We start from the raw sequence: 144,179 nt of genomic DNA, 5'->3' as shown, positions 1-144,179 counted from the left end.
AATTTAATATCATCCCAATCTTTATCTGTGAAAAAAAAAAAGACAAGAAATAGATTTTATCAAATACCAAATTAAGCTATCTCAGATGTTGTGTTGGTCAAAACAACTCATCACATATACAAGTAACAACAAAATACAAATATTACACATATTTCAAGACTGATAAACATATCATTCAATTATATTCTAGGTAACTTCAATCAATCAATATTAGGTACAAAAAAGGGAAATCACAATAAAATCAAAGTCCCTAAGAAAGAAGCAAATTGAGATGTACATGTCAATAAGAAACAAAAATATAATTTTCTATGCATGCCTAAGAGTTGATAAAATGGTCTTAACCTATAATGGAAGGCAAGGTAGCACTTTTTCCATGCACATTTAAGTGTCATCGTGATTTAAGCTCTCCTCCATCGATTACTTCACAAATTATAGAATCTGATGTTTTTGACTTCACTTGCAGTGACATCATCCCCCCAGAGAAATTCAAATAATGATAAGAAGTAGAAAGCTATGAAAACGTTGTGAATAACATTAGTAACTCTGTTCTTTTCAGCTAATAAATGAATTTTCAAGCTAGCACAAGAGAGCATACCATCAACAAGTAGTGTGTCTCCTTTCTCCACATCATTCACAAAATCATCATAATTCATGCTTACACAATCTTTAGAGCCCACTCCTCTTTTGATTGTGAAAGTAAACTCTTGGCCCTTTGTGAGCATTATAGGCTATGGTAGATCTCCACTTCTGACTTTAGGGCCCTACAATAAAATGATATTTTAATTTATTATTTGAGCAAAGGATTAACTCAAAAGACATATCAAAAAGGGGGTTATCTGATAAATTGCACCTAAAACACAAAAAATGACTATTAATAATGTAGATGTATTTTAATTTAGGATGAAAAAAAAGTGAAACAGATTTCAAATCTACATATTTTCTGATTGGCTAACAGTGTTACAATATGAAAATAACCTACATTATGATGTTTTCAAACACTTAGTTCCAGCAACAACCTATATATAACAAAAGAGTTTGAACACCTATGCAACTCTAGATGAAAGCAAATCTTGTATGATCTTAAAGATTTCATGCATATTGATAATATTCTCCTATTATAAGATTTCATGCATATTGATAATAATAAACTTAGATATCATTTATAAAACAAAATCTTAGACATTAGCAGTAGAAAATGCTTCCTATTTAAATTACTTGCCAACAAAATAAGCATCTTAAAGCCCAGAAATAGTTATAGCAAATGCATAGAAACATATCTGAGCCTAGATCATGATAGCTCAAGTCCATATGAAATGTCTCAATGATTGAGTTTCTATATATAGTTATCTTATTTTAGGGCACCAAAATGGGTTTGATCTCCTCACACAAGTAAATGATCTAATAAAATATCCTAGATTTTTAATTATAAAGCTTTGCTTTGAACAAAATGCCACAATCAAATTGTGAACTACAGAATAGTGGAAGGCCATATAGGCAATTACTTCCCACAAATACTATGATAAGAAAAGATAATGCTCACACACTACTTGAGATCTAAAATAGAACAAGCTTCAGCAATACATTGACATATATATATATATATATATATATATATATATATATATATATATATATATATATATATATATATATGGATCTTTTGGCACTGTTACTAAAATCATTTACCTTCTAGGTAAGAACATAAGTTTGTTTCAATATACAAATCTTCAAAAGGAATTTCATATCAGAAAAAAAAAAAGTAACAAGAAATAAATTAAATTGTAGTGCACTGGGAATAATATAACACATAATGAATACTAAACCTCAATTGAACAAAAGACTATATAGTGGCTTCAATAAAACTGATGCTACACCTAAACCATCACTTGTAGCAAGCTACTTGAAGATATGTAGTACAAACCATCCTAGAGAACAGCCTCTAATTTTTAAAAACTTTCACTTTTACTGGGTGAAGTTTTAATTTTTGCCTTGGCAAAGTCAACCAGGTCTTCAAACAACTTATCTTCATGTTTAACTTGTTTGTTGGAAGTTAAATATTGTTGTGGATATGCATCATTGTAAGTTCCATCATGAATGGAGATGAAAGCCAATTTGCTTGACTAGATTCTTATAATGAATATATGAGAACACTTCAATTTCATTTTTGAATTCTACTGCAACATGCACTTGTAGAGATCCTTTCTTGTTCCTCTTTGTGCCCACCACTTAGCCCACATTATTGAGTGTCCTATAAAAGAAAGTCTTATAGCAAGCAATTTACCCAAGATTCTTGGAGTTGGTCCACTATAAGATATGATAAAATCATGAACTAATTGCCTATTATTTAAGAAAATGAGAAACACTATAAGACACTTTGTAGTGCTGCAATAATAGCCAAATCACCAAAGTAGGCATGCTTTTTGGATAATATTCTCTCTCAGACACAGATGTAACATGCATTTTGGTTGCAGGTGATTTCTAGGAGCTTGGGGTTCACTATTAATTCCAACACCTTCGACTAAATTTTTTGAACAAGTCAAAAATTGTTCCACTACAATGATTAATAATAAACTTTATCATTGTTCAAGTCAAAAGTTTATCATTAGCAAAAATGGTAGATAATTTTGTTGATGGTCTCAAGGAAAACAAAGACTGCTTGACAATAGCAAGAAACAACACAGATGACTTATAAATAGTCTATCACAATGAAAGACATATTTTACCCATCATAACACTAGCAGTGCTCTACTGTCTCATTTTTGGTAACAGAGACACCCCCAAAACATGAAGGATTCACCCCCCAAACATCTTCAAACATGAAATGATCCACTATCTATTAGATTGGTGTCTAATCTAGGCTAAACCTCCATTAGCAATTACCATCCAACACTGCACTGACACCAAGTTTTACCACTCTCCTGCATTTGGTTAATATAGTACAAATAAATTATCACAACCTCATTGTCTCCCACCAATAACAATGACTGCAGGTGGTAGGAGAGAATCTACATTGGAAACTTCAAAAAAAGTATAGTTAATTGTGCCTAACCAGTCACTGGTTTGAATGCACCAGTCTATTATTCCTTACTCAACTCGCAATGAAAATTAAAAGAATGCATGGACAAGATAATAAAAATAATAAAATGTTCTCACATTAAATATTAGTCAAAATGCATTTGATACATCATAGGAACTCACTGTTCCATGGGACAGAGACTGAATTTCAAAGAACAAGATTATTTTATTGATTAAATTTTTTTCACAATGCCTTGTCTCACCACCCCAACTCTACTTCTCCCCCAAACACTTGACAAATCCCTTCTAAATAACCAAACAACAGTAAACAACCACTGTTGTCTAACTATCTGATTGTTACCAGTTAGTTATAAATTGAAATTTGTTGTCTAAGTTGACACAAAGTGTCAACGTTGACAACTTACAATCATATATGCTTTTAATATATTTCACTAACCTTTTCAAAGGTTTTATAACTTCACTAACCCTTCCAAAGACACCTAAAACCTTTACAAGCTTTTCTTTGCATTTTTTCTACATTTGATACTTTTCTTATAGGTGGACATGTCTATCACAAACATCCAACATGTCTGTCCTTAGACTTCATGGCAAAAACCCTACAAACAACACACAAAAAAATAAGGACATGAACCATCCAAACATCTCTAATAGCTTGTGGATATCCCAAAGATGCATAAGTGCATGACTTGTGAAAAACAAAAAGATAAGACTAACTTGTATAACAAGTGAATAACCAAAATGATTTTATGTCTGTGTTATGTTTGACAATGATAATGATATTTGGATTCAAGTATGAGGAAACTTGTATCAATCGATTCATTAAATATCATTTGAATACAAAGAAGATTTTAAGAGATTCAAGAGCATAATTATAAGCCAAATTTTTGGAAGACCTAAATCAGACCTAAGTGAACAAAAATGTGAAGGCTTATTTTGAATATGATGAGCAGATCTAAGGTAGAATTTTTATGAAGGTATATTCCAAGTTTAGAGCATTTATTGAAAAACACTATTTCAAATCTTGGTGGATTATTCATAAGTACAAGGCAGATTTTTTGAAGACCTCAAAGGAGATCTAAGGCAAATCTACCTACATTATAAACACTTTTCATTTCAAAGGTTAGTTCCTTCTGCATTGCAGGATTTAAGGTTGGTGTATCTTGCTAATTGAGTCTACACATTTGTTTGAAGTTATATACATACATACATATGTGTGTGTGTGTGTGTACATACACACACAATTCACCTACAAGGATTTCCATGCTAAATAGTATATGCATCTTGTCTTCTTTTGTTAGACATCAACTATGTGAATGCTTTCTACATTGCTTTCAGTTGACTAAATATATATAATAAAATATGCAGGTTTCTATGCCAAACTAACTTCAATGTGGAGAAATATCTAATAATTGGGATTTAAACTAAGCAAGAACTATATGTTCAAGGAACCAAAAGATGACTGCAATGAGACTATTACAAGCGAAAAAACTTCAGTCTCATTAAAGAGTATTAGGATGAGTGTTTGAAGACTTAACAAATTTGAGCTTCACTTGGTTTCAAGAATACTATAATATTCTCTACTTAACAAGGCCAACCATGTGAAGGTGGAAGCTCATATGGCCTCACCCCCCTCCCCCTAACACCAATCTAGAATACCCATTATCATTTAATTACATACTTCATTCATTCATCCATCCATTTATGAACTATAACATTCAGTCAATACAATCACATAACATTCATTAATATGATATAAAATTCATTAATACACAATACTAATCAAAACTTCATTAGCACATAACAATATTCATTAACATAAACTAAAAATTGCTATTAATACACATCATTCATACAAAATTACTTAAAACAAAGTTCTTTCATTATCCAACAAGGTTTATCAAAGAAGATTTTTACAACATCATTTCTTTTTTCTATTTTTCTGAGCTCTCTTAAGAAAAGCACTCATAGGAGCATACATATCTACTTCATTCTCCTCCTCTTCTAGAACGTGTAATGTCAAATTACAATGGCTCCTTCTTTTTGGAGGAGCAGGAGGTTGCCGCACTAAAGGGGGCTCTGTTGCAAGAACAAGTGAATGCGATAAACTGGCATACTCTTTTTCTTTTTCTAACTATTCCAAGTTTGTAATTAAGTATGAGTACAACATAAAATGCATTTTTCTTACCTGAAAATGCCACATCATCTACATTAACATTTTGATCTGCCACCGTGTCACCATGTTGAACACTTGGAACATGGTCCACTGCTTCAGAATGATGTTCACCATGCTCTCAAATATTTTTAAAAAGGATACATGTCAAATTCCAATTGAAGATGTTAAATTGTATTCATAATTGCATAATTAATTTCCAATAGCAAATTAATATCTCCACCACTATAATGCACATCATGGCCTTCGTCAAGAGCAGGTTTTGTTGTAGGATATGAAGGCTGCAGTAAAATGTTATGCACATTGTTATGTAGTCAATTTACATTTAAAACTAATACCAAAAAAGAATCTTCTCAACTATTTAATTTCATTTACTTTTCATCTGACCAATTTACCTGTAAGATATCATTTGGCACACTGGATTCTTGGGCAAGGCTTACAGATTCTTCACATAGGCATACAACCACAACTTTATAGCCTTCCTTGAAGGCAATTTTTCTATCTTCATCTGTGACCTCCACATTGAAATTTATGCCCTATGTGTTTTGCTTGATAATATCAATTTTCCATGTATGGTTTCATTAAACAAAACTATTTGCAACATTATATTAAAAAAAATACAAAATTCATTGCTCTACTTACAAGTCGAGACTGCAGATTCATATAGCCACCAGAGCCCAGTTTGTGTTGGCCAACCTTTTCTATTCTCACTTTTGTAGCCACGAATGTGTCCTGCAATCTATGAACAATTTCAAACATCTTAGATTATATATTTACAAATATTAATAATTAGTGCATGATTAAAATGAACTTAATACTATAATGACATACCTCTTTTTGCCATGTGCTGCTTCATTATCTCTATCTTCACATAGCCTTTTCTCCTTTACATCTTCTATTATTTCATTCCACTCCATCAGTGTAATCATAGGAGAATGGTCGTACTTTGGGTTATCCTTTAGAGCCCTTCTATATTGATCCCTCATAGTCTTTATATGCTTTTCTGCTCTTTTCAGAAGTAGGCTAGTGTCAAAAATGTTTTTCCCAAATTTCTCCTCAATGGATGCAATTAGCTGATTTTTTAATTCCACAGCTTGTAAATTCCACCTTTTTAAAAACAAATAGATTGTTAGATTAATAATTTTAATATATTACAATAAATAAAAGAAAACAAAAATTATGTAGCAATGATATGAAACTACATACCTTTTACGTATGGTGGGTCCAAATAGTCTCAATGTCATATGAAAAAGATGTTCAAAGAAAGCATTATTACCTACAAAAAAATAAAGGATTTATCAGTCCAAAATGAGTAATGTAAAAGTAAACTAAATTTACACTTTAAATAATATCAATTTTAAAGCACCTGGAAGCTTTCGTTCTCTTAATCGAAACATAGTTTTCTTATTCAGCAACAATGTCCCTCCATACGAACTAGTACTAATCACACGAACTGCTCCAGGAAATGGATCAGCTTCAGTAGTACTGCTCTTTGTTGCTCTATCAATTGAAATATCATACAATTAAATGACAATTTTAGTACTACTCTCTGTTGGTCTACCTGCCTACCTATGTCCATGTCTCTCTATGTGTGGCTATATATATGTATGTGTGGTGTGTGTATGCAAGCTTCTGTAGACATCATTTAAGCATGAATATGCTACTTTGTTGTTCATCAACTTGTAGGAAGACATTATAAAATATAACACATTACAAAATTATAGCAAAACAAGTTTTGACCAGTTCTACTGGGCATAGATGATGATGTTTGCATGGTCCTTGTTGCCGACAATGCAATAGACAATAGTGGACCACCAACTGAAGGAGGAGTTTGCACTTCATCATGAGATAAAGAATAGAATATTGTTAGCAAAGACATTTGCAATGAATAAATATCAAATGGGATACTAGCGAGAAACATCCAGAAAAAAAAAAGGGTAAATGTTATAATGTTAATCAAAATAAACAAAGTGTTACTTACACGAAGGTACTGCGCAACAATCTTGACCATATTCACCATGTGACCTTGCAACTGGCACATATGTCTATACAAGAACACATAAAATTAGAGATCATGATCCATAAGATACTATAAAAGATTAATATCTATTGAACTTCTATTACTGCTTACTTTCAAAGATTGGATTCTACGGTCCAATTCTATTCTCAGTGCCTCTTTCTCCTCATTTCTATCACCCTTGATGATAATTTTAACAAGCTCATCAATGTATCTTTGCATAATTTGCTAGGTGATGAATATAGGGTCGTAATAAGGCCAATTTCATGTAGATATGATGCTTGTATTTTAGATTGCATTTGATCAGCGATCATTGTAGCTTTTTCCTATCATTTGTGACATCAAATATTCATATAATTTCATCAAAATAACTCCAAATCCATAAAGAAAAGAACATAATAATAGGACTCTTTTTCTATATTAACATTAAAATTTACAATAATTAATGTTTACCTCTATTGAAGGTTTCTGAGATGGTGCATCCATATCGCCCTGTGAAAAAAACTAGTAAGTCTTAGAAATCAGCAGCGAAATTAAAGTAATAGACTTACCAGAAAAAATATTAATAATAGAGTAGATTGTATATGTAAATCATTTGTCTTAAGTTAGAAATTTAACGTAACTAATGTTTATATCTAAAAATATATTTGACATGTTCTACTTAATGTTTATATGTGCACATATGGTTTGGAAAGAAATATTTGGTCATACAAGACCCTATCATAGTTGACATTGATCGTATTTGAAGATTTCATTGATCATCATGATCTTCATCCATGTCATCATCATCATAATTGAACTTGTCACTTTGATCATCATCATCACCACCACCATCTTCATCACCATTATCATCCTCTTGATCACTATCATCATCATGACAATCATCGCCATGATCATCACCATCTTCTTCACCATGATCATGATCATCATCAACATCATCATCATCATTATCACCATTATCGTTAGCATGAACAAAATCATCACCATCTTCTTCTTCTTCATCACTAGGTAACTGTCATTCCTGATAATCATTTACTTCCTCTTGTGCTTCTTCAATATCTTCTTCTTCAATCACATTATACTTTACTGGCCTTCCTCTTGGGTAATGTCTAACAACAAATGACCAACCTAGTTTGTTTGAACACCCAAGTAAAACTCTTGCTTGCATTGACTTGGAAGAACATAGGGCTCATCTCTGACTGGCTCAAATGACCTTGTATTAATCATAGTAAATCCATTGTCGTGTTCAATAATAGTCCTATTGAGATCATTTCAATTTAGTCATAACCTAAACCATTTGATGAAAAATAAAACTATTTTTAATGAATCAAAGTCGCACTCAAGTATATCATCCAAAATGCCATAGTATCGATTTTCAAATTGTTGAGGATGTATGTTAGTTCTAGATGAAATATTAGTTACTAAAAAGACAACACTTATCCTGGAATCACACATTTTCTTCATTTCATCTAACTTTTTTGTGCAAAATTTGTAGCCATGGTAGTACATAACTTTGTGGTTTTTGACCTAAAATTATTCAAACATGTCAAGAATCTTCTCATTGATCTATGAGTTGATATTAACCTTATGTCTCATGATTAGTAATCTTATGCATACTTTTGTATCTCTTAAGCCATATATTAGATCAAGTACCATTGGCATAACATTGGGATCTCCATTACAATGAGCTTCTTTAACCAACAATGCAACACCATCCCATGTTAATGAGTGACCATTTTCTTGAGACCGTTCACTCCACACTGTCATCCAATCAAGATTGTTTGCAATGTACAAGTGTAGTGCATCACACTCACGACCAACTATAAAGAAGACAATTACACCAGTTAGAAAAAACTTATATATATTGATGATGGATAAGAATTATTAAATTACAAAAAAAAAAACTTATAATTACCTCTCACCCTCCTCAATCTACCTTTCCCTGTTAGGTACTCCCTTTTGAATTTGTCATTACAGTTGGGATCCCAAATGCAATCTACATGGATACTTGCTGCAAACTTTGGAAGATATTCACTGATATACACCATGGTCTGGTATATCATATATCCCTCTATCATAGAACCCTCAGGACGTGCTCTTTATCGAACCAAGCCCTTCATAAATTTCAAGTGCCTCTCAACCATCCACATTGATCTAGCTTGTACAGGTTCACACAATTCAATCTCCTCAACTTGATGTATGAGGTAGTGTTCTTGAGCATTGAAAAATGTTGGAGGTAAACACTTTTGAATTTAACACATAAGCTGTGAAATTTTTCTCTTCCAATATTTAATATCTTTTTTATCAGTTTCTTTAGATGATAACCACCTAAAAGAGATTCAACATGCAAAAACACATAGAGGAGATTTCAAATAAAAGTATACAATAGATTTCAAATAAAAAGCTACAAATCTAAGAAAAAACACTCTTCTAACCTCATGTATTTTCCAAAATCATATATAACTTGTTTAATACTATTGTCAAAGTGTTGAAGGGATAGAGGTAGGACAAACTGCAATCATTAAAAAATGATCATTTCAATATATTATTAAATAATGCAACTGGTACTATATTCAATCTTACAAATATACTATAAATAGAAAACATGACTTACCTTGAGGAAGGTATGCCAATCACGTGTCTTCAACCCTGGCCCAAAATCACCTTTCTTTGATAGAAGGGTACTTATATTTGTAGCAAATCCTGTTAGAATTTTTTTTCTTTTTATGACTTCTTTTAATGCATCACTTTGTTGCTCCCTTAATAACCAAGGAAGGGCACTTGTATTTATGAGGTATTCATTCCTATTTGATTCAATGAAAACTTTTAGTGCATGATTAGATTCATAAATGTCAGTACAAATTTTAGCAATTTGTTCTCTATCATGCCTTCCATCCAACATTTTCCAGTGTCTCTATTACATTCTTTCCAATATGCATAGCATCAAACAAATGCACGATTGGGAGATCCTTGTAGTATGGTAACCTACTAAATTGAGTAGGATAACTTTTCATTCCTCTAAGAAGTTGGTCATTGATGCCTTGATGACCTTCATGAGCATCAGTTAGAGCATTAGCAAATATAAGACAATATTGAAATACAAATTGTAAACTTTGGACGTAAAATTGGACATTACCTCAATGATTTAGTCGATCGTATTCCAACTTTCATAAATGAGGTGTCATTCTTCATGGCCTTGATGATGTCTCTTCTTTCCCATTGAAAAGATGTTTTTCAAAAATTTGATACTTATGATTATGGTGGAGAAAGTGTCTAAACTCATTAAACACCTACTTTCCTAAACTTCTTGAATGACAACATTTCGTCTTCAGACCACAAACTAGACATGCAAATTTTCTTTTTGTCTGAAGATCTAAAAGATCATGTATAATTGGATCATGTACAATGATCATGCGTAACTTAAGCATTTGATAGTAATGTGTAAGCACTATAACATACCAAAAATATGTAATCTTAACAATATAACATACCGCAAAAATGAGTTAGCCCAAGGGCATCATGTATTGTCCATACAAGCATTGCATGGAATTGAAATTGTCGATGTCCTATCGGTCTAGAGATGTCATACATAGTGATGCCATTCCATAACTTCAACAACTCATCAATTAGGGGCTCAATATACATGTGCATATCTTTAACTTGGTATTTACCTAGAAATTGAATGAACATAAACATTACATAATTATTATAACCATTTTCATGCACTATTTATAAATTAATTTAGATAACTATAAAATAAAAAAATACTTTGCACAATCATTGACAACATTATGTGCTACCTCTTTATGGACATCCAAGGAGGAATGTTATTGTTAATAACAAAAATAGGCCATACTGAGTAAACAAATCTCATATCTCCATATGGATTGACACCGTCCACCACCAATGAAAGTTTCAGATTACGAGGTTCTTCTTTAAAGTGTGACCATGTTTCTTCTATCTCTTTAAATTTAGAACCATCGGCAAGCATTTTCATAATGTCATGCTAACTTCTATTGCATGCATGGTAATCTATATATTGTGCCAAGCTAGTGCACCTGAATAACCGTTCAAGATGTGGAATAATGGGAATGTACCGAAGAACTTTGTGAGGTAATTTTTTTATTATTTGATTTGATCGATATCTACTAACATGACAATCAGGGCATTCTATTGCAAATTCATGTTGTTTATGATATAGAATGTGATCATTGGGACATGCATGTATTGTCTGATACTTCATTCCAATCTGATCCATAATGTTAGATAATTCTCGATATGAAAGAGGCAAAATGTTTGATGGTGGTAACAAAAACTCACCAATCAACCTAGAACAACAAATATGCATTGTTAATATAATGAATAGTAATTGTATGCTAACATTGAAGATGACATAAATGACATACCTTAGCATACGTGACATTGCTACATTGGATATACTATTCATAACTTTTAAGTTCACCAACAACACTATAGCCGACAATAGAGTTGTTTGGGAGCCTTCGTATAAGGGCTCATGTGCCTTCTCAAGTAAAGGTATATCAAGACCATCTTCATCACTATTATTAGATTCACTAGTACCATCATTGTGAGCCTCTTCATCACTTGCCTCAATACCATCTTCTTCAATCATGTCCTTTGGCACATTATCATCTTCTTCCATGGGAGTGTTATCCTTAGTTTGGATATTCACACCTCCATGTTCCTCCAGTAGGAAATCCAAATTCAGCAATGGAAAAAAATTGTGGCCCCCTTCAACATGACCATATTGCCTACAATGACTCTGGGCTATTATGATTAGAATTCTTCGATTCTTTAATCCCTTACACTTTTTGCAAGGACAATAACATTTATTAGGTTTTCTTCAAAATTGAGCCCACAATGCAGCCATTGTCTCATTATTATTTTCTAGGTTCATATCGTCAGGTATGGTCTTTCTTCACAAGAAAATATACCTACAAATAAATTGGACATGTTGTGATTAATGTTTATATCTGCACATATGGTTTTTGTTAATTAATGTTTTCAAATGTAACTAAAATGATTACAAACATATCAAAAAGGACTTTCACAGGGTCTTATTACATCAACTATTCTAACATGGTCATGTTGGTTATCTTGAGACCTTAATTTCTTCTCATGCCTTCAACCTTGACCTTGATGCTCCTACATCATTCTCCCAAGGATCAAGGAAAGTTGGATCATCATGGAATTGAGTAGGCAAACCTTCTAGGAAGTTGCAATACTTCAACCTTATAAGTGTCATGTCAATGCAATGGGTACTAAACAAACAATTTAAGTTGATGAGAAATAGTTGTTATGAATTCAAATCGTAAGCATCACCTCAATGCATTGGGTATTAAACAAACAATTCAAGCTGATGAGTATGGGTTATTATGAACCACAACTCATGAAATATGCATTAAGTCCATACCTGTTGTTTACAATGAGTATGGGTTTTTTTTCTAAGAACATACCTATTGTTTACAGTCAATAAGTTTCTATATCCTCTAAGAAATTTGAAGCAATGAGCCAAAGTCACAAGGTTGAAGATGATCATTGTCCCCTCAAAGCGCCATCATTTGATAAATTGTTGCATTGAAATATGATCTAGAAAGGGCATTTCCACATAGTATGTTGGCACTATTTGGAAATCATCGATCATGTGGTTATTGCAAAGAGGCTAAGGACCAAACATGGAATCATGGAGATAGTGCATGGATGTACAAGGAAAATTTATTGCTCTTTAGCTATTAATCTTGCTTTGTGCTTGTCAATTAAAACATTATTTTTAAACTTGATCTTAATACTTTTTATAATAAATGGCTTTCTTTCCAATGTCTATCTCTCAACTCAACACATTTTTTCATTTTTCTTTCCTTCTTGTTTCATCATAAATACTTGGTTCACAAGTGCTTATGGTGTTCTTCTTGCTAAGATTATGAAGTGGACAATGACTTTCAATCTAGATAATCAAAAGTTTGGCTCAACTTTTTTGGGTAAGTGTGATGATATGTAGTGCACTATAAATTTTCTCTTCAATGAAAGGATTAGCACCTCTAATTTTCAAATGGCAATCAATCAGAACTAGCTGACAATCTAACATTAAAAATACATTTTATGCCAAATTCCAATCATAGTTAAAGACATTTAGCTATTGGAAAATGGCAAGATTATGTCTTATTTCAGATATGAAATAAAATGGGCAAGAAATGTGGAAAAACGTTAAGTTTTTATCCACCAAAACATGAGTAAAATTGTATAAATTGAATGTATTTTTAAAACTAATGTCAATTCCCTTCAAAAGAAATATTTTGCATGCAACTTACTTTCTGAAGATATTTCAAGTTCAGCAACTCTTTAATCATAGGATCCACAATAGTTGGAAGCTTTGACCTGTCTGTCAACTATGGCTTGGCTTGCAGCAACTAAAATTCTTAGTATATGCATCTCAACATTTAAAAAATACATCAAGCAATTTAGGTTAGTTCCAGTCTGTAAATTAACTGGCATTTGTTTCTTCTTTAACATATTCAACAATCAAGTACAATTAATAGGAATACAAGAGAAAAACTTGGAATTCTACTAATGTCACCAATGTTAATCTTGGGTACTAGTACAAAGCCAGTAAGAAATTTATAGTTGTACCAACCAAAATATTTACAAGACTTGATCACAAAAGGTTCATTTAGCACAAAACAACTTCAAAAATATTGTACATATACACTCTTTGATGCTGTCAAAGGGAACAATTATTTTAATGATGTTTTACGTAAGAATTGCTAGAGAAAATGATAAGCATGATCTCTTTGTTTGGTAGAATCCACCATTAAATTCCCTTGTGATTCACTCTCATTATGTCTCCCTTTCCACCTAGGATGATTTTCTAGATGTACTTCTAATTTATCAGTATGACAAGTCTTGTTGGAGCTGCAAGCTTCACTACCATGAACATGTTTGATTGGAGATCTCAATTCAACATCTTAATCATGCTTATGTGAGAAATTGAATGGGAGTTCATACATCACCACGTCATTTGAAATGGTTTTAATAACTACCTACTCTTATCCACTCCTAATGTTAATAGTAGAAAATTCATTTGAGCATGTATTATCTAGATTGGTATCATCTGTAATTAGCTTCAATGATCTACTTGTGCGAGAGATGTCTAAACTTGTCAACAAAAGTCATAGATTATGACAATTTGAAGTAATATGTTGCTGAGGATAAATTATTTATTTCAATAATTATTGGTGTCTCAAAACTAACAAAATACACCCTTTGAAAATGCATCTTGCATTTTCTTGAATCCATAAGTGACCTTATATGAGGGAGAAATTATACTAGAATGTACAAGGCCTCTATATACACAATATTCTTGAACTGGGTCATCAAGCATTCACATGTTCAGCTTCATTTGGCTAAGTTCATTCTATGAGAAGAAATACACAAGAAAATAAATTAATTCAAAAAACCTATGACAACTTATCATGATAGAGAAAATGGAGATGATACCTTCTATTTGGAAAATAAGTAAATATCCCCAAGGAAATACCAAATTAAAACTCATGCTCAGGTTGCATGTGTCAACATTCCCCATCGACCTTAGTCACAAGGCTAACTAACTTATCAAGAGTGTGTATCCCACAAATGAAATTGGTATAAATGTTACAACCACCAAATTTGGAGGGCATGGAAATTTAGTCATTACTATCCTATGTAGTACACTTAATTTCATATGTTGGAATCATTTTGTGACTTGTACACATGATACTCCAATTGTTTTTAATGTCATCTTCATCACAATCTTTCTATGATAGTCTAATAGTTGCAGGTGGCATCTTCATCACAATTTTTACATGATAGTTTTTTATTCATCCAAATGGAAACCCTTGTAGGGAAGACCTAATTTCAATGCAAAAATTAAATGTAATGTTGAAATATAGGAGAGAGATTCTTTTGGTTGAACTAGAAGATAAATCATCTTCTAAAAAAATGACAGAGACTTTCGGTGAAGGATCCAAAGTAAATCAATTCAATTATAGTCTAGTAAATTTAGGTGCCATATTCTTCATAAGTTTTTGAAGATAGTCAAGTATTTGTAGGTGTCATCTTCATCAAAAAAATTCCATGATAGTCTATTAGTTTGAGGAGTCATCTCCATCACAAGTTTTCCATGGCATACATGTAGTTAGAGGTGCATTGACGACCCTTTGTCACTACATGAGCTAGTAGTAGATGGTGATTATTCATTATCATCATCATCATCTAACATAGAATCACATGAATATCATGTTTTATAGCCCACATGGCCTAGGTATTGAGGGTACAACTCCAAGCACTAAACACAACAGATTTCAAATTATTATCTTTATTTGTTGATGTTTAAGTTGAATGTTCTAGAGTTGAAGAGAGAAACACAGTCAATTTTTTTTTTCTTTTTGTTTTTTTTTTTAATATGAAACTATTGTCTAAATGATACAATATAATTATGTATTATTAAAACAAAAATACAAGAAAAATATGATACCAACAAAACTATATTTATAAAACAAAAAAAAAATCATTATTATTTCTTCTAAGATCTTACAACTACAGCTTCTGCATATACATTTCCTTTCTTTTCTTTCATTACTATAAAAAAAAATATAATAGTTGTTACAATAGACCAACATTCCAAATGATAAATCTGCATCTACGCAGTTTCAATAAAATGAAACAACAAGTACATTACATTCTTTTTGCAACTAGACTCTTTTTAACAGTTATCATCAAAACATCACTGAGAAAAAACACTTGAGCGGAGACTCTCCCATTTATATTACACAACAATGGCTGAACTTTGGCATAAAAAATAATAATGATAGTAATATTATTCACTTCCATCTTCAATATTATCATAAAAACCTACAACAACAATACACATGTACCTATGGAAATATGCTCGAAGAGAAATCCTTCTCCTCGACCATTGGAGATGTAGGTGTGATTGGAGGTCATGAATGGAAGAACTTTTGAAGTCAAGCACAGCAGGAAGAATGAAAGAAAGACAATATCAAGAGTTTCGAACTACTATTACGCCCCCCCTATATTGATGCAAATGTAGGGCCGCCTTTTATATTATTCCTAGGGCTAGCAGGCGTCATTAATCAAGTGGGTGGAGAAAACCTGAAATGAAACTGGGCTCAAAGAAAACCATGTGAAAATGCAGAGATAACCATGCAAAAATGCTCCAAAACGTCAAATGAAACCAAGCACAAAAGATGTAAAAGGGCAAATGGTTTTTTAACTTTGCAGATGTATAAGCCCTATGTTGGTCAAAATTTTGACCAACACGGGTCTTAGATGTAAAAAAAACAAAAATTTTGCCTTTACATTTCAACCACCCTAAATTTATTTAGTTGATGGTCAAAATTTTTGGTCGAAAAATGATGTTAAATGTAGTAGTGAAGGGCTGCAAAAACAACCAAAGCTACAATTTTAAAAAAACTATGAGGAGGTACAAATTCATGATTTTCAACAAGTTTGGTGATGATAATAGTACATGTAAGAAAAAGGCACAAAATGAAGTTTGTGATTGCCCATAATAATTTAGGGCTAGTCCTGCGAGCCATAGTTTCTATCATCAAATAAGTTGCTCCTAGCATTATTGAATTTAGCATTAGCCCAAATAATCCTAATCTGACACCTTCATCATATAAAATTGGAAGAGGTTCAAGACCAAAAGGCTTTCCCTTATAAACTTCTTGACCCATCCAATCTATTTCAAAGAGTAAGAAGGGGAACCACGCAAGCCATGTCAGTGCAATTACAATAAGTAAATACAACATTGGAGAAGGGAGATCTCTGAAAGCACTAAATAGCTCCCATATGAATGTCTCCTGGGTTGTTTCATCAGCTTCTTGCTCCTCATCATCTTCATCATTTTCATCAACTAGATTATGAATTTTACCTCCCACTGCCTTTGCCCTCGCTTTTGCTTCTACTTGAGCCTTTGACCATCTTTTTTCAGGGGTGGCTGTTACACTGAGAATGGTAGCAGCCACTAAGAGGATCATTTCTATAAAAAATGCAAACTTTAGATTAGCACAGTTGACACCACAACCCTTTGTTCTTGTAAATGGAAGAATTTTATACCATTTACTGTAAGAACCACTCGCAAATCCTAACGCATTCCCTACTACCATAAATAGTGAGAAAAAGGCATTGACACTCCTAGTTCATCTCTGGTTTTTTCCTGCCAGAGGAAAAGCATTTAGAAATACATATGGGTGGAGCTTCAAGAGGTGCTAGAATTTAGTGAAATATTTCATTCATCAAATTAAAGTCCTTCATTTAGCAAGAGAATACAATCTAGAGTTCATTTATGGTTGCCTAGTTTTAATTTCTTGTGGCTATTTGTGAAGAGCAAAATTTTCTCATGGAAACACTATATTGCATCCTTGAATGATAGGGAGATTCATAATTCTTCCCTCAAAATTTGCACTACTTAGCCCATTAAAATGAACAACTTTTTCCTTGGAATGAAATTCCCTATGGACAATGTCCATCTCCAAGGAATGCGAAGAAATCAGACCTTTCTGGGATGCAGTCAATGAAATATAAACCAAGTATGGATTTTATTTTTGGCAAGTCTCTCCATTGAGAAAAGAAACTGCATTTGAAGTAGAGGAGTCTTTAATGGGTACACACTAGAATATAAAAAATCCAAACCTATCTAACATTGCCTTTGATGAAATATACACTCCTAATAGGAAATGCTCGACATAAGATAATGGGATATAGCCTTTGATGAGCATAATTATTCAAATTACAACCATCAAGAGCTAAATTTTAAAACTCTATAACCATTAATGAAATCTAATGATAAACCATAGGAAATTATTGGCTTCAACCAAAGCCTCTTTAAATGTGGTATGGAAACAATTTGAAAGACCTATGATGAACTATGGTAACGAAATATTTTTCTTGACAAAATTTTTGAAAGCAAAAATAATTGGTACATCCCTTTTGTAAATGGTAAATAAAAAATATTCCATAGGTAAAACTTTCTCTAAAGGGAATAAATATAGTTGATTGTGGATTAATGCAGTAATAGTTTCATGAATCTAAACATTAGTCTCCGTAGATTAAAAATTAATCACCTCACCATCCTATAATGGCTGATCTTAACAGAGACATTCTGTAAACATATACTTCCTTCAAGGTCTATTTTCTACATGGCTAAGCTAAGGAGGTTTTCCCAAACAACCTTTCATGGAAAAGTTTTGAACATTGGGCATTGAAAATTGAAAACCTCAAGAGGTGGGAAATGTCAAAGTTTTGCATTAATCAAAAAGGTTTCTTTCTCTAAACATTTGAGTTGTTTTATACATGGTACTTTTTGTTGGAAATTTTCTATAAATGATCATGTTCAAGCGAGATTGGAGCTAACACCAACATAGGACAAATGTCTACAAGTTGATCATTACCTTGAACAATACTACAAGATGACATTGAAAAAAAGAGAGGGGAAAAATAAATGTAGCTCAAAAAGGCTATAAGTAAGGCCTTAACCATCATCTTAAACATAAACTTTCTAGATGCCATTGCAAAAAATAGCAAAACAATATAAGCATGACATACCTAATAAATTTGTGAGGATTACCCTGCAAGGCCCTTGAAGCATATTCTTGGCAAGATCAAGGAGCCAAAACCCCAAAAAAAAAATAGTAATAACTCTTGGCCTATATGAGATTGAATCACCAAACATACATCCCAAATCTGCTGAAAATCCAATGAGCATAATTGCCATTACCACAATGCATGCTCCCATAACTATAAATGGCCTCCTTCTTCCTCGGGAGCACTCAAATCTATCACTATAATACCCCACTATTGGTTGCACAAACATGCTAGAAATAGGGCCACACAGCCATATATAACTAGCCCATGTATGAGGAATACCTAAATCCTACAAATATGGCATCAATAAGGAGAGTTGCAAAGCCCATCCAAATTGCATCCCTGGTACCACTGATGCAACCTTGCTAGAGTTCTCAGAGGAACTCCATTCTTCACTTTTCTTCCAACATGAAAATTTCTATTCATAATTAAACCAATCCCACCAACTCCAAAAAATTGGTATTTGTATGACAAATAATAGCAATTTTTCAATGAAATTCATAGTCAATTACTATGGTGATAAAAGAGGTTTCAAATGATGGATATGCCGATAACATTAACTATTGCATGAACCTAATGATTCCAGATTATATATATATGATATCTTGTGATTCACATGTGAGCAGGTCACTATAGTCTTTGTGATGTATATTGGAGCTACTTACTATGTATGTGATGTATGGAAAGCTAATTAACTTGTGTACCTATGATGTGTATGAGCAAGTTTTTGTATATGAGATAGGTGTTCATTATAATCACGATGTGTGTGATTTGTGATATGATCCTTATGAATATGTGTAAGTTGCTACAAATAATGATAGGTGATGGTAGAGATGGAAACATCACCTGAATACAATGAGTATCTTTATTTTTGATGGGAATAAGTTCACACTTAATTAATAATAATATTGGATGGTTGGTAATGTGTTGTTGTAGCATTCTTTTAGATTATTGGGTTTTTATTGCCCAATCTTGAATAATTTTCAAAAAAACACAAAAATTAAATCTGAGATGTGTGGCAAGATTATCCAACACAATCTCAAATCTAGCTTAAACACATTTGATTTTGACAATCTCTAGTATTTAATGAGGAATAGCAAGCTCGAAAGACGATACATCAGATTTGAATACACAAAAATTGATTCTTGGAGCCAATAACATAGCAGAAGCTAAGGTTGTGCTCGGGTCTAGTTACCAATGTCAATCACAATTGTAAAATTGCATTTGGAAGGACATTTTATTATCATGACAAATGTTTTCCTAGGGGAGATTGTATTACTGGAGAATTAACAAAGTGATGGAGATCCTCTCAAGTCTACTTGCAACATTCTAAAGTTTGAAAATATTACGGTAAAAAAAGAGGGAAGCATGGATGCAACCCAACTTTCTAATGTGGCCATCGAGTCAAAGGATTGCATGCATGCAATGACCTTCATGGACCTAAGGAAAATTAGTTCCAAGGATTGGTGAGAAGATAGGCAAGTACACAAGTCAAATACAAACTCAAAAATGCATCGCTCATAATCCTTTACAGAGTGGTAGATATCTTGTGTGGAAGAAATTGTGATCTCAAAAGGGATACCACATTCAAAGGTGCTTTTGGATGCTTGGAGGTGGCTAGTGAATACCACCTTTCCACTAACAATGTTGGCAAATTTCTCTCTTCTAGCTACAAAAGCAATGATTTTATTTTTGGGGAAATTTTCCTAGAATAGATTGAAAAAAATGAAATTCAAAACAAATGAAATCGTGCATAAAGTGTCCATTATGTTGGGGGATGACTATCTTATGGAAAAAGGAAAATACTTCTCAAATGTGGAAATTACATCATTGTTTATGGGGCAGTGCTTGGAATTAGATACAACTACAAACATGAGAAGGGTCATTGAACTTGGAAGCAATAGCTAGAAACTATTTACTATTCCCAAGCTATTGTCTATTTGCAATTCTATATTAAAACAACAAATAAAACTAAGGCCTCACAATGTTACAATGCACTACCTTGCTGTAAATTAACTTTCTAGAATGATGACATGGTGAGTAGACCCAAGTGGGGGTAGATAGTTTACAGATTAAAATGTCCATAACTATCCAAGCTACTATTACAAATTCAAGTAACAGTATGAAAGAACCATTTCTACAAATGCAGGAATGAAGTATGAAAAAGGGCTAGACCTAAACCAGTGCATTCTTCAAAATTCATCATGTCAATAGGAAAAAGATCATATAATGTATATCACTAAACAGATAAGAATGCAAGCCTAAAACCCAGACATCAAAAAGCTTTGGCTTAGCTTAAAAAGTTATAGCACAAGAACAATAAGTAAACAAGAATTTTCCCGGAGGACTAGAAGTGATACAAGAGTTATGTGAAAATTTGACAAAAAATAGTTGAAGAGTTGGAAATCAAGAAATGACCTAGATCTGTGCTCGAAAGAATTCTTGATCCCACTAATCTAGGTAGTAAAATTATTAATTTTGTACTACTTAATAGTTAGAAGGTTTCTAATGCAAAAGTAAAGATCTATAGTATGTTAGTTCCCAGAAGCAATAAATACGCCAGCCCATAATAAGAATCTATTTATTTTCATGTCTTACATATCAATAGTGACTCACTGACTTATCAGTAGAACATATCAAGGACTACTTAAGTCGATGGCACTAAGTTTGAAAATTTAAACATAATACCCATAGCTATGCATATAAAAAACTTACAAAGATTGTGTGGATATATCCATGGAGTTGTTGGTTTCTCAGGTTAACAATGTTGGATTGTAAAAATGTTTTCTAGAATTTTTTTCACAAGTTTGAATCTGTCAGAACTAGCAACCACTAATTTATTATGTCAAATCAATGTACCCAACATTTAGCAGATAAATGTGCAATACAATTTGTGTGCTATTCACATTAAATTGTACAAAAATGATCCCTCAATTGAGGACAAAGTATCTTTTAATGAGTACATCAGATATGTTGGTCTGATTTTTTTGCGAATCAAATTTTCTTAGGATCATAAAAAAAATCAAATGAGAAGTTTTTGATAAGTCATAGGGCTTTAGGTTTTGGCATAGTATATATCGATACCTTTGAAAAATCTGTGAAAAGCCTTAGGTTTGTCCTTTTAAGTTTTTCTTGGCGCAAAAATTTAAAACAAAAAAAAAACAACAACAACAAGGAGCGAATATTCTTTTCCCGCCTGCTTGATCACCATTTTAAAGTCTTTTGAAAAAGGGTTTTTAATCTTGCCATCTGATCTAATTTGAATCTACAGTTGTTGCATGTTCACTATGGCAAGATGTTTGTATGTTACGCATAGCGACGTAGTGACAATCAGAGAATTATGTGTGATACTAAAAAGTGGAGTCTAATGCTACAAAATGTGTTGGTGGGAAGATCTATTGACCATGTACTATGTCCCAGACCAGTCAGTTTCAAGAAGAAAGGCATGTGGAAATATTTTCAAGTGGTGTCACCAGAGTTTAATTTTATCCAACAATTCGCCAAGTCGCTAACTAAAAACACTTGCGACTTGCCAATGGCGATATAGCAAATGCCCAAATTTGCCAAAGACAACATCTTTCTAAGATTAGAAGTAATTTTGAGGATCCCAAGGAAGATATGGTGCATGTTTCACTTTTGTCCCTCTGGAGGTTATTGTCTTTTGTAGTTTCTCTTTTCGGGTGTTATTTTTAAAGTGCTTACCAGAACTTGCCATATCGCTAGCCAAATTTGTGGTTTTTATGCTAGTAGTGATGTAGCCATTGCTTGGAAAATGGTAATGTAACTAAAAAATCCTCAAAGGTGGGCCCCAAATGAATGACGTGATAAGGCCGAGCTGTGCAAATCAAATTACATGGTGGTGTCCTATTGAAAAATCTTTGAGTCAAAAAACTTTGATTTGTTGGAGCTCGCCATGTCGCTAGCTGGATTGTTAGTTTTTTTTTGGTAGTGACATAATGACCCACCTGAAAGTCATAAAAATAGCGAGGCCCAAGACATGTGATGTCATCAAGAGATTTAAAAATATATATATGTGCCAACATGTTGAGCCAGCTCAGCGATAGCGGTATCATGAACCCACTTTTGGTGTATAAAGTACAAAGATTTCTGATCATGAGATCGAGCCAAGATCAAAGGCCATTGTTAGCTCGCTATGAAGAAGTGCTTGGAACTTATGTATAGCGAGTTGGTGAGTGGTGGCCCACCACTATTGCAGTAAATTGCTGACCGCAACATCAAATCTAGATCGATGACGCTCATTAACTCGCTATAAGGAGATGTGCGATAAATAAGTATAGCAAGTTAATGAGCAAGGGACCCACCATTGTGTTCTTAAAGCTTGTTTCAATTATTTTCCACACGATTAAAATAAGATCAGTGGTTATTGCTAGCTCGCTGTGGAAAGGTGCTCGAGAGTTATGTATAACAAGTTAGCGAGTTGATGACACATGTTCGTTGTCATCCGTGGGCCCAGCTTGAAGTACCATCCTTGAAGGAAAGGTACAGATGGATGTATTTCATTGGTTTGACTACCAATGTGTTAAGAAGAAAGCTGAGTCAGCCTAATTGTCATTCCCAGTTCATAGGATTTTTCATGGATCAATGGCGCAAGTTTAAAAAAGAAAATGCGATGCCACTCTATTTTTCTGTCTTGCACATTTATGATAAATGAAAGCTTCATGTGTGAAAAAAATAGGGTATAATATAGGAGATTTTCATTAATTCCAATCCCACACAAACAAAGATTGCAAATTTTTTGAGCACAAGAGCCTACTGATTTTGTCGTGTTAAGCTTGGTAAGAACGTGAAAACTATTACTCAGTTGTTCAAGATCAATTATAGAGGTTCAAAGAAGAACAAGTTCAGCAAGTCAAGTAAGTACTCATACTATAACCTCTGTGGCATTCTAGTTCTCTCAATACTATTAAAATGCCTCCTAAGAAGCCATTTTCTGGGCAAATTAACTATATGGATAGGAATGTCCATGATGATTTATTAGAATTACTCCCAGAGTCTACTGTAGAGCCTACACAAGTTAAAAATTTGATTTCCTTAAACCCTAGGCTTAAAATTGTGGATGGCCTATATGACAAGGGGAATTGGGTAAGGGATGCAACAACTACTCAAACTGGTCTTATCCTATTTAAAAAGTGGTTTTCAGAAAGGAAGTTGTTTGCTCCGCATGCTAATGTCTAGAATTTTGATTTGGGAAAGTTAGTAGTCCCAAGTGTTTTCCTGGATTATGATTTTCTTGAAGCCATTGCTAAGAATTATGACTAAGCCATTAGGGTTGTAAGAAGAAAGGATGGTGTGCCTTTGGTCTCGATTACTCCTGAAGAAATTAGAGAGGTTTTTCACCTGGAACCATTATCAGATTATCATGTGTAAATCAATCTGCTAGAATTAGAGAATGAATATAAAGCAAAGAAGGATGTAATCAGGGGAGGTGCACTAAAGGCACATATTGGTACAATAGGAACTTTTCCAGTAATTACTGCAGCCTCTAGAGAGCCTTTTAAGAAGAGTCTTTTTACTTCCCGGGCTGTAGAGATATATAGGACCTTATGCCGAGTTTTTGGTGAAGATGAGCAAGAACTTATGCCCATTGGTTTCATGTACATGATGGTTTAGATTGCTTCCTTTGATGTAGATGTTATTTTTAATTTTGTTTCCTTTTTGGCTAAAGAAATTCACACTGGTTTAGTTGGGATTGCGAAGGGCAAGGTGGAAAAAACTTTTGGTCACTACTCTCTATTAATGCATATGTTTTTGTTCAAAGGAGTGACATATTTTGGTAATGAGATGGAACTAAATAGAGAGGAGAATGGGGAAATACTACCAGTCTAGTTGTGGAGTGCAGATGTTGATCTGGGATGCAAGTAATGCTAGTTTTGTCAGATTTGATAGATATTTTGCTTCTAAGTTGAGGTGCCTTATATTGAGTGACAATCCCAGAATCCCTAAAGCACTAATGAGTCTCATTAGGCCTATGGATAACCCCCATGAATTGAAAGTTTCACATAATTGGGGAGATATCATCCCTTACTCTATTTCTACTATTTTCAGAATATATGGTTTTAAAGGGAGTCCTCATGTTTTGCCTTACCAATTACCTTTGAAGGTAGGAGTGGCTGAAGTTTTGTGGCAGTTAGGGGGAGTTGAAGAAATGTTTTTTATTGAAAAGGAAATTAGGGTCAATTTTCCCTACCTACAATGTGGCCCATCAGTTTGCGATTACAAAAGGGGGATGGCTCTTTTTGCATAAAATTTTAGAATACTACATGATGGCTATGTCTCATCCCCATTTTTTTGATTCTAAGGGATTTTTCAATCGAATGTTGAGGCATAGAATTATGTTGGGGCCGGTCAAGCACAATTCTTATTATCTAGAGGACACTATAAGGAATGAATTGTCATTGCAAGAGTAGGAAACTAAAAAGGAAAAGTGGAGAGTTTATTCCTGGGTCTTAGAATTCATTCATTGTTTTGATAATAAATATGATACTTTAGATAATGTTGTTATAGAGGCTGAAAAAATAAGTAAACTCATGAATACCTTCCCTGAAATAATGGAAGTCATGAATGAAAAGAAACAATTTTTTATTGATTCCTATCCTGATAAGGCCAGAGAAGTCATAAGGAGATTGGTTTTCACCCCAAATGTGGGAGCTGGTAAAATAATTGTACAAAAGAGGCCTGGGTATACTATAATTCAGAATAAAAGGGTCCTATAGATAAGGGCAAACAAATAAAAGGATCCACTAGTATAGCTCAAGAGGAGAGACCTGATGAGCCTAGTCTTAAGAGGTAGAAGGTAATAATAGAAGAAAGGCCTCAAGTTGAGGAATATTTGACCACTCAGTCCCCTCTAAGGATTGGATAAGAACATCTCACTGGTGAACAAATTGAACAGATGGGATCACAAGGAGGTATTTTTATTACTCAAGCAGAATTAGATGAGGGTAACCCTCCAGAACCTTGCCTCCCAAGTTTGGATCTAACTGTAGCAGATTATAGTGGCAGGGAATTGGACCCTGTGTTAGATCAGGCAAGTCATAAATTTTTGACTGATGATAGTTTTGTTAAATCTAGGGCTTTTCAACAGTTTGCATGGAGGGAAAACATGAACATTTTTGAGGAGAAATGTTAAAAGATGAAAATAGAGCATCCATAAATGGATGAAACTTCCATTCAAAACCAAACTAAAGAAGAAATGATAAAATAATTATAAAATATAAGCCCTGAGGAAGGGAGGAAAATGGTCAAGGCATCTAACATTTTATTGTTGCCAAATTGGGATATTGGTGATGCTTTGGTTTTTAGTTCTGTTTCAAATAAATTGACTTTGCAAGACTAGAATAAAGAGAACTTTCAAGGCACTGCATTCATTGAAGATCAAGTTGCATTGGTCAGTTGGTCACTGAGAAGAGGATCTAGACCCACATCATCACAGTCATATGACTCTAGCTTGATGGGAAGCTTAATTGTGAGAAGAGTTGCTGATACCTCACATGTGCAGGCAACATCTTGGAATGTGGAATCTTCCAAGTTTCTTTTGGATACTGCAAAGAAGGAGGAACAGGCCATGTTTGAGTTATAGGGTAAATATGAAACACTTCTTGAGGCCTATAATAGGGAGGTAAAAAGGAGAATTGAACTTGAAAAAAGGGTAATGGGGAAGTCCATGAGGCCAAGAATAACATACCCTCATCCTCTAGTGGAACCTTTTAAATCCACCCCCTTGTAGAACTACCAGACACGCCTCAAAGGCCAGAATATTATACAACTGAGGATTTTGAAGAAGAAAAAAATAAGCTATGGGCTTTACATGTAGAGTTAAATACACAATATGAGGATAAGCTTAGAAAGGCCCTAATGTATTTGGTAGATAAGATTGAATGGCCCTTGCTTTTTGATCAGTTGGCAAGAGTAATAAGTATATGGGAGCAACTAAAAACCCATGATGAAATCCTCAAGCCTATTGTTAACAAGTGGGGAAAAAGGGAAAAAGAAATCACCCTTTTATGTTATTCAGTTATAAGGTCTTCAAATGACCATATTGAAAAATTATATGACATTGCTAATGACTTGACAGATTTTGATAATAGGAGAGTTGCTTTGCAACTGAAAATTGTTTCTTATTTGAATAAATGCAAGAATAAAAAATTTGATCTATTTCCTTGTGCTTTGGATAGAAAGAACCAATTGAAAAATAAGGATGAATGGAGTAAAGAACTAGATGACCATTTCTGCATAAGGATAAATAAATTTGTTAATGAAAAGGTGCATGCCTGGTGGGTCTCCACGACAAAGGAATTGGTTAAAGTCCAATTTTTTTTATTCTTTGGGGCAAGAATTTGTTGGTTTTGAAAAGGAGGTTGATTATATATTAAAGAAACAAGAAGATATCCTACGGTTCAGCTGGCCAGATGACATACAGTTTAACACATGGATGGTAGATATTCCTTCGGACTAGTAGTTGGAGGAAGGTAGTTCAGATAATGAAAGGGAACAGGAAGATGAGGTGCAAGTCATTGACATATCAGCACCGGAATTGAAGGAAGAAGAAAGTGAAAAGGAAATAGTGCCTGTTGAAGGTGAAAGTAGTGAAACCCATAGGAACAAACTGATCTGAAGGCATCACAAGATCACCCCTCATTGGCTAGCTTGGCAGCCATGTATTATGAGGATCTGAAACAATGAGAGACAAATCAAAAGTTGATAAATACAATATTAACAGGAATGGGCCTACCTAAAAGAATATTTGATATGTCTGGCATTCTATTGTGACCTTTTTGTCTTTTGTGTAATGTTTTGTTCCTTGGACACCTATCAATCACATTTTCCCTTTGCTTGTTGCAACTCATATCTATATAAATGATTTTTCAAGGCATTGTGATGGTCTGAGACTTGTGTAATTTTTTGTTTTCTTTCAAGAAGAATACATATATAGTTGGTCCAATAGTATGTAGGGGTTTTGAGTTTGCTTCCATTGTACTTTTTGATAAGAAAATTGAAATGACAAAAATGGTAATCTATTCTGGGAATTCAATTGGTTTTCTATTGGTTATTGTATTAGTCATATGAAAAGGATAATACAACAGGGTATTTACACTATATCTGTGTCATCAATTTATGTCTCCAATTTATGGGTTTGTTTACTTTGAAGTCATTTAAATAAGGTTTATTTGGCTGAATGCAATCTAGATGGGTTGTATGTTGGTTTTATTGTTGCTTTTAATTCAAGCAATTATATAAATGCTTCAGTAAATTAGTAGGGTTTATGAGTTCATAAAAGGGATATTGCATAAGAATGGAGATGGGTGATTGCAGTTGATTAATTCTTATACAAGTTATTTGAATTAGATCTCCTGCCAATAGTCAATTTCTTGCCCAATGGATAAGGCACTGGTCCTATAAATTAGAAGTAAACAAGGATGAATTCTGCTGATGCATATCAAGTCATCTTATAAAATCAAAATTATTTCAATCATGTTCAAGAATTATAAATGTTGGTCTCAACTCATTTATATCTAATTCCTGAGTCTTAGGTAGCTGTTATTTCTAGGAATATTTGTAAATTTTAGGAGAATTATGACCAAATCTATTGATAAGGGATGTGTATAAGTTTGAGAGAATTGAAGAATTGAAGTGAGTTGTGTATGTATGTGAAGGTAACAAATGAGAATCAAAATGAAAGTAAGATAATTTCATACATAGTTGCATTAGAATTATCCCTAGGTATACCTGCCTTGGTTTAGCAGAGCTAGAAGAGTAGGAAACCATCATTTGGTTTTGTTGAAGTTGGGTTATATGATTCATTCATATAGTTGATATTGGGAATTGGCTAATCCCTAGATTGTGTGAGTCATTTCACTATGATATTAAGCATTTTGTTGCTTGATAGTTTCAGCAGTTTGAAACACCAACAAGATACACGCTACTCCTAATCATTCAAAGCATAAGCATGAGGGAGAAAATGAATAATTATTTATAGCAAGACTATCTATGAGAGAATATAACATAGCTTCAAGAGTATGAGCTGCGTCTTTAGCCAGAGATGATAAAGCAAATTGCTTCTTTTCTTCTTCTTTTTTCTCCCACACAAGCATACCCATCTGTACATCATCTGCTAGAATCACTACATTACATTTTTTATTTTGGAGAAATAGTTCCTTAAAATGGTACTTCTAGATTGCACCAGGAAAGCTTGTATAACTTATAACAATGCATCTTGTATAGTTTCCTCATAGTATTTACATTGCTGGGGCTCCAAACTCTACAATGAAGTTCTTTTGAAAACTTGCAAGGTAAGCTTCCTTTCTTCTTTAAATAAAGTAGTGAAAAAGACTCCTAACTCAACAAGTTCATGTTGTGGATGCAAGCCATACAGAAAGATGAAAATAAACTACTGGAATGAAGAGGAAAGGAATGCAGATACAGATGTTCTACAATATATCAATCCTCCCAAAGATTGAGTTCTTGTTTAATGTCTTGCAAAGCAATCTACAGTAAAATGGCCACAAACCTGTGTGAATGGGTTTGGATCAAATTATGTTAGAGGTAATGCTGCTAATTTGAGTGAAAAAGCAAATGGGAGCAGCTATGGCATATTATATTCTTTGTTTCCAATCCAGAGTTTTCCAACACCAATACATCTTGAGATTCCCTGCATGCAAAAGAAATACAAAAAATGAATAGTGCATTATAGCAGAAATATAAATTTTCCATAGCTTTATCCTTGCACTTAAATATATGCTAACCTTAAACCTAAACATCATCTATAAAACAACTTTGTGACCTGAAAGAATTAATAGTGGCTCTATTTTTTAAATTGTGATGAGTAGAAGAGAAAGAGAAAATGTAAAAGCATTGAATAACTTTGGAATATGCCTCTGCAACTTTCTAATAGATAACAAACTTGGAATGATATCTAATGACCAAATTCTTACCTCCTTTCTCCTCTCCTATTGACCCTGCACCAAACTCTTGCCCATTGCAGTCATGGTGCACCCCAAAATAAAATTAACACTGTCGTGACCTTTTTTCTTATGTTCTAAAGGTCAAAATTTAAACAATTTTACCATAGTCAAAATTTGGTCAAAATTTTGACCATATCGGGCCCATCTTTTCAAAAAAAATGAATTTAACAACCCGAATAGGCCTTTGGTCAAAAATTTTGGTCGAAAATGGGTGCCTAATGTACTAGTGGTAAGTGATAACATAGAGAAGCCCAATCTTTATACAGTAGTGGCAATGAATACTTGATACAAGGGAATGGATCAAGGAAGACTCAAACACATTTAGCAACTAATAAGACATAGAAAGCCCAACCCACCTATACTGAGGAGTGTACAGAACATGAGTTCATGTGTCAACTTGGATTCAAATATCTAGTAATCGACAAAGTCAGGGCACCTTTCCATCACCTGCAATTTTATCATCAAGGAACCCAAGGGTGATATATAATATAAGACTGATTACTTGATAGCATGCTCCATAGAAGCAACTCTTAACTTCAAGTCTATGTAAATGAACTGAAAGTCATGGATGAATATGTATGATCCTCACTCAAAGAATATAATTCCTAACCACATAAATATTTTCATCCAAATGATGAAAGAAGAAAATATCCAATACATCCTTTGAGAACAATCCCAAGATGGTGAATGATATTCACAATCTTAAGAAAGAGTGGGCATACATGTGAATCGGTTGGTTAATGATCAAATTCATGTGTTAAGTCATGGATTGAACACATGTTAAGAATGTAAAAGAAAAGCCACGTCCAAGCTTTGGGATTGGCAACAACAGCTGTAGTGGAGAAATTTGACCATAATCAAATCAAAGGCATAGCATCAACTATTTCACACTCATATGATCAAAATAGAGATGCTTGTTTCCAGAATGACAACAAGATGGAGGCCCGATTAATATACTCTACACACTATATTAATTAAAGAGCATATTTTTCACTTTTCAAGGCTACAAGTCATGGATTATTATTAAATTAAGTTATTTCCATATGTCTAGTGTGGATACCTTTAAAATTCTAAGATTGGAAGAAGTTATTAGAATATTCTTATAACTAAGGAAAAAAAGCTTCCACTTATCAGCATGTAAGGGAAAGTGCTATAATATTTTTGGAGATAATTCAATTAAGAGGAAGAGATTAAATAATAATTAGTTTGATTCACCTATAAATATTAATCATACTCAAACAGAAGACACAAACAACATTATAATGTTTTATTTTAAACATTGTGATCATCATCACCCGTGATATTTTGTCATCCCTCATTTAATAGGATATGTAATATTCTTTTAGAAATAATATGAGGAAAAGAAAATAAGAGCATCTCCAAGAATTAGTTATGTAACTAAAAAGCTATGGGAAAAGAGAAGATGATAAATAACTCAGTAGCAGCAAGGCAAGGGGTTCCACTTTTTCTTCTCGAGATTGCAAATTGTGTGCTAGGGCAAGAGGGAAAAGAATTGTTCTAGATTATTTTCATTTCTTGTGAGGGAGGGAAAATGGATCTTATTTCTAAACTATGTGTTAGAGGAAAGGATAAATTTTGATTTTTTTAACATAATGCAAGGGAAGAGTTTTAGTTTTCTTTAGATAGTGACTTTGACTGTAAATGTGTAAGAGGATCTTTGTTGTCTTTTACAATTTAGACAAGGGAGACAGGAGGATAATTGCATCAAAACTTTGATTATGAGGTAGTTTCCTTCCACTGATAATGATCTTTGTATTGTTTTCAATTTTCTCTATAATACATTTTAATGTCATTATTTTTTTGATTACGTTATCATTTCAAGATATCTTTAAAAGCTCTAATTTTTCATTTTCTCAAGAGGATGGAACATACATTCTTTTTTTTTCTCCTTTGTAATGTAGCATCCAAGAAAATAGACTTTGTGTTATTTGTTGTTCTTTTCCTTTCAGTCACTTAGTTTCTACATCTATTTTGTGTTTACGAATAGATGTTTGTAAACCTTTTGTGCTTTCTAGTTAAAAGCATGCATATTTAAATTTATTGTAAATCATGTACAGGGAGCTGTACCTGATAAAATTTAGAGGAAGGTTATCAATCCAATGATAACCTATCCAACTATTAATGTTGATTCAATCTTCCTATCTAGGCATTTAGAGTTAATTTGTATTTATTTCTTCAGAGGATAATATGTTCACTAACAAAATTTTGGCAACTCTGCTGGGCAATTAGAAATGATAGATCAGTGTTTTTCTTGCCTCAATTAAATTTGTTATCTCTGTAAGTAGAGATTGGTGACTCTATTATAAACTTTCAAAAAAATTAGTTGAAGAGTCTAGTGTTTTCATTTTCTAAATTTGAGGTACCTCCCCAAGAATGGAGGTTGACAACTCTATTGAAGAAAGATACCCAATAGCCTTTGTTATCCATAAAGAGATCTTAAAAGATTGGATTCCAGCAAGAGATGAAGATACCTCCAACATCTTTATCTTTATCCCATCATTCAAGGATAGTCCTATTAGAGAGGCTACTGAAGAAGTTGCAAAACAAGTAGGTTGGCATAAATCTTTTTACAATGCCATCCTCATATAGAAGAGACCCAAGGTGCAATATCTAGAAGAAGAAGGACATGCATGTAAGAAAGAAGAAATGGCTGAAGTGGAATACAAGCAGGAGAAATATCTTGGAGAAGAAGAAAGTGGAAGCGGACAAGATGATGAATATCTAGATGCCTTTTAGCTGCACATGATTCTCATCTACACATCACCTCTAGTAAGTCCTAAAGTTGAGGTAAAGGCTTTAGATTGCTCATCATTATTTTCACCTGATGAAAATTTTGAGTGTATTCAGAAAGAGGATGGTGTCTCTTTTCAATTGGCTTCTATGACTATGGAGACTTGTTTAAAATATTTGCCTATGATTTCATGCCATGAGGATAGTTCATCTTTTGATACCCAAGAAGTGAGTAAAAGGTCTGATTTCCCTCTTATGTACCAAAATGAAAATGTGGACAACATTATAGTGGTAGGGAGTCAATTATAGGATGTAAATGATGAGTGTATGTAGGACAAAAAAAGTATATTATGCTCACCTGTAGAAATCATGGAAGATTCCAGCAAGGAACTATGTTCAAAGAATGACAGTCCATTAAAACCTTCCCTTATAAATGACACTCAGCTATTCAAGGAAATTGAAGAAAGGAGGGTTAGTGATTTTCAAAAGACTATAAAGATAAATAATGAAAACCATACAAGTGTAGTTGAGGTAAAACATAGTTTCAATTTAGTACCTTTGATTTCTGCAACTAGTGATGTAGATATCTACTTTGTTGATCCTAAAGTTGGTCATAATATGTTGATTGATGAGTTAGAAACCAGGCTTCATGCATTCTATGAAAAATATAGAATAGATGTTCCTATGCAAGTATCATACACTCAATTTTATGGTTTTGAAGTATTTATGTTTGATGATGAAAATGGGTTGATTGAAAGTGATCCTATGCTGAAAACCTTTTGATTAGAAACAGATGTGAACTATGACTTCTCAGAACGTGGATTTTTAAAAAAAGAGAAAATTAGATTTCAATAAGAGCTGGCCTACACAAGGAGTTTTTGATATTCTTTATCCAAGATTCTATTATGCTAGTGTTTTTCTTGATCTTGATCTATCACCCTTGAAGTTCCCTAAAAATGTAACTGATGGGTTTCTCTTTGCAACAGTCATACTCTATTTATTTAGACTGGTTACACTTACATATCAGCCACTTTTTTGAGTTGGAAGATATTTTTCACAGTTTGTTAATGGATTTGCATGAGTGGATGGACATGTTCTCAAAGCTATAGGTTTTTGGCCTATCTTTTTGTAAATAAGTTTTTATGGTGAGTAGTTTAGTTTTTCTTGTTTTAGCTTGTTGCTACTTTGTTTTTAGTTTAGGTGTTTTGGTTAGTTGGCTTTGCCCTACTCCCCTCCACCCTCTCTACAAGAAACTCCTAATTTTCTCCTCTTGGTGACTCTATTCACCCAATGTATAAGGCACTTGCCTTTTGCCAAATATTCCTAGAGTTCTCTAATCTTGTATCAAAATTAGTCCCACAGTTAGAGCCCCTGTTGGTACTCAATATGGATAAAGTTTGAAAAAATTTAGTGTGGAGTTCCAAACATCTTTGAACTAAGATTATGAGTAGTTTGAAGTAATTCAAGGTGGTTCAAAATAGTTTGAAGTAGTTCAAGGTGGTTCAAAATAGTTCAAAGTGGTACAACTTGATTAGAACAGGTTCAATATTTCTTTGTTTCAAAAGGGTCCATCTCGCAGGTTCATCTAGTTATCAATATGGAAGTTAAACTTCTAGTTTCCAATCTGAGTTCAAGTTTAATGGGTTGAAGACTCTATTTCTATAGATTTAATTTGTAAATTTAGGGATTCAAAGATTATAGTGTGATCAATCAAAAGTTCTAAAGCATGATTCAAACATTCAATGGTTCAAAATATCTTGGGAAAGACTCATATGTCTAGTTCATAAGTTCAATATGGTGAGACCTCTAAGTGTTGCCTTAAGATGGTAGGATGTTATCCAGTGTGGCAACCTATGACAAGGTACTTCTTAACTATAAAATCCCATCATTATGAACCAAGTTGCAATGTTTTGAAATAAGCTATTGAGAACTCATCTCATCGCATAGCTAGATGAAAATTAGTCAATAAATTATGGTGTGTAGATTATTCAAGTGCATTGACACATGAAATTAATTTGAAGGGATGAGCCTACATGATGACATTGGGATAAGTTTGAATGATGCAATTATGTTCCAAGTTATTTAGTAAATTGAATGTGAATTCTCAGAGATGTGAGAAACAATCCCTTCAACTCATCCATGATTCCTTCTCGGCTAACTGACAAGAAAAATGTTACCACCATAATAATGGAAAATTGCAGCATAGTAGACAGATTTCATCAACAATCTTTAGTCTGTTGGTACTTGAAATAGTGCACAAGTGATAACGCGGAGAAGCTTGATCTCTATACAGCAGGGGTAATGAATACCTAATTTGAGGGAATGGGTCGAGGAAGTCTCAAATACATTTAGAAATTAATAAGACATAGAAAGCCAAGCCCACCTATAGGGGGGAGTGTATAGAACACAAGTTTGAAATGTGTCAACTTGGATTCAAATATTTAGTAATTGACAAATTCAGGGCACCTTTCCATCACCTGGGGTTTTATCATCAAGGAACCCAAGGGTGATATATAATATAATACCAATTACTTGATAACATGCTACATAGAAGAAATTCTTAACCTTGAGTCTATGTAAATGAACTAAAAGCCATGGATGAATATGGACAGTCCTCACTCAGAGAATATAATTCCCAAGCATGTGAAGGTTTTTATCAAAATGATGAAACAAGAAAATATCTAATACTGTACACTTGATTTGTGTCACACTCTAAACCCTTCTATCCAAACGATTCCATGAGTTGGAATGTTCGGATGCCGGCTTAGAGCTCCCTATCCACAAATTGCAAGAGAGTATATTTCAAGAATAAAAAGGCTCTTAGATGAGCTTTAGAGATACTCTTCTTGCTAGTAAACCATGCAATGGGAGGTTCCAAAGACAAGATGCAAGAATGCAATGCAACTAAAGATTAAACTAGAATGAATATGAAAAGTGCAGCTATTCTAAGCATGGATGAGAGTGTTACAATCCAAATATTAAGCTATGTGAGATTAAGCTACATGTAAAAATGAAAGATAAGCTAAGCTAGAATGCCATGATGCCATGGATGAGAGAATGTAGACAAGAAATAGAAGTTCTCCACAAAGCTCCAAAGAAACCTGTTAGAAAACCTGTAGCATAACAATATTCAAAATGAGGATTGATCCTTTGAGGGGGAAAGCTCTCTCCCTTTTAAAGTCATACAGACGGTAGAGATCAAGATGAAGATGGTGGATGATCAACGGTGGAATTCAAAAATAGGTGTGATCCATGTGCACACACAAGTCAACCAATAGAATATAAGTTGACTTGTCATATAAGACAAAACTCTCACAAGCCTTTTCTTTACATTGTAAAATAGAAAAAGGACTTTATGTGTGCACTTTAAGTGGGTTAGAAGAATGGGGTCTTTTATTTAATTAAAAGGGGATATGTTCTTTTAATCAAATAATCAACTTAGGATAGCATAGTCAAACTATAGGTTATAATCAAATAAATTCATTATTAGCAATTTGGTCTAGGTAAATGATTAAATTTAAATTAGCCAAAATGTTGAAAAGGGGGCTAATAGTCTAGATGACCATTTTTAGGTGATTACATTTTCTCCTCTTTGACTAATGTGTGATCAATCTGGGAGCACATTATGTCAAAGAAAATAGAAGCCAAGTAGGCAGCAATAGAAATAGATATTTGATTCCAAAGAACAAAATGTAGAAAGTGATAGTGAGTCCTAAATGTAAAGCCTGATAGCGATAGTACTGAACACTAGGAAGAGATGATGTTAGAATTCAAGAAGAATGCTAACACTTAGCAAAGTAGATAGATCAAGAACAAGTGAGAAGATCAAACAAATGCTCCTAAGAAATAGATAGTTGTAGCAATCAGCAATAGAGTATTTCTGCCCCCTCAGGATCAAAATCGAAATGAGGTAAGGGGACATAGAAACAAGCTAGATATGAGAAAATCGAGAATACAGTAATGTCCAAGATGAAAGATAGATGATTAGAACCCAAGAATGACTAGAAAAAAATATGATAAAATGCCCCAATTTGACTAGAGTTGACCTTGAAGGATATAGCATAAAAATTAGGTCGAAATGAGTAGAAAGGTGATTTTAGACATGAAATAGTGAATTTAAGTAGATATGAAGTATGGAAATGATGAAGACATGAAGAAATGAAGATGCCCTAGTGATGATTCAAAGATTAGACCTCAAAAGGTTAGCTAGCTGCTCAGAAGAAAGTAGAACTTTAAAAGACAATTTAGACCATCAAGATGAACTCGAATTTGGATTTCAATCCCAAAAATGAATCTAGGGCATTGAAATTATTTAAGACGTCAAAACTTTATATAATGTGATGATAAGATAGAAATGAGATGAAGTGAAAGATTAAGAAGGTGAAAAGACATGAACAAGAAGAAAGTAAAGAAATATATGAAAGGAGTTAGCCGATATGTCCACAAAAAGATGAAGAGAGAGCTCTCCTCATATGCAAGAATATAAGATTAAGCTAGAAAATGAACCTAAAATGGAAGCTAATATGCAAAGTGGTTTACCAGCAAGAAGCGCATAACATTTAGACTCTTAATTTCATCATTGAGTATTTATTAGGGACATCATGAGATCATACAACCATCACTAGTATAACTATGAGGATATGAATATGATCGATATTAGATAGGTATGTGGAAATCCAATCTAAGAATCAGAGACATGTAAGTCAAGATAACTACATGATTAGATTCCCTAAGTTTAATTTAGCAAGATTACACCTATTTCAAGGCATAAGCGCCAAGATAAACCCTGAGTGTGGTCTTGCAAAATAGTCAAGGATGATACATTTGTAAGTCAACATGTTGAATAGGACCAGCATAAATGCTTACAATACTATAGAAAAAAAAAGTATACCCACAAACAGAAATCAAGAAAATATGTCCCATGCCCCTAGTCTTCTAGTCAATGACATCCTTGAAAGACTATTAGGGAGGGAACACATGGCAAATAAATCATCATAGACAGCACACAAAGTAGATAAAGATCAGCATAGCTCAGTCGTTTAAGTGTTAAAGTGCGTGTGTGCAAGTCACTTGGCCATTTCTTCAGGACTTGATTCTAATAGTGAGAAATATCGTGACATCGAAGACCATAGGTAAACTATCTGAAAAGTGTTGAAAAACACTTGATGTCAAGGTGGGGAAAGTGTTGAGAAACACTATTTTGTGAGTTGTCCAAGAAACCCTAATGCACAAGAATACCTCAATAGGCTAAGCAGTTGTGCCCCCAAGACGAGGACAAGAAACAATTCCAAGCTAGGAAATGTGTAGCAAAATAGGTGATTGAGACTGATAGACATAGGTGCAAGGGTCTCAAGTAGCACCTGTTTCAAGATTTTCACCACTTGACAAATTTTTTCAGGACTTTTTTCAATTTTTTGTATTTTTTCTTTTTTTGGTGATACATCAAAGCAACTATTGCTAGATTTTCACTAAGATGATCATTTTTTCAAGACATTTTCTAATTTTTAAGATTTTTTCAGCATCATATATGATTTTTTTAGGAATTTTTTAGAAGGTTTTAGATATCACTAGTTCTCAAGCAAGATCACATCATTTTCTCCCAATGTCTAGCAAGGTATAGGATATGATGGAGCAATGATCCAGTGGATAAGCAAAGATGGATGAAAAAAGAGTATGAAGCAAGTGAAAGTAATCCTCAAGGGCTGACTCCTCAAGAGTACCCAAGCTAGGGAAAGAGGTGAAATAGTCATATGAAGCATATTTTGGATAAGCAAGGGAAGTAATGAGAAAGATAGCATGTAGGATAAGCAATGAAGCCAAAAAGTGAGATAGCATGAAGTGTGTAGTCCAAAAGAGTAGCCATGTCAAGAGACCTATGAGAACCATGTTTCATTTATTATGATCAAGACCAAGGGGTCAACTAGATAGTATAGCAATGGGATAGAGCAATAAGAATAAAGTTCAAGATAGAGGCTATGAGTGAATGGGAGAGCACAATAGAAAATCTAGTGGATAAGATAGCCAATATGCAAAGATAGCTCAACATTGTCAAGATCAAAGAGAGAAGAGGGGATAGGTGGATGATGGAAGAATTACGCATGACGCCTGTTTACCAGGTTTTCATCATGGTAATTATTCAAGGTTCCACAAGAAGTAGTTTTCACCATAGGATAAATTTATTTCTCTTTACTTTTGCTACCAAGGTGCCACAAGAAGTGGTTTTCATCAAGGCACATTTTCATTTTTTTCTTTTTTTCTTTTTTTTTCTTTTTTTTTGAATTTTTAGAAAGAGCTAAAGCTATTTGAATGTAGATAATGCTCCTATAGAAAAGATAAGTCATGATAAGCCAAGACCATAGAAAGGTATGCTCAAAGATGTTGATAGGGTGATGAAAGAGAAATGGTAGTAGGAAGAGTATATGGAGGATAATAGTTCATGTATAGAAAGTTAGTGTAAGCTTTAGAGGATTTCATGAGGGTAGTTGAAATATTGTACAAGATCAACATTGACACACACCTTGAAGGGTATTGGAATGATGGAGGAATCATGGATGAAGTAGCTTGAGGTTTAGATGTATGAGGTGGTAGAAGAGATTTGGAAAAAAGTGGAGTGGAAGGCTTTGGAATAATTTTAGGAAGATTTTTGGAAGAAGATGGAATGGAAGCCTTTGGAAGCTTGAATTTTAACTTTGAAGTATTTTCAATATTCAAGTCTTCTAAAAGAGACTTGGGAATCCATATAGCTTTAGATTTTCCTTTGGATACTTCAAAATACATTTCTTCAATAATGGGTTTAGGAACCCATATTTTCTTTGATTTAGCTTTTTTAATGGTGGACCTTTGCGGTCTCTTTTGTGCATTCTCCTTCTTAGCATTCACATGTCGATTATATGGGACATAGTGATCTTCATTTTTCAATGGATTCTTATGTTTATTCTCACTTCCAAAGGACTTGGGATTTGTGGATGAATAAGGATGATATGACTGGTTTAGATGTATAGATGGGTGAAAAGTCATCAAGGATGAGTGTCTTTGTTGATCTTGAGGTAATATAAGAGAGCTAGGGAATGAGCTATGAGTGAATGTAGGATATGGAGGAACATAAGGCCCCAATATGGATGGAAGGTTTGAATGCTTTAGCTTAGATGGATAAGGACCAAGGATAGATTTAGAAGATGCAAAGGGATAGTGGGAAGGGATATCAACATCTTTAGAATGAGCAACATGGTCAAAGCCATCAATAGACTCATAAGTAACTTTGATAGGAACAACATTTTTAATAGAGGCACTTGAAGCTTGAGCACAATTTTGAAGTGGATGTGGAGAAGTAGAACATGAGGGGATCCTTTGATCTTGACAAGTAGCCTTGGATAGCATATGAAGAGAACTTTTCTCATAATTTTTAGTAAGCTCAAGGGAGATAATGGAAGTGGTATCTTCATCATACTTAGGAGGTGGACAAGTTATAGGATATGGAGGGGAAAAATCTTGAAAGAGATGGAAGGGTGCTTGATCTTGATCTTTCTTGACATTTATAGCTTTTTCTTTTTGAGAGTCCTCTTGACATGGAGCCACTTCTAAGGACAAGGGAGAATGAAGAGTGAATGGAGTAGTACTTGGATTAGGTATAGTAGTGCATGAAGGTTGAGGATGTTTAGGATTAGTAGCATGGAAAAGGTTTGCAACCAAGTGAAGGTTAGCTTTAGTTTCTTTTAGAGATAGCCCTTGAGGATACACGTAGTCAATGTGGAAAGCATTAGATTCTTTATTTGATGGAGGCATGTTGGAAAGATTTGAATTGTTGGGAGATGCATGAGTGTTGGAAGAAGTGGAAGATGTAATAGAGCTGCTACTAGACATAGGTTCATTAATGTAATCTTGCTCAAGATAAGTATCTTCACCACATGAGTCACTAGAGGTTCCAAGATCAACAATCTCATCATCAATGAGATCTTGGATTTTATGTTTCAGATCTATACAATCAAAAGTAGCATGGTCATTAGATTGATGATAAGCACAATAATTCTCCAAGAAAGGATTTCCATAGGAGCTAGACTTAGGCAACATGATGATCTTATTGCCAAGAAGTTTTTGCAAAGTGTCATCATAAGAATTTTTCAAGGGAGAAAAAGTTCTATTAGAAACATGTCTAGGATCTTCTTTTTGTTCCCCAAGTGAATATAATGAATTCATTTCTTCATAATTTTCTTGGTCAAAGATGAGTTTATCATGATATTTTAGCATAGGCTCAAAGGAGGTATCACTTGCTTGTTCTCTAAAGAGGTCTTTAGATCTAGAAGATGAAGACATTTGATGTCTTGAAGTAGAGAATGTAGACCTAGAAGAAGAGGATGACCTCAAAGAAGGTGACTTACATTCATGTAAAGACTTAAGGAAGATTCATGTAATGATGCAATCTTCTCCTCTAACCTTTTCTCAAGTTTAGACTTCATTTCTGTCATGCGCTTAGAGAGATGAAGGTAAGAAAGATCATTTGTCTCTTCTAGTTCTTTGTATTGTGCATATAGATCTTGAAACTCTGTAGCGGCATGGAGGATATCATGATCATCTAGATTTGGCCGAGATTTGATAGAACAAGCTTTGAATGCCATAGTGGTAGATAGATAATCAAGCATGAAGGAGACTAGAGGAAGCTAATAAGGTGACACAAGATAACTTGATGTCCAAACTAGAGAGGTAGATTATTCACTTTCCAATATAGTAGAGAGAGATTAAAGTGACTTGTCAAACAATATGTCCAAGAAACTTACGACATCAATGACTCAAGTCAATAGCTAGGAAAGATGCCCAAATAGCCAAATAAATAGAGCAAGCAGGGTGACAAGTGAACAACTTTCCCAACCCAAGAGTGTAGTCAAGAAATCAAGGTAACCATTTTAGCAAAAGGATAACTAGCAAGCATGCATAGACCATGAAGATAGAAAGACCAAGATCACCAAGACCAAAGAGTCACTTTAAGCATGTTCAAGAACTAGGGACATAAAAAATCAAAGTCAAATGATGAGACTCCCCTTAGCAAGCAACACAAGAAAAATGTTAAGACTTGATGCTTTGACTTGGTTGACCAAGCTTGACAATAATTGATAGCATAGCAAGTTTGATGTTCAAAAGGAATTTCTTTCCAAGCAAGATAGTGACACATGGAGTAGTCTTCAAACAATCAAGCAAGGGACAAAGCAACCTTGCATGATACAAGCATATGTGACATCTTAAAAGAAATACCTAGAACTATCATCATGTGTATGTTCAATTCGATTATCATAGGTCTAGCACATTCAAGAACACATCAAGCAATATCTACCTAAAGGACATGGTTCATTACTCAATAACTAGGCCAACACTTGATGCTCCTTCACCTCACACCAAGTGGTTTCCCACAAGAGATATTGGCTTTGTCATAGAAATGCCATAAGCATAACCAAGGGAATACAGATGGTGAGTGTAAAATATTGGGGTGATCTGAGTAGTCCACTAGGATCGATCCTTGCACCAAAAATTTGAGCAGCTAAAAAAGGTAGTTACTAACTTGGGGTGTTTAGATAGGGCTTCCGTTCATAGTGTTCCTCTTACTCCCAATCACGAGACACCTCACCTTGCGATGAGTAACCGATCTCGCGATCACAAGAGTACCTTAAGCATTCTTTCCTAGTGATCTCCCTATGGTCAAAATCCCATAAGCGATCACACTAGGCGAGATAAACACTATGTCTACCAAGGTTTTGTGTCCTTGATAGCCTTGAGTTTATAGTGGGTTGGAAGAGCTGGGTAATTTTCTTGTCCCCACTTGGGTCATTCCTCTTAGGTTGTCTAAGAGCAGGCCCTCTAAAGGATTCTAAACTACACAAAGAGTGGATCAACTTTTGGAAGTCAAGATTTCTGATTCACCACAAGGGTGAAGAGCATACTCTCCTATTCCAATCATTTTCTCCCAAACACACTAAGAAGATTCAGTTACCCCTTGCTTTTGAAACCAAATGGCAAGTCAAGATTTTTGATTCACCACAAGGGTGAAGAGCATACTCTCCTATTACCAAAATATTCCAATCACAAGTTTTATGTGCCTATGAAAAATGAACAATTAGTCAATGCCACACATGAAAACAAAAAAGCAAGAAATTTTGAGTTTTGATTCTTTGGGCAGCCCTGCAAACAATGTTAGTAGCCCTTGCGCATTTGAAGCTTTGACATGCATTCTTTTTATGCAATGTTTCAATTGTTTTCATAATGATGGCAACCTGTAATCACAACTTGTTAGCACCAAAATTTAGTTTGAAATAACATAAAAATCTGCAATAAAAAGTGGTTAGTTGCCTCAAAAATCCAATTTATTTTCCAACCAAGTGCATGCAAAGAAAGTGCAAGTTAATCACAAATGCTCTCATTTTTACTCTTTGATTTTGACCTAGTCAACAAGATTGGACTTGTTTGCTATGATTTCAGATCCAAAAAATAGAAATGAAAATTAGAGACCCCTATTAAAAATTAGAGAGATTTTGAAAAATGCAAGAAAATTTTAAAAAAGTCTCTTCATTTGCTCCCTAGAGACCGATTTTGTCAAAACAGGCCAAATTTATCAAATCAAATTTTTGATCCCTAATATGACCTCAAAAGTCAAAACACAAAGAGAGTACCCCTATTAAAATTCAAAAACCTTTTTGAAAAATGTAAGTTTTTCTTAAAAATTCCCTGATTTGCAATCAGAAATGGCTTTGTATGAAAAATAAAGAAAAAATCATAACTCCTGTAAATCATATCAAAATTTTCTTAAAATTGGACTAAGACATTTTGAACACATAAGAAACTTTTTTAAAAAATTTCAAAACCAAAATCCAAGCGGTTTAAAATATATCATCAAATCTTTAAACTGACTAGATTTTTGGCCTTCAAACCAATCTACATATGGGTTGGCCTTAAAACCCAAGTGATAATTCTACAAAAGCACTTGATTAGATCCAATATGCTGCTATAAAAAACTAGAGATGAAAAATAAAATTAAATGGAGCTAAAAACACTATTCAAGCCCCATGGTGGGCGTAAAAAATGTACACTTGATTTGTGTCACACTCTAAACCATTCTATCCAAATGATTCCATGAGTTGGAATGTTTGGATGCTAGCTTAGAGCTCCCTATCCACGGAGTGCAAGAGAGTATATTTCAAGAATAAAAAGGCTCTTAGATGAGCTTTAGAGATACTCTTCTTGCTAGTAAACCATGCAATGGGAGGTTCCAAAGACAAGATGCAAGAATGCAAATGTCCCAAGGAGTTCCTCAAGAATTCAATGCAACTAAATATTAAACTAGAATGAATATGAAAAGTGCAGCTATTCTAAGCATGGATGAGAGTGTTACAATCCAAATATTAAGCTATGTGAGATTAAGCTACATGTAAAAATGAAAGCTAAGCTAAGCTAGAATGCCATGATGCCATGGATGAGAGAATGTAGACAAGCAATAGAAGTTCTCCACAAAGCTCCAAAGAAACCTGTTAGAAAACCTACAGCATAACAATATTCAAAATGAGGATTGATCCTTTGAGGGGTAAAGCTCTCTCCCTTTTAAAGTCGTACGGACAGTGGAGATCAAGATGAAGATGGTGGATGATCAACGGTGGAATTTGAAAAGAGGAGTGATCCATGTGCACACACAAGTCAACCAATAGAATATAAGTTGACTTGTCATATAAGAAAAAAGTCACAAAGCCTGATGACGGGCCACACCACCCGTACCAACTAACAACAAAAAAGCAACAATATGGAGATAGAGAGATGACAAAAATGCTTCATAAAGCATCCATTAATTCTCGAACTTCCTTACAAGAGCTTCCATTCCTTGAAATTCTTGAACTTCATTACAAATGATAATAGGCCTTTCTTAAATAGGCACTTCTAACCCAAGACATTACAAACACAACCAATGTGGGATAAAAGGTAAATACAACTACCTTTAAATAAATATTAAATTCCCACCCAAATACAACTAAGCACCCAACAAATATTAAATACATGATTTAAGGATCTTTCCACAAACTTCTAAATTGCCACCTATACACCTTGATTAATGGAATGACAACTATTTTTATTATTTTTCTTTTTACGCCACCTATGCACCTCGAAAATAGAAATCTCCTTTTCCTTTCTTTTCTTCTTTTTATTTTTTTATTATTTCTCCTCTAATTTTCGTCACTTTCTCTCTCCTCCACAACTTTTTTTTTTTTTTTTTTTTTTTTTTTTTCCTTTTTCCTTTTTTTTTTTCCCCTCTCTTTTTTTTTTTTTTTTTTTTCTAATAATTTAATTTTCCCATGCAAGATGCTCCTGCATCAGACTCCCTTGGTAGATAGAAAAGTGTGTCCCACACTTTGATGCCAAAAGAAAGATATACATCCATCTTCATCTTTAGTAAAGGCTTCCACATTTTTTTTTTGCTGATGCATGATGCTCCTGCATCCGACTCCCATGGTAGGAAAATTTTTTGTGAATATGGAATCACAAAATGAAGTAGCCATTGTTGACATAATTTTTTTTTTCTCTTCCTCCAACACATAGCTGGAACAATTATCCAATGCTGAAATTTCTTCTTTGCAACGAACTCTATCCAAGCATAAATCTCATCCTCATTCAATCTTGTTGAATTAATCACACCTGTAATAAACCCAGCAACACCATACCAATCTTCCTTTGCATACCACACATGACTCACAAGATCCTCATGCAAACTATCATCAATATCTTTTAAACTCATATCAAAGACAACATCCCATGATTCATAAGAATTTACCTGTTTGACATCTTCATCTTTGCTTGCCTCTTTCATGTCGTCAACAATGCATGTAACTACTCCACCTGCTTGATCTCCAACGAAGGCACTATATTCTTCCTCCATTGCTGCAATCTTCAAATCATCTTGATCTACTTCAGGTTCATAAATCTTGCCATCTTCATGCTCTTCCTCTTCTCTTTCATCTTCTTCAACTTTAGGTTCGCAAATAATATCCTCTACATCCACTTGCTCTTCCACTAGATCATCTTCCTTTTCCACATCCAAGGAATTATCAACATCTCTTTGCTGGTAATGTGCTCTTCTCTTCTCCAACTCAACTTCTAATTCATTCACTTGCTTCTGCAAATCAACTAGCAATGCCTCTTGAGTTCTTGCCCTAATTTTCTCAAGTCGAGGAATCCTCAGAATCCATCCAATCACAAAAGTCATCTTCTTCTTTCTCTTCTCCATAATCAAGTTTTCAAAAGACAAATCTCGTTCAAAAAAAGAACCTCGTGCAAACTGCCTCACAGTCGGCGCTCTGTCTACACAATCAAGAACTTCTTCACAAACTTCACCCAACTCAAGGTCCTGGTGCAAACTGCCTCACGTTCGGCGATCTGTCCGCACTCTCAGGAACTCCTGCTCTGATACCACTGATGACGGGCCACACCACCCGTACCAAAATATAAGAGAGATTGCTCGCTAAGAGCTTCTACAAAAAATTACATCCGAAGAGCTTCTACTTGAAGAGCTTGTCTTGAAGAGCTTCTATTTCTCCAACTTCTTGAACTTCATTACAAATGATAATAGGCCTTTCTTAAATAGGCACTTCTAACCCAAGACATTACAAACACAACCAATGTGGGATAAAAGGTAAATACAACTACCTTTAAATAAATATTAAATTCCCACCCAAATACAACTAAGCACCCAACAAATATTAAATACATGATTTAAGGATCTTTCCACAAACTTCTAAATTGCCACCTATACACCTTGATTAATGGAATGACAACTATTTTTATTATTTTTCTTTTTACGCCACCTATGCGCCTCGAAAATAGAAATCTCCTTTTCCTTTCTTTTCTTCTTTTTATTTTTTTATTATTTCTCCTCTAATTTTCGTCACTTTCTCTCTCCTCCACAATTTTTTTTTTTTTTTTCCCCTCTCTTTTTTTTTTTTTTTTTTTCTAATAATTTAATTTTCCCATGCAAGATGCTTCTTTTAATTTAAAAATAGAAAAAGGACCTTATGTGTGCACTTTAAGTGGGTTAGAATAATGTGGTCTTTTATTTAATTATAAGGGGACACAATATATTGATTGAAGAGCATTTTTTGCACTTTTCAAGGCTACAGGTCATGGATTATTATTAAATTAAGTTATTCCCATATGTATAGTGTGGATACCTTTAAAAATCTAAGATTGGCAAAATTTATTAGAATATTCTTATAACTAAGCAAAGAAAGCTTCCACATGTCAGCATGTAAGGGAAAGTGCTATATGAGCATTATATCTATAATGTTTTTGGAGATAATTCAATTAAGAGTAAGAGATTAAATAATAATTAGTTTGATTCACCTAGAAATATTAATCATACTCAAAAGGAAGAGACAAACAACATTATAATGTTTTATTTTAAACATTGTAATCATCATCACCTATGATATTTTTTCATCCCTAATTTAATAGGATATGTAGTATTCTTTCAAAAATCATATGAGGATAGGTAGATAATAGCATCTCCAAGAATTAGTTATGTAACTAAAAATTTATAGGAAAAGAGAAGATTATAAATAAGTCGGTAGCAGGAAGGCAAGGGGTTCCACTTTTTCATCTCAAGACTGCAGACTATGTGCTACATCAGCAGGGAAAAGAATTGTTCCAGATTATTTTCATTTCTTGTGAGGTAAAGAAAACATAGCTCATTTATGAACTATGTGTTAGAAGAAAGGATAAATTTGGATTTGTTTTATGTAATGCAAGGGAAGAGTTTTAGTTTTCTTTAGATAGTGACATTGACTATAAATGTGTAGGGGTAAAAGCATATATCTGTGTCACTGTTTTGGATACCAAAACCTATTTTGGTCAAATTTCATTTCTCTATCAAAACTCAATTTTTTCAAAAACTAAAATACTTTTTTATAGATCTTAGATTCAATATCATCATTATATAAAATTTTGAGTGTTTTGATTAGTTATAATATGTTATAATTTTAAAATATTATAAGTCAATATTTTAACATTTCATAAAATGCTCCCTCAAAAAAGGAAAAAAATAGTAAATCATATCAAAAAAAAAAATTTAATGATATTTATCTCTAGAGGAGAGATTCCTCTTCATGAATATGTAATTTTTTTTTAGGAAGCTATAGATTAGATAAGGAATTTTTGACGGGAGGAAGAAATTATTTGATTCTGATAAGGTTGAGGTTGAGTACTTATAACAAAGAAAATATACATCAAAAATAATTATTTCTTTTTTTGGTCCCTAGCTATACATCTCATCTATAAGATATTTTCAAATCAGAACAAAAAAATATGATATGCATATACTTGTTTGATGGGAACTACACCCTATATCTTTTACAGTTAAAAAAGGGACTTCAAAATAAAAGAAAATGAATAAATTATTATTCAAAAAAATTATAAAAATTATAGGCATAAAATTCATCCAATTCTACACATTTCATCAGTATACATCATCTCCAAATTTTGAACACAGATACCATTTTATTTGTCATCAATGTTGAACTATTGCATTCTAATATCCCGTTTCTTTACAAAAGCTGACAAAGGTTTGTGCTTTTACCTATAAGAGGATTTTTTTGTCTTGTAATTTTTAGAGAAGGTAGACTGAAGGATAATTGCATCAAAAATTTGATTATGAGGTAGTTTCCTTCCACTGATCATGATCTTTGTATTGTTTTCATGTTTCTCTAAAATACATTTTAATGTCACTATTTGAAGATATCTTTAGAAGCTCTAATTTTTCATTTTCTGAAGAGGATGGAAGATACATTCTTCATTTTTTCTTTGTAACACAAAATTAAAGCAAATAGACTTTGTGTTATTTGTTGTTTTTTTTCTTTTTAGTCACTTAGTTTCCACATCTATTTCGTGTTTACAAATAGATGTTTGTAAACCTTTTTTGCTTTCTGATTAAAAGCATCCATATTTAAGTTCATTGTAAATCATGTATGGGGAGTTGCACCTAATAAAATTTAGAGGAAGGTTATCAATCCAATGATAACCTATCCAACTGTTAGTGTTGATTCAATCTTCCTATCTGGGCATTTAGAATTAATTTGTATTTATTTCTTCAGAGGATAATTTTTTCACTAACACTTAGCAAGTTTAATGTTTAAGTGTGTATGTTTATGTCACATGGACATTTCTTTAAGACTCACATCTAGTAGTGAGAAATATCATAGCATCCTAGAGTGTAGGTAAAGTATCCAAGAAGTGTTAAGAAACACTTGATGTCAAGGAGGGTAGTGTTGAGAAACAATGTTTTGTATGAGTTTCCAAAGAAGCTCTAATGCACAAGAAGGCCCTCATAAGCTAAGCAGTTATACCCTCGAGATGAGGATAAGAGAAAATTTAAAGCTAGGAAATGTGTTGTGAAATGAATGAGACTAATAGACATAGGTGCAAGGGTCTCAAGTAACACCCATTTCTAGGTTCTCACCACTTGGTAGATTTTTTCAAGACTTTTTTTCAATTTTTTTTTTACTTTTTGAACATTTTCATTTTTTTGGTGATACATCAGGGTGCCTTGTTGGTGTTTTTACACTATTAAGCAACACAATACTTAATACCAAGACAAAAATATCACAACAACCTAAGGATTAGCTAATTCCTATAACAGTTATATGTGTTTCAGATCTAGACCCAACTTCAATAGAATCAAAAAGATTTTCTACTCTTTAGGCTCTGCAAAACCAAGGTAGGTGCACTTGAGGGATGAAAGATTTATAACATGATACTACACACATATTTCATTCATTAGATGACATTCTATAAGAATACATATCCCTTATAGCATATTGGTCACAATTCTCTTTAGATTTATAAGTAATTTTTTGAAATAGCAACTGATTAAGACTTAGAGGTTAAATGTAAACAAGTGCTGACCAGCTTTGGCAATTCTTCAAACATGAAAGTAAAATTGATTTGATTTGGTTTTAAGCTTGATGCTTATTCATGATTTTTCCATCTATGGACTAAACTAATGGAGCAGTGCCTCATCCATTGTGTTGGTATAAATAAGTATTTACTTATTACAGTTACTTAAGTTTATTTAGGTTAATGCATTATTTTATTATTTTGCATTATTTTATTATTTATTTAGGTGAGACACTTAAGAGTTTGTGTACTCTCATGAGTTAAGCAACTCTAATTCTGTACATGGTGTCTACAACATAGGAGTTTTCTTCATTCATCGAGTTCTCATGATGACAACACAGTTATCCACACTCCTCATTTAGCACATGTTCTCTACACCACTAATTTTCCTACTACACCATTGTATGTTTATCATCACATCATCACACTTCATTCTGTGCTTAATGGAGGATAACCCATATCTAGTCGATATGTGCCTAGTTGTATGACTTATCATGTTAGTGACTTCTATGCATTCTAGAAGCTCTCCTGAGGCCTTTATATATAGGCACTCCTAGTGTACTCTCAAGTTGGCTAAGCTGGCATATTAAATGAATATTGTCATTTTGATCATACTCTCTATTTTGGTCTATTGTGTGCTTCTATTTGAGTTCTTAGTTCTTGGATGAATTCTAGACTAAGCCAAATTATTACATGGTATTAGAGCTCTAAGGGAGATTCTCTACACATAGTCATTTGAGATAGTTCATGCTTTAGCACCTCAACATGAATCCAAAGGATCTGCAGAAATTGGGAGTGTCTAGAACTAGATTTGACCTCACTATTGCATCTGAAATGTCGATTCGATGAAGATCGACTATAAATTTTCCTATGCTAGGTGAAAGTTGATTATGAGGCAAAAAAAATCCCAAATCAGAACCCGAAGGCCACGATTTGCAATTCAGGTATGATCATTTTATTGGTCTGATTATTTAATTTTTGGATCTAAAGTAATTTTATTCTCTACAATTATTGGGTATTTTCAGAATTATTTTCAAAAAAATTTCCTGGTCAAAGAAATTTTTTATTGCAAAACTGTGCTATCAAATCCCAGCTCTACAATTTCAAAATACAATTTATTTTTTAGGGAATTAAATCAGGCAATTATTCACAGTAAATCATGCATTGTACTACTAAATTCAAGAAATCTTACAGCGGTGATCACAAACTTGGCAAGCAAATCATACTCTCTGGCACTGACAAACGAACCCCCAGTAGCCCCACATCCAATAGGCTTCAAGTTACATTGAGAATTGCTGCTATTTCAATTTAAACAAGCACATGTTACACTTTCCCAACAATGTGGGACAAATAGTTTAGAAATCTGGCAGCAGGATATAAAAACTGGCACATCTAAGAATTCTAGTGACAACTCTTCAACTTCATGTGATAGAATATTCCCTATATTCTCCAGTCACAAATCAACCTACATAGACAAGCTTGCCATGTGGATTATAAACATGGATGCCACATCACTATCTATAGCACCAATCTGCACTAGACACGTTGAGAACGACACTACATTCGATACATAGTCATTAGTCCCTGTCAAGTCCAACTAAGCAATACGACAGTGCACACGTGTTAGCATAGTACTCTAGTTAGTGATCATATAGAAGGCCACATTAGTAGATCATAATATAGTTGGGGACACAATTTCTATGCAGTCCACATCAGCTAATCATACAATTTTGTATAGATGACATCATTACTGATGTCATCCCTGGCGTTGGAGTCATTAATGTCATTTGATCACAGCATAAATTTGATGACCATCTAACTATCAAAATAGGCTAAGATAGGACTACTGTAATGGTCTTTTGACTATCAAATTTAACCCTATCATTCACTGATGCAACCCCTCTCCAAATTGATTTTTGTTTTTGTAGCCTGACTTTGGGAGGCCATAACTCAGACATCCAAACTCCAAATCAAGTGCCTTTTTTTTTTAAATTGGGTAGAATTTCTTAATCTTTTTAGTGGTGTGGCTTGTTTCTAGATTTGGTTCAAGGATTGTTAAAAATTTTCATTTTTTGGTGACTATACCTACATAATCCTACATTTTTCAACTTCAAACACTTTGTATGGGTGAATCTAGAGTTGAAAACAAGTTATATTCTTTTAAAAGTGCATTATTTTTTGTCTACTTTCTAGATCTAGAATCATATTATAGTGTTGTCTGGACAAAAGTGTCACTTTTAGTAATAGGGCCTTTCTTTGCTTTCTAATGCTTCAGAATTGTAGTACATTGTAAGGTTCCAGATTTGTAATCTATTTAGAGGTTGTAACAAGAAAAATTAGATGTTTGCAAAGGCCAAAATTGGCAAGTGGCCCATTGTAATCACACTACTGATAAAGTGCCAAAAGCATCTATTTTGGGGGGGTTTCTTGATTTAGTGAAAAGGGTAGGTGTTCTTGGTGTTGTGTTCTCTCTTTTCTACACTTATTCTACATTATGGGTAACTTTAAGTTTCCTAAATTAACTCCTCATAACTATGCTATGTGGTCAACCAAAATGTGGTATCACTTAATGCATAATGGAGTTTCACAATATGTAGATGGTACTCTTCCTAAACTAGCAGGTGATAAAGTTTCAGATAGTGATATTTCAGCTTAGGTAACCATGGATAGGAAAGCCCTAGGTGATATATGTTTGGGGGCTGATGATAAGATCATGTATCAAATCAAGAAGTGTTCTACATCTAAGGAAGCCTAGGATACCCTCAAAAACCTTTATGGTAAAGTGTCTAAAGAGGATGTGTTCAAAATTGAAGATTACTCAATATAGGATTTCATCATCAAGGTGAATGAACTAAGGACAAAGCTTACTAATTGTGGGAGTTCTATCAAAGATGATAGACCAATCTATCTTATTCATAACAAGCTGCCATAAAAATATTCCACATTTATATCTTCTTTTAACACCTCAAAGAGTACCTTAGGGTCTACCTATAAGAAAGTCACTTTTGATGAATATGCTAAATTGTTAGATGATGAAGAAAAGAAGTTGAAATCAATGGGGATTCTCAAATCACCTCAGTCTAAAGCATTGGTGGCCAACAATGAGAGTTCTCAAAATTCAGCTGGACAATCTTCAAATAAAGGAAAGGGTAAAAAGAAATGGAAGAACAACTTAGAGGATGCAGAAGAGACAACACCACAATCCAATCAATAAGAGAAGTCCTCAAATTCGAACAAGAATGGGGACAACAATAAGGAGAAAAAGTGCACTTATTGCAAGAAATTGGGTCATGAAGAGCATGGGTGTTATCATAAAAAGATTGATGAGTTGACCAACATCTTGAAGAAACATAATGTTCCATTTCCTAATGCTTAAATGGAGAAAGGATCTTCCTAATGCTTAAGAGGAGAAAGGATCTTCTTTAGATTCAAAGGGCAAAGGGAAAGCACTCATGGCTAATTCAAACTCTTCAAAGGAATGGATATTTGACTCTGATGCCTCTTATCATATGGATTCTTCAAAGGAGGATTTTCTTCAATGAAGCAATCCAAGGTATTGCACATCTTCATGGGAGATGATAGAAAAATGGAAGTTGAAGGAAAAGGAAACATGGAAATGGAAAATGGAGAATTTTAAGATGTTCTCTATGTTCTAAACCTAATTTTAAATCTCCTATCAATCTACCAAATCACTCGTCTCGGAGATGGACATGGAATTGAGTTCCTTCTAGACTCAATAAAACTACATAGTCTTAAAGATGACTCATTGGTTGCAGTGGGGAAAGTGAATCATAACAAAAGTTTATACTCTTTCTCTCATTTTGTTCCCAAGTCTTCTTCAAAGGCCTTGTTATCACAATCCAATTCAAACATGCAATTATGGCATGAACAGTATGGTCATCTTGACTTCTGCTACCTTTAGCAACTTTGTGCAAAATGAATGGTCAAAGGTCTACCTCAAATCAATTTTTCTAAGGTTGAATGTATAATAGATTCAGTGAATATGCATCCAGAGAGGAAGTTATAAAGAGGGAAGTCTTCAAGAGCACCAAGTGTTCTATAGATGGTTCATATGGTATTAGCAAGTCCTTTTGCATTTAGCTAAGGTTGCTACAATATACTGACTTTCATTGATGACTTTTCAAGGTTCACTTGGGTCTATTTTCTTCATAATAAGAATGAAGTGTTGGAAACATTTATAACCTTCAAGACTCATGTAGAATGGAAATCCAGAAAGGCCATCAAGGTACTTTGATTGGATAATGGAAGTATGTATGTGAACAGAAGACTTATGGACTTTTGTAGACATGAGGGAATTGATCTTCAGACTCTAGCAACATTTTGTCCACATAAGATAGATATTGCAGCTTTGAGGATCTAGACTCTTAAGTCTATGGCAAGTTGCATGATCCATGCCAAGCCTTTAGAGACATCATTAGAAGTTGAAGGAATCTCTAGTGCCACTCACATTCTTAATCATTCTCCTCATCCAACCTTAGATGGAAACACTCCTTTTAAGGCATGGTGCAGTACTAGAAAACCTATTGTGACACACTTCAAAGTCTTTGGTTGTCCTGCATGGGCAAAGAGATCTTCTAGGGGTTGCAAGACATATTCATCTTGGCCTTGTACCTTAATTGGTTATGAAGACAATTTAAAGGCATACAGACTTCTAGATCTTGAGACACATCAGATATTTGTGGAGAAGGATGTATACTTTGAGGAAAGTTCTCCCATCTTGTCCTCTAGTCCTCTTCACACAACATGTAGTGTGGAAACTGATAGTGACACCAGCAATAGTGCTTCAATAGATTCAAACATGTGGGTTCTATTGATAGTTACAACAAGAGGTCACTTCATTAGTTTAGTTGACATGCATACATTGCCACAGTGATAGGTCCAACACAACAGGGTACATCTAGTCTTCTAGATACAGCTTCAATGACAAATTTGGGGGATAGTATTGATCATCTACCTCTTCTTCTTGATGTAGGAGCACCTTCTTCAGTTGTCATGAGGATTCCATCTAACACTCTTTTCCATTCTCTACATGATTAATCCTTACAAGGTTGAATTGATTGTGGATACTTATGATCAGTAGTTGCAGCAGGGTTCTTCATCAGTTGCAGAGATAGATAGTTATTTGGGACAAGTTCTTTAGTTGAGCAAGTTTTAGGGACATCACTCATCCATGGAATTCTTTCCATGCACAATGAAAGCATCTCATTTGTACCTTTGGCATTGTCTCTTTCTATAGGGAGGAACACCATTCTGTAGTCTTCGATTAGCTTCTTCATCAGAGCAGTCACTGTTTGGCATTCTTCTTCTTCTTCTTCTTTTGGGGGGGGGGGGGGGGGGGGGGGGTGGGGGAGCCTATCCTCTCTCTTCCTCTTGTCATCATTCTTTTATATATATATTGGATGTATGTTGTAATGGGGGGTCTTGATTACTCCATCCATCCATGCATCCCTATTTATCTCTCTTTTTGGGGGAAGGTTTTTTCCATGAGGTTTTCCCTCTTTCTTCACTTCATGAGAGATTGCATATCATTATTTACATGGGTACCTAACATGGCCTAGTAGTTGGGATCCATCATGCATTGCATCCTAGATTTTGTAAGCTTAAGGGCATTCTCCTAAGTTGCACTTAATGGGGGGTGTTGGTGTAAATAAGTATTTACTTATTACATTGATAATACCATAAAGGACAAAAGATTATGTGACAGAAAAACTTTATAACATAAACATTCTGTTGTGGGACCACCTTTCGTTACACCTTCAAATGCTACAAATTTTATGATTGCCCCTTTTGCTATTATAACTCCTTAGAATATGTAGCCATTAGTTTTGTTAGTGATGTGTCAGGATTTGATTCCTACATATGTACTTCAACTCAAGGCTCTCCATCTTCATTATCATGCACTGTTAAAGCAATAATTATACCTATGTCCTTAGTTGCCACATCATCAGTTGGGACCACTGTACTTAATGTTTGTTTGTCCTCTTTGTCTTCTTCTGTAGGAACTGATGTATTTATTGTTTGACTCTAATCCTAATCCATGTCCTCTTCTTTTATTTCCATTTTCTTTGAACGCACAAAATCATCCATCCATTTGTTGAAAATTGCATCATCAGGCCAATCAAAGCTCAAGATTTCATGCTACTTATTGACCACAAAATCGCCTATTTTACTTATTTCAAAAAATGTCTCTCTGATGGAATTATAAAATTGTTGCATTTTAACAAATTCTTCATTTGTCATAGCCCATAACAAATGCCCCTTCTCATTAACGACTTCATTCAATCTTTGACATAATAAATCATCCAATTCTTTCCCCCACTCTTTTTTTCCTTTTATCTTATCAATTTTTTTAAGTGCTCCAAGAGATAAATCAAATTTTTCACCTAAATAGCTAGAAAGGAAAATCATTATTCTTTTTTGGACTGCTACATTCTTCTCATCAAACTCGAACAAATTATTAGTTATATCAAAGGTTTTCTCTATCTGTTCATAGGATAAACTAATAATTGAGATACATATAAGGGTGATATCTTTGTCTCTTCCACTCCATTTTTGTACAATAGTCTTCAAAGTATCTTGATCACTCCTTATTTCATTCCACATGTCTAAGATTTTCATCGATTGCTCGTAAAATGTTGGCCAATCAATCTTATCTACTAGATATAAGATTATTTTTCTAAGTTTTTCTTCATATTGATTATTCAATTCAACATGTAAGGCCCATAGCTTATTCTTTTCCTCCTCAAACTACTCATCAGTATAAAACTCTGGCCTTTGAGGAGTATCAGGTAGCTCTACAATTGGAGTTGAATAATTGGCTTGACTAGGGGACGAGAGTAGACAATTCTAGGCCTGCTAGATTCTCCCACTTTCCTCTTTCCAAGTTGCTTGTCTATTAGAGATACTTGAGTCTCCAACTACTGTATCTCGTTTCCCCTTTCCTCATATGTCTTTAGTATTTCTTCAAACTTGGCATTAAGCTCTAGGAATCTACTTTTCTCTTTTCCAGCAACCACTGTCCCAAAGTCCACCATTTCTTTAGTCATTTTGCTTACCTCCTCACTATCCACTTCATCTATTCTATATATTGTAAGACTTTCTATATGCTTAGCATTTGAAATCTCTTGTAGCCTGGTTTTGTCTCTTTTCTTAATAGACCAAATTGCCAATGCTTGATAATCATTGCTATATTGTATTCCTCTATGTGCCTGTAAGATTTCTTCCTTAATTTTATATTGAACATATTTTTCTTTCCTAATAGAGTCATAGATCATAACATTAGCTATGTCCCATTTAAGTAATATTAAAACTCCTGACTCTTTCAATAACTATCTTCCCCCTTCTAGGGTCTATTGTGAAAATTTCTCCATGAAATTGGCCTTAACCTCCTCCTCAATTTTAGAGTCCAACTTACTCAATTGCTCTACTTTTATTGACTTGCACTTATTTTCAAAATTGATAATTTTCCTTCTCCACAAAAATTGTGCAAACAGTTTAGATTTCACAAAATTTTCATCATTAATGAATTTTTCAAATACTTGTGCAATTATTGGGTCTATCTCCCTACCTTGAAAATCTACAATAGTAAGATCCAAAGATGGCATAGGAGGCTCTTCAGGTATCCTCCTTGAAAATAAGAAATTGTAATCACAATCTCCCCCTCCCCTCCAATTTTTTTTAGCTATTCTCTCAAAGATGCATCATCATCAATTTTGAGTGGACTCTGGGAGGGTGAGTATTCTCCTACTTGAGAGGATGATCCTTGTTCTAAATTTTATTTCTTGGGGGCACTTGTGTCAGATCGGCTTTCTGATCTTGGCCTCTTATAAGAAGGGATATACTATACATTTTAAGCCACAATGTATCCAACTTTTCTCTACAATGTATGCTGCCCTGGAGTTACAATCATTCTACTATTTAATCTCCTCTCCACCTCAGTAGCTTTATCTAGATGTGCCTTTTCCAAAAGTCCTTTTTCTCATTCAAGGTTTGTATCATCCTAGCAAAATTATTCATCAACATGTCCATTTTGGCCCCCCAATATTTCTTATCTACTAAAGGTTTATATGTGGGCTCAAAAGAATTTATAAAGTCAAGGACTTTGTTATAAACTATCCATTTTTATTTTTTGACTTCCTATTCTCATAATGAAAACATATTTTTGATGACATCCTTGGGGAAATACACAATTTTTGTCTTAACCTTAGCTTTGCTCCTTTCTCTAAGAAGGTCATAGAATCCCTCTGGATCAATATAACGATCATGTGATAGGGCCATATGATACGTATCCAAAAAAATTCCAAGCTTCTCCACCCTTTCCTAACAAACACAAATTCATGCTCAACAATAACCATTGGGAAGAATGTACCTTTGGATTTCCCTAGTAAATCCCTTTCATCAATTGTTCAAATCTACCACAAAAATTCTATAATTCCCACCTTCAAAGGCACCTGGTAGGGAAGCACATGGGGTTTTCCTAAGAAACTATAGACTCTAAAAATAGTAGAAATAGGATATGGGATGATATCCCCCCAATTATGACTTACCAATAACCCTTTGGCATGATTCTTAGGTCTTATCCATTCTAATAAAGGCTGGGGTATTCTATGGCTATCCCCTCTTAACAACAATCTAAGCCTTGAAGCAAAATATCTATCAAATCTAACAAAACTAGCATCTGTGACCTCCCATGTCATGTTTGTGCTCCATAACTGAACTAGGAGTTTCTCTCCATCTCTTCCAATTCCAATTTCATCTCATTGGAGAAGAAAGTAAACCCTTTATATAGACATATATACATCAACAAAGAGTACCAGCAAAAAGGCCTATTAACCTTACCTTGTGTTATTCCAATTAACCCATTATGAATCTCCTTAGCTAGAAAAGAAGCAAAATCCATAATTGAACTCATTCCAAACTAAAAATTTTGAGATATGATGAGAACAATAGAACCTTAAATATGATCTTTCTCATCCATTCCAAAGATTTTACAGAGAGAAAAATATAAGGCCTATGCCTTAGGATTAAAATACATTTTTAATAAGGGTCTAGGGGTATTAAATGTGATCAGAGCCAATGATTCAATTTTAACAAAATGTTGTTGCAATGGTCCTCCCCTTAGGTATACCCTCTGTGCATCATACCTAGCATGAAATTATTCCATATCAATTTTCTCATGGATGACATGGTTAGGATTAAGCTTGAGTACTTCTCTGATCAATTTTGGTGAAACCCTAAAAAGGTTATCCCCTACATGGTTTTTTACAATTCTGGTAATTGGATCATATTTTTTAGCCATGTATGCTAGTAGATCACTATCAAAGAAAACTTCAAGGAAAATTAGTTTTCCTATATCAAATTCCCAAACATTACCCATTGGGGTATCCAAATTCCACTCTACAAACCACTTCTTAATGAGTTCTAATCCTCTAACAAAAACCTATACATGCCTCAAATAATTTTCCTTATCATAAAAGTCTTCACTATTTTTGGGAATGAATTATCTACCCTTACTCAATTCATTTACTGAGGGAGGCATCTGTTCTAGAAAGTCATCATGGACTGCTCTTTTCAAATAATCTACTTTACTATAAAAATCCATACAATGAGGCATTTTTTCAACCTATCCTAGCACAATTACAAATTTTCAATATTTCGATGTTTTAGACCACTTATCCACCTTTTTCTTGCTTATTTTCCTTTGTGAATTACTCTATAAATTGTTTAATACCCTGAAGAATTTTGTGCCCTAGCTTTGGAAACACTTGTCCTCTAATAATCTTGTAATTTTGTGGCTCAACAATGGTGAATTTTTCAAATTATATTGTAGCATTAAGGTCGCACGAAGTGGCATTGAATAACATTAATGCTTCTAACAATTTAATTTTAATGTCATGCCTCAAATTTGAATTTCCTCCGTCAATCATATAGCATTGAATGACCTATTTTGAAAATAGAAAATTTGCTTTAAAAATCTTCAAAACCTACCATGCATCAAGCAAGTGTTTCCCCACATTGACTAAAGTTCAATCATTTTCATGACACAATAAAGTGTCGATCATTGATCTTACAAATATCAATGATCATAATAGATCATTATAACTTTACAACTAAGGCTTTAAAATTGTGGCCCCACTAGTACATTCATCTTCAACCTGACAAGTACACATATTGCTTCACTAATTATTGCATTCCATTTAATCCTATCTTTGCACCCTGGCATGACTCAACAATCTTCTTTATGATAGGTCCCACATTGCCACATGGCATGTAGGCACTTCTACTCTTTAGTTAAAAACCCTCCACTTTCATATTATGGGAATGTGTCACACATTGATCTTTTCAAGATCAATGGTGTGTGAAAATCATGCTTTTTTGGATCCAGTCAGAAAAAATTAACCAATAAAAGTGTATCATTTTCTCCAACATGTCTAACAAGTGCCAACTATGCATACTACATAATTAACTTTTAAAGACTGCAGGCCCATGACATCATCACATGTTGCATGTCTTGCAGGCACTTCCCTACATTACATAAATGTCGAGCACTTTCATATTGTGGTAATACGCCTGCCATTGATCTTCCAAAGATCAATGGCTTAATGATATGACATAAAAAAAATAACCCCACTACTTGGCTTTAACCAATGACATCACTGGAAAATCAAACATGCACTGACTCTTATTGACAACTCTGGAAAAGATCTGAAAAAGTACTGACAAACTACAGTGTTTTGCAGCACAGTTAAGACCCAACATCACCAAGTGCTACATCACAACAAGATGATTTCCCACTTCTCATAAAGGTCATGCAAATTTTCATTGTGGGCATGCGCTAACCATTGATATTGGAGAGATCAATGGTTAACCAAAACAAACCATCATAATTAAATATGTTTCACTAGACACTTAAAAAGATAACCATGATTAGGGCATTCTTAAAATGAAAAAGGTTTATTTTGTGGAAAGTAATAAAATAATTTTGGAAAATGAGAACTTAGGATAAGATTATCCCACATGATTTTATTTATATATTACTTTCAACCACTTTTGAGGGTTAGGGAAAAATAAACAAGGGTTTATGAATTTTTTTTAAAAATCATCCAAGGCTTTAACCAAATTTCACAATATTTTAGAGGATAACATTGGGGTTTTTTATTGTATGGTATAACAAAATTATAAATGGTGAAAAACTAGGCCAACACGCCTATTGGTAGGTTTTCACTAAGATGATCATTTTTTTAGGACATTTTTAATTTTTTTAAGTATTTTTTCAGCATCATTTTTTTTTTTTTTTTGGATTTTTTTAGAATAATTTAGAGATCACTATTTCTTAAGAAAGATCACATCACTTTGTTCCATTTTCAAGAAAGGTGTAGGACATTATGGAGCAATGAGATGGTGGATAAGCAGAGATGAACAAGAAAGGAACATGAAGCAAGTGAAGGTGATCCTCAAGGACTGAATCCTTAAGAGTACCACGCTAGGGAAAGAGTAAAAATAGCCATATGAAGTATATTTTGGACAAGAAAATAAATCCATGAAAGGAGATAGCATGTGGGATAAGTAGTGAATCCAACAAGAAAGATGAGATAAATAGTGGAATACAATAAGAGAGATAGCATGAAAGTGTGTAGTCTAAAAGAGTAAATATGTCATGAGACCTATAAGAACCATATTTTTCCTTATGTGATCAAGACCAAGGGGTCAGCTAGATAGAATAGAAATATGATATAGAAATAAGAATGAAGATCGATATGTAAGCTATGGGTGAATGAGCATGAAAATAGGAAATTTGATGGATAAGATAGCCAATATGCAAGGATAGCTCAACATTGTCAAGATCAAAGAAAGAAGAGGGAATAGATGGATGATGAAATAATTACACATGATTCTTGTTTACTAGGTTTTCATCATGGTACTTATCCAAGGTCCCAAAAGAAGTGGTTTTCACCAAGGAACTCTTTTGGGGGGGATTTTAGAAATAGGTCAATCTATTTTAAGTTAGATAGTGCTCCTATAGGAAAGATAAGTAACGATAAGCCAAGACCATAGATAAGTAAGCCCAAATATGTTGATAGCATGAAGGAAGAGAGATGGTAGTAGGATAATTATATGGATGATAAGATTTCATGCCTTGAAAGGACTGTAGGAGTATGGATAGTAGGTAAGTGTAGCTTTCAAAAGATTGCATAAGTGTAGGTGATAAAGTGGGGAAGCTCGACATTGATACATACCTTTAAGGGTAGTAAAATGATGGAGTAAATAGGGATGAAATATCTTGAGGCTTAGATGTATGAGGTGGTAGAGTTATTTTAGAAGAAGATGGAGTGGAAGCTTTTGAGGAAGATATGTGGAAGAAAATGGAGTGGAAGCCTTTGGAAGCTTTAATGTCAACTTAGATTTATGTTCAATAGTCAAGTCTTTCAAGGGAGACTTGGGAATCCATATAGCTTTAGATTTTCCTTTGGATACTTTAGAACACATTTCTTCAATCATGGGTTTAGGAACCCATATTTTCTTTGATATCACTTTTTGAATAGTGGACCTTTCTGGTCTCTTGAATATTTGTTCTTTCTATCCATTCACATGTTGATTAGATGAGACATAGTGATATTTATTTGTAAATGGATTGTTGTTTCTATTCTTAATTTTATCATCCAAAAGGCTTCTAACTTATGGATGAATAAGGTAGATATGACTGGTTTATATGGAAAGATGAATGAATATTTATCAAGGATGAGTGTCTTTACTGATCTTGTGGTATGATAAGAGAGCTAGGAGCAAAAGTAGGAGATGGAGGAACATAAGGCCCCAATATGGAAGGAAGGTTTGAAGAATTTAGCTTAGATGGGAAAGGAACAAGGATAGACTCAAGACATGTGAACTAATAGTGGATGGGGATATCAACATTTTTAGAGTGAGAAATATGGATAAGACAATCGATAGACTAAGAGTAGAGTTGATAGGAGTAACACCTTTAGTAGGAGCATTTGAAGCTTTGACATAGTTTTGAAGTGGAAATTGAGAAGTAGAGCAAGAGTGGATACCTTGATCTTGACAAGTAGCTTTGGATAGCATAGGCATAGTGAATTTTTCTTGATCTTCAATAAGCTCAATGGAAGTATTGTAAGTGGTGTCTTCATCATACTTAGGAGGTGAGTAAGATATAGGATATGGAAGAGTGATGCCTTGAAGGAGATGAAAGGGTTATTCATATTGATCTTTCTTTGTAGCTTTAGCTTTTTGAGACTCCTCTTGACATGCAACCACTTCTAAGGACAGGGAAGAATGAAGAGGGAATTAATTAGTGCTCAAAGTAGGTATAGTAGCGCATGACAATTGCGAATCTTTTGTCTTGCTAGCATAAAAAATATTTATAGCCAAGTAAAGATTATCTTGAGTTTTTTTTAAAGGTTTCCCTTGAGGATACTCATAGCCATATGGAAAGCACTAGATTCTTTATTTGATGGATATATGTTTAATATGTTTGAAGATTTATGAAGTCTATGCATGTTGGAAGAAGTAGAGGTATCAAGGAAACCATCACTAGACATAGGTTCATTAATACGATCTTTCTTAAGATAAGTATCCTCATCACATGAGTCATTAGAGGTATTAATAATCCCATCATCAATAAGATCTTGGACTTTATGTTTCAGCTGAATGTAATATGAAGTACTATGCTCATTATATCAATGATAAGCACAAAAGATATCCAAGAATTGGTTTCCATGTGAGCTATTCTTAGGCAATGTGATGAGCTCATTAGCAAGGAGAATTTTCAAGATGGTGTCATAAGAATCTTCCAAGTTAGTAAAAGCCACCTCAAAAGTATGTTTAGGATTATTTTGTTGCTTCTCAAGTGCATAGCATGCACCCATGTCTTCATCATATTGGTCAAAGATAGGCTTGTCATGAAATTTTGGCATATGATCCAAGGAGGTTTAACTTGTTAGCTCTCTAAAGAGATCTTTAGATCTAGTAGGTGAAGACAATCGATGTCTTGAAGTATAGCATGTAGACCTAGAAGAAGAGGATGACCCTAAATAAGGTGACTAATGTGCATATAGAGGACTAGAGAGAGGATTGTATGATGATGTTATTTTCTCCTCTAATATTTTTTTAAAATCTAGAGAATATTTTTATCATGCCCTTAGTGAGACTAGTGTAAGCAAGGTCAGGGGTCTCTTCAAGTTTATTGTATTGATGTGTAGGCTTTAAAATTCCCTAAAGAGCTCAAGAAACTCAAGGTCATCTAGACCTATTTGAGATTTTTAGGTAGCACAAAATTTTAATCTTATAGTTGTAGGCAAAAATCTAAGCATGAAAGAGACTAGAAGAAGATAATAATGTGACATAAGATAACTTAATGTCAAAACTAGAGGGGTAAAGTATTCACTTGCCAAGATAGAAGAGAAATATTAAAGTGACTTGTCAAGAAAGGTGTCCATAGAACTTATTACACTAGTGACTCAAGTCAAGAGCTAGGCAAGAAGCCCAAATAGAAAAGTAGCCAAGTAGATAGATAGGTAAAGAAAAATGGATGAATCTCCCAATCAAATAGTCCAATCAAGAGATCAAGGTAGCCATTTAAAAAAAACATACTCTAACATGTAGGTTTTAGACCCAAGACATCATGGTAAACCAAGTATAGACACCCTAGACAAGCCAAGAACAAATTTGGAGTAATAAAAATCATATTTAGCAACTAGGAAAGACATCATAGTAAGCCAAGTGATAGTTTGACAACAAATAATATCATGCAATATTTATTTCTATAGTCTGACAATACTTCTTACTCATGCAATAGTTATCCTTAAGCAGTGTGATATACCTGACAAGTAGTGTGCAATAAAGTTCATAACAATGATGTGATACTTTGACATCTACAAAATATTGCATGGTATTTCTTAGAAGGTCATGCAATAAAGGGCCAGTGAACTATGAAAAATGCAGTTTAAGACTTGAAAAGTCTATGTTTCAGCTTGGTTTTTTCGAACATCTCATACTATAAAGCAATTTTGATAGTATAGGATCTCAATTTACAGCAAAAAACAACATGGCTTGAAAAAGGTAATTCACATGTATCAAATAGTTGGACAAGGGATAAAAAAACTTTTCCAACACACAATTGGGATATCAAAGAAAATTTTTACGAATGTTAATGAGATTGTTTGATGTTCATGGACATTTACACAGGTTTTTTCACATTCAAAGACACATGCCAAGAAATAATACCTAAAGGACAAGGTTCAATACTCAACAACATGGCTCATTCTTGAAGCCCCTTCACCTCACACCAAGTGGTTACCCATAAGAGATATTGGCTTTCTTATGGAGATGTCATTGGCACAACCAAGGGAACACAAGTGATGAGTGTGAAATCTTGGGATGATATGGGTAATTCATTAGGATTAGTCCTTGCACCAAAATGCCGAGTGGAAAAATAAGGTAGCTTCTAGCCTATGGTGTTTTTAAATGGATTTTGTTTGTGGCACTCCTCTTACACCCAATTATGGGACACCTTTCCTTGCAGCAAGTAATAGACCTTAAGCATTAATGCTTAGCATTTTCCTCATGGTCCCAATCCCACAAGTACTCGTACTAAGCAAAGACAAGCACTACCCTTACCATGGGTTTTTTTCCTTAATACCCTTGAGTTTATAGTGGGTTAGAATAGTCAGGTTTTTTTGTCCCCACTTGTGTCATTCCTCTTGATTTTTCAAGAGTAGGCCCTATAAGGGATTCTAAACTACACAAAATGGATCCACTTTTGGAGGTCAAGATTTCTAATTCACTACAAGGCTAAAGATAATACTCTCATATTCCAATCATTTCCCCCAAACACAGCAAGAAGCTCAACTATCCCAGTTACTTTTGAAATCTAAAGATGGGTTAAGATTTATGATTCACCACAAGGGTGAAGAGAATACTTTCCTACCACTAGAATATCCTAATTGCAATTTAATAGCTTATATTTTCACTATACTAAGATTCTAAAAATATATTGTGAAAATGTCATGAAGAGTTTTGTGAACTTAGGTTTTCTCATATATTGTTGTTAGGATTTCCATAAAAACCCTAACCTCGTAGGCTTATGCCCTAAGTCCATTTCAAAATTATATCCCTAACCTAGGATCATCCAAATGTTCTAGGACTTGTGTCCCATGTTTAATCATTAAAAAAATTCTTATTCCATGATTGGGTTGGTTTTAACCCTAGGTTTTGTATCTAGTAGGAGATTACATTTGGTCTTCAAATTTTCCTTTTCTCATAATGATCTCATGATCAATGTCATTAGTGTAGAGTCATAAGTCTTGGGTTTTTGGTCTCTCGATGTTATGAAATAAGGTTTAGTGCAAGATTGTAAGTGGTAATTCATGGGTCTCACAATGTCACAACATCTAACATAAGCATAAAGGTGTAGAATTAATCTACATGCATTTTGATCTTATGCTCATTTCAAAAGTGTAGCATCGTAAGTATTTTTATGAAGGTCAGCAGGTGTTTTGTTCTTATGATGAAAGGAGCAGTGTAGAAGCATAGATGCTTTTCTATAGAGTCCTAACCATACACATAGACTAGAAGCATGAGATCATAAGGTGAAAATTTTTAAAGTTATATGGTTTTATGATCTTATGATGTGAGGCCTAGTGCATAAGCATAGCAAAATTGAGCATATGTCAATAAAGTCTTCCAAGGATTCAAAAAATGGAATATTGTAAGATCATAAAGGTAGAATATAAAAGACTTCCACAGCTATCAGATGAGGTCAACTATAAGATCAAAGGATGAAAATAGAAGGTTCTTAATGCTATGGTAAAGGTTAAAGCATATGGTCATAAGATTAGAGTAAAGCTAATGTTAGAGCCTCTGGGATTACGGTAAGTAGTGAAAGTAATAGTTAGTGTATGGTCAAAGGGTTAAGAAAACAATTAGTGGAAAATCTCCCAAAGTTATGATGGAGGTTTTTGTAGCTATTAGTGTGAGATTATAAGGCAGCAAGAAAGAAGCCTTGATGCTACAGGTGTCACTAAAGCGTAAGATTGTAAAGGTTTGAATACACAATGTTGATGCTACATGAATAGTTGAAGGCTTCTAGGTGTAAGTTTGCAGTTTGAAAGTAACATTGTAGATAATGTTCCTAGTCTTATGATAAACTTGTGAGTGTAAAGTCATCAAGTAAGATATAAGGGCTCTCTATTGATATGAAAAAGGATGGAGCGTAAGATCTCAAGGTTAATTTTCTTGTCTACTGGGTTATGAAAGGTTTGAATTTCAAATATAAGGTGTAAGATCACAAGCCATAAATATAACATTAAAAAGTGATTTTTCTTTCTCTGAGCTGAAAATGATAGAAAGGTTTTGAACAATAAGGTTTTAAAAGTTCAAAAAAGTGCTAAGCTAGATAATCAAGTCGAGCTCCATGAGGTGGTAGAAAAACTAAGAATTAAAGCTTGTGCATACAAGAAATTAATGTAGCAAAGAAGTTGATGAAGTATGTAGGACATAAAAGACATTTTCTAGGTTAAAACAAGATACCATTTACAAACCATGAGGAATTTTAAAAGTTGCAAATCTTTTAGACTTTAGTTATAGAGATTTCAGTTTTTATTTCTAGATAGAACTTCTAGATTAACATTGTAGATAATGTTCCTGATCTTATGATAAACTTGTGAGTGTAAAGTCATCAAGTAAGATATAAGGGCTCTCTACTAATATGAAGAAGGATGGAGCATAAGATCTCAAGGTTAATTTTCTTGTCTATGGGGTTATGAAGGGTTTGAATTTCAAACATAAGGTGTAAGATCACAAGCCATAAATATAACATTAAAATTTGATTTTTCTTTCTCTAAGCTGAAAAATGATAGAAATTTTTTGAACAATAAGATTTTAAAAGTACAAAAAATTGCTAAGCTAGATAATTAAGTCGATGCTCCATGAGGTGGTAGAAAAATTGAGAACTAAAGCTTGTACATACAAGAAATTAATGTAGTAAAGAAGTTGATGAAGTATGTAGGACATAAAAAATATTTTCTAGGTTAAAACAAGATACCATTTACAAAGCATGAGGAATTTTAAATGTTGTGAACCTTTTAGACTTTAGTTATAGAGATTTCAGTTTTTATTTCCAGATAGAACTTCCAAATTTTATTTGCAAAAAAGATTTTAGAGAAGGAAATGAAAGAGATTCAAGTTGAAGGCATGGAAGTTGCAGAAAATGTCAACTTCAAAAGGAGGAAAAACTTGACAAAGAAAGCCAAATAAGTATGCAGATGAGTGGATGAAGATATTCTCAAAATTTTTGCATGTCATTTTTGCAAATGATCATAATTTTAGAGACCCATACACAGTCTGTAGAGATACAATTTTCCCTGCTGTAAATCGAGATGAATTGTTTAGATACTTTTACAACAATAGGTTTGAGAAGATCCCTATCTACAACCCATGGAGAAGAAACATGGTGAAGCTATTGTCTCCAAAGGTATATGTGGAAGTTGATTTGGTGAAAACCCTAATCAAATATTACAATCTAGCAAACAAGTCATTCCATAGACATGATGGGATTATTCTGTGTATACTAGACTGTGCTTCTTTTATTGAAACTTTTGGACTAGAAGGAAAAATGAGTGTTCAAATTGATATAGATAATCTTCAAGGAAATTTTAAAAGAAATGTGAGTACTTACACTAGATAAGTGATGTTGCATCATATCCCTATGGACCTCAAAAGGGTAGGGGATTTTCCTAATAAGGTTGAGAAAATGATGCCTCTGAGAAAGTTCAAGAATTACTTTCAGAAGACTGTGTATGGCATCCATAAGGTAGTGGGAAGTGATGGTTCTAATATGATGTATGGATCAATATACATTATAGCCCAGAATGTGCAAGATGCCTTCCATAATGTGGAGTATGATTATGTGGCTTACATCATTAAGAAGATGCAAGGACAGATTGAATCAACACAAAGAGGAGAATTGGGGAATTTTAAGTTCCACCATTATTCATTGTTGATGCATCTTATCTTATACAAAAGTGTGGGATACATCAATCTAGATTTTATTGATCAAACATTTGATGAGAATGGAGAGCTATTGGTACAACTATGGACACAAGTATGGGATAGATACCACCACTACTCTGATTCTATTTATTCTTTCAATAATTTTAGTACAATAATAATGAGATGTTAGACCCCATCTTCTTTAGGACCCCTAAAATTTTAAAAAAATTGTTAAGAACAACACTTTTTCTTGAATAGAAGAGATTAGATCACAATTGGGGTGATACCTATTAGAAATAATCAAGACTAGCTAGGTTACTGAGAGAGGAGGGGTGAATTAGTAGCCTCAAAACTTTTGAACAAATTGAGAACTTAATAACATAATCCATTTACCATTAATAGATTTAATCTATTGCATGCATGAGAAACTAAAAGCACAAAACACTTTGAACACAATATTTGGTGACCCAAAAACATTCTTAAAAAAAGTAAAATTGGGGTGGGGATGATACTGTAGATGCTTAAAATCGTCTCAAACACCATATTAATTTATTTAATATTTTTCTTGACATTATAATTATTTATTTATTAATTAATTATATTAGTCATATTCTTCTACTTATATAATTAAATTTATTTAAACAAGTTCGCTTTCCTAATGTATTTGAATTTAATTCAAATACTTACATCCCTAATGTGTTAAATTTATTTAATACATGATCCTCAATAAATCCCTGTGTTAAATAAATCCTATTTATTTAATTCCCTCCATCTCCATTTATTTCTCTAAACCCATGATTAAATTAAATCCTATTTAATTTAATCTTAAATCTAGCCTAAAGCCTAGTCTACAACCATCACTTTCATCCTTCTAAGCCTACCCACTACTTAATCTCATTTAATTACTCTAAATACCTTGCTAAACTCCATTTTAATCCTAATTATGTGCTTGCACATGTTTAAGGAACCCTCACACTTTCCACACCCCTCATGTCTTCCACACCTCTTACACCTTTGTCCCCCACTCCTTTCTTCAAGTTTTCTCCCACATGTGTGAGCAAACTTTGAATATTGACCACTTGTATGGCTTGCTTACATGTCTCCCTTGTGGAATCTATGTGGATATCACATAGATTCTACCTCACTAGGGCACCTCTCAAGCCTATAAATAGAGTCCTTGTCTCAAGCATTTGACATCTCCCTCATATGCATTGTTATCATGTTATTTTTCATTTGAGCTTTTTAGTGATTTCTGAAAATTGCATTATTACTAACCATTTGGTAATTTATAGAGTTCATCTCATTTTGCATTGCTAGATTAGTTTCTTTCTTGCATCCATCTCCATATCCTTTGAATGCTTTTAAATATGGCTGCTTCCATAGCCATTATTTGAAGTATTCTCCACTCATTTAGCATAGATTCATTCTCATATTTGCATTTTCTATCAAGAGATTCACCATAGTTGTGTTTTGGGAGAGCACACCAACATTCCTCTAATCAAAATCACACCAATAGGGCCTCTCATGGGTGCCTTTGTTGAGTTGTTTGGGGTTGCATGAGGACTTGGTCTTTTGGTTGCTTTGAGTTGCAAAATTCAAGCAAGTATTAGTGATGTTTCATTTTATTTTGAATACTTGATATATTTATTGTAGCTAGTGTTTGCTTGTTTTCTCTTGCTTCCAATAGGTAAGTTTTTTTTCATATATTTTGGCATGCCCGGTGGGACCCACATCTCTATTCTCCTTTCAAAAATCCATTAAGAAATTGTAAGTTGTCGCCAAAACTTATGCATTATCATTTGTGCAAAACGTAGTGTCATCTATGTTTTGTCGTCTCCACAAACTAGTGTTTGCACAGATTGATGTCTCTACCTTACAACTTTAAGCTCACCTATCTCACAGTAAAACCTATTTTTGATGTCTGCACAACTTAATCTATCATCTGGGTGGTCGGCATATTTGAATTTCTAAAAAACATGATTATCATCTGCATTGTATACATTGTCGTCTGTGTTGTAGGTAGACCTATACTTGCTAAAAACCTAATTGTCATATGTGTAGTTTACTTTGTCATTTGTGACCCATAGTACTATTGTCAGTGACCCATAGTTTTATCATCTACCAACCTTGTTTTGTCATCTGCATTGTGTGTTGAATTCTTTTTTCATCTGCGAGTTTTAGTTTCTACTAGCCTATTCTATCATTTATGTTTGACAAAGTTGTCATGTGCCTGCAAACCATACACCTTGTACTTTATCATCTATGTGTTTTAGTGTCTGTGTAGTTTTGTTGTCTACACCTATAGTCTTTCATCTATAATTTTTGGTAGTTTTGCTAAATTTGAAACATTTAATTCGTTGACTGGTTCTTTTGCAAGGATTTCTAACAAATTTATATTGTAGGAAACAGACCTTGGAAGGCTTTAAAAAAAAAGTCATAGTGATTTTTATCACTTTAGGATTAAAGGGTTGATGAAGTTGTATGAATAATCATTTTTCCTTGAATGTATGTTGCAAATTATCATGTAAAATCCAAACACGCTCTTGAATGCTTTAAGGGAAAAAATTACATCCAATCTTAAATGCTTTAACAAAAATATACTCACATTTCATTGGAATAGATGTCTAGGTAGAAAACAAACTCTTGAATTTCATTAAAGGAATGAATAATTTTTCATTGGAATGCATGTTTAGGATAGTCAAACTTAATCTTGAATGCCTTAAGGAAATTGACATGCTTTTCATTGGAATGAATGTTTAGGTAGCAAATACACTCTTGAATGCCTTCAGGAAATTGACATGCTTTCATTGCAATGAATGTTTAGGATAGCGAACATTTTAATTTGGTGCTTAAAATCAACTCACACAATCTTGAATGACTTAAGAGAATTCGTTTCATTTTCAGCAATTTTTTTATGTTCACAAGTGATTTACATCTTTTTGATGAATTCATGATTTTTATTTATGTTGACGACAATTTCAATCTGGAAAGAAAAATGTACGCTTAAACACGTGTGTCTTCAAGAGTAGATTACAAAACTTAAAGCATCATTTGGAAAGAATAAGTGTCTTTTAACCCAGAGGCCACTTACATATTCTCTCCTCTCATGCCTTTGGGTGATCTTGACTACACAAGAAATAAGTGGTCTTGTTTTCTTTTTTTAGGAGGCTTGATTAGGTATTTCATCACCCCTTAGGATGACCTCGACTCCAGTGTTCTGGTGGAGTATAAGAATAAGGAGGTGAATCAAAAGACACTTCTCTTGGAAGTAACATCTTTTCACTCTTGACTAAGCCCCAAACAACTTTATACCTTTGGGAAGTGAAGGTGGAGATTTGGGTTACCATCTCCTCCTAGCTATGTAGCATTATTTTCTTTCATCTACAAATTTGGGCCTCACATACCTTGTGTATATTGAGGATGCCCTTTAGATAATCCTTGTACATCCTAGTTATAGCCTTATTAGGATTTTTGGCGTGTTATGTGTACTCGATTATTTAAACATTCAAAACCAACACCAAACATCAAACAAGTGCAAAAAAGAGTGAAATTGTGAGCTAAACTTTAGTGAGAGAAACAATGGTAAGTGGGTCGTCTTGACTCACAGTTATTTTCAAGAGTTCCATATTGGTCTAGCATTTGAAATTGGTGAGTCTAGTTATAGTTTGTGTTTGAAATTGGGTTTTTTTTTGTTCTTTCCATGACTGACAAAGTCAAACCTAAGAAGGTGAAATTATCCAAACCATTTGTCTACAAGGAAAGAGAAAACCTAGCACACAGTGATAAACAATTCTAATACACTATCAAGGACATTCAGAAAGAAGAGGCTAAACAAGATTGTTATGATAGAATTGAGTACCATAAAAAACTTTGAAATTGGTCTACCTTCCCTGGAGTAAACCCAAGGTTTTTTTTCCCAGTAAGTGAGGATTGACTTAACCACTTAAGTAACCACTACACCTTCATTTTCCACATCAACCTCCATTCTTCCAAGTTTCTAGCCTTCCACTTGCAAATTTCCTCTAGAGAATTTGATCATTTGAACCTAAAAACTTTGGCATAAGAACACCTTCTGAGATCACAACACTAGACCTTTTGTCCACAAGAAAACATCTATTACTCATTTGGGATAACAAATCCATCTCCAAATAGTGAGTAGTCAATTTAGTGTCCTATCTTGCCTAAAGATCACTTGACCACCTTTGGTAGGAGAAAGATACTTTTAGCCTATAATCACACTTTGTTTGCTAAATCAAGGTCTTTTTTTTACATCTAGGTTATTGGCCCCTTTCATTGTGTAAGGTTCAACAGTTCTCTCTCACATTCCTCTCTTTCTTCCATAGTCTTCCACCCATTGGTTTGGTCACTATTGTATGGTACATACACGATCTGGTAGATTCACATTTAATCCCATCTCTTGCTTATTAGAATCATCAAGGAAAAAAGAGATGGAGAATCCTTTTCCTCCACATGCAACATCATTGGAGGAAGCATTTCCCTCTAGTTCAAACTTTGGTATGCCCATCTTAACATCCACACAAGAACCAGAAGATCCTTTCCACAACACAAACTTGGGAAATAATGATGAAGAAGTATACCAAGAGGAAGAACCTATTGACAACAACAATATCACTAATGATGTTCAAACATTCCTTGCAGATCCATACAATGTTGAAATGATGGAAAAATCTATTAGGGCAAACAAGACTGAGATCTTCCTAAACTTGGTTAAAGATGGTGTTAATGTCCCCACAAGTTTTGATGAGACCACCTTGTTTAGACAAATTATGAAGGGTGGTGCTCCTGTATTACCAAACACAACCCAAGCATCTAGCAAAGGACCCATAGTGACAACTAGTGCTACATCCACATCAAGTGCCACCACAAAACTGGCATTCCAATTAAGTGCAAAACATATATGACAAATTATTAGTGACATACCCAACACTACCATGCATGCTAGTATTCCACAGTCCACCTTAAAAGGTCCAACTATAGGATGCTTAAACATTGCGCAAGTGTCTACTCAACAGATGGAAATTCCAATGCAACCAATGTATTCCTCTTATTTGCAAATTCCAACAAGTATGGTGAAAACATTTATGCCAATTCCAATGATTGCATATCAATACATTGGCCAAATTAGAGTACTCCCACCTCCTCACAATATGTTTGGAACTCCTTATAGCTTGGGAGATGGACTTAAAAATTCTCAACAATCATAAGTGGAATCAAACCAAGATTTAGCCTAGCAATTGCATGAACTTCGAAACTTGGTATATTCCATGACCAACAAAGGGGTGAAATATTTCTCTTTTGAGGAAGTTTGTCCCTTTCCATTTGATGGATCCATTAGCATGATACCATTCCCACCAAACTTTGAGATTCCTAAATTCAACAAATACATGGGAGAAACATGTCATATCACACATCTCAAGGAATTCTCAATTTTGTGTCAAGAAGTAGCCTATAATGAGGATTATATTAAGAGGCTCTTCAAATGAAGTCTTGGAGGCCCCACACTAGAGTGGCTAATGAACTTACCCAAGGGTTTCATTACCTCTTTTAAGGATTTAACAGGGAAGTTTGTAGCACAATACACTTACAATATTGAACACCATGCCTCATTAAGTGACTTGTACAACACAAAGAAATGATATCATGAAACATTTGCTAACTTTCTACAATAGCAGAGTCATCTTGCTATCTACATGCCCTACAAAATTGAGGATTCCCACCTTGTGGATATATTTATCAAAAACTTGATACCAGAGATGTCTTTCCACCTGAAGATGGCTAGTCCTAAAGACTTCGCTACATTAGTCAAGAGAGGCAAGAGCATTGAAAATGGGCTTTTAGACAAAGGTGTCATTAAACATTATAGCTCATCATCCTCAAACAATGACACAAACAACAATAGCAAACCCAAATTTTGGTCCAAAAATAAAGGTGTCACACATAATGGTGTCACTGATGTTAAAAGTGTACAAAAACTTCAAGGAGGAAACAACAACAACTATCATAACCAAAACAACAACAATTCAAACCATGACAATCAGTAATCTCATTATCAAACACAAATTTTCCCTACAACAAAAATAATACCAACAGAAATTACAACCATGACTATGATTGAAATAGGAAGTTCACTAACTTTCGAGAACCCTTGGATACCATATTCCAAAAACTAGTGGATCACAATTTGATGGTGTTTCCCAACACATGACCCTTTGATGAAAATCAACCCAAATCAAAATGGTATATGGAAAATGAATATTGCAAATACCACTGCATCAAGGGACATGATACAAACAAGTGTATAAAACTCAAAGTCTTCATTCAAAACATTGTTGATGATGGAGAAATTGAGGTAGAAGGAGGATCACCCTCTAAAAATGCTAAGTTGAAGATATTCCAAAAGCCATTTCCTAACCACAACAATGAAAATAATAACAATGGAAACAAAAATATGAATAATGTAAATCATGCTCCCACATCAAATACACTACCATATGACTATTCTACTAACCACATATCAAGGTTTGACTCCTTGTGCGGTAAGATAGAAACCAATGATATATGTTGTTTTCACTGCATGTGTGGCTACATTGAAGAGGTAGGCACTCATGTGAATACCCTTGTCTTACAAGAAGCTGATTATGATGCAACCACTCGACGAGGAAGAATCACTTTGTAAGCCACCACTCCCAACCCCACTAATCCATCAGTTCCACATGCACCTGCTACACCATCCACCTCACAAAGGACCACTTCTCATTATGATGTGTTCTCCCAATTAGGTAAGACTCTTGCACAAATATCCATTCTAGAGCTCCTAACCACATCACCTATCCACAAAGAAATTTTGGAGAAGGCTCTTTTAGAGCCTCATGTTCATAAAAACATTAACACCTCCCAATTCACTACCATGATTGGAACCCTTGCCACATAACAACATCTTGTCCTTATAGACAAATATTTCCAAGGTCCTAATCCCCACCATAAGTTGTCGCTCCACATTGAAGTCCTTATACAATGACATAAGATTAAAAGAGTCCTTATAAATAATGGATCCAATTTGAACCTATGTACATTGAAGATGATTCATTTCTTGGGACTTCCAGAAGACCTCCTAGATGTCAATAAAAGGATAAAAATGAAAGCATATGATGAAAGAGAAAGAGAATCAAAAGGATTTGTCATGTTACCATTAAAGGTTGGACTAGCTATCATAAATATTGAATGTCACATCCTAGACTTGGATTTTCCATATAAAATTTTGCTTGGTTGACCTTGGATACATACACTAAAAGTGGTACCATCTACCTACCATCAATGCTTATGTGTTGGAAAATACCTTATGTGTTGTACAACTACCACTCTCCCCCGTTCCTTTGGAAAACCTTCACAATTACCATGTCCTACCAACAAGGATTATGCATGTTCACAAAACAACATTTGAACATTGGGGTTCACTTAGTGATCAACATATGGAATCTAATATCCTAGATTGGCTATATTTTAATGGAAAAGATGAACCTATGGAATTCCCAAAGGATAAGTATGTTAAGACCCCTCCCATTATCAAAAACATGGGATATTATGGTACTATCCTTGAACCTAAAGAAGATGGAATTAGACAAGACCTTGAGGCTAAAAGCTATCCTAGATGTGGTTCGGGCTCCATTAATCCCAAGGTGTCCTTTGTTGACAACTATTGTACGGTTGACCCTGATTCTAAGATTGAAGAGGAGGAATTCTTTGAAGTAACCTTCCAATACATTGAGGATGACCTAGATAACCATATCCATGCCATTTCCATAGCTAACCTTTCATCCACTGACCTACCTCTCACCAACCCTGACATGATAGACTAGGACCTTTAGGACACACCACTAGCTCTCAATATCTGTAACTCTGACGAAGCAGTGATGGCACTCTTTGTCCTTAAGAATCTCCAAGATTATGAACATGAGATCCAATACAATGAGGAAGCCTACTTTGGTAACCAAGTCAACTCTCTTAGTCACAAAACTAAAAAAGAAAATAAAAATGGAAAAATAAAAGAAACATCCTCTAGTGAAAACTCTTTTAGGGTGCTTTTGGATGAAAAAAAAGATAAAATAAAGGATGCATCTTCTAGTGAAAACCTCCTAGAGGCACCTAAAGAGGGAGAGATTGACTTGCCATTCGGATCTTTACCACCAAAAAAGTCATCTATCTTGAATGAGGACACTATTCCAATCAACTTGTGTACAGAGGATGATCCACAAATCACCTATATTGCAATTACCCTAAGTCTTTAAGAACAAAAGGCAATGACTAAATTCTTGAAAAAGGGTAAAATCAATTTTTCATGGACATACAGAGACATGCCTAGTTTAGACATAGATTTGGTTATGCATCACTTGACAGTAGACTCCAAGATTAAACCAGTAAAGCAAAAGTTGCACAAAATGCATCCTAAGGTAGCACTTTTAGTCAAAGAAAAATTGCAAAAAATGTTAGAGGAAAAGTTTATCCACCCTCTTGATTATCCTGAGTGGGTCTCGAACATTGTTCCTATAGGAAAAGCATCTGGGGGCATCCGCATTTGTTTAGATTTTTGAGATTTAAATCTCACATGTCCTAAGAATGATTTTCCACTTCCTAACATAGAAATCGTAGTGGACTTGATGGCTAGACATGAGATGTTGTCTTTGGTAGATGGTTTCTCTAGTTTCAACCAAATCAAAATTGTAGAAGAAGATCAACATAAAATGGCATTTACCACCACATGGGGAACCTTTTTTTATCAAGTCATGCCTTTTAGCTTAAAGAATGTTGGCACCACTTATCAATGTGCAATGACTACAATATTCCATGATCTTCTACATGTCATAATGGAGGACTAAGTCAATGGCATCCTAGGAAAATCAAAGACACGTAATAACCACATTGATGTGCTCACCACCATTTTTGAAAGGTTGGAGAAATATAAAGTGCACCTAAATCCTAAGAAATGTGTTGTTGGGGTCAAATTAGGCAAGTTATTAGGCTACATTGTGTCAAGAAGAGGTATTGAGGTAGATCCCACCAAAGTAAAACCCATCATAGAAATGCCTCCACCTACCACATTGAAACAACTCCATAGTTTTAAGGGAAACTTATAGTCCATCAAATGATTTGTGGCCCAGTTAGCAAATAAGGTCCATCCACTTCAACATTTTCTTTACAAAGACACTAATTTTTAGTGGGATTGCTTATGTCAGAAAGCATTTGAACAAATTAAGGCATACTTGGCTAGTCCTCCTGTTCTAGTCCCGCCAATTGCAAGACAACCATTGATCCTATACATTTCAGCCACTTTACTTGCCTTAGGTGCCCTTTTGGCACAACTAGATGACAATGGTAATGAGCAAGCTATATATTATCTCAGTCGAACATTAGTTGGGTATGAGTTGAATTACATTGCAATTGAGAGAGCTTGTTTGGCCGTAGTCTTTTGCACGTAGAAACTATGCCATTATATGCTTAATCATACTACACACCTCATTTCCAAAATAGATCCACTCAAATATTTGCTATCCAAAGCCTCCCTCACTAATCAAATTGCAAAATGGGTCTTGATTTTAAGTGAATACAACATTTTTTATAAGAAACGCAAGGCCATTAAGGGACAAGTAATTGCAAATCAGCTTTTTGAAGCTCCTCTTCGAGGAGACCATCCCATAGTCACAGACTTTCTAGATGACACAATTATGACTGTTACCCCTAGTACACACTAGAAGTTATTTTTTGATGGTTCCTTTACACAAAAGGGATCAAAGGCAGGAATTTTGTTTGTCACATCACAAGGAGATCTCATTCCTAAGTCTTATAAAATATCATTCCCTTACACAAACAATATAGTTGAGTATGAAGGATTAGTTATAGGGTTGTGTTAGGCTATCAGATGGAATATCAAAAACCTTCTTATCTTTCTAGACTCATAATTGGTCATTAAATAGGTTACAAATGAATACCTTACAATGGATGAAAAGTTGTTGTCATATCACAAGATAGTTGAGGATCTTAAACAAAACTTCTTAGAGATAGTCTTTTAGAAAATACCAAGGGCTAATAACAAAGCAATAGATGCTATGGCTACCATTGCTTCCATGATTTCCATGCCTGAATAGAGTCCTAAATGTGAGTTTCTTGTTGAGAATCTTTCTATTCCTGCTTATGAGAAAAATTATTTAAAGTTGGTGTGTGAGATTGTTTATCCTAAGTCTCCATGGTAGGTCAAAAAAATTTCCTACCTATGTCACAAAACCATTCCCATAGACCTCACTCTAAATCAAAGTAAGACCTTCATCCGTCACACTGTCTGCTATACGATCCTAGGTGATAAACTTTTCTAAAAATACTTTGATGGAACCCTCCTTTGATGTCTCAATTTAGATGGCAGAATGGTGTTAGAGGAGGTCCACCAAGGGATTTTTGGTGCCCATTCTAGTGGCCTTATTTCACAAAAAAGCTCCTCAGAATGGGTTACTATTAGCCTACTATGGAAGCAGATGCCTATCATTTTGTGAAGAGATGTTTTCCTTGTTAGCAGCATGGTGATTTGATACATGCCCCCACCCAAGACCTCCAACCCACCATTACCCCATGGCCCTTTTCCTATAATGGATTTGATCTTTTTGGTAAAGTATATCCAAATTTCACAAATGGCCATAAGTACATTATTTCCACCACTAAGTACTTCACAAAGTGGGTTGAGGCTATCCCATTAAAATATATCACCAAAAAATATATTTCAAAGTTCATCTTGAACTATATTATCTACCATTTTGGCATACCTCAAGACATCATGACTGATAATGGAATGCTTTTCAAAAATTAGGAAGGTTCCACATGGTGTAGGAAATTTAGAATCACCCAACATTTTTCCACCAAATACTACCCCTAAGGCAATGGCCAAGTTGAAGCTACTAATAAAACCATTTTGAAAATCCTAAAGAAAACTATTGACATAGTTGGTCATGAATGACACCTCCATCTTGCTCCCACCCTTTGGGCCTACCATACCTCCATTCGTACCCCCACAGGAGCCGCTCTATTTTCCCTTGTTTATGGTTTTCAAGTTGTCTTACCCATCAAAATTGAGCTCCCTTCCCTCAAAATCTATCTCAAGAATTTGATGTCTGAAGAAGAATACAGAGTTTCTCACTTGCAAAAGCTGCAACTCCTTGATGAGAGATGCCTCAATGCCCTAAACCACCTTTGAGTGTATCAAAATTGACTTCAGCTTCAGTATCATAAAAAAGTCAAGCCATAGGAATTTGAGGTGGGTGACTTAGATTTGCAGCATAACATGAAGAATCTCTAGAACCATGAAAAGAAATGAAAATTTGAAGCTAATTGGCTTGGTCCATTTATCATTATGGCCAAATATGGTTCTAGGGCATATCAAATTGCCACTCTAGAGGGAGATCCACTCCCTGAGCCTATAAATATCTAGCATCTTAAGTGGTTCTATGCTTGAGTTTTGTAGTTCCTGTATAGTGTTGTTATAGTCCCACAAAAATACAAAAAAATCAAAAAAATTAGAAAACAAAAAAAAAATCATAAAATTTTCCTGAAAAAGGACTAAAAAGAAGAAAAATTTTATGAAAAAAGCATTTTGATCCATTATCTATAAGGCTCATTTCGCTTCACCCCATTCCATCATTTCATCTTCCTATTTGTGCAAAGTCTTATCTAGCTTGCACTTTTCATACATCCAATAGAAAAGACCTCTTTTCTGTGAGGCTTCATTTCACTCCCATTTTTCCGAAGACCTCTAGTATATGAGGCATTTTCTCATTGAGTTCTTGTTCAAACCTCATTACACTAAGCTTTTCCCACAACAAATACTACAACAGGACTTAAACAAAATCACCTTTGAGACTTAATGATTGGGGACACTTTTTTTTTCACAGCACTTACCACCAAAAAAATTGTGATAACTAACATCAAACAAAAAAAACTTGCATAGGATGCCTCCTTCCTATATGTGGCATTACAATATTCACCTTTAGGCTTTAAGGTTCTTGGTAGGAACTGTGGACTAAATGACTACTTGGTCATGAGGTCTCTTTTTGGTTGATTTCATTTTTTGTGTTAGTGGAAGCCTTTTATGGTACACCTTGATCTTGCATATTTTGGTCGTACCATGAATTTCTCTCATTGACTACACATGTTATTTGTGGTATGATCTATTTTTGATGCTTTACTACATATGTGTCAGTTTTAGGTTATATTTATGTGTTGTGCAATGGGGGCAATGGGTTAGTACACTTTCCACCAAAAATTCCTAAAAATACTTTGGGTGTACTTAGAACTCTTCAGGGCATATATGACATTTGTTCCATCATGACTATGCAAACTACACCTGTTGTTCTAAATTCTCTAGTCCACACAAAAGAGTTGTGTCATTTATGCTTCCATAGAATATGATGCATAAACTCTTTTGCAAAATTAAAAATAAGGTGTGCTCTTTCATATAAACACAAGTGAATCTCTTGGTATCATGTAGTTAGGGTTCATATAGTATAAGGTTTCATTGAGCCCTGCTTGAGACTTGGGTCATGTTTACTTCCCCCCTCCTATGCTACGCTACTTGGTTCTTATAAGTTGGGACTTTTGACACTTGCTCATTCATTAGGTTCATTCATGTTACACTTTCATATCTACATTTTAGGTTCATTTTAATTTTCATTTATTAGTTATTGACATTTTAGGATGCATTCATTATTTATTAGGCATTTTTATTCATTATTAGATTCCATCATTAGTTCATCACATTAATTCATTACATGAATCTATTCTAAAACATCATAAAAACATCTGATAATACATATAGTGCATATATACATATAACAATAGCACAATGCAAACCAACAAACCTGCATCATACACACATTAGGCATCATATATATAAATCATATGCACTATCAAATCACTCACATCCTACATCACAAATGTTAGTATCCACATCATAGATATCATATGCATAATCATAATCATACATGTACACATAGGCCCATCGAATCATGTCATATATATATCACAAGAATAAATATATGTATAGTCCATATACAAAAGAATCATATAGTATCACCATGAATAAATGCATCATCAAAAACTCATTGCATCTACATCTCTATCAAAACTGTTCACTGTACAAAATTTAGAAACTAAGCTATGAGGGCCCAACCCCCCTATACCCCTATTGTTGTCACTAAGGTTTGCACCCTTGTCCAAAGCCTATGCATGAGGACAACCTAGTGAAACATGGAAACAATCTCCAAGCTGTGGGACTTGAACTATGAGGTTGAGTCTTCAGAGAAGGCTGGCTTCCTCTTACTATCAAGGCACACCTAACTATTCTTGGAAAGGAAAAGGGAGAAGGAGAGCATGAAAGCAAATCTACCTACTCTAATCTAAAGAAGTGATGGACCAAAATAGAGTGTTTGGACCAAACTCTGTCCATATATGCACTATTGAACTAGAATGAAACTAAGGATATACACATTCAGACACTCTTTAATCTAATAATCACATGCAAATCAGAAGACCAAGATGGATGACACAAGGAAAGAGAGATTCACTTATATTATCATTCATAGGCCAAGGAGATATAGTCATGCAGATCATAGATCTCTACAAACACCAGTGAGAGGCAAAGAGTTCTTTCACTTTCATACCAATGGCTGAAAGAGATAACACAGAAAATCATGTAGTTTAGAGGCATAGGGGAATTTACACTGAGAATTTGTAGAGAATTAACAGAGAAAATAGAGAAAGGTCGACCCTACAAAATTCATAAAATTTTGCCTTTATAGCTCAGGCATAACTGGAATGTCCTCCAACTATAATTACTTTGCAACAACCTGCCATTAAGTCCTGCAGAGAACAATCATGGAGAAAATCTGATCTGGATACAGATCCAGATGTAATGATATCCGATCTTATGTGTCAAATAATGCCTTGAGAGGATGGAAACAACACCATTGATTGTCTTGATAAGGTGGATGGATCAACTGGAGGGGCAATGGAGTGCTCTTCCTTGTCTCACATTCATTCTAGGTTGGTTGGGATTGATTACAAAGATTAAATTGCATAAAAAATCTTTACTTTCTTCATTCCTTAGCACCTGAATCAATAGGGTCAGCAAGTCAACTAAACTCTATATCCAAAAAGGGCTATGTGGACCAATAACCTCTTTCCTTTCTGCCACCTCACAAGGTCTTCCTGAGTTGACCACCCCTTTCATTACTAACTGCGCCATCTTCTCAAACTCCAACTACAACAATCACATTAACTACTAGCACATATAATCATTACTACCTCCATTAGACCCACTGGTACATGTGTCACCAAGGTGCTATACTACTATGCATATCCTTTAAGAAATTTCCCATAGCGAGATAGCGCCCACCATGAATCCAGACTGATCTGACAATCGTAAAGACTTTTCGTATTACTATGCTATCTCCTTAAAACTTCTAGGCCCATAAAACACTTGGCAACCACCTAGCACAACCTAGACTCCTCATCTTGGCGAGACCTAGCCCCACTGATCCACATGGCACAATGGTGCTATGTTACTATGGATAATATCCTTACAGCTTTCCACAGTAAGATAGTGCCCACCATTAATTTTCCTTAGATCTATGGTGATCAACAAAATTGCACAATTGCACACTGAGTTGGCTAAGTGGACCAATGAAATATCACCACTATACTATGACCCACCTGAAAAATACCACTGAGGATGAGCCATAATATTACTTTGGAGAAGGGGGGGCCCATGATGTCATCTATGCCATGCATCGTGGAGGCGCTATGTCACTATGGATAATATCCTCGCAGTTTCCCATACCGAGATAGCGCCAACCGTTGATCTTCCTCGATCTGACAATGGGGACTTGTAGGCCTGCAGAAAAATTAAAATGCATAGGGAAAGAAATATAATAAGGTTAGCATAAAGTATTATATGCCCCTTTTGAATATTTGAATATTTAAAACTTGTGAATGTTACTACATTGAATTCAAATGCGATGATTCTGGTGGGAAGGCAAAATGACCAACAAATCTAGCGACTCAGAGGGGATGCAAGCCAACTATGCATAGACTAGTGACCTCATGCATCCATTGGGCTATATAGTCAAAAATATGTGGATCCTATGTATACTATGAAACCCTAACCCTACCTCTAGGAGAAAAACCCTGAAACCCTTTTCTCTACAATTGGAACAAGAGACGAAACCTTCTTTTTGCAACCACAAAACTTCGAGAAAACTGGCTATCTGATAGAGAGATGGTTGTGCTCATGCACTTCTTGGAAAATAGGAGAGCTGAAAAAACAAAACTACTCTACTTATATACATGAAACCTTCAACCTTCATAAAAAACATGGCTTGAGATAAATCCCATTGACTGGGATGGGCAAAATTTTGCCACTAGGCCTGCTTAATTGAAAAGCATTGGCATGTTTGCAACTGATAATCAGATAGGGGCCACTCCACAATGCATCAAACCTTGAGTGTCTTCCTAGTTTTTCCCTATCTATATCCCATTTCAGAACCAAATCTCCCTCCATGAAGATTTTGACCCTAGCCTTCCTTTCAAAACTCTTTTTTACTTGTTGTTGGTGTGCCTCTAGGGTCTGCATGGCTTTACTTATCTTCTCTTCCAACTTCATCAGCTCTTCCACTCTTACTATCATGGCATCATCTTCAATCAACTCTAGCTAATGAGCTAGCTCTAGGGATGGGAACTCCAATGAAATTGGAAGCCTTGCTTCTCTACCATAGACTAGCACAAATGGTGAATTCCCTATTGACCTTTTAGGTGTTATTCTGTTAGGCCACAGTGCAGTCTTCAATTTTTTATGCCAACACCTCTGGTTATCTTCTATTGTCCTTTTCATGATCTTGATCAAGTTCTTGTTGGAGGACTTAGCCAAACCATTACCCTAAGGATAGTAATTTGAGGATGTGCTCAAATAGATATTATGATCCACTGCCCATGCACAAATCTGAGCTCCAACAAAAGACTTTACATTATCTGAAATAATGGTTGAAGGGGCACCAAACCTGGTCACAATTCCATCAAGGAACTCAACAACTGAAGATTCAGTGGCATCCTTCAATGCAACTGCCTCTGTCCATCTGGTGAAGTAATCTGTAGTAGCTAAAATCCATTTGTGACTTGAAATAGAAGGAGGATTGATAGGGCCTATGAAATCCAATCCCCATTGAGAAAAAGGCTGGTCCACTTGAATGGGATGAAGGGGAAGAGCTACAAGCTTCTACTTTCCAGAGAAAAAAAGCACATTTCTCACACTTCCTCACATACCTATGACAATCATGAAATAGGGATAGCCAATAATAACTAGCCCTCATGATCTTCGTTGTAGTTGTCCTTGCTGAGAAATGACCACCATCAGGACCATCATGAAGTTCTTATATCATTCTTTTAGCCTGGTTTGTGTCAACGCATCTTAATAGGGCTCCATTAAAATATTTTCTAAAGAGGACACCATCAACTATGACATAAGGAATTGACTATATTCTATACTATCTCCTTTTAGTTCTATCTAATCCTTGATGGTATCCATTACCCGATAAGAAATTCATCATATCATCCATCCAACTCCTTGGGTCACTATTTCTTGCCTCTTCTTGCTCTGTCAGCATCATAGCAGCTTCCTCATCAGGTTCTTGAGATGATAACATCTGTTTACACAACCCCCTCCCTCTTACCAGCTTGGTAATCTTAATTTCAATATCATATTCCATCACTTTAGTAATCCAGCCAGCTCTTTTCTCACTAATATCTTTGCTCAAAAGGAAATCCTTCACCCTGGCATGGGGTACTAATAAATGAATCTTATAATGAGATAGGATGTTTCTAAATTTCTTTAAAGCTCCAATGACTGCAAGGGCTTGATTCTCTATATAGCTATATTTATCTTCATATTCTTTAAGCCCTTCACTAAAGAAAGCTATGGGTTGCTCTTCATTATTGTCATTTGTTTGAGTCAAGACAGCAGAGATACTTGACTCACCACCTAAGGTATAAAGAATGAAGTCCTTCTCAAAGTTTGGATTAATGAGAGTAGGGGCCGAGGCTATGGCTATCTTGATTTCTTCAAAACTTTCCTTCCCTTCCTTGTTCCATGCAAAGACCATACCTTTCTTGAGCATAGCTATAAGAGGTTTCACCATGGTAGCAAGATTTGGAATAAATCTTCTCCCAAAATTTATCCTGCCTAGGAAACTTTACAGCCCTTTCTTGTGTTTAGGAAGAGGAAGGGCAGGTATTGCTTTTGTTCTCTCTAGATCAATGGTTAAGCCATCCTTAGATACAATATGTCCTAATAATTTTCCTTGGTTAGTAGAAAAGACACACTTTCTTGGGTTAAGGGAAACCCCAAACTCTCTAAATCTTAAGAATACCTATCTTAGATGATCAAAATGATCTTCTACATCCTTTGAGTACATAGTGATATCATCAAGGTAAGCTAAGACAAACTTGTTAATCAATCTTTTGAAGGCCATCTCTATTGCCTTCTAAAATGTAGCACCTATATTGGTTAGCCCAAATGGCATCTTACAATAACCATAGGTACCCCATTTAGTGGTAAATGTAGTCTTGTATCTATCAGACTCTTTAACCAACACTTGATTGTAGCTAGAAAATCCATCAAGAAATGAAAATCTCTTTGAACCACTAACCTTGGACAAAATCTGCTCCATAGAAGGGAGAGGATGGTGATCTTTCAGGGAAGCTTGGTTAAGGTCTCTAAAGTCCACACACAATCTAATTTCTTCATTCTTCTTCCTAATAGGGACAAGGTTTGCTACCCATGATGAGTGTTTGATAGGGAAAATTATGTGGGCCTCAATCAATTTGGATAGCTCCTTTCTCATTAAGGGTTCAATTTTAGGATTCACTAGTCTCTTTTTTTGTCTTATTCATTTTACATCATTAATTAAATCTATGGTATGTTGAAACAACCTTGGGTCAAAACCCTTTAAATCGTCATATGTCCAGGCAAATATATCATTAAATTGTTGACATAGATGAATAAAACTCTCCTGCTCAATTTCAGAACATACCTTACCCATGTTCAAGGATTTTCCATTAGCAACCATGACTGGAATATAATCATCTTCATCAACAGCTAGGTTCATGGCCCTGCCTCTTGCTTGGTCATCAGGATTAAAAAAACTCTCTAAGGTAATGAGACCCTTAGGAAATTTGTTCGAGCTGAGGTTAATTATTTGGTCACCATACTAATCCCACAGTCTTGACTGATTCCTACCTGAAAACTCTACTTCATTCTACAAGAAGCTTACAATTTTCTCATCAGATTCAAACACTTATCAATGGATGTTGTTATCATGGATAGCAGGCCTGACTACCACTTTGATTTGTTGCTCCTTCTTTTCTTCAAGATTCCTTGGTACATCATAAGATGCACCTATTGCTGCAAGTCTATCAACATGTCTATTTTATTTTCTAGGGATGCTTTGAATATTAAATGCATTAAAACCCTCAAGAAAATCCCATCCCCTATGTTTATAATACTTGATCAAACCATTCTTGGAAATATTATGATTTCTCACTTGATTGACCACCAACTCACTATCTCCATAAACTCTTAAAGCTTGAATTCCTCTTTTTTGAGCAAGTAGGAGACCTTGAATCAAGGATTCGTACTTGGCCACATTATTAGTGCAACTAAATTGGAGCCTAAAGGAGAAATAGTACCTTACTTGTGTAGGAGAAATTATCATCACACCAACCCCTGATCCATTTTTATTCCTTGATCCATCAAAGTACATACTCCATCTCCCAATCATATCTTCTTTAGTACCCACAAGATTGGGAACTAGAGCATCTTTCTCCAATATATAGTATGTACTGAGACCTATCTCAAGGTTTTTTGATGTAGAATCAAATTGATATACATTAGCCCACTCATCCAAGAAAAAATTAGGTATCTCTGCTAGGGAAGTGGTGGGCTCATTCACTATGTCATTCTCATTCATCTCTAGGATAGGGCAACTCATGTTGATGGGGTTGGGGGTGTAAGATTTAGTATGATGGAGGACTTGAGGCTCTACTCTAATTGAAGCTTTGGCTCCATATCTTATTCTAAAAAACATATGTGACCAATCAAAATATATGTAACTACCTATTTGGGCCGTGAAGTCCCTCAACAGATAGATGGAAAAATATGGCTTGACCTCAGCAACAGAGATATCTTGGAATACAGTACAACTAGGTCATGCATGTAAGGCCATCTCCACATTCCTAAGGATCCCTATAGTCTTTATAGTACTACCATCCAACTATAATACACCCCTAACAATGGGCTCATATTTCATTCCCAAAGCATCAGCAACACACCTAGGCATCACTGAACTGCTAGCCCCTAAATCAATCATGGAATTATGGACTAGTTTGCCCCCTATAATTAGAAAAACATACAATGGAGGAGGTCTAACATTTTTACTTTTTTCTACCTCCCTTGATGGTTGTACTAGGCTTGTGGCACTTTCCATACTAGGTGGCTAATCCTTTGGCTCAATTATTTCCAATTCTTGCTGCAGCAACCTCTTTTGCATGGGTATAGTAGCAACAACATCCCACATGGAGATATTCACATTTGTCTTCTTTATTTGCTCTACCACATTTAATGGCATTTTAGATCTTTTGGTAGAACCTTTGGGAGCTACAATTCTATGAGGTTGAGATGGAATAACCTAAGGATCACTTGCATCCTTTCTGCCATGATTTTTCCTTTGCTTCTGAAAGGTACTTGATTGATTATTTGTTGCTTTCTCATGAGATATCACATTTGAAGTTGAGGCCTGATTGGGAGGAGGAGGAGGGACAACATCTTTGATAGATCTTCTTTTTCTTCTAGTGTTATGAACAACAAATCTTGGTTTACATTACAATGCTCCTCCATCTAATGATTCATAAAAGAGCAATCGCCCTGTCTTTGCATATCTGAGGCATCTTTAAATTGGTCCTCCTTGTATGATGGTTGTATTCCAGGCTTTTGGATTGTCAAAGCCATAAAAGAGTCAGCCTTTTGACACATAAAATAGGCATATGAGTAGTTACAGGAGGGACAAAAATTTGATCTTGAGCCATATTGTTTTGAGGGACTATGGCCTTACTTTGGTTTACATTTGAGGTTGAAGCATGGCCACCTTGCCTACTCTGATCAAAAGAATCGTTCCAATGATTAGGATTGGGAGGCCTACCACTATTCAAAGTTTGATATCGCAATTGAGGAGGCTTACGACCTTGAGCTTGATGTCTTTCTAAAGTCACCACCTTGTTGGTCACTTTCTGCATCATAGAGAAATTATCCTCCAGCCTCTTTCCTTGATCTTCTAACTTCTTCCCTTGATCTTGAAATCTTTTATCAAGCTTCTTCTCTCTTTTGTCCATGTTCTTCATCAGAGATTACATCATCTCCTTGATTTCATCTATCCCATTTAATGATGTGGAAGCTTGAGGGACTGGGACAAGGGATTATGATGTCAAAGTTGTGGGAAGAGGAGCTATTGCTGGTTGATGGTTTCGAACATCAGGGAAGAAAGGCATAGGAGGCCTTGGAGCTAGCTTACCTCCTTGTATTAGGATGTTCTCTAATTTTATTGCAATTTCATAAGCATTAGGCAAGGTATCTCCTCCCATAGTTTGGATTGTAGTGGCAATATCACTATTAAAATCTCTAAGGTAATGCAAGAAGGCATTACCAAGGGTAGGCTTCACTGAAGTAGGTATTCTATCCCATGTCTTTTGAAATCTATAATTAAAATCAGTCATACATTCATGGGGGGATCTTTTTATAGTAGTCAACTGCTCTAAAAGTGAAAAATAGTCACTTTTATCCTAAAAAGTTTTGCACAATCCTACTCCTAATCCATCACAATCTATTATAGAACCATGAGCTAAACCTCTATACCATTATAGTGCTTTTACTTTCAAGGATGAGGCTAGGATCCTAACTACAACATCATCCTTTGTAATACTATGGATATTGTAGATGTTTGCAACCTCTTGAATGTGTTCTGAGGGGGAGGTAGAACTTTCACCAGTAAACTCTAGTATACTTTTGAGGGCAGCTATTGGTATGTCATGTCTTTGGGATAATAAGAGAGGGCTCCCACCATTAAAGGTGGAAAAAGTATGAGCTCTAGGCAATGCCATATAGACAAGTGATCTATTGATATGTATTGATGGCAGTCTAGGCTGAGATCTAATAGTAGGAGGAGTAGAGATAGATCTTGTAGGTGTATTTTTTACTATTGCACTCCTAACCAGTGATAAAGATATTCTAGTCCTCCTTCTTCTCGGGTTTGAAAATGAAAGCTCTTGATACTGAAACTTACCTCTAGAAGATGCCCTTGTTTCAGCTCTAGGCATGAATCACTGCAACTTTTTTCTAGAACCAGATATGTATTTGAAGCTCAGAGTCACCAAGTACTTTGAATAATGAGCCTCTTGAAGGCTTTAACATCGAAGCCAATACTATCTCCTTGGTATTGATCTTAAAATCCTCCCTTTTGACACCAGTAGGCTCTAAGTTTTCCCACCGAGAGTGCCAAAAATTGTTGTCATTGAGGTTTGCACCCTTGTCCAAAGCCTATGCATGAGGACAACCTAGTGAAACATGGAAACAACCTCCAAGATGTGGGACTTGAACTGGGAGGTTGAGTCTCCAAAGAAGGCTGACTTCCTCTTACTATCAGGGCACACCTAACTATTCTTGGAGAGGAAAAGGGAGAAGGAGAGTAGGAAAGAGAATCTACCTAATCTAACCCAAAGAGGTGATGCACCAAAATAGAGTGTTCAAACCAAACTCTGCCCATATATGCACTATTGAACCAGAATGAAACTAAGGATATACACATTCAGACTTGCTTTAATCTAATAATCACATGCAGATCAGAAGACCAAGATGAATGACACAGGGAAAGAGAGATTCACTTATATTATCATTCATAGGCCAAGGAGATACAGTCATGCAAATCATAGATCTCTACAAACACCAGTAAGAGGCAAAGAGTTCTTTCACTTTCATACCAATGGCTAAAAGAGATAAGATAGAAAATCATGTAGTTCAGAGGCACAGGGGAATTTACACTAAGAATCTGTAGAGCAATAATAGAGAAAATAGAGAAATGTCTACCCTACAAAATTCATAAAATTTTGCCTTTATAGCTCAGGCATAATTGGGATGTCCTCCAACTGTAATTACTTCGCAACAACCTGCCATTAAGTCCTGCAAAGAACAATCATGGAGAAAATTTGATCTAGTTACAGATCCAAATGCAATGATATCTGATCTTTTGTGTCAAATAATGCCTTGAGAGGATGGAAATGATGCCATTGATTGTCTTGATCAGGTAGATGGATCAATTGGGGGGGCAGTGGAGTGCTCTTCCTTGTTTTGCATTCATTTTGGGTTGGTTGGGATTGATTATAACGATTAAATCACATAAAAAAATCTTGACTTTCTTCATTCTTGAGCACCTGAATTAGTAGGGTCAGCAAGTCAACTAAGCTCTACATCCAAAACGGGCTACATGGACCAATAACCTCTTTCCTTTCTGCCACCTCACAAGGTCTTCCCAAGTTGACCACCCCTTTCATTACTAACCATGCCATCTTCTCAAACTCCAACTACGATGGTCACATTAACTGCCAGTGCATCTAACCATTACTGCCTCCACCAGACCCACTGGGACATGTGTCACTAAGGCACTATGTTGCTATGCATATCCTTCGAGCAATTTCCCATAGCGAGATAGCACCGACTGTGGATCCAAACTGATCTGATGATCGTGAAAACTTGTTGTATTACTGCACTATCTCCTTAAAACTTTTGGTCCCATGAAACACTTGGCAACCACTTGGCACAACCTACCATCCTCATCTTGGTGAGACTTGGCCCAATGAATCCAGGTGGCACAATGGCACTATGTCGCTATGGATAATATCATCACAGTTTTCCATAGCAAGATAATGCCCACCTTTCATTTTCCTTACATCTATGGTGATCATCAAAATTGCACGACTGCACCACTGAGTTGGCTGAGTGGACCAATGAAATATCACCATTGTAATATGACCCACCTAAAAACTACCATTGAGGACAAGCTGTAATATTACTTTGGAGAAGGGCGGGCCCATGATGTCATTTGTGCCATGCATCGCTGAGGCACTATGTCACTATGGATAATATCCTCATAGTTTCCCATAGCAAGATAGCACCAACCATTGATCTTCCTTGATCCGATGATGGGGACTTGTGGGCCTGTAGAAACATTAAAATGTGCAAGGAAAGAAATATAATAAGGTTAGCATAAAATATTTTGTGCCCTTTTTGAATATTTGAATATTTAAAACTTGTGAACATTACTACATTGAATTTAAATGTGGTGATTCTGGTGGGAAGGCAAAATGACCAACACCTACCTCGTGAAGCTTGATGTTGTCCTACAAACAACTCTGATTTTGTTTCTACCTTTAGTAGTCCATGAGCTTGAGGCTACCTAGAAATCTAGCTACCACTGGTCGGCAGGCACGATATCATGATATAACGACCTATAATAGGCTACCTCTTGAACTACCCATGTCTCTACTCAGTGAGCTACCATCGCCTCCTACATAACCACCATCACTACCCTAGGTTACACTAGCTACCTAGCTATGTCCCACTATCAGTGATACTCATCTAGCTGAGCTTGATGGGTATCCCACTCTACCTATAATGTCGCTACCTCTCATTAGAGGGCCTTTATCTCTGTGTGGTCCTCTACATCCTCCACCATCTAAAAATTGGCAAACTCCCTAGCATTAACATGTGCCTATAGGGCTACCAAAGCCTCCTATGCACTGTCTACCCTAGGCCTCTACGCTTGTACCTCTACGTGTAATGCCACCAAGGCCTGTTGTGCACTGTTGACTTATTTTTGCTCTACCTGTACCTCCCCATGGAGTTAGGAAATGTTTATATGGAGATTATCCTACTTTTCCCTCATCATGTCTGCATCCTTTGGCCCTGGTAGCTGCTACACCTTTGGTGTTGGTGGAACCTATACTTGTGTCCCTAAAGGCATCTGTACCTATGGCTCCTATGTTGGCCCCTATGCTGGTACCCTCCTCACATGAGCTCTGCACCCCCACGATCCCTCCTATGCCTCGTATGCTGGAAATGGCATCATAGTTACTTAACCCTCATCTCCTACACTATCACCATCTCCCTATGCCTACTTAGCTAGTAGTGGTGCTCTTGGCACTATCAAACAGACTAGCTAGTGTGTTGTCCAGCACTAGGCATAAGTTAGTGTCATACATGCATCACCTATATCCTACCAATCAACCCAGGGCACTAGCTACATGGATCACCAAGAAATCTATGCCAATCACAAGTTGTTCCCATGACCCCATATCCTGTCATACTCTTGTGATACCACCAGATATAAGAATCTATTAGGTAAATCATCCTACACCCAACCAAACTATCTTCACACCCTAGAGGGCATATATCTCATAATAATGTGCATCAAGCACCAAATGAGCCAATAGTTTGTCTTTGTAGAAAAGAGATACCTCTAGTCCTCTAATTTGTCCTCTCCTTTAGCTACCAACATGTTTCCCCATCACTATACACCATCATATGGTGTCCACTCAAACATGATGATCTTGTTAATGCACCTATGCCAAAATCCCACCGACTCTGTAGAAGTATACTGGATGGGTGGCCTATACCTACATGTGAATGGCTCCCTAGACTACCATGTCTCCCATCTAGTAATCAACTATGTATTTTCATTGTGCTTCTAAGACCATACAATCAATAGTGTCAGCCCTATCCCCATGTTCCTCTATGCCCTATAGGTGCACATGTATAGATCATGATATAACTCTGCCAAAATAGTCTGGCCCCAGCAATAAAATGCACCATCATCTTATAAGAGGGTGTTGAGCACCCATGTCTATCTAATACAAAAACCATACCCATCATGGTCTGACACCATCCTCCAAATGAGTGATACCAAGTATATGGCCAATCGGGGTAACCTCTACTCTAGTGCCTCCCTCCATGTGAACCAAGATCTCTGACTAGAAAGTCTCTATTGTGGCCTCCTGAAGCACTCCTATAGAAAGGGATCTGTACCCTCTAGTACATACTTATGATACATCCCCCAAATGGGCACTCATAATATCCTCCACACATCCAAAAGTGTAACCATAGCCTCTCTAGTAGGTAGCTAGAAGTTGGATGTTGGGGTGTGCCATTACTGGATAAGCATTGACATCTACGCTGAATGGGCTCTTAGATCGGGCCACTCATGAACATGCTCTAATTTGCATAGTTAGACATATCCCCACTTTTCCTCTTTCAACCTCTCCTCCAACACCATGGTCAGAGGATAGTGCTCCCTTGACCAGAATACCACCATCCCTCCTATAGCACAGACGTCTAGATGGTCAGTTTCCTTTATCTTATGTCATCCTCTTATATGGGGCATCTTCCCCTATTCTCTATCAATTTGTCCCAATTTCCAAAGACACTAATTGACATAGACACCAATTTTTGTAAATGATAATTGGCATAGACAACAATCAACATAGACAATAGTCATTGGAGAAGTCATTTTGGCATCTCTAGTGGCTATGCAGATGCCAATTTACTACCTGTGGCTACTAGTTTGTCATTTGTGGAGATGACAACATGCTAACCATTGTCCCCACTTCCCTTTTTCACCCCTATTTCATCTGCACATATGACAATGTATCTTGTCATCTCTGCAAACCCCCTTTCCCCCTTTTGTTGTCTACGCAGATGATAGGATAGATCTTGTCATCTCTACAGACATCACAGTCCCTATTTTGTCATCTATGTAGACAATAGGGCAGAGACTATTATTTCTAACTTGATCGCATTTTTCCCCTATTTATTATGTAATAAATGCTACTTGGCATACCACAAGAAAAAATTAATGAAGCTGGGATAGTTGACTCACCAGTGGGCCCATCTCTGCTAGTCTTTGGTGCTCCCAGATGTGCTCACCAAGCTATAATTTCTTAGTAGGTTCCACCCTTCGCTCTGCTTCTCTGCTCTCTAGGTGTGCAAATGACCCTTCCTTGAGGCCCTTAGAGGCTTATATAGGCCCTCCAAGACCCCTTTTTGAGCTTGTGTCCCTTCTAAGCTGCATTAGTCCCTTGTTTTTACCTACAAGTCATGTAGTGTCTTCATTTATCCCATTTTCTTCTCATTTTCTTTCTTCGAAAGACCATTTTGCGAAAATTGCCCCAAAAAAAAAATTTGCCCAATTTTCATGAGGGGGCACCCTCCTCCTCTGTCATCACTTTGACACCACCCCTAGGACTCCTATCCTTTCTGGGGCAACCTATATTTTATTTTCTTTGATATAATGTCATCCTAACATCATATCAAAGAGGGGCAAAATGTAGATGCTTAAAATCATCCCAAACACCATATTAATTTATTTAATATTTCCCTTGACATTATAATTAATTATTTATTAATTAATTATATTAGTCATATTCTTCTACTTATTTAATTAAATTTATTTAAATAAGTCCACTTTCCTAATGTATTTGAATTTAATTTAAATACTTCCATCCCTAATGTGTTAAATTTATTTAATACATGATCCTCAATAAATCCCCTTGTTAAATAAATCATATTTATTTAATTCCCTCCATCTCCATTAATTTCTCTATACCCATGATTAAATTAAACCTTATTTCATTTAATTTTAAATCTAGCCTAAAGCCTAGTCTACAATCATCACTTTCATCCTTTTAAGCCTACCCACTACTTAATCCCATTTAATCACCCTAAACACCTTGCTAAACCCCCTTTTATTCCTAAGTGTGTGCTCACACATGTGTGAGGAACCCTCACACTTTCTACACCCCTCATGCCTTCTACACCTCTTACACCTTTGTCCCCCACTCCTTTCTTCAAATTTGCTCACACATGTGTGAGAAAACTTTGAATGTTGACCACTTGCATGGCTTGCTTACATGTCTCCCTTGTAGAACTTATATGGATGCCACATAGATTTCACTTCACCAAGGCCTCTCTCAAGCCTATAAATAGAGCCCTTGTCTCAAGCATTTGACATCTCCCTCATATGCATTGTTATCATGTTAGTTTGTCATTTGAGCTTTTTAGTGATTTCTTAAAATTGCATTATTACTAACCATTTGGTAGTTGATAGAGTTTATCTCATTTTGCATTGCTAGATTAGTTTCTTTCTTGCATCCATCTCCATATCCTTTGAATGCTCTCAAACATGGTTGCTTCCATAGCCATCATTTGAAGTATTCTACACTCATTTAGCATAGGTTCATTCTCATATTTGCATTTCCTATCAAGAGATTCACCATAGTTGTGTTTTGGGAGAGCACACCAACATCCCTCCAATCAAAAACACACCAAAAGGGCCTCTCATGGGTGCCTTTGTTGGGTTTTTTTAAGTTGCATGAGAATTTGGCTTTTGGTTGCTTTGAGTTGCGAAATTCAAGCAAGTGTTAGTGATGCTTCATTTTATTTTGAATACTTGATATATTTATTGTAGCTAGCATTTTCTTGTTTTCTCTTGCTTCTAATAGGCAGGTTTTCTTACATAAAGATACCCACAAAACTTCAATACTACAGCATAAAGTTGGCCTGTTAAGGCTTACAATGATCACTTCTAATGATCTTCCCTATTAGGAGCAATTAGGACTACTAGGTCCACCTTGTTAGAGGTTTTACAAACATATAATGAAGTATGCACTCAGTAAAGATATTTAAGAAAAGACTATTAAGTTGACCATATTTAAGGATTTGAACCTGATTCACCTGTTAGGATGAAATAGTATATCTTACTTACAATTGAATTTTTTATTAAGATCCTTGAAGTAGCGATCACCTCTTTTTGATAGATGTAACTTGACTGCTCCTGATTTGACCTTGCTATAAACTTAGCTTTCTTGCAGATTCACATTCACATTTTTATCATCACATTAGCATTCTCATGCATTAAAATATTATTACAATTGGGTATGATACAATACATTACATATATACCAACCCAATTCACATCATTACAAGGTTGTCCAATACACAAGTTAACACCAATATTACTGAGTCGGCCCAAATGTAGAAACTCAGGTTCTGAAAGCTAACCTGGTGAATTTTTGGTACACATTTTCCACTATCATTACTTGGCATCATCATGCACTTGGTAGAAGTAGAGGCTTAGTCCATACTAAATAGTTCAACATCGTTTCAAATTCGGTAGACACTAGAGACTTGGTAGATGCTATGTCACTCGGTAGAAACTGAATTCCACGTTTACCATGCCTACACTCCGTAAACCCTAATCATCCCATCACTTGGTTAACACTAGCTTCACAACACAAGAACTAATGACTTGGTAGAAATCGTGAATCTTGGTAACCACTAAATTTCTTAGTAAGAACTGCTAGACGTTGTACTACCTAAATTCACTTGGTAACCACTAGAATGCTCAGTGTGAACTGTGAAACTTGGTAACCACTAAATCACTTGGAAAACACTAGAGATTGATCGAAGAGCTTGGTAACCATACAAAATCTAAATAAGTGTTGTCACTAATAAAAAACATGACTTAATGCCATCAATCTCCCCCTTTGGCATTAGTGAAAAAAACACTTATTTGCCCAAACTTATATACAGTGACAGGTTGATTTTTATTTTTATTTTTCAAAATTTGTATTTGTAACTCTATTGTATATATATTTTTCATATATCTCCCCCATACAATTTACATATCATATCAGGCACAATATCATACTGAGAGTATATACAAGTATCTTTTTTCCTTATATACATGTCTCTCTCCCCCTTTTTCACAATAATGCCAAAGATTTAAAATCTACTTATATAGAGACACCAAAATGTGAGAGAAAATCATAATGCAAAATTTTGTAGGTTTGAAGTACAACTTGGACTTCTATAGAGATTTCAATCATATGATCTCCAATTGAAAAATTATTGACATAGATTAATGTTTTAGAATAAGCAATATGCTTTTTCATTGTATCCATGATAGGAAGGATCATGTTCTAGATCTCTATAAGTGTAGACCAGATCCTTGCTTACTCTCTCAATAACTTTGCCTACATGTCTGATAGGAATTTGATCCTCATGTGGTGTGCAGAGCTTGAATTGGGGTCAAGCTACAAATTTTGTGCACTGGCCTTCAGATCCTCATCAATCTTATTAAATTTTCTCTTTATTTCTTTTGTATGCTCGGTAACATCACATAACTTAGCAAAACAAGATGTTACATTTGTGTAAGAATTTTCAAGATTTTCCAAAATTGAAGAAATTTCTACTTGCTGAATAGCTATCTTCTAAGCAATGTGCTCAAGCACTTTATTGTCAAACTTCTTCTCTACTTTCTCTATTATCTTTTCCTGGCCACTAGAATCCTCACTAAATTTTTTAACTGCCTCTTTTAATTGCAACAAAATGTGTTGATAAGAATCAACATCAACACCTATAGCCTCTATTAAAATGTTTTTAGCACTCTCTATAATTTAGAATTATTTTTCTCTCTCTCTTCTCTTAGTTGCATCTATTTAGCCTTCTTTTCAAGGATCTGACTAACTAATCTCATTTACTCTATGATAGCATTGTCAAAATCTAACTTGGGAATCTCAATCTACTTATCCAGATCTATGTCTTCCTCTATTTCCTTTCCACTAATTAGAAGTTTTAGTTGTGTCTTCACTTCAACTTTTGACATTAATGCTTTAAATTTTAAAACAAAAACAATAGTGGAAACAGTAGGGCTTGCATTAAAAACTTGTATAGTGCCTACTGATGGAATACTTACTGGAGTACTAAAAGAATCCAAAATTGATGTAATTGCCAAACTTCCCAAAATTGAAGTATTTATAGGTGGAATAGTGATAGAAGTATACAATTGAAGAACTTATTAGAGCACGTAAAACTAAAGTAGTCAAAACTGAAGAATCCAAAACTATAGAACTAGAACCTCTACTTACTACTGATGATCCTAAATCAAGAGATGAAGAAGAGGAAGGTTACAGCTCAGTAGATGAAGTGGTAGAAAATTCCATTAGAGATACTTTGAGTTGAGAGGGAATGAAGAGTGATTTGAAATTTGATGTATCTACTATTTTCACAATCAAACTTGTTGAAGTTGTCTCCATACTTGATGATATTGTTGTTATTATTGGAGAGTGAGGAAGGGAGGCTATGATAACCACAACTATCCTAACTAGATCACTTTCTTCTTCTTCTTGCCTATCTTCCTCTTCAGCTTCTTCCTCTTTATCTTCTTCATTAATTCCTAATATTCTTTAGCTTCAATGGTGATAAAAGGAGTATTGTCTTCTTCATTTTCTTCATTCTTTTCACTATCATCATCATCATATTTGATCTCAATAGGATATTCACTATGTTTTTGAAGATGGAACACATTTTTCCATAAGTTTGTAACATTCTTCACAACATACTCAACATATTTCATTAGAACAAGACAAGTATTGAACTTTAGAGTCATTTTGCTTTCATTGTCTTTTAATGTTTTATTGACCTCTACATCTGTCAAGTTGGGCACCAAATATTTTAGTGTTTGAGAAAAAATGTCTTTGACAATCTGAATGGTCTTCTCCCATCTAACCTTGACCTTATCCAAAACAAATTAAGGGATTTGTGATGCAAACTAGTCAGGAGAGAATTTCCATTTGCGTAACTTATCCATGATTAGATCTTCTACCTCTTTCTATTCTATTGGAGTCCTAGTCTCATATTTTAGTGCTTTGAAGTTGTTTATTCTAGCACCTTCTCTTAATTGTTTCAATCTTTCTTGAAATGTGGGAGGAGGTCAGCTAAACACAACATCACTATCATCATTTCTCGCTTTCTTCTTAGATCTTCTTATGAATACAGTTGTAGAGGGCTTGGATGGCTTGGTTATAATCATCTTTCCTTTCTTCCTTGTAGGCTCTTCTTCCTTTTCTAATTCCTCTTCTTTCTCAAATTCTTCTTCATCTTCACCTTTTTCCCCAGTAATCATAAGAGGGGCATTTTTTGTTTTCAATTTTGATATCCTCCCCTTACCTTTATTTACTGCCTATGGAAGTTTAATCTCAAGTTCTATTCTTGCTTTAGCTTCATCATAGGTTTCAAAGAGAGGTTCCTTTAGATCTATAGGCTCATTCACCAGGGCTTCAATTATTTCTTTTGCCTCATTAATATTAACCTCATAAGGAAGAGGTTTTACCCACACTATTCTAGGCCTTACTACCTAGATGTATACCATGTGACTATCAATCGTAAAATAGACATCATCCTTATAGTCTTCAACCAATTTATGTGGTATCCAGAACTTGTTATTCATATTTTCATTGAAATCTTAAAAATAATTGTCCATTATGCTGTCAAAATTTTCACCCATTTCAGCAATAAACTCATTTATCTAATATAAGATGGGTGTGTCTTTTCTCCATACCATTGTGCCTTTAGAGGGGAAAAACTTTTGAACATAAAAGAACAAACATGTCAACAGTGAACCAAACTTGCATGGGTTATTCTTTGAATTCCTATTGCTTTCCATATTCTTGTTCAACTATTTCAACATTAAATCTACTAGGTCATATGCCAAATCCTTCGTAACAACCTTATAAGCTAGGTCAACTGCCTCACACGACACACTATTGAGTCAACTTGAGTTGTAGATCTTATGAGCAATCATATGAATGCCAAATTTGAGTTCTACATTAGTTACATTGCTAATTTTCATTCCTCTTCCATCCCACTTGGCTAGATTTTTCTTTTGAAGCTCATCTCGACCTAGGGTTTTTGTGACTTTGGCCTTGGTAAGCATAGGGTGAATAGTAATTTGATGAATCATTTTCTTTGTAATCAAAACTAGCTACTCTAACCACAATTGACCATTATGAAATCAGCTTAAGATATACCTAATCCATTTGATCTAAAAGTTTTGTAGTAGGTGAGGAATATTGGTTAAGCCTTTCTCTTCTAGGTGTTTATGCTTGGGTTTAAGAGTTACATCCACACAGAGCTCACTTAGGGCACTATCCATTTCTAGGGTTCTTATCTCCTGAACAACACACTTAAAATGAGTTCTAATATCATTAATAAGAAGTACCTTTGGTGGAATTAGTGACTGAGCTCCATTCAGGTCAAGGGATTTTGCAATCGTTGGCACCAATTTGAAATTAAGAGCTTTCCACTCAACTCCTTGCACCAACATTTCCAATCCTTTCTTTTCCTTGCTACTGCTACTATTGGATGCCATGATCACTTAGTAAACTAAGAAAATTCTTCAGAAAAATTTTGCTATAAATTATGCTCAAGATTGCTAGAATGCTCTGCAAATTGCTATGTTCTCAATATGTTGAATTCACAGTGAAAATGTAGTCAAATTCTTGCCTTTTGATAATAAAAATTCCATTAATCCTCAATATGATGAGAGCCATAATGGCATAGTGCATGATAGCCTATCATCCACTATCTACTCAAATTTCTCTTTAGAAGCTTGTAACTCAGCAACCAAACAAAACCTTGTTACTCCTAACTTTGCTTGGTATGACCCAACCTTACTTGGTGATTACTAATGTTGAACTCTTGTGATCCCTCTATATCTAGAATAATGATTTGGTTCTTTTCTTCCTTTCAATTGGAACTATTTAAAATTTTTCCTTGAAAAGATAGTTCTAGTTCTTTCTTAAGAACTTAATTGTAGATGGTGGAGTCACCCACTTCTTGAGTGACATGACCATCATCACTTGAATTAGCTTTCTCGGTAGATTTAGGAATCCACTGCTATCTCATTTGCTTCCTGATGTTATCAACTTTTGCTTTCTTTTCATCTTCAACTCTACCTATATTCATGTAATTCTTAGCTATATGACCAAGTCCAGTACATGGTAACATCTTATTGTAGTATCATTTCTTCTCATGTGATGTCTAACACAATTTATGCCAATGTGTCCATATTCTCCATAGTAATGACATCTACACCAAGTATTTTAGTCACAACCAAATATTTCCATTACAAATTGTTTAGTTGGATTGAATGGTTTAGATCTACATTTAGAAGCCTTGTGACCTTGTTTCTTTCATTTGTGACACTTGCCTTCAAACTTTGGTTTCTCCATGCATTCATTAGCTTTATGACCATGTTGACTACAATTGTAGCATTTTCCATTGAATTTTTCCTTTCCACTACTCCAACATTTGTTTGATATATGACCTATCTTACCATAGTAATTGAAAGTAGGTCTCTGATTCCTTTGAGCACCTTGTTTGGAGGATTCACCTTCTTTGTATCCAAGTCCTACTTTACCCTTTTGCCTATAAAGCTTCTACTCATTTTGCTAATTCAATTGATCCATGTCTACTTGGGATTTCATTATTCTTTCATTGAGTTGCTTCTCAAAATTTAGATAAACTTTCATCCTTTCATTGATTTTCTTTTTAGTGCTTAAATCATTCCTTAACCTTTCATTTTCAGATCTCAAACTCATGATTTCTTCATTTGCATTGGAGAGCTGATTGATAATAATTTCTTGCTGAAGGGATTGATTTTGAATTTCATTGTTCCTTACCTCCAAGTCTTCTTTTTCCTTATTTATCTATTCTAAGATTTCACACAATCTTATTGACTAGATTTCTTGTTATCTTTTCAATTTTCTTACTTCTTATAGGGATCCATTCTTTTCTAGGAGTTCTTTGTTTGCATCATTTGCTTCATCTTAACTACTTGAGGAAAAAAAACTCTTCAATCTTGTCTTCAACATACTAGTGGCCATTCATCTGATTTCCAAGTTCTTTTCTTCTTTTTAGGGATTGAGAAATATGCTCTTTTTCATTCTTGAGTTGAGCTATGGCCATCTCCAGTTCTAGCTTTTCATTGTCAATAGCTTTGTCAAGTCTAAATATCTCCATTGACCTTGATCTTTGCTCAAGTTGTCAAACTTTATCCTAAGAACCACAAAGCTCTGATACCAATTGTTGGAAATAATCAAGACTGGCTAGGTTACTGAGAGGAGAGGGGTGAATTAGTAACCTCAAAACTTTTGAACAAATTCAGCACTTAATAACATAATCAATTTACCATTAATAGATCTAATCTATTGCATGTATTAGAAACTATAAGCACAAAACACTTCAAACACAATATTTGGTGACCCAAAATCCTTCCAAATAGAAAGTAAAACTAGGGTGGGGATGATACCCACAAAGCTTCAATACTGCAACATAAAACTGGGGTGGGGATAATAGCCACAAAACTTCAATACTGCAACATAAAGTTGGCCTGTTAAGGCTTACAATGATCACTTCTGATGATCTACCCTGGTAGGAGCAATTAGGACTGCTAGGTCCACCTTGTTAGAGGTTTTACAAACATACAATGAAGTATGCACTTAGTAAAGAGATTTAAGAAAAGATTGTTAAGTCTACCCTGTTAAAGGATTTGAAGTTGATTCACCTATTAGGATGAAATAGTAGATCTAACTTACAACTAAATTGTTGATTAAGATCCTTGAAGTACTGATCACCTCTTTGTGATAGATGTAACTTGACTACTCTTGATTTGACCTTACTATACACTTAGCTCTGCTGTAGATTCACATTCGCATGCTTATAATCACATTACCATTCTCATGCATCAAAACATTATTACAATTGGGTATGATACAATCCATTACATATATACCAACCCAATTCACATAATTACAAGGTCGGTCAATACACAAGTTAACACCAATATTACTAAGTTGGACCAAATGTAGAAACTTAGGTTTTGAAAGCTAACTTGGTGAATTTCTAATACATGGCATCCACTATCATTACTCACCATCGTCATGCACTTGGTAGAAGTAGAGGCTTGGTCCATACTAATTACTTCAACATAGCTTCAAACTCGATATATAGTGGAGACTCAGTAGATACTATGTCACTTAGTAGAAATTGAATTCCATGTTTACCATCCCTGCACTCAGTAAACACTAGTCATCCCATCACTCGGTTAACACTGACTTCACATCACAAGAACTGATCACATGGTAGACTATTAGAATATTCAAATGGGAAGAATACTTCTGAGAGGGAGGGGATGAATCAGAAGTATTACACTTTATCCATTAAAAATTTTAACTGAAAGTATATTACATGCATGTAAACATATGAAATAAAAATGAAGTAAACACATGCATCAACAACACATAACACTAGATTTTGGTAACCCAGAAACCCTCTAGGAATAAGAAGGTAAAACTGGGGTGGGGATGATACCCACAAAATCACTACAACAATAATTATTTTGACCACTTCTGATGGTCTACCCTATGAAAGGCCTGCCCTGTTAAAGGTTTTACACTATATCAATAGTGACCTGGTTAAAGGATCTACAAACACTTTTCATTAAGTGTCACCCTATTAAAGGATTTAATCGTCTCTTCAAAGGATCTACAACCTAGCTGTTAAGCTAACCTATCAACATAGGATTTTCTTTCTAATACAATTGCTAGAGAGTATTAGGTATAATAAACTTGATAGCTTACAATCCTTGATTGCTGAATTTAGGCACTTGATCCGCTCTCTCTAATCTTGATTCTCTAAGATTCTATATATGTTCGTATCTCTTGCTTTGTTCTGATCAATAGAATATCTAATTGTTGTTCTTTTCCTCTAAATATTTTCACTCTTCACGCTGAATTTCACTATAGCTTCCCCATATACTTCTTTTTCATCATTTACAATGAGATTGCATCTTCCTTATAAAGACTTTCAAAGACTTAAGGTTAGGTATGGATCTACGATCCATATTGAATCTTTATTTCCTACTCATTCCTTGCACTTTTATTATTGGTTGCATGCCTTCTCCATTTTTCTTATTGGATACATGTAGATTGCATAAGAAATACAAAAGATTTGATCTTATCACTTAGATTCTTCGAGATTCATCATATGTCGGCCATAAAAATGGTTTACATCTAAGTTTGTGCCTTTTCAAACTCATATGTACATTATGTATTACTTAGCACTTTCCAATTCTTGATGCTCGGTACATAAAAGAAACTAGCTCACTCGGCTCCTGTAGTGATTCTATCCTGCCCGGCATCATCTATGACTCAGCACCTAAATATTACTCGACACTTGTATCATGCTAGGCACTTGTAGTCACTCAGCATTTGATCTTCACTCGGCACCTAAAGATCATTTGGTACCTGTCAAAATTCTGACTTGGCATACATAGTGTACTCAGCTTCAATGTAGAAGGTCGTTAAGTGTGTTGGCACTCAAATGTTAAAACCCATTCTAAGACTAATATAGACATTGTGAAGCTTGGTAACCATTGAATTTCTTGGTAAGAACTACTAGACTTTGCACTGCCTAAATTCACTTGGTAACTATTCGAATGCTCGGTATGAACTATGAAACTTGGTAACCACTAAATTGCTTGGCAAACACTAGAGACTATCAAAGAGCTTGGTAACAATACTAAATCTGAATAATTGTTGTCACTAATAACAAACATGACTTAATACCAACAGATACCTTCTTGTTTCAAAAACATTCTCTTATCAGAGTTTATGCATGTCCCCAACCACTTCATGTATTACCAAATTATATCTAATGCAATGGACAAGTGTGATGTGGTCCAACCAAATTCACAAAGTAAAAATGTGCAAGGGAAAGGCTATGTTCCCTAAACCCACAAACAAAAACTATCCACTTTACAACTCCTACACCTTCCAGTGAGAAAGATTTCAAATTTCCTCCAAGCTTTTCCAAATGACTCTTCAAAAAAATAAAATTAGATACTCATTTCAGTCTTCTTAAACATAGGTTAAACATAATAGAGGTTGTTTTGGAACAACAACCAAATCCCCAAGCTTGGCACCCCTTTTAAGCATAAAATAGGGTGATTTTACAAAGCAAGTATATGCTTCCCATACTTCGAAAGCTTCATGCTTTTAAAATTTCTCAAAAATGAACCCAATAAAAGGAAAATCAAATCAATTTGACTCCCCAACCTCTACAAATAAGAAACCCCCAATTTGGCCTCTTACAAACCCTCAAATCTAGGGCTTTCTAAAAGGGTTTCCTCCCAAGAAAATATAAAATAATTGAAGGTTTATTTACCATGTACAACATATATCTATATGATATCTACCATTAAATTCCCCTCTCCAATGGATGGATCTTTGGCTGCTACACTCCAAGCATGCATTTCATGCACCTACAACCACCAAAAACCCATTAAAAGCCTACATTGTGCAAACCCCTTCCCAAAAATTTTTAAAATGATTATTTACATTAGAATATAGGTTTATTCCATGGGAATCATATTCCTACATCTATGGAATGAAGAAATGCTCTCTAAATGCCCAAAACTTGAACAAGTTGTTGCAAAAGTTGCTTACAATCAGTATTTTTGGCCAAATGATCCTCTACTTGCCTTAATGCACTAGAAAATGGTTATATATCATTCTAGTGGATTCAAAACATCAAAAAAACAATGAGTAATCAACCCAAACAAAATATCCAATGTAAAGTGCTCAAAAATGGAGTTTTTATTGCATTCCAATTGCTAAATGTATACAATGTTGATGAATTTTGCACAATACCCTCAATCTGATGATCATATCCCTTTACCAAGCTATATAAGATGAAATAAAACTTCCCCATCCATATTCCATTGGTTGGAATCCATAAAAAATGTTAAAATGCTCAAAAATTGGTTTACCCTCCTAATCTAGTATATAGTTGTTAGGATTCAAAATTTGAATTTAAAACCTTATTAAAATGTTTTTAACTCATACTTTATTGGTTTATACCACTTAGGAATTATTCTAATACCCTCCTAGGACCTGTTTGATCCCTCTAACCAATCTAGATCCCTTATTGGCATTATTGGCCACCCTTACATCATTTTTGTGCCTAAATCCTTTATCAAGATCTTTAAGACTTTTCAAGTTAACATTAAATTGTTCATTACATTTAGCCATTATAGGCTTCAATACATTCCAATCAACCTTCAAGGATACCATGCATCCTTTTCTTTTACTTGTATCTAAGGTGTGCCTAGATGTTTTCCTAGGTGCTCATGCACCAGTATCCCTCCTAGGCTTGCAATCATTGAATTTTTATGGCAGCCAACCATGGTAAATAAGGAATACTTAGGGCCAAAATTTCCCAAAGGAACCTTTTTTGTAGATGTTTTAGCATAGGAGACTTTTCAATTAGAAAAGAATCTCTAGATCAAATTCGTGCTTTCCTTAGGCATTATAACCTATCCACTGCCCCATATAGATTGTGTGACCCAGAAAATTTTATGAGAAATACATTGAAAGAGATTAAGAGTTATGTGTTTACTATTACCAAGTTTCCTCTTAAGGATTTGATTACAAACATTTTCATTGAAGGGGACGCCACAAAAAAATAAGGAAATTTGATGACATCCAAAGGGTGGAGAATGAATTAAACAGGACATACCCAAATTTAAAGGGTTTTTACTTAGATGTCCCATACCCATATAGGCTAACAAAGATGGTGGGTAATTATAGTGATATTATGGCACAAATTCCTAAAGAGTAACTAAGAGAGGAGGGGTGAATTAGTTACAATAAAAACAAAGAGAGTAGGGGTGAATAAGTTACAAAAAAAACAAATCCAAAAGTCCCTTATGGATTTCAACACAATATAAAACAAATAAATTCATGTAACTTGGTTAACATTGAATATTATGTTGTAACTCGGTTAGCACTGAATATATTACTATCACTCAGTTAGCAAATGAATCTTAAGATATTAATGTGATTAACCTTTATTAACTTAGTTGTAGAAACATAAAGAAAATAACATAAACACAAGAGATGCCAATATTTAATGTGGAAGCCCAATTTGGGAAAACCACCAATTGCAACTAGTTACTAGTTTTCACTCTTCTAAAGTGAGCCTCATTAGGAGCCAACCATGTTAAAGGTTACAAAAAACATTGTTAAGTATGACCCTATTAGAGGATTTAATTCACCCTATTAGGAGTTTCCTTGTTAGAGGTCTTTAGATAATTCAATCTAGAAATGCCACCTTCTTAGAGGATTTACCAAATAGTTGTTGGGCTAACTCTATTAGGAGATTTGATTCACTGCTATAATTATTAGAGAGTAACAATGACTTGACCTGATTGTTGATGCAATTGTTTTTGCTTATTTTAGATCTTTTTTCTTGCTTGATTACTTGATCCTCTCTTATTAGAATTTTCTTTGTAGCTCGATCAACTTAGATACTATATCCTCTTACAGATATCCTTCTAATTTTCTTCGTTCATTCATCTTCTTCAATCCCATGCTTACTCTCTTCAATCCTCAACTTGACCTTATACTTATATGAATAATCTTGTAAAGTTGACTTGAATATACATTTAATCAAACAATTTCCATCCCTTAAGTTAGCTAGGCTAATAAATCTATTCGACTCAATATGTTGTCAGTCAGCTAATATAGAATTGATTACTTGGTCAACTTAGAGAAACTCTTTATTAATCAACCCAACTCAGTCAAAATAGGATCCATGCTAACTTTCCTTTGGTAACAAAGTGAACTCAACTAACATAGGATCTACCTTCGATGCCTAAGTGAGCTCAGAAAGAACTAACTCTAAACTTGGTTATAATTGGAATGCTTAGCATACATAGGAAACTATCTTCAATGCCTAAGTGAGCTTGGCAATCATTGACTTTCTTGATAATACTTGAGACTTTTTGTAACACCAAAGACACCATACAATTGAATAATTGTTTTCAACAATTTGCTTCTCTGACATTGATGGTAACACAACATGTCATAGTACAATGATATTTTAGAGAAAAATAGAAGTAAGGATAATATCCTTAGTTTCATTCTAATTCTCATCCATGAGAACTCCCTCTATTAGTGAGAACTCCTTCTAACATCAATCTCTTCCTTAAGAGTGATTCTCTAATTTCTCCAACTACAATATCTCCCTCTGACAACAAACTCTCCTTCTTTGCTGATAAAAAATTTTTGTACTATGGAAGAAATCTTTCCCTCTTTAATATCTTATTCCAAAGACAAAAATCAATGGATATGCCATGTACCTGATATACTAACTCATATGCAATCTTCTCTAATAATACTACATCAACTTGACTGATCTTCAAAATGTTTGGTTGATGCATCACTAAATTTTTTTTAGTGGACTTCAGATAGGGGAATGACCCCTAGCTTACCTTTTAGATACAAAAATGCATCCTTAGGTAATGGTTTGATGAAGATATCTACAATTTTTTCCTTTATATTCACATATTTCAATCTCACCTCTTTTTCTTGCACTAATTCTCTTAGAAAATGATACTCTATTGCAATGTGCTTAGTCTTAGTATGCATCACTGGATTCTTAGAAATGTTAATTGCGATGGTGTTATCATGGAAGATAACTATTGGATCCTTGATTTCTTCCTTCATGTCTAGCAACAATCTTTTGAACCAAATGATGTTGGAACAATTAACTAATGTTGCAACATATTTTACTTTTGTTGTAGATTGAAAGATGAAATTTTGTTTCTTTCTTTTCCAAGATATAAGCCTCTTTCCAAGAGAGAATGCTCCACCACCTATTCTTTTCCTATCATCAATACTTCCTACCCATTTAGCATCAGTGAAGGATTTCAATTCAAATTTTCCTATTTTTCTTATACCATAAACCATAATCTTCAGTACCTTTTAGATACCTCATAATTCTTTTATTGTTATCATATATGATTTTCCTTTGGATTAACAGAGGATCTTACCACCATACCAACTACTAATGCAATATCAAGTCTTCTATGTACCACATAATGAAGTTTTCCAATCATTGACTTGTATGTAGTCTAATATATCTCTCTAGAATAATCATTTTTAGAAAGCTTATGTCTAGTAGACATAGGTATTCCAACTGGTCTAGAATGCTTCATTCCAAATTTCTTCAATATCTCTTCTAACTATAGCTCAGCTTCTTTTGATTGAGACTCAATTAGAACTATTTATAACTTGGGTTGCACTAGCTATAACTTGGTCTCCTCTACTTGAGACTTGGTTCCCATAGTCTGTGACTCAAGTTCCTCTGTCTAAGATAGCAAACATGTAGTTTCAATGAAGTCTAGGTAAACCAAATTACCTTTTGTCTGATTTCCAATTCCAACTAGATTTCCTTTCCCATCCAATAGGTTGGCTTTTTCATCCTTGAAATATACCTTGAATCCAATGTTGTTCAAATATGCCACACTAAGTAGATTATGTTTCAATCCTTCAACCCAATAAGCATTGTCACATCTAAGTTCATCAGTCAATGTAATGCAACCTTTTCCTTTTACATAACAAGGTTCATCATTTCCAAATCTAATACTCCCACCATCATAGCATTCTAAGTGCTCAAATTTTAATTTATCACTAGGAATGTGGTGAAAACAACCAATATCAATAATCCATGTGTCATTCTTGCTAATATGAGAAATGAGAACCATCTTATCATTTTCATCATCTGATTCATCTTTAATAGCAATGTAAACTATGTGAGGCCTCACTTGATCTGCCATAGCATAGATGACATATTTACATTATGATACTTCTATTTCAATGTTCTGATACACTTTTGAGGCTACAAGGTTATGTCATTTTAATATCTACATTTTGATGATCCACACTTATGTCTGCACATTAGGACCTAATGATATATTTAATGGTCTCATTACATGTTCTAAAATATTTGAATTGCTTTAATAGAAATTGAATTGTAGAAATGCTTGAAATGTTAGGTTTAGGTACTATATTAGGATTAGGTTAAGTTAGGTTACTTCTTGCCAAACCCTAAATGACATGCCATCTCCACATGGACAACACAAGTGTCAAGTGACACATTAAAACACATCACAATTCACAATGGAATGTCTCTAATGTATTCATGAATTTAAATTTACTACACATGCAAACTCACATATACAAAATAAATACATCACAATGAGGCTTTGAATTTTCCAAAGATTCACCTTGGTTATGTTATGTTGACATGGACTTGAGCCTCAGTTCCTCATTAAACCCCATGGTCAAATTCCCACACACTAAACTTGAGCATTAGTAGTCCAAGAAAATCATGTAAGTAATAAGTAAATATGTACAATAAATCATTATCCCATCCAACAATAGGCTTTCGTATTTCATCATTCAAATTAACTTTCCCATTTTCTAATCATTTTCATGTAAAATATTAGAAACATTAAAATATCAATCCCTACATATCAATACTGATCTTTTAATTAACATGATCTGAATAACATTCTAAACAACCTTATAATCTATTTTCTATCATAGTGATGAAATACTAAATCCATGACTATTAACTCACCACTTTCTATTACAGACCAATAAAGTATTCAGAAAGAATATACCTTGGAATCTACTATATATAAAAATTAATAACATAATATGGCTAACTAAGGAATGAGACTTAAAATATCCTAAATAAATGCCTAGGAGACCAAAACACAGCTAGCACTCAAATATAATAATTCAAATAAAGTGTACTTAAAAGTTCATATGCCTAGAGGAGGGCTTTAGTCAGTCCATCCTAATATATCAAAAAAAAAAGAAATAAAAATAATATTTATAAAATTTCATATGTTATAATCCACCCATAAAAGGACCCAAGAAAAATAACAATACATATATTATAATACATGAGACCCACACCCCCCCCCCCCCCCCCCCAAGGTCGACCACCCTTGGATGCATCAACTTACACCTCTCCTCACACATGGGAGGTCTCATCCACCAAGGAAATTTCTTGGTTTTGAAACACCAAACAAGGTGAAAATATTGGAAAAGGTGGGGGGGAAGTCAACAATTCTCCCAATTAATAAATGCAAACATGACCGTTCCTTGGAACCTCAGGGGGAGCACTTTATAAGGGGCCAAGATCAAAGTTAAATACCCCCATACATATCACATGAAGCATGGAGGGCCATGTTGGGAGATGGGGGAATGGTTGGGTATGTAAGAATTTTCCTTAGGGAAAAATGATGCCAAGATCAAGAAGCTCAAGAACAAAGCACAATATGGACCAAATAATGTATGATCATAATAACAATATGAGAATGAATAATGTACAAGTAAACTATAAGTGCCTCTATATAAAGGCCTCTAAAATGACTAGGAGTTAACAAAATAATAAGCCAAACAACTAAGCAAATTTCCACCAAGAGTGGATTATATTCCATTGAGCACAGAAGTTAGTACGATGATGAAAGGATAAGCTTAGATGAGTGTGTCACATAAAATTATGTTGTAGACACCATGTGCTTAATTAGAGTGCAAACAATTGTGTTTTCTACATGAAAACTCAAATGATTATGCAAACTCTAGTGTTGTAGACACCATGTGCTAAATTAGAGTTCCTAACTCTTGTGTTGGCTAAAAGACAACTCATATGAGTATGCATACTCCTAGGTGTCGAACTAATAAATAATAAAATAATGCATTTATCCTAAGTAAACTTAATTAAAGTGTAATTACTAATTATTTAAACTAACACCCCCCCCCCCCCATTAACTACAACTTAGGGGAATGCACTTATTTCACAAAAGCTATAATGGGTCCTAGCTACTAGGCCATGTTAGGTACCCATGTATAAATAAAATGTTGTACATACAATATAATGTAAGAAAAAAAAATGAAATGCAATCTCTCTGAAAATGGAGAAAGAGGGAAAACCTCATGGGAAAAACCCTCCCCCAAAAAGAGAGATAAGTACAATAGAGAAAGATGCATGTATGGATGGAGTAATCAAGACCCCCCCCCCCCCCCCCCCGCCCCCCCATTATGACATACATCATGCATATATAATAGAGAATTCCTCCATGAAATCCCCCCTTAGTGAAGGATCTTGTAATGATGAGTGCTTGAAGACAAAATAGAATCCAATGCCTGCAAACAACATTTCTCCATTTAGGAAGAAGATGCACCAAGTATAGGTCCAAGTATGCTGCTTCCCACTATGGATAGGAAGATGGAAGAGGGATCCATATGTAGTATGTTGTGGATACTGCCTTTGAAGTCTACTCAAATGTTGACAAGTCCTTGATGAATGTAGATGCCACAATCCAATTTGGTGGATGCCCAAAAGAAGGTGAAAAACAAGGTAGCATGTCCATATGAAATTGAATCAAACTCCAAAGATAAGGAATCATCCTTATAGGAAGATATGGGAAGAGAAGCAATGTGGCCTTTTCTCAATGATGAATGCACACCCATGAAAGAAGCTCCTTGATGACTAAAGTAGCTACACCATGAAATTTGAATGAAATTCCTCCTTGTGGGAAGAAGTGATGCCATAGGTGTAGTAGAGAATGCTCCTCAACTAGTAGGAAGAATCCCCAAAAGATATGATGTCTGAGAAAATTGAAATACAATCTCCAAAGACTAATTTCTAAAGTAAAAGAGTCCTTCTCCATCTACTAAAAAGAAGTGTCCACAATCATGTTAGTCTCAAAAGAAAGATCAAGTGGTTGAGGGTTAGAGTGTTCCCTTGCAACAAGTGAAGAAGAATTTTTCTCAACAAAGAGAAGATGGATGTCATCAATCATGTCTCCCACATATTCAATGTAAGACTCCACAAACAACAGTGCAATTTATGGAAGGAAGTTATCCCATGAAACTAAAATAGGAAGACATGGTGTTTCCTACTATATTGAATTAGGAGCATCTATGGCTAGAACTAGATCAGTAGAAGAAATAGGAGCATCAGGAGGTAGAATTTCAACTTGAGTTGTAGGTACCATAACTGGAGTGACTGGAGGTAGAATGTCCTCTAGGAATGGAGGAAGTATTGGATCTCCATATGCTTTCCAAAGAGCCATCCAAATATCATAAGGGTCAATGAGCTTTCCAATGACATCAAAGCAATAAGCATTGATACTGAAAAAAATGATAGACCCAATTATGTGAGTAGGTGTTAGATCAATGTAAGAGGGTAGTTCTTTGGAACATATAAAAGGTTTTATGTCCTTATGCACTCTTAGATGATCAGTCACTAAAGCACTCCATTTGTGATAGTTTCTCTTTGTCAACCTTGGTCTTATACCAAATTGACATGTGAAACAAGACTCCATGAGATCAATAAATGTATGCACCCCCCAAAATACAAAAATAATCAATGAACCCCACTAATGTCTGATTTGGAACTTTATATTTAGTGTGATTACAATGGGCCACTTGCCAATTTAGGACCTAAGTGGGCTTCTAATTATGTTGTTTACAACCTCCTCTTGGTGTTCAAATCTAGTACTTAGCAATATAGCTTAGACATACAACAATATTGAAGTTTGACCAAAGCAATACAATGAAAAAGAGGAGCTATTTCTAAAAGTGGTATTTCTATCCACCAAGCCTATAATCTGATTACAAATCTAGAAAGTAGACAAAAACTTATGCACTTTCAAAAAAATAGAAACTAATTATGTGTCCAAATGAGCTCATATTAAACCTTTGAGGTTGCAAAAGTTGGGATTTGTGATTTGCAAAAAAATTCAGGAACAGAGATCTCAAACATCCTGCAACAATGTGTAGGTCATGAAATTCTACCCCAAAACAAAAAAAATTGCTTGAAAAAAAGGAGTCTATATGATGGAGATATCGTGCTTTGAAAATCACTTATGTAATTATTTTTCTTGAATCATCGTTGTCACACCTCCAAAAACCAAATGACTCTAGATTTCACCTCAGATGTTCAATTTTGATGAAACAAAAGTTGATTTGGGGGTTTTTTGACCTTCTAAATATGATGCCAATATCTAATTTGCACCAGCAAGCTCCAATCTTCACCTAAAAAAAATCTCTCCTATTGGCCTAATGGCTAAAAGTTTTCTAGAAAATAATGCATATCCAAAAAAATAGTAGAGATGCAAATAAAAATGCAAATCTAAAAATTAATTCCAAAGATCTGATGAGATCATACCAATTTCGCAAATCAGGCCTTCAAGAGTTAGTTTGCAAAAAAATTTGCATCAAATTTGACTATGGCCTAGGGTAGGTAAATTTATAGTCAAAATTTATTGAATCGATGCTTTGAACACAATGGTGAGGTTCGCTTTGGCTCTAGACACTCCCAATAGCTGCAAATACTCTAGAACTAAATCAAGGTCCTTCGAGAGGTGAAGTAAGAATGGTCTCTAAAGGTGAAGTAAGAATGGTCTCTAATGGCTATGAAATGATGCTCCTATGGCTTTGATACCATGTAAGAATTAGCCTTAGGAAAAAATGAAGCCAAGATCAAGAAGCTCAAGAACAAAGCATAATATGAACCAAATGATTATGATCATAATAACAAAAAGATAATGAATAATATACAAGTACACTAGAAGTGTCTGTATATAAAGGCCTCTAGAATGACTAGGAGTTAGCAAAATGATAAGCCTCATAACTAAGCACATGTCCACCAAGAGTGGATTATTCTCCATTGATCATAGAAGTTAGTGTGATGATGAGAGGATAAGCTTACATAGGTGTGTCACGTAAACTTATGTTGTAGACACCATGTGCTTAATTAGAGTGTGAAAAATTGTGTTGTCTACATGACAACTCAATTGATTATACAAACTCCAGTGTTGTAGACACCATGTGCTAAATTAGAGTTTCTAACTCTTGTTTTGTTTACAAGAAAACTCATATGAGTACGCATACTCCTAGGTGTCTAACTAATCAATAATAAAATAATGTGTTATCCTAAGTAAACTTAAGTAAAATGTAAATAATAATAATTTACACTAACATGGTAGGTTAGTAGAAATGTGAGAAATTTTTTGTTAGAAGAATGGGGTGGTTAGTATAGGTTGCTAGTAAATATTTATGTTATGGATAAAGTGTTAGAGATTTGAGTTGGGGGGGCGGGGTGGGGTGTTGTGGTAAGTATAGATTAATTAGTAATTAAATTATTTGTTTGTAAGCTTAGTTAGTTCAGTATTAGGATTATTAAATTTAAATATTAATTGATGATAAAAGATTAGTAAAGGGTAGTAGTTTTGTGAATAAATAATTAAGAATTGATTTAATAATCTAGATAGTAGTACCTAGTTAGTAGAATATTATATGGTTGAAGTTAATTTAAGAATAAAATGTATGGAATTCATTAAAATAGGTATACCTATATAAAAATAAAATAAAATGGAATAGAATGGACATGGAATGTAATAAATTAAGGTTATATATATATATATAGTAATACAATTTGTAATCAAAATAGTTAGGACAAATATACATATCTGTACATTTGCAAATTAGAAAATTGTTAAGTTCTTGCAACTATATTGATGAAGAATTTGTGCTTCACTTTTATATGTGCCAAAGTTTTGGATGGGGAATCAAAATGATAGCATCACCTAGTTCTTATGTTATAGCTTAAAACAAAGGTAAGCATTGCAGAAACTTATGAATGGCATATCTCCCTTGATCTTGGCTACTAGAGTTCCGTACAGAATAAATCCTCCTACAAGTGTCACCAATTAGAATTATACATATCTAATCAATCATATCTCAGAATTCTATCATTCTACCCATGAGAACTAAAACTTGATCATAATGACAATGCTTCCTAAGTGTTGTTAAACCTTACCTTCAATTTAATGATTGTATTAGTATTACCCTAGTGTACTTAGTTGAACCTCCAAAAATTATGAGTTAATATACTTCAAATACCTTTTCATTCAATAGAGTATTCATAATAACCATATTGTTATGCATTTTTTCCATAGTTGCCTTTTTTTAAAAAAAATTGGTTGTGTTTTCCCTTGTAAAATTTGGGCATGACAAACCATTTCATCTTCCTCACTACTATTCGAGTCTTTAGCCATGTAATAAGATTTCTTACCTTTATCCATGTAGTCTTTATAGCTTTTGAAATATTTCTTGCCTTTGTACTTGTCATGCTTCTTTTCTTGTTTTCCTTCTTTGTTTGGACACCTTAAAATAATGTCACCAACTTGTTCACAAGAAAAATAGATTAGAGGTATTTTACATTTGTAATTTCCTTTTCCTTTAGGGAATATTCTTGCAAGAAGGGCTTTAATGACTTGAAATTCATCATTAGAATTGTCTTCATCTTCGCTCTCAAACCTTTTGCTTTTAGATTTTTCATTGTTCTTCTTGAGTGATAGTTTATCTTGAAATGTAGACTCAATGCCACTAGAGTTAGGAACATCATTATCAAAGTTATCTAACTCAAAGGTTGTCAAAATTCCCACTAGTGCATCCAAAGTTATATCATTTCTAGGATCACATCTCATCTCTTGAATATCTAACACTCTAATTGCATAAACAAGAAGAAGAGTTTTGAGTACTTGCCAACAACTGTCACATCATCTATTTTCCCTTTTGAGGCTCTGATTGTACTTACACTTGCTTTGATTATTTCAGTGTATTGTGCAATGTTTTCATCTTCTCTCATCTTCATCTAATCAAATTGACCTCTTAGACTTTCTTCCTTATCTCTCCTCACATTTTCATCTCCTCCATAGATATATTTTAGCTTTTTCCACATTTTATGAGTAGTAGGACAATCTTTGACTTCATCAAATTCAACATAATTTAGAGTAGAGGCAATTTCAATCATCATTATGTTTTGATTCTTCTTTTCTACAATTTGATCCACAAATAAAGGCCCAACGGGTGCCACATATTTTTATCCATATATTTCAATCTTGTTTCTCCAATGGTTACCAAATGTAGCTTCATGAGTTCCTACCATGCTTGGAAGTTATCTCTATTCAATTTAGGAATTTCCCTTCTATAAGACATCTTGATCTTTAGCTTAGGCCCTTGAAACCTTATCTAAAAGAACCAATAGCTCTAATACCAATTTTTGGAAATGTAAAGGAGTAACTAAGAGGGGAGATGTGAATTAGTTACAACAAAAACAAATCCAAAAGTCCCTCAAAGATGTCAACACAATATAAAACTAATAACTTGATGTAACTTGGTTAACACTAAATATTATGTTGCAACTTAGTTAACACTAAATATATTTTTGTCACTTAGTTATCATAGAGATCTTAATATATTAAAGTGATTAACCTTTATGAACTTAGTTGCAAAAACATAAAGAAAATAACATGAACACAAGAGACATCAAAATTTAATGAGGAAACCTAATTTGGGAAAACCACCAATTGCAACTAGTTATTATTTTTCACTCTTTTTAAGTAAGCCCTATTAGGAGCCAACCATGTTAAAAGTTACAAAACACATTGTTAGGAGGATTTAATTCACCCTGTTAGGAGTGGCCTTGTTAAGGGTTTTTAGACAATTCAATCTAGAAATTCCACCTTGTTAGAGGATTTACCAAATATTTGTTAGGTTAACTCTATTAGGAGATTTGATTCACTGCTGCAACTATTAGAGAGTAACAATGACTTAACCTAAATATTGATGCAACTATCTTTGTTGATTTCAAATCTTTATTCTAGCTTGATTACTTGATCCTCTTTGATCAAAATGTTCTTTGTGGCTCAGTCAATTCAGATACTCTAGACCCTCTTGCAGATATCCTTCTAATTCACTTCCTTAATTCATCTTCTTCAATCCCATGCTTACTCTATTCAATCCTCAACTTGACTTTTTTTTATCTCAGATTGGTTTTGACAAGTGAGTGTCAACACACTTAAGCCATTTACTTAGTTAATGCCAAACTACTAATATATGCCAAGCACAACATGTAATTATTAGATCATGTCAAGTTCTAATGAGTGTCAAGTCACCAATGTACCAAGTGGATAGACCATGCTAACTAACTCAATAGCCAAGTAAATAGTAGATGTAGAGTAATGTAGGTGCCGAGTCATAGAGTAATGTAGGTGCTAAGTGACAATATAAAGAACAGTGCATGCCGAGCATTAGGGACTTCATATGCCAAGTAAGATAGTTTTGATATATTTTTTTGTAATGGCACAAACAACTATGTAAACCATTTTTGAGCTAACTTAAGATTATGTTTTGATATTTTGGAGATAAGGACAAATCTCTATTTGGATTCCCTATGCAATTACATGTAGCCAATCAAAAAATGGGAAGGATTAAGTGGCAGAATGAATGAATCTCAATTGTAGATTCATACCTAACTCTAAGCCACCTGAGACTTCTTAAGGAGGAAAAAACCCTAAACTCTTTATGAATAGAGAAGTGAATGTGTAAGGAATTGGAGTAGCAAATAAGATACTTTGCATGCAGAACATTCAAGGTGACTTAGAAGTTATGAAAAAAGAGTGAATTGTAAAATTAGTTAGAGAAGAACAGAGGATAGAGAAAAGGATACAGCATTGAGACATCTAATAGTGAAGGATCAAAAGACATTGTTTAGAGGTGATCTATTATAAGGTAAGCAAGTTCCAACCATAAGATCTATGCTAAGACATTTTAACCGATGATTTTAGTTAAATTTCTTAACAGAGTAGTCCTAATAGGTTGTATGAGATCCTTTAATAAGGTGCTTACTTAGTTGTAAATTGAAGTCCTCTAACAAGGCACACTTCTAACAAGGTGTTGAAATCCTCTAACAAGGTGATACCTAATAGTCTTTGTAAGCCTTTTAATAGGATAGACCTTTCATAGGTAGATCATGTTTCATGGTCAAAACATTGTAACCTTCATTGGATACACTTTATTACTCTAGTACTTAAGATTTGTGGGTGTCATCCCACCCCAATTTTACCTTCTCACTTGGAGGGTATCTAGGTAATCATATATGGTGTTATATGTGTGAATGCTTACATGGTTATATGACTTAAATTTATATGCTTTATATGTTATTTCAGTTTACTTATTGAATGCATGTGATGGATGTGTGGTGAAAGCTTATTGGTCCAAGCTTAAACTACTAATTCACCCCCCCCCCCCACCAAAGAAGTTTACATTTCATATCGTAATTCCAACAATTGGTATCAGAGCCTTGTTCTCCAAAAGAGAAGCTTTGTAGCTTTGAGGAAAGATCTTTAAATGGAATTCTACAAGTTAGGAAAGATTATTGAAAACTAGTAGATTGAAATACATCTTATACTACATCAACTAAATGATGCAAGAGAGAAAATAAAGAAATCCTTGAAGAGAAGGAAAGAGATTGATATTACGAAGAATGACACACTATACAACGAGATAGACACTACTAAGTTATTTGCTAATGGTGACTCCAATGAGTTTGATGCAGTAATTTTAGATCTAATGAAAAAGAATAGAGTCCAAGCTAAGGAAATAAAGAATCTCAAGTTAGAGAAATCATCACAAGCTATACTACTATGAAGTGACTAAAAAAAAGAAGAAAGCTATAGAAGACAAATACATGATTGAAGAAGAGAAAAGAATTCTGGTCAATAGATTGGAAGAGAAGTCAAAAGAGCTAACCAATATTTCCAACATGCAATTGGATGCTCTAAGTCAAATGATGAATGCCAACTATGAATTGAATGTCAAGGACATTGAGATAACTACATTTAAGTTACAGAATGAATAGTTGCAAAGTGAGCTAAAGAAAGAAAAGGAATTTGTTGAAAGTTTCAACAAGCCAAATGAAGTTTTCAAATACTTTAAGAAATTATTGAGATCTCCTAGATCCAAGAATGATACATTAGGACTAGGCTACACAAGCACTAAAGAAGGAGAATCATCCAAAAGTGCAGAAGAAAGGAACAATAAAGGTAAGAACTCCAAACCTACTTGTCATAATTGTAAAAAGAAAGGACATACTACTAATTTGTGTAAGAGAAAGTCCAAAAATTAGAATTTCAAGCCTAAGATCATGATTCATTATTAGAAGTGCAACAAGCAAGGTCATCAGGCACATAAATGCAGAGCCAGGACCATGCATACACAAAGATTTGAAGGATATTGCTACAATTGTCAAAAGTATGGACATAGAGCTTTTGAATGCACATCCAAACCGATGTGGTCATTAAATAAGAAAAAGACGGTAAGGAATAATGACAACTCTTATAATTGGAATTATAATACAAGATATAGTTTTTATTATTGTCAAGAATATGGAGATGTTCCTGAGAATTGTATGAAGACACACTTCAAAGGTAACTACCAAAGATGGTTAAGTCAAACTACATGTTTTATTTGTTTGAATACTGGTCACATTAGTAAATATTATCCAACTAGGTCAAAGGAACCAAGTTGTGAATTTGATAATGGTAAATGCAAGGCAGATGTTGAACACATCAAAGATGAGATGAACAAGACATGGAAAAAGAATGATGTTTGGAGCACATTAAATGGAGAAGGGATCACTTCACCCAATGGGTTAGGTGATCACAACTCATCAAACTAATCAAACAAGAGGTATGTGGGACTGATATTTAAAGGTTATATCATTCATTAGTTCCAAAAAGGAGACAGTACTAAAAAGACTACATTAGCATGAATAAAGATGCAAGATGTTGTTAGAAATTAAAGACAAATCTTTAATTTTTTCATGTTCTTGAAGAGTATGAAAGTTTACTATATGTGTCAAGTGGAATGTTAGTTGATGTCAAGCTCATAGTAGCTACCAAGTAATGGAAATATCGATGGATGCTAAATGAACCCAAAATTGGTTATTGTCAAGCTTGTAGTTGTGTAAGTACTCAGCATTAAATGCAAGGTTTTTCAAATGGTATATGATCGATTTGAGCTCATTTTTCATCATTTTGAAATCAAGAAAGAGCAAGAAGAGTGAGAGGTGATGTAGAAATTCTTTAGAAGTGATTGCAAAATATTTATGTAGTGATTCATCACCATTTCATCTGATCTCGTAAGGTATTTATCAAGAGTCAAGCTATGCAATTTAAATTTTCAATAACTCTAACTTGTCACGATGGCATCAAGTTAAAAAAATGTTGAAGGAAAGGAAATTTTAAATGTTCAGCTAGTAAGTAATGAAGTTAAGTAGCATTTATTTAAAGTCATTCCTGACATCACTTATAAACAGGACCCTTCTGGCGCATTGTCTATGATCCTACCAAATGTGATAATGATACAAGATGTGAGAAAATGTTACAATTGTAAGATAGGAAGCATTGGTGATATGGAAATAAGAGATGCATACAAAAAACTTTGTGAAAATGGTGTTTTGAAGGAAGAATATTAAATTTTTGAGAAAAAATATTTAACATGAGCCCTAGATCTTCCTAATGTTTTAAAAATGTAGTGGATAAGAATTGTGCTAAGCTAAAGTCATGATGATTCCTTGTGGATGGGAGGAGGACCAATCAAAATAACTAAGAAAATAATCCATAGGGTTACTAGCTACCCAACCCTAGATCGGCCTAAGGCACTCAGAAGTGATTTCATGAAAGTAATTGAAAAGAATATTGGAGCAATCTGGAATAAGAGAGGTATGATTATAGATACAATCACAAATCCTCTTATAAATTTTGTTGTAAGGGTAAATTCTATCAATCTAGTAGATTGAATAGTGTACCTTGCATAACTGTGGATGTTGGTTATAAAATTGTTAAGAAAGATCATACATATTATCTAGTAGAACTTCAATTACAAAAACTAATACAAAACCTTGGAGCAATAAGGAAAACCAAGAGTGCACAATGCAAGTTTGGTTCTATACTAGTTTGTATATTATTTTATGTACAAAACACATTTCCCTCATTTAGAATAGTAGGATGGAAGACTCATAGATTAGTTGCAGTATAGATTAGAGAATACATTGAGCAACTAGGAGAAAACTTTGAATCTTTAATGACTAGTTACTTTGTAGATTTCAAAAGGTCAATGACGGAGAGACTTGGAATACCAGTTTCCTTAGTTGAGAAACATTATAATGATGTATTTTTTCTTGTTGATACTAACTACACATTTTTGCAAGTTGTCACAGTATGGGTAAGATGGTTGAGACCTTAGAATATGAGGTCAATGTAGATGGAGCCTTAGTAGCCATAAGAGCTCTACTAGTAGAAGAAGTAGACAAGACTACAAAATTTTTTGGAAACTACGAGATGGTAAAGTCCAAAATTACCATGGATTTAAAGATTGCCTCAATTATGAAGAAGAAGGAAAAGATAGTGAAGAAATTGAAAGAAAAATTTGGAGAGGATGCCAAGGAGGAAAAAGAGGAAGAAGAGGAGAGGATGAAGAAGAAGAATAAACACAAGCTCAAGAACCTCTAGCTTTAAATCAAGACATGGTAGAAGACAAAGAAGAGGAGGAGACTAAAGGTGTTGAGGGAGAAGAAGCTGATACTACTCATGTTGAGAAAAAGAAAAGAAAGGCAAAGGCACAGCCAATGGAAAGGACAAAGAAACTTGTTAAATAAGGTCAAACAAAGCCTAGTGCACCTACTATAAGGGCCACCACACATGTAACTACCCAAAAGGCTAAGGAAAAGAAAAATAAAATAGAGCAAGGAGGATAGGAGTGGAAATGACAGAGAAGGAAGTATGTGGCTCAACCAGATTCTAATGGAGAGAAGATAGAATCATATTACAATAACCAATTCAAGGTGGTAAGTCACAATACTCTCTTAGATCTTGAGAATCTATGTGAAAATGTTAAGAAAAAGGTTTTAGTCATGTTGATTTTGATAAATTGGATAAAGAAGAGAAAATTAAAGTGGAAGAAGCATTTAATGCCATGATGTCAAATTTTAAGACCACACCACTAGAATTTTCCAACCCAATACCAAAAGGTCTATATGACATAGTTGAGCAAAAATGGCATTATTATCTGAATTTGGAAAGACAAATTAGGGAGACAACACTAGCCAAAGTAATGCCAGAATTGACTAAGGGATAGATTGCTAAGGCAATAAAGAAATATGTAGTTAGGTTCACACCTAAATATAGAGCCTTTAGCATTATCCAAAATAATATTGAAGATGTTGTTAAGAAGTCAACACAAATATGGAAACTCATTTATGGGTTAAACATTGTCAAGAAAGGACAAGCTCATCCTTCAGAGGGTAGAGATGATGATAAAGATGATAAAAAAGATGATGATAAGGAAGATGATGAAAAAGACAATATAGTTGGAGGAGAGATAGAAAAGAAAGAAGATGACAAGGCAATAGTTGAGCAGCAACAAGAAGAACAAAGTGTGCATAACAATAAATTGTCAAGTGCTAGTCCTCCTCATGATACAACTATAACTACTAAAACTATAATTTTCAAGGATGTTTATGATCCATTAGCTTAGAAAATCAATCCTCTTACTACAAAATATTTAAAGGAGATCTTAGATCAATCTACTTTGCAAGCCAAACTATGTGGAAATCTAGTTTTGGTTAGTGTAGAAGAACTATAAAAGGTAGTAATTGATGTCACAAGGGAAAAGGTGAATCCACAAGAAGCACCTTCCATCATGCCTTCAATTATTTGTGTACAACTATTGATCCAAATGATAGTAGATACATTGAAAAAGGTTGATACAATTGAGAAGAAAATAGTAGAAGAGAAAGACACTACTATCAAACTACATTAGGAAATAGGATAGATAGATTCATCTATACCTACAGCACAAGAAAAAGGTACAAGCCAAGTCATAGTGATAGAATAGGGCAAGCCTAAAGAGATAGAACCAAAAGTGAAGGAACAAGTGGCCATCCAAGCACTGGTAGCTTTACCAACATCTGGCACTCCTTCTACACAAACTCTTCAGAAGCTGAGCATAGATGCTACTCCATTGCAGATCTCAGTGCCAAGCCCAATCTCATCAAAGATTGAAAAGGTAATACATTATGGAGATATAAGCCTTGATGAAGAAATTTTTATTCCAAAGTATGATTATGACACTATAACATTGGAACAAAAAAGCATTTTACAATAAGCCTTATAATGGAAAAAGCATCAAGAAATTCTTAGGAGAGAACATAGGTAGAAACAAGCACTTTAAGATATTAAGGACATCTTTCTCGATGCATTTAGTCTGCCAACTCCTAAAGAGACCAAGCCACTAATAGGAAAATTGTTAGATATAGTGGAAAAGGTTAATAATGAAGACCTTGATACAAATGCAAAACTCTTAGAATGGTCAGAAAAGAAGTTCCAAACTAGATTAAATGAGAAAATATCTAGTGAGATAGCACTACAACAAGTTGCATTGGCAACCAAGGTGTAGGATGTGAAGAAGGTACTTAAGAATATATTCTCATTTTACATAAAACTATGCAATCTTACTCTCTTTACCCAAGAGACCAGAAGTCACATTCTGAGTCTAGAAAGTCAAATATTTGCATTAGGTGCAAGATTACCTACAAATCTAGCTCAGAGTCAGAAGTATTTTAGGACATTAATTTATACATAAATTTAGTTAGCTATCTTAATAGCAAATGAGGCTAACATAAGAGCCAAATTAACAAGCATACAAGCTACCCTCACCCCGCACATGGAGATATTGCACTAGGAACTAAGATATGTTGAAACTCTATTAAAGAAAGACCCCAATCTTTCTACGTTAGATGGTCTAGTACACCTTGATACCAAGCTCACAATCCAAATAAAGTCATTGGATGTTGCATGTGATAACTAGGATGTAGACCTAAAGATTAAATGGATGTCCATAAATCTTTTCTAGACAAACACACCATAGGTGTATAGCCCATTTGACATAAGTGTCAAAAAGGGGGAGAAATATAATATGGGGGAAATAAGAACAAAGGGGGAGATATATATTTTGGGGAAAGAAAGCAGCAAAAAATGAGAGATATCAGCTAAGGGAGCATATCAATTGAAAGAGTATCAGTAACAAAGTGCATTGAAGTCAAAGTGTATCAACAAAGACACATCTACTCAAAGGGAGCATAGAATTTTGGATACAAAATAGACATATTAACTCAGGTGGAGTTATCAAATTTTGAGGTATCCAAGTTATTTTGTATATAAGCTAAGTCATGAATATGATATGCTCAAAAGATTAAGGATAATATTGTACATTCAAGTATTTTTGACACTCATGTCAAAGGGGGAGATTGTTAATCTCAAATTGGTTTTGACAAGTGAGTATCAACACACTTAAGGCATTTACTTAGTTCATGTTGAACTACTAATACATGCTAAGCACAACATGTAAATATTAGATCATGCTGAGTTGCAATGAGTGTTGAGTCTCTAATGTGCTGAGCAGATAGATCATGTCGAGTGATTCAGGAGCCAAGCAAATAGTGGATGTTGAGTAATGCAAGTCCCAAGTCACAGTATAAAAAATAGTGCATGTCAAGCATTAGGAACTTCATATGCTGAGTAAGATAGTTTTGACACATTTTTAATGGCACAAACAACTATTTAAACCATTTTTGAAATGACTTAAGATTATATTTTGATATTTTGGAGATAAAGACAAATCTATATTTAGATTCCCTATAAAATTACATATAGCCAATAAAAAAATGGGAAGGATTAAGTGGAAAAATGGATGAACTTAGCTGTAGATTCATACCTAACCCTAAGCCACTTGAATCTTCTTAAGGAGGATGAAGCCCTAAACTTTTTATGGATAGAGAAGTGAATGTGTAAGGAATCAAAGTATTGAACAAGATAATTTGCATCTAGAGCATTCAAGGTGACTTAGAAGTTATGAAGAAAGAGTAAATTGCAAAATTAGTTAGAGAAGAACAAAGGATAGAGAAAAGGATACAACATTGAGACATATGATCATGAAGGATCAAAAGACATTGTTTAGAGATGATATGTTATCAAGCAAGCAAGTGCTAATCGCAGGATCCATGCTAAGGCATTTTAACAAGTGATTTTAGTTAAATCTCTTAACAGAGTAGTCCTACCATGCTATATGAAATCCTTTAATAGGGTGCTTACTTAGTTGTAAATTGAAGTCCTCTAACTAGAAAAACTTCTAACAGGGTGTTGAAATCCTCTAACAAGGTGAGACCTAGTAGTCTTTGTAATCCTTTAACAAGGAAGACCTTTCACAGGGTAGATCATGTTTCATGGTTAAAAAATTGTAACTTTCATTAGACACACTATATTACTATAGTAGTGAAGATTTGTGGGTGTCATCCCCACCCCAGTTTTACCTTCTCACTTGGAGGGTTTTTGGGTAATCATATATGGTGTTATATGTGTGAATGCTTATATGGTTATATGATTTAAATGTATTTTCTTTACATGCTATTTCAGTTTACTCATTGAATGCATGCGATGGATGTGTGGTGAAAGTTTTATAGGTCCAAAGTTAAACTATTGACTCACAACCCCCCCCCCCCCCCCCCCATATTGTAATTGCAAAAGACCTTATAATTATATGAATAATATATTGTCAAGTTGGCTTGAATATACGTTTGGCATAATAGAGTTATAGTGATTACCAATGAGCTTTTGTCTATCATTATGTGTTACAAATAAAGGGTAAATCTTGTATCAATGATTAAAGTTCTTGATCGCATACCTAATAGCAAAAACATCCATCAGAGATTGTAGACAGAGGACTTTCAATTTGGTGATGAGTGATTGGGTTATCACCATTTCCATAGCGATAAATATAAAAATGGGAATAGTTTGTTATTTTTAGGATTCAGATATAGTGATAAAAGACATACTTGTGTTTTTTGCTAAAAGTTACAATGATCAAAATTTTGAATATATTTTATAAGGTGTGGAAGTAATTACACAAAGTGACTTCTCACAATTAGTACAGCATTACAATGATCAAAAAATCTTTATGATTTTAATTCATGTGGGTGAGTAAATGCATGAGTGCTAAGTGTTATGTACTAAAAATTTAATTATTCCTCATTCTTTACACTAAATTGCAAAAGAAATTATAAGATTTTTCATTCACATACAGAATTTTGCAAAGAATCCTTGTAGGGAGAATCTCAAAGTGAAACATGAAGAGTTCCAGTTCAATACAAAAGAGAAAACTTGAGAAGGTGAAAAAGGGTAAAGTAGAAAAGAAGAAAAAGTTAGAGGATGAAGTGTCGCCCAAAAAGATGAACGAAGATTTAATCGAGCAAATTGATATTGTCTGGCCAAATTCTAGAAGAAGCAAGTTTTCTTGTCCAGACAAAGTAAAAGACAAATACAATGAAGTTGGAGATATCTAAACGAGGACTAGGGGATATGATCTTTTCATTTATCACTATGTCAAAAGAAATCATAAAGCACCTCTCTATCATCCCTGGTAGATGAATTTAGGGAAGTTGACAGTAGCTAATATATTTGTGAATGTAGAATTGCTTAAGGTCATTATCAAAAAATGTAATGCTATTGAAGACTTATATATGATAATACTAGGGAGAAATTCATGGATATATCAATTGATTCTTGAATGAAGTTTTTATATTAACAGATGGTCTCACTAAGGGGTTATTATTGACCCAATTGAGGAATGAATATGAGAGACTAGATATCTCATATATGTAGTGGAAGCTAATATTGCACAAAATAGTTAGAGAGACCTTAACTATAGTAGATGAACATCCATTCAACAACAACATGTTCAAAACATACTTAGACATGACCTATCAATCTTGTGGACAATAGGAGGAAGGGAAATTCCTAGCTTAATGGAGATTGGATGTATGGTGTTAGCATCTGACCTTCAAATGTTGGAGCCTAGACCTTATAATTATGTAGAGTATGTGGTTGATAACATTCATACTTTTTTTGTCAATTTTAATCATGCTAAATATCTAAATTTTGGGCATTATTCTGTATTTATTCATATGATTTTGTACTATGGTCAACTGAGAGGATTATGGAGTGAGAGTTTGAAATCAAATTTGAGGGAAACTTATGGAGAAGAGAGGCTAGTTCAAATGTGGATATTAGTATGGGCTTATAGATACAGTGCCTCCTATTACCTCACTTTTGAGGATCACTATTTTTTAGCCTCTTTACACTTTATTTGGACATCAATAATTTCCATCCCTTAGCCCTAATATTAAGAGATTATTGAGACCTAAGGACAATGGGCTAAGAGAGAAAATTATGTTGGAATACTTTAGAATAACTAAGAGGGGGGTGAATCAGCTATCTAAGGTCTAAATGTATAAATAAAACTTTACATAGCTCTATTCAACCCATAAAACATTTATACTCATGCATGCATCCATAACATTATGCAATCACTAAAACTTTTAGGTTACTATCAAATCAACTTGCAAAAATGTAAAGCATGAAACATAACAGATTCATCAACACACTTGACACAATGATATACATGGAAACTTAATTTGGGAAAAACCATCAGTAACATGCTACTCTTTTCACTCTTTTAAAGTGATTCCCTATGAAAGGTGAACCATGTTAAAGGTTACAATACACACTGTTAAATGTGACCCTATTAAAGGAAATCAATCACCTTGTTAGGAGTGAGCCTTATTAGAGGACTTTAGGCCATTCACTTGGAATGCCACCCCGTTAAAGGATTTATAAATGACTGTTAGGTCAACCTTAATCCAATAGGTTTACCCTAGACTGATACAATTGTTAGAGAGTAATAGTAAGGCTTTGATCTAATACAACTTACAACTTCACTTACAGATTATAGATCTATGTTCAGTCCTCAATTCTACTTGGCCTTCATACTTTGTAGCTCTAATAACTTGTTCACCCTTTAAGAATTTATCTCCTTAAGCCTTCTTGCTTAACATGCCATTGCAGACTCTTCTCTTAGGTCACTAGATGAAGCAAAACTCTTGACTCCTTGTCTCTCTTAGGTTCTCGCACATGACATTTTTGCTTCATGACCAACCATTCCTATAAATAGGAAATTAATATAGTTTTTGTTCATTTTTCATCATCCAATTTAGGGTTCGTATGGAATAGGTAGGATACAATGTATCTACCCCATATCTCATATCTCTTCTAATAACTTCTCCTAGATCCCACTTTAAATTTGCCTAAAAATGGTTTACATTGAATTCTGTGCCACCAGCTCATCAATCTTATCTTCCACTTGGTTCAAAAACTTCAAGAAAATAAACTTTTTGGCTCAGATTCATCGAATCCACAATCTTTTAAATAATGTCGTAGCTTGGCATTATCAACCTTCTAATGCTCGGCACATATTACATTGCTTGACATCCACTATGAAATTACTTAGCACGAACTAAAGTTTACTGGTGCTCAACATCTACTAAACTTTACTCAACATCAACTATTATGCTTAGCATACACTAGAATGAACTTTTACTCAGTTCCAACCAATTTTCTTCTCGAGTTGTACTGACTTTGCTTAGCACCTACTATCCACTCAGTCAAGCTTAGTAGACAAACATTGTGTAAATTTTTCTTCTAATCTTTCTAAATGTAACCAGCCTTTGTAACCTTAAGTAGATCATCAATACATCATGTCATCATTGTCTTAACTAATCCTTGTACTTCATTACATAATCATAACCTTTTCCTCTAGGTGCTATAGTTACATCTTTTGATCAAATCGTCTTCATCAATCAACTAAGTGATAGTACTTGAATCTTATAAGCATTTTTCTTACTAGAAAATAGCATGTAATGCCCTACCAAGGGATCCAAAAGAATTAACACAAAGTTTTAACTAAGTTTTTCAAACATTTTTTTTTTAAGAAAGAATAACATACACATCAATCATAAATTAGCAAAAGCAATAACATACAATCTTACATAAGCAAACATAACAAATTACATTCCTTAAGGATCCCAAGATGTGAAATCATATTTAAATTAATTAATACTAATTCCAACAATTACAATATCCACATGAAAAAATAAGTGAAACTCCAAAATCCATTTAAATAATATACATTTGTTTTGAATGCCACTTGGCAATAAAATTTGGAATTGATGGGGTCAAGCCAAATAACAAAATGGACACAATAGGAAAGGGAAAAAATTTATTAACTATGTAAATATGCTAATACATTTAGTATAGAGAAAATAGACTTCAAAACATGCCCTAAGGGCTTACAATAGCATAAATTTGGAGATAAATTCTTCTCCCAGTACCTTCTCTCAAACTCCACTCCGAACTACCTTTTACAATGCCACAAATGTTCTTAAATAGACCCCGAAGGGTTAAAGATTAGGAATACATTCTAGAAAGTGCTAGTTGGCATCCACTGACCAAATCGAAGGCTCTAGAAGTCACATTAGAAGTCGGCACAAAATTACAAGAATCCAAAAATGGTAATCGATCTTTCGGAAGGCATAACTTTTGAACCATAGCTCCGATTGACGAACCGTTTACATTTTTGAAAAGCTCTCGAAGCGCTCTATAGCCCTATGGAAAAGCTTCACTCATCCCACATTTTTTGGTCCTATTTTATTTCATTTAATGCCCCTAACCTAACTTTGAAGCATTCTTAGGAGGTCTGCAAAAACTAAAAAACTGCGATAACTTTCAAACCGTGGGGCCTTTTGACCTGATTCTTTTTCTAGAATGCTCTAAATTAAAATGAAAATAATCTAACCAATTTACACCTTATAGTTCACAAAAATGATGGCTCAATTACATACTCCTATTTTTTAGCATTTACACGTATCCCAAGGTGATTAAAAACTCTAACCCAGAACACTAATAGTGGAACTGTGAAGTTGGAACCTTTATTTGACCCAAATGGGTATCTAGAAATGAAAACACATGAAATAGAAACTAAGTCTAAGTACTTTTTTTTTTGGGTGACACAGGATTCCCCTTATACCTCTGGATGCTCTTGCATTAGACACCCAGGGTAGATTGAAAAGTGACCCTCTCACTTTATGAATGGTAGAAGAAATCCCAAATGGGAAACCTCAGCTGCTGATATCCAAGTTGAGTCCTCTATCAACCATCCTTTCCACTTGACCAGATACTCTTCATACTACCTATTTCTGGTACTCCTACCCACACGACTATCCAAAATCTCCTCTATCTCCGCCTTCTTAGAAGTAGGAATTGGACATGGCTCTAACATCAGCTCCTCATCTACACCATCATCATGATAATCTGTTAAGTCTGCAATGTTGAAAATAGGAGAAATGTGAATTCCATGTAGCAACTCTACTTCATATGCATTTCCTGAGTCATGTTTCTTAAAAAATTTGCAGGGGCCAAATTTCTTCATCTTCAGCTTGTTGTAAGTACTGACTAGAAATCTTTCTTTTCTTAAGTGTACCATGACTAGATCCCCTACTTGGAACTCCTTGTCTTCTCCTTTGATCAGCCCTAGCTTTATACTATTGGTTCATCTTGGTAATGTGTGCCTAGACCTCCTCATGTAGATGCTTGATATGTTCAACAAATTCTTTAGCTTCAGCACTTGTCCTCTCCCCTTGCTCTATCTTCCTCAATTTTGGTGCAGTCCTTGGGCTACTTCCATATACAATTTGGAATGATGATCTACTAGTACTCCTGTTTATAGAGTTATTGTAAGCAAACTCTGCTTGTGGTAGAATCAAATCCCACCCCTTAGGCTTATCCCCAACTAAACATCTCAGTAAATTGCCCAGACTTCTATTTACCACTTCAGTCCATCCATTAGTCTTTGGGTGATGTGTAGAACTAATATTCGAGTCTGTTCTCAACTTCTTCCACAATGTTCTCCAAAAATACCCCACAAATTTAGTATCTCTATCAAAAACTATACTCCTTGGGAGACCATGTAGTCTTACCAACTCTCTAAAAAAACAAGTCTGCAATATGGACAGCATCATGAGTTTTGTGGCATGGAATAAAATGTGCCATTTTGGAGAACCTATCAACCACCACAAATACTGAGTCATTACCCCTTTGTGTCCTTGGCAATCCAAGAACAAAATCTATACTTATTTCCTCCCATGGCTTTGATGGAATAGGCAATGGCTGATATAGTCCAGTATTGTGACTAAATCCCTTGGCCACTTGACAAACCTGGCAATTCTGTACAAACTTCTTCACATCCTGTGACATTTGATGCCAAACATAATGTTCTTTGAGAATGGAAATGGTCTTATCTCAACCAAAATGTCCTACCATCCCTCCACTGTGTTTCTCCTTAATCAAATTTTCCCTCATGGAACTCCTTGGAATGCACAATTGACTGCCCTTGAACAACATACCATCCTGAATCAAATAGTCTAGCCACTTGGTTCTATCTACAACAACAGGCTCTTTACAAGTTTTCCATACTTCAGTAAAATTAGGATCCTCAGGGTATAGATTCTTGAGTTCATCAAACCCAACTACTTCAACCTGCATTACCGTAAGCAACAATTGTCTCCTACTTAATTCATCTACAACCTTGTTAGATTTTCCACTTCTATGCTTCAACACAAATGTATAGCTCTGCAAGAACTCTACCCACTTCATATGCCTCTAATTCAATTTATCTTGGCTATTTAGGTATTGTAATGCCTGATGATCAATATACAAAATAATTTCCTTTGGCAATAATAATGCCTCCATTTCTTTAAGGCCTGAACTATTGCATAGAACTCTTAATCATAAATGGAATACTTCTTTTTTGCATCATTCAATTTTTCACTAAAATATGCAATAGGCTTACCTTCTTGGCTTAATACAGCCCCAATAGCACTACCACTAGCATCACAATCCACCTAGAACACCTTTCTAAAATTTGGAAGAGCCAATATAGGTTGTTCTTTCACCTTCTTCTTCAGCATTTCAAAACTTCTCGCAGCTACCGCAGTCCATTTGAATTCTTTTCTATCCCCTCTTATTGTGTCAGTCAGGGGTGCACATATGCCACTGAAATTCTTAATCAATTTCATGTAAAAACTAACCAGACCATGAAATGATCTCACCTCAATAGTAGACCTTGAAGTAGGTCATTCCCAAATGGCTTTTACCTTCTCTGGATCTATTTTAAGACCTTCAGGTGATATAACAAACCCCAAGTAGACTAACTCCCTTTTTGCAAAGATACACTTCTTCAAATTAATTAACAGTTTTTTTTCCCTTAACCTTTCAAGGACACTACAAATATGCAATAAATGTTCTTCCAAAGTCTTACTAAAAATTAAAATATCATCCAAATAGACAATAACAAATTTTCCCAAGAACTTCTTAAGTACCTCATTCATAAGCCGATGAAGGTGCTTGGGGCATTTGTCAATCCAAAGGGCATAACTAACCACTCATAAAGACCCTCCTTGGTCTTGAAGGTAGTTTTCTACTCATCTCCTTCTCATATTTTTATCTAATGATAGCCACTCTTGAGATCTATCTTTGTGAAGTACTGAGCTCCACTCAAGCAGTCCATAAGATCATCCATTCTTGGCAAAGGAAACTGATCCTGTTTATAGCTTGAGAGTCTGTACACATCCTCCACTCTCCATCCTTCTTTGGTGCCAGTACTGCAGGTACTATACATGGACTCAGGCTCTCTTAGATCAACCCCTACCTCAATAGCTCCTGAACCTATCTATTTAGCTCCTCAGTTTCAGTAGGAGTCATCCTGTGAGTAGCCTTGTTAGGAGAACTAGCTCCTGGGATTAAATCTATCTGATGACTGATTTTCCTTACTGGTGGCAATCCTTTTGGAACATTATCAGAGATGATATCTCCAAACTCACCTAGTAAATTTGAAACTTCAAGTGGTATTTCACTACTACCTTCTTTATCTTTCCTAGGAATCAAAGCATAGCACATACACTGATGTTTTATGCCATCTAAAAAATTCCTTCCATCAACAAGACAAATCCTAGCACTACTACATACCTTTTCGCCTTCCTTTTCATGGGCTTCAGTTTGTGGTGAACTCCATCCTTTTTTAGAGAGTATGTTTTTGCATGACCATCATGTACTACATGCCTATCAAACTACCACAGTCTACCCAACAATAGATGGAAAACATCCATTGGAATAACATCACAGAGAACTTCATCATGGTAACTCCCAATTTTGAACTTCACTAAACATTGTTCACTTACCAAGACCTTATGATCATCTTTCACCCAAGAAATTTGATAGGGTTGGGGGTGTTTCTCCCTCTTGAGCTTTAGCTTAGAAACCATCTCCTCTAATACCAAGTTATCAGTGCTACCACCATCAATGATCACATCACAACATTTATCCTCACACTTGCACCTGGTATGGAATAAACTCCTCCTTTGTCCTAGTTCAATCTCACCACTTAGTAGGACCCTTTCATTTACTAAAGTCTCTCCTCTTTTTGCATCCTCTGAATGTGATGATTGTGCATCCTCATCCACATGAGCAACCCTAGCTTGACCCTCAGCTCTCCTATCTATCCTTCCTTTTCATTGAGGGCATTCAAAGGCACAATGACCTTCTTCATTGCAATGGAAATAGGTACCACAGAAGCCTCCTCTTCCTTGTCCGTGTCCTCTACCCCTTCCTCTCTAATTTACAATGTCTTGATCATGTGAGCAGTTGAAACCATCATTCCTCTTGTTCCTACTAGTACCCACATCTTCATTTTTCTTTTGGGTTTCATTTTGGCCTCTAGATGACCTACCACTACCCCTTTCTCTTTGACCACACCCTCTTTGTCTCCCTTCAAACCTTTTATTTAGCTTCTCTTCAACTCGTATGGCAAATTTGTATGCCTCCTCAACACTAGTCATCCTTACCAAACTTAATTCCTCCTAGATGCTAGGTCACAACCCATTGATGTAACGAGCAACCTTCTCCTTATTTGCTTTTGCATGCCCCGCTCTAATAAAAAGTCGATAAAACTCCTCTGTATATTCCTAGACTGATTTTCCTACTTGCTTTAACCCATGCATCTTCTTATACAAATCAAGCTAATAGTCAACAGGAATGAACTACTTCTTTAGTTTGTCCACCATGTGATCCCACCTTTTGATCTTCTCCTTTCCTCTTCTATTTCTTTCCAAATTGAACCTCTTGCACTAATACATTAGGGGTCAATTTGTGATGTTAATTTGTGACGGCAAGAAAAGGTAATATGGTTTTGGCTTTTTTTTTCAATTTTAGCCCGATGCCGTCGCAATTGGGATGGCAAGCGTCACAATTGCAACAGCAGCGGGATATAAGAGAAAAAAAAAAGCCAAAAACCCTCATTTGAATGAAATCAAGTGACACAAGGTTCTTCTGAAAGGAAAGGTACATGCGCGGGAGATCACTTCAGTAGCATTGAGAGGGGCATTGAGGTGAACTCGAGGCATTCAGAGGGTCGGGTAGAGACATGCATCGACAAGGTGTAAGACAAATAAACCCATTACTCCTTTGTTCTCCATGTTTTTCAAGATCAAAAGCATGCACATTCAATTCAGTGTCCAAATTTTTGAGCTCATTCAAGTCTTTTAACGACTGCAGAGAAAAAGAGGCAAACAAGAAGCCTTTTAGTAGACATTTAGGGTAAACAATTGTTCTATTAAGATATGGCATATATCTATGAATATGTATAGATGAACAAACATCAATATGCATTTCACTATCACTACCTTCACATATATGGTAACATAAACATTTTAAAACAATCCTCTAGTCATTCAGAAAACTAGTTGCGAAAGATAAGGAAAGAGCCATATTGATAGTGTCACCTAAGACCATGCTACAAGAAGAGCTTTAAACTCACAGAAACTAGAGTAGTGCTCGCATTTTGTAGCAAACTTTGAGAAACATGTCAAAAATGAAATGATAAAATTCATTTTGACAAACTCAACCATAGTGGGAGTCGAACCCACGACCTTTTGATCCGAAGTCAAATGCGCTAATCCACTACGCTATGCGGCCCTGTGATGATTGTTGTGGCCAAATTAAGTTTTTGTTACATTTTATGTTGACTATCATTTCAATGCCTATTATAATTCTATGGGACACAATTTCTCTCAACATTTTGTAGGTATATAATGAAGCTTATATAACTACTTCTCTTCAAATAATTGTGAAAAATGAAACATCAAATTCATTCCTAAGGCTGAAAATATAGAGATTAGAAGTTGGTGACTAATAATTCTCTTTAAGATGGAGGACACATTTCTGGTTACTTAGATAATGGGAATTTTACTTTGTTGGTAATTTGAGAATCTTGGAAAACCTTAGAGGTCATTAAATTCCTCCATCTTAAACACTTTTTGATTAAACAAACTAGCCCCAAATCAGTATATTTCTCAATTTATAGGCACAAAATATCTATGGTAGTAGGAATACACCTGAATTAGAAAGCAACTTACAGGCAAACAAATTTTAATTCCCATGAACAGGAGAGCAATCTAAATGCCAAAAAATTACAACTCTTCCACTGCTTTTATTTCAACAATACATGTGGTTGCACCATAATTGGATGCTTATCTTACAGTGATAGAAGATGTTGCTCCCTTATGTTTTAACTTGTCATGATCACCCCCTAGTGGACGTCGTGGTGGGTGAATGTGTTTGCACTGTGAGGAATTATCAACATATTTTGCATTCACACTCTTCATTTCAGATACTTCAACCTTGGTACACATAGAGAAGAAAGAGGCCATAAAACCAGTTCTTAATGAATCCTTTGTTTTCCTCACATCAGCAATTGGGGCTAGTGAGCTTTTGTTGTGTTTGGCGAGAGGCTCTTGCCAATGAGCTCTACGCATTCTTTTGCATGTCCTTTGCACATCCTTCTCCAGTAACATCACAAGACATTAATGTTCAGTAACATCAAGTTCCAGTTTAAACATCATAAGACATTATGGTCTTGACAACAATATGGCAATCTACATTTGACCAAAGAAAATTGCAAAATATCAACCTTTATGAGATAAATTCATTTTGGTAATTGTATTCTAGTTCACTAGGCTCAAGCTATTTGCAATTTATCTTCCCATGTCCCAAAGATGGTCATGCATTCTCATTATAATTGTTAATGTTTCTCATGAATGCCCTTTCATTTCTTGAACAAGACACTTCTTTTTAAGTGTTTCCATTGCATGTCGAGAGCTCCATGCTAATGCCTCCTGTACTTCCATGGCAGTGTGCTTGGATTTGTCAACAAAAAGACATGCAAAATCCATGAAAATATGTTGTTCCTCATAGTCCAATACATCAAAGCTTATTTTATTTTGCATAGCCTTGGGTGGTAAGATCTCACTCTCGAAGCCCATTATGGTAGGATGGTTGCAACAGATTTACGACTATATATTAAAAATTTGGGATACAAGTTGGAAAATTGTTACAAGTATCCCATTACATGAGATCAAGATTCAAGTTTAAACGTTCATATAATGAATAAAATTCAAAAATCCTTGCTCAATATTCATTAATTCAAGTATAAAAGTAATAATAGAACATTATTTTCATTGGAAATGAAAGGCCCTAAGTCCACAAAGTGGCCAGTAATAAAAAGTACATTTGGTTGCATGTATCTTACACAGAAATGTAGTGGTATTATATATCTGGCATAGTTATGAAAGTATGGCCCTCATTGCGAAGGTCTATAGTATCTACCATAGTTGGAAAACTCACCAAAGGCAAAAACTCACCAAGCCCCCCAAAAGTTTAATCGGGAAAAACTCGGCGATTTAAAAAAAACTCGAAAAAACTCAGGAACTTAAAAAAACCGCTGAAATTTAATTAAAAATACATTTATTTTGCAAAATTTAATGAGAAGATGCATCTAATAAGTTAATTAAAGAGAATACAAAAGAAACAAGCAGAGTTTAGATATATATAAATGCACAATGCATACAAAATTGCATTCTCATGCAGAATGCTCATGGCGGGAAGCAAAATAGTCAATAGTTCTTGGCATCAAACAATGCAACCAAATTTTAAAAAAAAAATTGTCGAGTTTTTAGTAAAAACTCACCGAGTAATCGGCAAGTTTTTTCCCAACAGCTGAGTTTTTATTCCTACAAGTTTTTTTGGGATTTACTCGCCCAACTTAAATACTCGACGAGTGTTTAAAACTCGCTGAGTAATCTGCGAGTTTTCCATCTATGGTTGAGGCATCCTCATTTTCAGCCTTACGTTGCTAAAGGTAGGACACATTTTGGCCTTGTTCACTGTCTGACCCCAGATAGGGTCTTGAGGGGTGGATACCATCTTGAATAGGAAAATATAGATGAAATCAACAACAGTTGTGATAGAGAAGGTTCCAGTAATAGTGATCTAACTTGTCCAGTAAGGACCCCTCGTGATTATGTGAATGCTAGAGATAGTGCATTGCAGGATAGCCTTTCGCATAACATTGGAAGTGAAGGTACATGGTCATACACAGGAAAGGAATTACCAAAATCTTCCAAGCAGGTTTTTTTAAATAAATATTCAGTTGTGCAGGAACCAGAGGAATCAAATTTGTGTTCAAAGGATGTTCCATTGGATAGGCATTGTGGCCATAGCTTTCTTGCAAAAAGTCCAAAAAGTCTTGTAGATAGAAATAAAGAAGTAAAGCACCCCATGGTTCATAAGAAAAGCTCTCCTACAAATGCAACAAAGTGACTTGCAAAAGAGAGTGTTGGAGTGGGAAGCCCTCAGACCCCTGATCGAGTTTTTCCCACTCCCAGAGTAAAAATAGATTCTGTAAAGAAGGCACATCTTACTCAAGGCAGGCAATCTGTAAGTTCAAAATTCTTATTATTTCTACAATTTTATTTTGTTATCTTAACTGTAATGTTAACTTGAGTCATAAATTTGACAGCTACCCTATGGAGAACCTTCACCACTAGTTGTCTTGACACCAAAATTGGATGGTAAATATTCACACACAAAACAATCTCAATGTCCATCTTGTGTACCAGGTTCAACTCCAAGTATTTCTAGTCGTAGGGCCTCCCTAACCCTACCAACAAAGCCATTAGTTTCAATGCCTACATTCATTACTAACAATCCTCAGAATGGAACACCTAAAGTAAAAGCTGTTAACAATGAATCTGTAACACCTAGGCCACAAAAATCTTCTTTAACTTCACGCTGATTAACATCTTCATTTGGAAGAATTGAAGCACTCAATGAGAGATCAAACCTTACTCTAGAAGATGCAACTACTGAGTCACCATATGTTTCTAAAGCTGCCACTTCATGGTATTCTGACAGAAAAAAATATTCAGGGCTTCGAGCTATGCAGTCTCCTGATGTATCAGTTAATGCACCCAAACTTGATCGAATTGCAGAGTTCTTCATAGCCCCTTCTGAAAATTTGTTACCCGCTGCAAAATAGCATGTTAAGGGTACTCGCTTAGACATTCCTAGAGAAGAAATTTGTCATTTGAGAGTAGAGAGTAGCCCATATGGATTGTTTTTAGAAAGGTCCACCTCATCAAGCTCAGGTTCAGATAGGGATGATACAAACTGTGATAGAACACAGGAGAAGTGCACGATCCAGATCAATGCAAAAGCTCCTGCTTCTGTTCATGTGAAACCAGCCTTCAATGATGTTATTCATGTAATTAGACACAGTTCTTTTCAAGTTGGTACAGATCAAGTTGAGTCAAAGAGAGGAACTGTGAGCAGCTTGTTGCAAGGAAGAACAGATGTGAATTCATTTTTAGATGTAGACAATAATGATCTAGATGTCCTGTCAGTTCCCATGGGGACAACTGTTACTGGCCATCATATTGCAGATCAACACCTTAAGACAACCTCAACCTCTAGCAAAGATTCTAATTATTCTCAAAAATGAGTAAAAGGAGGAATAGATCTTAAATCATATCAACAAAGAGCAAAAGCTCTTGAAGGCTTGCTAGAGCTTAGTGCACAATTACTCCAACAATAGAGACTAGAAGAACTTGGCATAGTTTTGAGGCCTTTTGGACGTGGTAAAGTCTCTCCAAGAGAAACAGCCATTTGGTTGACAAAAAGCCTAAAAGGAGCAATGAGTGATGTTCATTACATGGGTCAAGAAATATAGATATTTCAACATGGCACTTGTTTATATATCTTTTGTATCTAGTTTTTTGATGTGTAAATATTACTTGGCCCTCAATTTGGCTCCAAGTGGAACATTTCCTCTTTATATCTGACTTACACTATCTCATCTATAGCATCTTTTTGCAGATAGATGGATGATGTCTATTTGTCCATATAGGATCTGATTTTTGGGTAGTCGCTGATGGTGTTGCTATATGCTTTCCGGTCGATGGTTGGTCTGATCGCTTTCTTTAACTATGACTTTTCTTGATGGCAGCAACCAAATTGTTGAGAAAATTTGGGGGTAACCTAGTCGCTTCTTTTTTCAAGGTGATCTGAGTTGGTTATTGCTTTAGTTCACCCTGAGGAATGTTGGTAGGAGGCACAACAGCCTTGCATTGTCCTATGGATGATTCTCTTGTTGAGTTTGTATGGTTGCAATGGGTTTTATAATATAGCAAGTTTACAATTTTGTCTTGAGCTGCATGGTTATATATTTGCAATATCATTTTTTTCTACAAGAGCAGCAAAGATGCCAAAAGAATTGAAGTCAAATTCCTGAGTTGTGTGCCATAACCATAATACAGTGCAATTTTTGTAAGGGAATGTAGGCTCGCAGTATCATATTCTGTGTAATGGAATAAAATGCAACATATTCTTTTGGAAACAGTGGTCAATTTGCAATAGACCAGACTGCAAGTGCATTGTTATATCATGTAATTCCAATCAAAATTTTAATAGTCCAGCACATTGATAAAGTTAATTGTAATAGGCCAGCTCATTTCAAGAATTAATTGTAATTCTCTCTTTTTAAAAGAGCTTGTAACATTATTGATCATGGCATTAAATTTTATGTAAATGAAATTTTGTAGTGGTTTCCTACTATCTACCATAGTAGTAAAAATCTTCTTAGTAAAAAAAAGGCAAACCAAAAGATTCAAAAATTATCGAACTATCACGAATCAATTAAGAAAAAATCATATTTTCAACATACGTAAAATAAATATGAAAAAATTAACAAAACATGGTTTTATAGAATAGAGATACAAAAATAAAATAAAATGAAAGCTTATTCCATAAACTATGAGATACATTTTTTCTTATTTATGTTCATATTGTATTTGATTAAATTGTATTGCATAATACATACTACACACTGCATAAATGATAACTAATTGTTGATAGTTTTCAATTACAATTTCCTTTGTATGAAGTCAACCTAAAGACTAAGTACAAAGTTGCAAAAAATTCTATGTTCCTTTAGAGTCTTGGGAAGGGTGGGACCATGGATCTTGATTTGGGGATGGTGGTTAGCAAGGGTTGATTTGGGGACAATCGTTGGCACAAGTTTAGGGATGGAGCACCTAAAAGGGTCAAGAGGCAATGTCCCTTATAGGGATTTGGGGTTAGTACCCTCAGCAAGATTGACAAGCAACATCCCTTTTGTAATACAAGCAACATCACACTACCATTTTTCACAGTGATAGGATGAAAATTCATTGTAAATCAGAGTAGATACAATTCAAACATGTCCTTCACAATTACATAATAATGAACATTGGCAATTAGTGATTAATCAAAAAATCACATTTTTTGGCTTCATCAACACATTCCTCGCAGCATCATATGAAGTTCCTTACACAGTTGGCAAATGTGGGCTTAGAAAATACTTTGGTAAATTAAAAATTCCTTAAGTTTATTTAAAAAAAACTTTCTGTTATACATAACATTTTTTCTGCTATCCAAGATTTTACTTGATATTGTTTCTAGAAGAGATTGTATATGTTTTTTGAATCACAATGTTTCAGATCTCACTCTATGACAATCATATGGGATCTAGTTATGATCCTCTATATTCATATTAGAGGCTTTGATGTTGAAATTGTCTTAGCAAATAATCATGACGATGACCATAGGGTCTCTTGATAATTTTTTTGGTGACTAATCTATTTATGTTAAAGCGGGATGTATCAGCATTGACTGTAGCAAAAAAACAAGTTACACAGATGAAAACTTGCATTGTTGCACTTACAGCTGACATTTGACATTTGGAGTTGATATGCACGTTTCTTTGAGGTGGGTGATAACAAAGAGCTCATCAATTTTCACTGTGTTATCTTCTGGCTACAAGTCTACACCATTCTTCATTGTTTTTTATTTATACCTAATACAATTTTATTTTTCAAAATGTTTATCACTACCACATTTTTTGACAGTTGGCTTCTTTGTATTAACGCCTATAAGGAGCCATTAGATATTGGAAGATAAAGGTTATAAATCTCAATTAGTTTTTCTGTGAGATTTCTTTTGGATTCGGCTGTGTTACATGAAATGTTGAAGTAAGATGCATTGATTTCAACCCATTCTGATTGATTTGTACAGATTCTTATAACCAGTTCCATATATTTAATTACATTTAGACACTATCTTTTAATGCTTTATTTCAGTGTGCTACATATTCTATTTCATATTTGTGATATATGTTGAAAGTATTATAACATATGGAGGAACAGTCCATGAGTGGCGTGGCCAGTTGAAATGGTTTTACTTTCAATTTTACACCATTTGATACAAATAATCAGTTTACCAATTGACCCCTAGGTTCATTCCATTTGCAGTAAAATCTTCATTACATAGAAAATGTTCACAAAATCTATGTCAATGCTCACACATCTTCTTGGACTTACGTAAATCTATGTCAATCCACACACATTTTCTTGGACTTACGCAGGAACTATGTTGCCCTGCAGCTCTTGTTAAATATGTTATCAACTTGACTTTTCTATTAAAGGCTCTCATGTTGAATTGAAAGCCAGGTAAAGAAAAATATATTATACACTATTTTGTTGGTACCCTGTGTAGCACAACAAACTTGTTCTTACTATAAGAAAATTTTCTTTTCTTTTGTTTCATTGTAGGTCTTCTGCTTGCACGGAGGTCTCTCCCCATCATTGGACACACTTGATAACATTCGAGCTTTGGATCGCATACAAGAAGTGCATCTATACACATAAGTATAAACTTCTTCTTTTCTCACAACACATATAACAACAATTTTAAGTGCTTTCAAGGTATATACTTATGAATAAATATTACATCCTGATTTAAATGTATGAAAACAATTTTCATTCCTTTTAAGCTTCATTCATCTCGAGGTGCAATTCACAAACTCAAGAATAGTGGATTTTGTTCTTCAGGATACCTTTAGGGGAAGAGTATGTGAATTCCCCCTTGTGTTTAGAGTCCAGTTTAGAGGAGATGGCTATGTACACTGCTAAGGTTTGTTGAATCTAATTCTGAATAGCATTGCTTGCTATTGTTGAATCTAATCTAATGTATATTTTAACTAGACTTGTAGGTTATATGTTTTGAAAATTTTCTTAGGCCTTGTAGTTTGTATAATTTGATTGTTGGAGAGCTTCTACAGCTAAGCAAGAAGGCCGTTGCACGAGTTATAGCAGCGCACTCGGGTATGAAAATTATTATTTTTTAATTCTAATGTATATTTTAACTAGACTTTTAGCTTATATGTTTTGAAATTTCTTTTAGTGGCTTAATGTTGTAAGGTCTCTTAAAATAAGACCTTTAGGCAGTTGATCAAAGTTTTACAAATAATCTTAGGAATAAAGTCAAAGAAAGTATTTTTAAAATATTAAAGTATTTAGCTAGGTCTAAGAAGATTTGTGTACTTTCGACAGTTTTTCTTAGTTTGTGAAAGTTGTAGACCTAAGTTTTCATAGCCCAAT

General features: G+C 34.6%; 1 non-coding gene and 2 pseudogenes across 1 annotated transcript; 1 reads left to right on the top strand and 2 right to left on the bottom strand.

Annotated features, from left to right (window-relative positions):
• Positions 1 to 16,657: 16,657 nt before the first annotated feature.
• LOC149562253 (sucrose transport protein SUT2 pseudogene) lies at positions 16,658 to 19,313 on the bottom strand (annotated as a pseudogene).
• Positions 19,314 to 66,367: 47,054 nt separating this feature from the next.
• On the top strand, positions 66,368 to 140,434 carry LOC149562251 (serine/threonine-protein kinase Nek1-like; annotated as a pseudogene).
• TRNAR-UCG (transfer RNA arginine (anticodon UCG)) lies at positions 136,271 to 136,344 on the bottom strand. Its single transcript has one exon. It is a non-coding gene; the product is annotated as a tRNA-Arg (tRNA).
• Positions 140,435 to 144,179: the final 3,745 nt, after the last annotated feature.

The sequence above is a fragment of the Cupressus sempervirens genome, chromosome 4, assembly GCF_028749045.1.
Source record: "Cupressus sempervirens isolate cs-2001-9-10 chromosome 4, ASM2874904v1, whole genome shotgun sequence".
NCBI lineage: Eukaryota > Viridiplantae > Streptophyta > Pinopsida > Cupressales > Cupressaceae > Cupressus > Cupressus sempervirens.
The sequence above is the reverse complement of the archived record's forward strand: the minus strand, read 5'-3'. Positions and strand labels throughout refer to the sequence as shown.